The sequence below is a fragment of the Cryptomeria japonica genome, chromosome 7 (assembly GCF_030272615.1).
Source record: "Cryptomeria japonica chromosome 7, Sugi_1.0, whole genome shotgun sequence".
Taxonomy (NCBI): domain Eukaryota; kingdom Viridiplantae; phylum Streptophyta; class Pinopsida; order Cupressales; family Cupressaceae; genus Cryptomeria; species Cryptomeria japonica.
Genome location: NC_081411.1, coordinates 375,741,916 through 375,886,094, shown reverse-complemented (window position 1 = coordinate 375,886,094; position 144,179 = coordinate 375,741,916).

Below are 144,179 nucleotides of genomic sequence, written 5' to 3'. Positions count from 1 at the left end.
ATCTCTGATGGCGACCGGTCATTCTTACACAAATAAATAATAATCTCCTATAGTACTTCTTCTTTCTCCTCATCACTAAAATCCTCATAATAATCTACTAAATCAAGAATTAATTTTCTCCTAATATTCTTTATTGTTCTTTGATAATGTGTCAAAGGTTTATATGAGGAGATATCAATATTTACCGGTGCAGACGCTGCTGATTCAATCTTCTTCATCGTCTTCGTCTATCTGGCCTTCTTTGGCATCTCCTCAGACTCAGTCTCTTCAGAGTCCGGTTCATTTGACTTAGTCTTCCTTTTTCTTTCAAAGACTTTTTTCGGTGCCACTTCTAGTTTCTTCTTTGTAGGTGACTGCTTGGTCACTCTTGGAGTTGTAGTAGTAGCTGGTGCCGATGCTACAGGCACTGCCTTTGCCTTCTTTGTTGCCAATTCTTTTCCTTTCTTAATAGAGGGTTCCTCGACTGGTGCAATCTTTTCTAGATAGATTTCGGTCCTATTTGCCTTAGGATCAAGAGGTGAGGCAATAAGGGTTGAGGCATACCCTTCCAGCAAATCGTACATCACCTCATAGCCCATTGGCTCCACTTCTTCCATTCTAGGCTCAATAGCCTCCATTAAGCATTTGTCCACCTAGATGGTGAAATAGATGTCATCTTCATATTTCTTGATGATATCACCTGAGATCCTCATCCTTTGGCTCATCTTCTATCTAAACTCATCAAAATACTTGTTCAACACATCAAGGTAACCGGTTCTGATTGCTTGAATGCTTTCCTTGATCTGCTTGGTTACCAGTTGGTCAAGAGACCACTAGACATCTCCTACTCCAAGAAAGTAGCCTTGGAAATAGAAGAACAACCCAGCCAATAGTTGTCCAAACTTGAATCTCAGTGCATTATCCTGTTTGATAGACTTCAAATTAGATAGGAGTTGCCTTTGCATACTGGTGCACAGGTCAAATGATGCATCCTCTTTAATCATTCAGTAAGCGACATTTATTGTTGCAGCAGATATAGAGTTAATTATGTTGGCAGAGAATGTTTTGTAGTCTATCACCATGCAAGCATAATTAACAAGATCATCCTTGATGGAGTTGACTGTCATGCATCATGAATCACTCACTAAACCGGTGAGCCTTGACATTTCCATTTTGCTTATTGTCCTTAGGGCTAGCACTTCCCCTGTGTTGCAGAAACCGGTGACTGCATGAATTGCCTATAGCATGATATCATGCATCCTCTCCCAGTACATCTTGTCACCATGGACTTTTCTCAAAATGATCCTAATATGATCCTCTGTAAAGTCTTCCAAAAAGTATACTCCATTATGGAGTTTCTTCTTATCTAATATACTATATTCTGGTTTGATTTTCTTGTCCTTTCCACAAAATAGACCTAGTTGAGAGTGGATGGCTAGAGACCCTAGGTCTTCAATCTTGCAATCAATATAGTTAGAAATTCCCTCTTCTACTATCACTCCAACCGAAACTTGTGATAGGGCATTATACTTTGACTTCCTTTAAATGAAACTTTCAGACTTAATAGATGTACTAGAACTGGTATGAGATGCGGAAGCCATTGTATAATATTTTAAGAACCCGCGGAATACCTTAAAAACGTGAATTTAGGGATTTCTTATTCTCCTTCACTCCACACTTCGTCGGGTGCCGAATCACTGCTTTGTGTTCACCTGACCGTTTACAAATTGAATTTGAATCTTGTTCACAATTTGTCAATCTCTTGAAATCTCAACTCAAATCGCCTTTTCTTCACTTTGTTCTTTGAAAAACTTTTCTTCGCTTGAAAATAGAGTGAGAAATGATTTGAAAAATGCTTTTATACATGTCTCTCACCTACCACTATTAATGCTCCTCTATTAGGGTGTAAACACTAATTTGCCTTTTTACCATTTCCGGTCTTCTGCCATGCGACAGGTATCACATACCGGTTAAGGTCCTTTACCAGTGTAAACTGGGGGTTCGAAAACATTTCACCGTTTTGCTCCCCCTAGGCCTTTTGAAGCTTAGTTTGCTGATTTCGATATTTCCACACTAGGTGCAAAAACCGGTTCCTCTTCCAACATTGTTGGTTTCTTCCTCTAGGTTTTGTTCATGTCTGCTTGAACTATTTCAACATCAATTTCTCCTTCCAGAGTGATCGGTATATCATCAGATATACTATTTCTGTTTCTTCAAAATCTTGCAATGTGACCCAGTTTGTTGCAGTGGTAGCAAACCAATCCAGGTGCTCTCCAAGGTCCATTGTTCATGTTTACATTCTTCCTTTTGCATGTTGCAGAAATGTGACCATGACCATGATAGATCATACAATTTTCTCTCCATCTGGTTGCCACTTGATGGCCACCGCTTCTTGACTGATGATTGAAGACATTAAACCGGTTGCAGTTCTAGTTCACAAAAGTTTCAGGACCAATTCCTTGGGTCCTTTGAGGATAGCTTCCAATGTTATTCATCACAGACCTGCATTCAAATGCTCTATGCCCAAACTTGTCGCATGCATAACAATGACCATTGAACTTATTGGATCTAGGTACATTGTTAATAAAGTAAGGAAAATTATTGTAGGCTTTGCTCCTACATACATTGGCAGTGTGTCCTTCTTTAAGATAGTTAAAGCAAATAGGTTTGAATTTTTTCTTACCTTTTCCTTTGAATGTCGGTTGCTTCTTTGATGCTTCAGCATTTGTTCCTGAGGATTCTCCTTCCTCATGTCCAGAGAAACCAAGTCCATTGGTATTCTTTACTAGTCTAGATGACTCAAGCTTTTTCTCTAGCTTGATAGTACTTTTGCTGAACTTAGCAAGTATTTCCTTTGACTCAGAGAGTTCTTTGGAAATAGTAGTATTTGTCTCCATTAGGCTTGCATTTTTAGAGATGGCTATGTTCAATTCATCTTGTACTCCTTCTTTTTCCATTCTGCTCTCATGAAGGCAAGCAGTTAGTGCACTAATCTCTTGTTTCAACATGGAGATCTCATGATCTCTGTCTTTCACCAGATCTTCAGCTTTCCTCCTATTCTCAAGCTCTTGACTAAACCAGATAGTCAGTCCTTCCAACTCCTTTCTCAGGTTGGAGTTTGATTCATTCAACTTATTTACTTCTGCTATCATGGCTTCCATATCTGCTTCATCTGCAGAACTATTTTCAGATAGCTCCATCAACTTTTCTACATGTTCTCTCCTTTTTGCTTGAGATGCCTTATATTTGACCATAAGATCATCATAGGCTTGCTCAGATTGAGTGAGTTGTTGAGTAAGTTCCCTCAAGGTGTGTTCCCCCATATCTCTTTCCAAGTGGTTAAACTTATAGAAAGGTAGGCTCTGATACCAATTGATGAATACTAAGAGGGGAGGTGAATTAGTATGCCAAAAATCTCTGATCTACAACACTTAAATAGTCTAAAGATAAACCAGTAAAATAGTTTAATAGACAGACCAATTATCACACATGCAAACCAAAATGCAAATAAACCATTCACCCACAAAAGCAATACAACCATAACACAAGATATTTGACGTGGAAACCCAAATGGGAAAAACCACGGTGAGATGGAACTCACAAGTCACTATCTGCAGAATAGAAACCAGACCGGTTAAGGTCTTACAATGTTCTTCACCAGAATAGATCTTGTTAGGAATATCAATCTCTGTTAGGAGATAAGTTCGATTAAAGACTACCTTGCTAGAGGATTTTAGATTCACAGAGGTGAACTACCTTGTTAGAGGATTTTACAAAAGGCTTTTGGGCCTACCCAGTTAAGGGCTATAAACTTGTCAAAGATGTGAGTAATCAACAAGTGCTTGATCTATCTAATCACACAAATTGCTTGGTTAGATCCAATATAGCTCACAGTTAATGCATTCTAGCATTACTTCAGTCTTCTATGTCTCTCACTTAGTTACAACTTGATCTTCTTAGATAAGATTGCTCTTACAACAACTCATCAACCACCTTAAACTCTAGCACAACATAAACCCTTTCAGCAGCCACCTAAAACCCTAGACATGATGCCCTTTTAAAGGAATCTGATTTCATGTCAATCCAATAGGATTACATTACAATTTCCTAGGTTAAATGAATCTAGACATACTCAGTAACATGACACAAGAAGCACCATTAGTGTATCGGCACCATCAAACAATCGGTGGATTGGTAACTCATCACAAAATGTCGGTTGGTAACTCATCACAGAATATTATTGATTCATACAAAATACTGATTTCCGGTTTGACAAAAACAAAGAATGGTAAGAATGTGTTATGCTGCTTTTCTCCCTTGTACCACTTGAGATCTATGAACCACTTGGGGTTGACATGCCGCTTCAGACCAGGAAACACATTCTGCAAAAACACCAATAGTCTAAAGACTAGAATACAACATACCAGTTGGAACAGATACCGGTTGAGCTCTAGCTCGTACATATAAAGTGGATCTTAACGCAAGTGTGTGTCCATCAATGACAATCACAACATAAACATCAAAAATGCCAATAGTTGTGTGCATGGCTACTAGATATCAAGCTAATCCGAGAGAGAGTCATGTCACTATTTTTAAGAGGATATTCAGATATCTGAAGGGAACTATGGATTATGGTCTGTGGTATCCAAGGAGTGATGATTTCATACTATGTGCCTACAGTGATATAGGTATTTGAGGAATGATAATTTCATGCTATGTGCCTACACTAATGCAGATTGGGCTAGTGATGTAGATGACCAGAAGAGCACTATTGGTGGAGCATTCTTCTGGGGAAAGAAGTTGGTTTCATAGGCTAGTAAGAATCAATATTCAGTGTACTTATCTACTAGTAAAGTTGAATACATTGTTGTTGCTAGTAATTACACTCAGGTAGTTTGGATGAAGCAAATGTTGCAAGATATCAAAGTTATTATGATGAGCCTACTATTATATACTATGATAATTCCAATGATATTAACAAGTCAAAGAATCCAGTGCAACATTCAGAGAGTAAGCATGTGTTAATTAAATATCATTACTTGAGAGAGTAATTCAGTGAAGAGAAGGTGAAGATGGAGTATGTATCTACATAGGAACAAATTGCTGATATTTTCACTAAACCCTTGCCTGCAAATACATTTTTCTATTTGAGAGACAAGTTAGGGGTATCTACCCCTCCTGATGAGAACTAGATGTATTAAATTGCATCAATTCAGTGGATTTTAGAGCCCTATCCTTTTATCTGGATTGGTGAGTTTGTGTTGCTCCTCTGGTGGAGTAGTCTGTTGATCTGGTTATGTGTTTTTAGGAAGAGAGATTCATGTTTCTATTTTAGGGGAGAGAGATTTGTGTTTCATATGGGAGAATAAGTTTGGTTTTATGTTTTGAGATGTTTGGTATTGTTGTCAAAGGGGGAGAGAGATCATGTGAAATATTGTTTTATCTATCTTGATTTTAGGGGGAGTTTGCTGCAAATATCTTCTTGCTTTGCATTGACTCTTTTTCACATTCATATGTTGCCATCAATGCCAAAGGGGGAGATTGTTGGATATGGTTGGTCATTGATTCTTCCAGGATGTTTTGTTGTCATTGATATCAATATATTCATGTGTACTACTCTGGTGTGTTTTGGAAGATCTTATGATCCGGTTTTGCAGTATTATTTTGCTGATCACTATTTTGAAGAGTTTGGTATATCCTTCGGTATACTCTGGTGTGATTAGATATTGTGTTTATTTTTTGGGATATTGTTTGGGATGGTCTTGTGCATCTTCATTTTAGATGGTTTATGATTTGGTGCTCTGCAAGTTATCTTTCTTCATGACAGTTGTTGATTGGTTGTGTTCTTGAGCTTTTAGATGTTGACCGATGAAGATTTGATAAGTGGTTTTGGCGTAGCTATTTCTAATGATTCTAACATTATTTTTGGTGTTTCCTAGTCATGTCCTATTTATTTTGCTGATCTGCATTGATCGTTGTGTAAGTTTTTGGTGGTTTACATCAAACGGTGATGTTTTTTGTGTTATGTAGTTTATCTTGGTGGTGTAGCATGTTGCGGTTGATCTTGGCATAATTTATGGTGGAGTTGTGCATTTGAGAATTTGATTTAGGTCCATGTTGTGTCATGTAAATCATTATATTGGTCTGGCAGTCGATCTTTGTATCGTGTGATGCAATTTTGTAATTGTGAGTTGAGGGTTTAGCTGACCTTTTTATCAAGGTTGATGAATTGTATATAGAGGTGATTATATTCATGTAATTTAGGTTTTGATGTTGTGTATGCATTATCAGAGAGTCGTGTGTGTGCGATCAAGTGATTTATCCTTCAGTGTTGTGATTGAGGTGAGATTGGTTTTGTAGGGAAGATATTTGTGCTTAATTGGAATTATCATCATGCATTTATAGATGTTATTATTGCACTTCATTTCTTTAGGATTGTAGTCTGAATCTTATTGTAAGTCAATGAGACTTCCCTAAGAATTGTAGTCTTTCCGGCCATCATATTTGAGCAGTGAGCTCTAGGTAGTGTGCTTAAATGCATGTGTACTCCCTATTGTAATATTTTCATATACTACTACAAAGTATCATCTTACTATGGGTAGGTTCCCACAATGGTTTTCCCCTTAACTTGGTTTTCCACGTCAAAATTTTGGTGTTGTGTGTTGTGTTATTAATTTGTTTATCCATTTATTATTGCAATTTATGAGATATGTTTTTGGTAATTAAATTTGTTCATCTAGGGAAGGCTAATTCACCCTCCCCTCTCAGTATTCCTACTTTGTTGTTGTTAACATGTAGGATATTATGGCATGAAATGAGGCTAGAAAAGATTTGATAGGGCATATGAAAATAAGTATAAAAGAATAGTTCATTCTTTTGTAACATATTGTAGCCACAATTTACATTCAATGCATGTATATTGTAAGAGCTAACATCTAAAATAGGCTAGATGTATTGTCTAACGTGAAAAACTCTATAGAAGAAAAGAGATAATGAATACAAAACTTAACATGATTTTCAACAACACTTATATAATTATTTTGAGGCTAGTTTATCCATTTCACTTGCATTTCTAAGCTCCAATACTCTATGCAATAGCTAATTCATTCCAATTAGCTCTACAGTTCATCAATCCAAACCCTAAGTAGCCAGATCTAAAATCCTATCTACATCCACTCACAATGGCTTCATCAATTACCCCCACCTTAATCGATGCCTCTGCTAATATTTTCCCTTCAAACAGACCCACATGGAGTTTTCTCCAATATGCTAGGAGACATGGCCTATATAGAATATATCTAAAAATATATGCATGCACCACTAGAAGTAATCAATCACACCACATTTGAGACACTTAAGGGAGAACTCTTGAAGAGAAATAATGAATATAGAGAAAAGTATCCAAGGGTTGCAAAGAAGAAGCTTGATGTCTTTAAGGATTTCCCATAATTTAACCAATAACATAAATGGGTTCATTTATTTTTTAGTGGTCTACACAATGATTTCCTATGTCTGGATAAGCCTCAATAGGTCATCAAAAATTTCATTCAAGAGACCATTGGGCTGATTGGAGTAGGATCCCTAGCACTTAATAAAGGTATAAACAATACATAGGTGGAGAAGCTTATCAGAGAAAAATTCAATGGTTGAAGCTTGAACATTAGTACCATGACTAAAAAAGGGGTCTTTTATGATACCAAGGTAATTACCTACAAGGTTTACTTCACAAACCAGGAAGGCACGACCATAGTAATTGTAATGCACATACCTTATCAGATGAGAGAGGGAGGTGGTGTAGGAGCACCTAATAGGTCCTCGTGGCACAAGGAGGTCAATTTGGTACAAGAAAAAAAATTTTGTTTTTATTCTATGTAATAAGGTCAATAATGACCATTTATGATGTAATAAGTGTCTATGAGTCCATTTGTTAAGGTTTTGAGTCCTAAAGTTGTAATATTGACAAAATTATCAAAAGTTGCCAATATAGTGCAAATATGTGAAAATGAGTCATGAAAGGGAATTTATGATGTAAAAGGGTTTATTTGATGTATTTTGACCTATTTGGATCCATTTTGGGTCATGGGAGTCCTAGGTTTAGTCTAGGTTGTATTTTGTGCGAAATTGTCAAAAGTTGACAAAAGTTGCCATGCAAAACAAGTTGCATTTTGAAGGCAAAAATGTAAGTTTGTTCGAAAGTTGGTTTGTAAGATATTTATTAATGGTGGGAGGCCTCATAATATTTAAAATGACCCTTTCCCACATGAGAAAGGTTGGTTATTGAATGTAATGCACAAATATTAATAAAAAGTTGAAGATTCCCTACATTTTCTATGAGTTTTCCCATGTTGGAGCCTGAACTACTTGATTTTTGCATTGAAAAATTATTGGGTTGAGTCTCAAATCATTTGTAAATTTTATTAGGGTGAATATAATTCAATTTTTATTTTGTTTCATTCATTTATGTTCAGTTTTGATGAAGTTCTAATAGATTTTGTAAAACCCTACTAAAACCCGCATTAGGGTATCCAGAGAATAAAATAAAATGTTTTATGAACCATTACCTGATTGAGTAACCTCAATAATGATCGAACTATTTTATTATATTATTTTCTTCCTTGAAATTATGGTTACAAGGTTTCATGCAAGAAATATCACATGCAAGAGAAAAGAGAAGTGACTGTCACAGGGTTAGACTATGAACAACAATATAGTGCTGGAGCTTTGAATGTGTAGAAGTGTGAGAAAGGTTTGGAAAGGTTTTTAGGGTGTTTTAGGGTGAGAGTGGATTGTGTGTACATTTTTCTATGGTTTTTGATCCAATAAAAACAAAAAAAACACCAAATAGTATGACTATCCTAGAATATATACATGGTTGTCCTAATATGATAGTGTTGTGAATCTTTCTTGTTTGTTGAATTAAATGAGATTGGTTGGGTTATTTTGGCTGGAACTTGTGGTTAGGGGTTGGAGGAACCCTAGTAAGTCCTTATAATTCTATTGGAGGCATTAGAGAGTGGAGATAATCCCCTAATACACGACTTCCCTGAACATGTATGAGTGCTCTAAATATGATAAGATTGGCATAGTTAACAATGAGTCAAGTTTGTTGTTTGAACAAAAGTTGGAAGAGTCTATTTATTGTGTTTGAAGGAAAGGAAGAATAGAAGGAGTCACTTCATTTATGTTGAGCACTGGAAGTTTTGTTTAGAAGGATTAACTCCTGTAGTCATGACTGTCCCAATATGGGAGTTGGTTGTCCTAAAATAGAGAATATAGTAGCAGTATTCTTTGTGTGTTCATGAGAGGATGGGTGGGTAAAGAAAGTCTATTGTGACTTTTTTGAGATCCTTGAAGGCTTGGTAAGGTTGTGTGAATGTGTGAGAGAATTTATTTCATATTGTGGGTTGATACTACTGAGGAATGTAATCCTAATTGAGGGTTGTCCTAATTGAGTGACCATAAGGGGTTTGAGAGTGTTTAAGTGCCATGAAACAAGATTGTGAGTCTAAGATGGTTGTATATTTGAGTAAAAATGTGTGTGAGGGGTTTATCAAGGGTTTGAGAAGATTGGGTGAGTCTTGGGCTAATGGAGCCTACTAAGTAGTTTGAGAAGTTAAAGAGGGTTTCACCTATTGGTTCAGTGAGTTTGGAGAAAGATATCCCTAATGTGGTTAAGTGTCAGGATGCTTTGCATCATATTGGTATCAGAGCTAGCAAGTAGATCAAGTGAAGATTGAGAGGTTGAAGGAGTTGAAGCCATCATGAAGGAGTTTGAATAAATGAGAGCAAGGTATGCCAAGTTGAAGGAGATAACTCAGAGACAATCCATATTCAGGACAAATTGTAAATGGCAAGGAAAGGTATGTAGGATGATTATTGATAATGGTTCATTTGATAACATAGTTTCAGTGGAAATGGTTGAAAAGTTGAATTTGCCAAGGAAACCTCATGAAACACCTTACAGACAATATTCGGTAAATAATGATCAGTATGTTGATGTTAGGGAACAAGCATTTGTGAATTTCCAAATTGGTCCATATTATTATACTATACTTTGTGATATTATGCCTTTAAGGGATTGTCATTTGATATTGGGTAAAGTTTTGCATTTTGATAGACATGCATTACATGATGGTAGGAAGAATACTTATATTATTCACAAGGGTGGATAAAAGTTTGAGATGAATCCATTGCAGGATATTGAGGCATCAATGAAGACAACAAGGATAGGGTTGATTGGAAAAAGAGTGTTCCAAGGCATGAGGAACATGAAGATGAAGAAGAGACAGAGATGGAAGTCACTTCAAAGCTTGAAGATGACAAGGTAGCATGTGTGCAATAGGTTTATGGTATGAGGGTGATACTTGAGATGGAAAAGAACAAGGAAGAACTTTGTGAGGAGAAAAGTGAGTTAGTCAAGCATGATGAGGGTGTAGAAGTGAAGAGTCCATTTATAGGACATGAAGCATGTGAGTCAGGTGACAAAAATGTTTGTGGATTAGATCAGTCAAAGATGTTGACAAGAGGAGAAGATAATGTGAGTAAGAGTGATCATGTGTTGCCAATGGCAAGGCAAGGATGGCCTAGTGGGGTCATAGTGGGAGATATGGTTTTTTTGATGACTAAGCAAGAGGATAAGGAGTTGTATGACACAAAGAAGGAAGGATTTTTTGACATGAGTACTGATATGTCAAATATTTCAATGGTAGAGGTAAAGTCTACTATGAGTTTGGGTGATGATGAAGTGATAAAGACAACACTTAGTCCTTTGGAAGTTGATGAACAACTAAAGTTTGCAGATGTAGTGTCTTTTCAATCTGAGAATAAGGTAATGATAGAGGTAAAGTTCCTAGTACAAGGCAAGAAGATGGAGAATATAGTGAGCCAACACAAGTGGCAAGAGTTTGACAAAGAGTTTGAAGAGGTTGATGAGATAAAGAGAGTTGTGGTCACCCCAAGAGGTGAAGAGGAATAAGTAGAGATGGTAGGTGTAGAAGAGGTCTTCAAAGTGGGTGAGACTAGTGGTGATGAGAAGTTGAGAGTGATTGGTCATGAGAAGGCTAAAGAGTTTGTGTGGTCTCCAATTTAGATGGAGAGATGATATGTTGATTTAAAGATAGTGAGTTCTCTTTGGATTTTGAGTTTGGTTGTGAGGAAAATGTATGTTGTTCTAATAGGTATTCCAAGCATGACGAAGTTGATAGTACATGTGAAGAGCAAAGGTAACCAACAAAAGGTATTGAGAACTTTTTATTTCTTCTTCATTTTGTTGATTTTTCTCATGAATGCTAAGCCAATGGTAAAAATGAAATATTACAGATGAGGTACAATTTTTTTACAATCAATGAAGTTGAGGGATAGGTTAGAAATAGATTGAAGAAGGCATATCAGAATATAGGAAGGTAGATCCAGGTTGTTAGAGAAAGAATCAAGGATTCTAGTGACAAAGAAAGCATAAAATTTTAGGGAGAGGACAAGTATAAACCCAGGGTGAAGATTAAACCAGTACAAGGACTCAAAGGTGTATTTAATTTGATTTTTTTTGTGCAAGTATACCAGTTCCAAGAGACTTAGAAAACTTTCAAGGTTGGGAGTATGATGCAGGAGCACCTAATAGGTCCTCATGGCACAATGAGGTCAAGTTGGTACAAGGTCAAATTTTATGTGTCTATTCTATGTAATAATTACCATTTATGATGTAATAAGTGTCTATGAGTCCATTTGTTAAGGTTTTGAGTCCTAAAGTTGTAATATTGACAAAAATGTCAAAAGTTGTTAATATAGTGCAAATATGTGAAAATGAGTCATGAAAGGGAATTTATGATGTAAAAGGGTTTTTTGATGTATTTGGAACTATTTGGATCCATTTTGGGTCATAGGAGTCCTAGGTTTATTCTAGGTTGGATTTTGTGCGAAATTTTCAAAAGTTGACAAAAGTTGCCATACAAAATATCAAAAGATAGGCATTAAAGCGCTACAAAAAGCCAAAGACAACAAACATAGAAAAGATAGTTGACTAGAAAATAAAAGGCCAGAAATAGAAAGACAACAAACAACAAACAAGATCAAAGGAGAAAAATCCAAGGCCAGGTAAAGTTCTTAAGCAGCTCGACCACTTCCCACTCCAGTTGCTCCATGTTATCAGCAGTTGATTTGATTTCCTCAATCTCCCTACTTTGGCCTTTCATTTTTATGGTGCTCACATGAGTTCTTCTACTATGACCAATCTCCTTATCTTTAGGTGTGTCTTCCTTTGCCTCAGTAATGTCCGCAGAGGCCTTATCCCCTTGGTCACTATCAAGCTTACTGATAAGAACCTTCATACTTGCAGAGGCAGCCTTTAAGATATTATGACTCTACTCCCCTATCTTCTTGAGCATGTTCTCAACCCCTTTCAACCTTTTTTCAATAGCCCCAGCTCTATTCTCTAGGATATGGAAGCTATTACGTTGAGTGTTAATGATCTCCTTGACATTACTGATTTCTTTGGTAAGTTCACTTAAACAATTAGGGAGGGAGCTAAATTTACCAGTGCCAATTGCCTCTAATGTCTCAATTTTGTTGGCTTCTTGGGTTTGCTTGGCTTTTATGCTTGTAATTTTCTTTTGAACCCAGAGGAAAACCTTGTTGAAGCTATCCATGCCATTTTTTATGCAAAGGTCAATATCCACATGGGAGCCTTCCTGGGTCTTGTCTTCTACATGATCCAAATTCACTTCTAGACCCATCTCCCTCACATCTACACTCTTAGCTTCCTTTATGGTGGTGTCCTCCCTAGCCAGACCCTTATCCTTAGAACCAGTCAAGAAAGGTGACTAGTTCTTAGCTCCCACATCCTCATTTTTTAGAGTTTTCCTTTTTTCCCTCTGGCTGGAGAGGATTTGGACCTCCTCAATGTCAATATCCATAACATCGGCAGTCTCGTCTTCCTCCTCATTCCAGCTATCATCATCGTCCCCCTTCTGCTTCCTTCTGGCTGATCCTTTTCTTTGATTCGCTTGCCCAATTTTTCTTCTTCTCTTTCTTGACCCAGCGTTTTGGGGGTCGTCCTCAACATCAACTTCCATGTCATAACCTTCACCATCATCATCATATGAGTCTTCTCATTCCTCTTTCGACTCAGAAACCTATGCAATGTTCAGATGGATGGTTTTATTCTTGATGTGATTTTACAAACCACCATCAGACCCTCATGCATAGCAGGATTAGTTTTGGGGTTGGAGATAGCATTCCTTTATCCCAACATTGAGGGAACATAACAAATAATATGGGATGAAATTTTTCTCTTTATACCAAAAATGGTTGAGAATAAAAAAATGATAGTTGTAAACCCTAGTAAATCTCCCATCTAATGTGATAAATTCCATAATAGAAAACAAGACCCATCGCCAAATCAACTTAATTACCTTCGATGAGTAGTAAGTATGGCTTCCCTTCACCAGTCTAGCTTTCTCCTCCTCATCCTTAGGGAATTTATTCACTGCAGCATCGAACAACTTCCTATCCCTATAGAACTTGATACCATCCATTGGTAGACTCATAGCCTCAATGATCATGGTTTCATTCACCTTGACTTGCCTACTGCCAATGGTCAATGTGTCTTTATTCCATCCCTTTTTGAAAATCCTTGTAATTTCTAGTTGTTTCAATTACCTTCTCTCCATTAAATCCGTCATCTTAGCTGCTTGCAGTACAACCTAAACCTAAGGACGATCCCGCCATTTATCAATTTTGGTTGCCTCCATTCTCTTGCGATTTCCACCCATTTTGTGATCAATTTTTGTCAACTGTGATTTCCTACAAATACCACTCTTTGCTATGGACTTTCTAGTTAGCAGGGAAGAAACTACTAGAAGCCAATGGATATTTTTTAATGCTTCCGCTCGATAAGGAAAAAAGAAACAACAAATCATGCGAGGTGATCCAATAATTATTAATGTACCTCCTTCTCGACTGCATACAAAAATGATTCCTACTGCCACGACCTCCCCTATCATCTCGAAAAATGATTTCATAGCTAACCTTGCTAACCATGATATCTTTCATAAATTAAGATGTCACATGCCACATGAGGGAGATCCCCTTCACTATTCGAGATCTTGATTTGCCCGCTCCGCACTACCTCATTAGTGGCCCAGTCAGCACTCATGTTGGCCTCTTTGTAAGCATGAGAAATGTAGAACTGATCAAACCCCTCAAGCATCTCCCTAGCCAAATCAATGATATTTTTAATCATCCACGAGGGTTGGTTTTTACCAAGGAGGCAATTGATAATGGTTTTAGAATCCCCTTCTAGCCACAACAGTTTGACACCGAGATTATGTATTAATTTGATAACTTGGAGGGCGCCCATGGCTTCAACTAGATGATTAGTTTGAATCCCCAAGGGAAAGGCCACCACCCCAATACAAAAGCCAACACCATTATGGATAACTCCACCATAGCTAGCTGGCCCTGGGTTCCCTTTATCATCCCCATCAAAGTTAGCCTCAAACCAATCATTAGGGGGAAAAGACCAACTGCACATACTTCTTTTGATTTGGTTGGTGTTGGTGTCCATGTAGGCTGAGATGTTCCAACTCTTGAGAACATCAAAGTCCTCCTTACCATTGCATAAATGCTCTCCCCTAGCCATCACATTCTCAACAAAATTATATTTTATCTTGGCCCAGGCCACCTTAGAGGGGTTAATATCGTTCCTGAAGATTTTGTTATTCCTCTCTTTCCAGATACCCCAAAGGATATGCAGAAAGTAAAACTTCCACAAATTTCTTATAGTCAGATTGTTTGTAATGAAGTACCAACTCCAAAAATAGTCTTGAATCTCCTCTGGGAACATCCAATTCAAACCCCAATATTGAAAAAAAATAGCCCAGATAGGTTGGACATAAGGACAGTGTATAAAAATGTGGTTCACTGATTCCTCATCATTGAGACAAAGATAGCATCTATTAGGGATGTTGAAACCCCTCTTTCTCAAGTTATCTATGGTTAGTATCCTATTTTGCAAAATAATCCATAAACAAATATTAATTTTAGGAGTCAAACTTGGATGCCAAGCCTTAGCCCAGCAAGGGCTAGGGTCTTGAGATTGAGCCAACATAAGGATAGCAGATGACATAGAATAAATCCCTAAAGAGGTACCACTCCACACCATGTGGTCCTCCCTTCTAGGATTTAAAATAGCTTGGTTGATGACTAAGTTTACCTGCTTTAGGTTGGGATCAATAGAGTTGAGGTCCACCCACTTTTGATCTCTCTAGTAGTTAGCAACTTTAACACCAAAATTCTCCTTACAGAGGATGGTTATCTGAGAAACATAATTATCGAGAGGGGCTCCTCCAATCCATGCATCATCCCATAAATCCACCTTCCTTCCATTACCCATGGCCCAAACTTTTCCTAAACTAACTATAGCTTTATCTTGGATAACACTATTCCAAATAGTAGAGCCACTCGATATCTGATCGGAGGCAAGAAAATATTCCATGGTAGGGACCACACGTAAGTACTTAGCCTTCCATATATCATTCCACTCTCCATTTCCCTGATATATTCTCCAGATTTGTTTGGCTAGAAGGGTCTTGTTCAATGTTCTAATATTTCTTAAACCCAGACCCCCAAACCTTTTGGGTTTATAGACATTTTCCCAGGAAATGAGGGAAACTCCTCTTCTTCTCCTCAACCCCAGACCAGAGAAAAGCTTTCAAAAATTTCTCAATAGCATCTGCAAATTTTCCAGGAATTTTGAAAAGGCTTAAAGCATAAACTAGAAGATTCTAGATAGAATATTTTAAAATCTAGATTTTACTAGCTTGACTAAGAAGGGTTCCTTTCTAAGCAGCTAGCTTCCTACTAAATCTATCAACAAGACTGTTCCAAAACAACTCTATAGGTTTCATGCCAAGAGGAAGACCTAGGTAAATAGAAGGGGGCTTTCAAATTTGGCAATTAAGGATCCGGGCCATCCTAATTTGTCTGTCCTCCGAAGTGTTGAAGAACAAAACATAGCTTTTCTCCCAATTAATCATTTGACCCGAAGTAGAATTGTAAGTTTTGAGAAGGTTCTTCATAGTGGAGGCTTCTTTGATCGAATAGGTTCCTATTAAAATGGTATCATCAACAAATTGTTGGTGGGAATAGGCTTTGAAACTAGAAGAGGGAGAGATACCCAATAGAAGCCCTTGAGAAACAAATTTGCTAATAAATATGCCCAGACATTCACCCAAAATAATGAAGAGAATAGGGGAGATGGGATCCCCTTCCTAATGCCCCTAGAAGTTTTAAAGAAGGGGGAAGGCACACCATTCATAGTGACAGAGAAAGAAGTAGTTGAGATAAGTTGGTAAATCAACTGAATAAACCTGTCACAGAAGCCAAAAGCACCAAGCACCTTACCCAAGAAGCTCCAGTCCACACGATCATAGGATTTAGACAAGTCCAACTTCATCAGGAAGCCTTGTTTCTTTGATTCCACCAACGAGTGAATGTTTTCATGAATAGTAATGAGAGTCAAGGATTTGTCTGCTAGGAATGAAGCCACTCTATTGGTGCAATATTATAGATGAGAGAATCAAAAGCAGTCTACTAGTAACCACCTTCGAGATAATTTTATAGAAAGAATTGCATAAGCTTATCGAATGAAACTTATCTATAGAATCACCCCCAGGACATTTAGAAATCAAGACCAGAAAAGTAGCATTGAGCTCCTTTAAGATGATCCTGGCCCCAAAAAATTCTTACACACCTTTAACCACATCACATTTGAGAATGTTCCAAAAGTCTTGAAAGAAGAAGAGCGAGAACCCATCTGAACGTGGGGCTTTATTGCCATGAAAGGAGAAAAAACTTCCTCCTCAGAGGGGATGGCCACCAAGGCCTTGTTCTGAACATCATTAATGATGAAAGAAATGGTATTTAAGAGGGCCCTCCAACAATGATCATCCAGACCACAATCCACTAAGAGAGGAGATTTGAAAAAATTCCTGGCTTCATTCCCAATCTCATCGTCCTTCCTAGTTTCAATACCACCAATTCTCAACTTTGAAATCCTATTAGCAGCCTTATGTTTCATAGTAGTCATATGGAAGAACCTGGTATTTTTGTCCCTAACATTAAGCCAAAGAGATCTAGACGGTTGTTTCAAAAATTCTTCTTCTCTTCTGATAATCTTATGATACTTAACAAGCACTTCATTTTCCTCCCTGATAGATACTTCATTAAAATCATTGGTTTGGATTTTATCTTGTATTTCCTTAAACTCCAGTTGGGTTTTGGACTTGGCAGCAAAAAGATCCCCCAAAAATTCCTTGTTCCATTTCTTTATATTATATTTCACGTACCTTAATTTTTTTGCCATTATATAAATCGCAATACCTTTGAGATCAATAGACCATCACTTCTCAATGGACTTCTCAAGGTTAGGATGGTCCAGCCACATCCTTTCAAATCTAAATGGGAAGTTTCTTTTAACACTTATATTCTCAGCAACAAAAACCATAGGAAAGTGGTCAAAACCAATCCTAGAAAATGTCGATAGGGAGAGCTGATAATGGTTAAACCAATCATTAGAAATAAGGGCCCTGTCAAGTTTGACTTGAATAAGATCTTCCCCCAACCCTAAGGTTTTGTCTAGGTAAAATTGGCACCTTGGAGATCAATATCATGTAGACCCTAGTAATTGATAAAGTTCAAAAGATCCATTCTACTATCTAACTGAGAGGAGAAACCTCCAAAATTATCTTTGTCACGGAGAGGGGTGTTGAAGTCCCCCATGACCATCGACATTTAATCCTTAAAAAGAGACCGAATGGCCTCCAGCTTCTTCCAGAATTTACATCTACCTAGCCTATTATTAGGTGTGTAAATATTAGTCAGGAGCCAAGAGGTACCATCCCCTAAATGATGAAACCTAACAAAGGCAAAATTTCTATCCTGCTTAATAGGTACCCAAATTGGAAATGTTAGTAGGGTGAATATATTGCAATTTGGCTTTAGTTTCATTCATTTATGTTTAGTTTTGAAGAATTTCTAATAGATTTTGTAAAACCTTGCCAAAAACCTCACTAGGGTATCCAGAGAATAAAATAAAATGTTTTATGAACTAGTACCTGATTGAGTGACCTCGCCAATGCTTGGAACTATGTATTATATTGTGTTCTTCCTTGAAATGATGGTTTTAGGGTTTCATGCAAGAAATAGCATGTGCAAAAGAAAAGAGAAGTGACTGTCACAGGGTTAGACTATGAACAACAATATAGTGCTTGAACTTTGAATGTGTAAAAGTGTGAGAAAGGGTTGGAAAGGTGTTGAGGGTGTTTTAGGGTGAGAGTGGAGTGTGTGGAAATGTTCCTATGGTTTTGGAGCCAAGAAAAAAAAAAATACCAAATAGTATGACTATCCCAGAATTTATACATGGTTAACCTAATATGACAGACTATAGTGTTGTGAATCTTTCTTGTTTGTTGGGTTAAATGGGTATTTGTTGGGTTCTTTTGGTTGGAACTTGTGGTCAAGGGTTGTAGGCATTGGAGAGTGGAGAGAATACCCTAATACATGATTCTCCTAAACATGTATGACTTCTCTAAATATGATAAGATTGACATAGTTAACAATGAGTCAAGTTTGTTGTTTGAACAAAAGTTGGAAGAGTTTATTTGTTGTGTTTGAAGGAAAGGAAGAATAGAAGGAGTCACCGCATTTGTGTTGATTATTGGAAGTTTTTTTCTAGAAGGAGTAACTCTTGTAGTCATGACTATCCCAACACAAGAGTTAGATGTCCTAAAATATAGAGTGTAGCAGGAATATTCTTTGTGTGTTCATGGGAGGATGGGTGGGTAAAGAAAGTCTATTGTGACTTTTTTGAGAGCCTCAAAATCTTGGTAAGGTTGTGTGAATCTGTGAGAGAAGTTATTTCATATTGTGGGCTGATACTAGTGAGGAGTGGAATCTTAATTGAGGGTTGTCCTAATTGAGTGACCATAAGGGGTTTGAGAGTGTTTAAGTGCCATGAAATAAGATTCTGAGTCCAAGATGGTTGTATAATTAAGGAAGAATGTCTGTGAGGGGTTTATCAAGGGTTTGATAAGATTGAGTGAGTCTTTGGATATTGGAGCCTACTGAGTAGTTTGATAAGTTAAAGAAGGGTTTCACCTATTGGTTAGGTGAGTTGGGAGAAAGATCTCCCTAATGTGGTTAAGTGTCAGGATGCTCTGCATCAAGAGGGAAAATATTTCAATCTCTATGAAGTTATTCTTTGGCACTAATAAAACCAAAGTAAAACTATGCATATATTCAAAAGATGATTGATTAAGAACCACCATACTAGACCATGAAAATTCCAAATGACCCACTATCTATACATAAAAATATATAAGAAAGTCAACAATAATAAAAGACCAACATGAGGAACATTGTAGGATATTATGGCATGAAAACTTAGAAAGGTTCAACGAGGTATAGGAAAATAAGATAAGATGATTTTTTCATTCATTTTTAACATACTTAACCATAGTGTAAATTAAATACAAGTAGATGGTAGGTGATAAGATCTGAAAAGGCTAGATGTACTAGCTAACACACTAAGCTTAGTAGCAGAAAAGAGATAATGGCTAGAAAACTCAATATAATTTCTAACAACACTTATATAAGAGTTTTGTGACTAATTTAGCCTTTTCACTTGCATTTATAAGCTCCAATTCTTTGTGAAATAGCTAATTCATTCCCTTAAGATATGTAGCTTGTCCATGGAAACCATAAGAGACTAGCTCTAAAATCCTAGCTACATCCACTCACAATGGCTTCATCAGCTACCCCCATATTAATTGATGGTTTTTCTAAGATTTTCCCTTTCCTCACAAAATTCCCTAACAAACCCCTTCAAACACACCCAGATGGAGTTTTCTCAAAGGTGTTAGGAAATGTGATCTACACAAAAGATATCTAAAAATACATGCATGCACCACTAAAAGAAATCAATCACACAAGTTTGAAAATACTCTAGCGAGAGATCCTGAAGAGAAATAATGAGTACAAATTAGAGTATGAAAGGGTTGCAAAGAAGAATCTTGATGTATTTAAAGATTTATTATACTTTAACCAAGAACATGAATGGGTCAATGTGGTTCATAGCATTCTGCATAACATTTTCCTATTCCTGGATAAGCCTCACTAGATCATCAAAATATTCATTTGAAAGGTCATTTGGCTGATTGTAGTAGGATCCCTAACACCTAAGAAATATAAAAACAATACATAGGTGTAGAAGCTTACGAATCTAAATTTAATGGTTTAAGCGTGAAAATTAGTAGCATCACTTACAAAGGGGTCTTCTATGATACTGAGGTAATTACCTACAAGGTGTACTTCACAAACTAGGAAGGCACAACCATAGTAGTTGCAATGCACATAGCCTACCAAATGATAAAGAATGGAAAATATTTCAATCTCTGTGGATTTTTGAGATAGGATCTACTCGAGAATATAGACCAAATAAAAAGGACAAATTACCCATTTCAATATTGAAGTTTGTTTATTTGCCTCACATTTTATTTTCTTAGATAGCTACACCACAACTTGGAGATAAAAAGTGGAGCCACCAAAAACCTATAGAATCTGAAATATTAGATTATGTTAGGGCATTTTTGGACCCTCATGCATACATCCAAGGATATGGAGGTATTCTAAGATCATTCAAAAGTAAATGTAAGAAAGACACTAGCTATCCGACGTGATTGTACATAAATATATTAAAAGCATAGTATTTTATGTAGATAAAGACTTGATACTAATGGATGCCCTAGAACCCTGTACTTCATGGATTCCACCCCTCCCCTAAAATATCTTAAATGTTGAAGTAGATACATTTGCACATAACCTCCTATAGCTTCCAAAGCATCCAAATGAGCCTTCAAATTAGACCACGAAAGCTTTTTTTGACTCCCTATCTCAAGAGAAAATGGTAGCATTTGAAGAAAATAAGAAGAAGACAGAGGATCCAAGGAAAAATGAAAAGAACCTCAAAGGATATCTAGAAGACTACAACCTCAAGGATTACAATAAGTAGCTATCAAAAATAAGGGAATCTGGTCAATAAGAAGGAAGCAAGAAACTACATTAACTAAGGTCAAACCAATGAACAAGGAGGCATATAAGGCCCCACTAAGCATGAGTTAAAAAAAAATAAGCCAAAAAAGAATAAGGAAAATAAACCCCCGCCATCATCCTCATGATCACCATTGAGTGAAGAAAAAGAAGCCTGGATAACTGAATTTTTTTTCTCCCACCCCACTCCATTCCTCCCACCCCACAACCTCATCTCCTCAGTGAACATAAATTTTTCTAGACCTTATTCACTTCCTTAAATTTTAACAAAACTTTTATTCAATGTCACTATTTTCCCCTCATCAATAAGCATACCACAGAGTGAGATGATAGCTAAAAACTAAACTATAGAATATTTCATTAAAAGTCTTCTTGGAACTCTAGAAGCAACAATTACACACAAGAGGTCCATTTGAAAAAAATTGTGATTGACACAATATCTCTAGGGTTGACTCCACCATAAATATAGAAGATGGATCAAAAAATAAACACCAAACTCTAGAGAAAGAAAACATTGGATAAGATGATGTTGGATAAACTAGAGGAAACACAATTTAAAGCACAAGTGAAGATCACAAAAGTAATGACTAAGGACTACAAGGAGTTATGTAAGGAAGATAAAAAAACAAAAGTTGAAAATCTCTCATAGCCCCTCCTCTTGTACTACCTCATAATAGAGCATCAAGAACATCATCTAGTGATAAATCTAGAATAGTAGAGATTTGACAAATCTTTGTTAGACTTGTGTGAATATTTTCATTGTTGTCATTGATGTCAAAATTTATTAGCATACCACATCTAGGGTATGTTGTTGGAGGCATTTTGTGCATGTTGCTGGAGGCAATTTGTGTATGCTATTGAAGGCAGTTTTGGTATTGTAGACTGAGCAACAATGGAAGATAGGTATGTATATGATATGAGGAATAGTTGATCTACTCAAGTCATCTTTGAAAGACTCTCTTCTCTGAAATCATCTGTTATGCTTATCATGGTTTGTATCTAGTCTCAATTTCAACTGTGTGTTTCGATATTAGTGGCATCAATGACATCAGTGGTATTAGTGGTATTAATCATATCAGTTGTATCTGTTGTGTTGTTGAACATTCATGGAAATTGGCATCTATATCTTGGAGTTAGGAGTTATTGTGATTGGAACTTGTTCTTTTGGGTTCGGTAGACCCATGGTCTATTACAGTAATCAAGGTAAATGTATCAGTAAATGAAATATGTAAAGTAAGCATGTAGGAGACCTTGTCGAGGCCAAATTTGTTATCATGTTCTTTGTTATAGGATTTATTGGGTAATGTGTTGATCCAAGCATTGTATTATCATATAAATCATTAGGGCTTGGTCAATATTGTATCTTGGTTCATGAACTTACCATTATATATATAGAAGGTGTATGTAAGCGAAGTATGTGTGTAGAGAGATAGAAGAGAAAAGTGTGAACTAGTGGAGTATGTGTTGTGTGGCACAATAAGAAGCATGAAGAAGTGTGGTCAGTGATGCAGTAATCCTTTACCTAATTTGTTGTAGGTAGTGATGCCACAGGGGCTTCACTTCATGAACTTGGGTTATAGCACATGTATTCATTGTTAGGGTTCCCACAGATACTGAGAGGGGGGGGTGAATCAATATCTAACCAGTATTCAAATTTTCTTAAGATAAAACATGCAGAACATAAAGTAACAGTGTACTAGTATGCAAGAATTAATGTAATAAACATAATCAAAAACATCCACATGAAAAGAACACCATAACACAAGATGTTTAATGAGGAAACCCAATGTGGGAAAAACCTCGGTGGGATTTGTGACCCACAATATTCACTTACTGGCCAATAAAAGAATATTACTTACAATAGGGGCCTGCACATGCAAGAAGGCCAATTGCCTAGAGCACACTACTCAGTGAGAAGTCACACTGACTTACAATGAGGATTATACTAATCCAATATTCTATACTTCTTTATAATAGCATCTCCAATGCCAAATTCAGTACCAGTTCTTGCTCTGTTCTTTACATATACCCTTGACATATAATTTGCACATTAGGTCTGTCTAATAATTTTGTTTATGCTCGCTTACCTATATCTACAAATGTCTATAATGATCTCCTTTATATACAAGAGTCATTTTACAATTTTCCAAGTCGGCTTGCAATAATAATCAAAATATTACATTTCAAAAATCCTGTCGGCCTTTGTGCCAGTATACATCTTTTCTTTTGTGCCAGTGTAAAGTGGTCTTGCTAATGCTGGTGCACTATCTTGCTTGAATAATGCATTGCTAGTGGAATGTCTTGCTAGTGCCATAGGATTGCAAGGTTTCCATCAATGAAAAAACCTTCAATCATACACAATGTCTCATTGGAGTGTCCATATGCCAACAATCTCCCACTTCGGCATTGATGGCAACACTCATGAGAAATTCCAAAAAGATGTACAAAAATGTGTAGACCAAAAATTTACCAAAAAATGAGGGACTCCCCCTGAGCATATGATCCCTGTTTTTTGAATTTTCTCATCCTACTACTCCTCCTTTGGCATCAATGAAAAAGGTTGTCAAGATGTTAGTAGAGTTTGTAGTTATACCAGTCCATAACCTCAACCTTGTAGTTGGGTAGTTATTATTTGAAAAAAGATCACCCAAAATTAAGTTTATACTATCCATAAACTTTTTGCTATCTTTTATTGTTGTTTCAGTTCTCTTCACAGTGCTGGTGAGATGTTGCAATTGCTCTGCTGGTGTTTTACTTCCCGGTGTTAATTCCTCTGAGATTTCCTTCCATAGAGATGCTCGATAATCCAATCTTGGACTCAGTTTAGATCTCAAGTGTTTTGCCTTATTTATTATTGTCTCTTTCTCTTTCTCCTGTTTAAGTAATTTTGTCTCAAAATTTGCTAACTTATCTTCAAAAATAGATAATGAATCTGGTGAGTTGACAAAATTGTCTACAAGCTTGTTTATCTCTTCCTGTGTCTTGCTTATTTTCTTGTCTATATCTATAGTTAGGAAGTTTGTTTTGCATGTGTCTTTGTACAGTTTTTTGTACTCTTTTAACAAACTACACAGTTCCAGTAGAAGTGTGTCAAAATCTTTGTTACACTTCTTAATTTCTTCCTCAAAGAATTTCTGTTTCTCCTTTTTTACAATGTCTTTTACAGATTCTACCTTTATTTGCTCAATATTTCCAGAAATGTATTTACATAGTGTATTCAACTATCCTAAAGAATCTTTATTATCTATATTACAATTAGGAGCGATTGTTTTCAAAATTGGTATTGAATCATCTATTACTTTGTAAGCTTGTGAACTATAGTCAGTTATTTTCTTGATGGATCCAAGTAATACCTCAGTCACATTTGTTGACTTTGATGGTGACCCAACAAACTGAGTACTGGTGGAAGTGACCATGCTTGTATTGACCTCTGGCAGGTCAGTTTGTGTCTGCTTTTCCTTTAGTAATGGTTTTCCTGCTTCATTGCTTATCGGTGGCATCTATTCTAGAGCCTTTACCTCTGTCGGTTTCTCTTTTTGTGCTTTAGATTCCATCTTTTTCCCTGTATCCACTGTCAGTTGCTTTGTATTTCCTATTACCGGAGGCTCTTTGGCCATATCCAATTTTTCACTTGGGTCTTTATCAACTGTTATGTTGATCTTTTGGGTATCAACATTTACAGTGAATAGGACTTCAGGATTTGTATTGCTATCCTCTGCATCCATGCTTTTAGCTGCCAGTTGGTTTTCAGGGATTGCAATTTTTATAGGTGGAGGTAGGTTATCTTAACCTTTATGCTTGGAGGTCAACCAAATTTCCCTTTCCCTTTGTCCTTATCCTTTTGATATACCTTAATAGGGTTGGGATTCCTATATTCTTCTTGTTTTTCTTTTTCAACCAAAAATATGTCCCAACCATCTTCTGTTTCCTCTGAAACCTCTATAACTCTACTTGCCATCAGTGAAATATGCTAGTGTGTAGTGGAAAAAACTGTCCGGTTGGCCTGAGCTATCAGATCATCAATTTCTTTTGGGGAGTTTACCGGATATACAGCAAGTAGTTTTTCTATTTTTATATTCTTGTCCAATTCAATTACTCCTTGCCTTCTGGCCTCAAGTCTTTTGTAGAAGTCATCAGGAATTTCATTTATGACTTCCATCAAAACCTTTTTAAACATGTCCATGTGTAGTATTACACTCTCCTCAACTTGCCCTTTCGCATCAGTCGATAGAGTGTCATAAATTTTCCTTATGTTCTTCAGTTTTCCTTCCTCTGTGATCTCATTTAACAAAATGTCTAGAGGTGCCAAGTCAATTTTTGCCTTTTTCTTTTTCTTAGGAGTTAGCTTCCTTGAAGGTGTGACCTTTCTGACTGGAGATCTCACAACTTGTTGCTTCTGCCTCGTCCTTCTAGGTGAATGAGGGGTTGCCAGTGAGGGATCTCTTTTCCTAACAACTCTTTTAAAAGTTGCTGGCATATCTCCTTCTGAAGAAGTACCTACCAGTGATAGATGAGCTTCAGGTTGTGGGGCTACCAACTCATCTTTAGTTATGCTGGTCTTCTTTAATACATCTTCCTTAATGGGTTTTTCTTGTCTGGATCCTTTCCTCACAACTGCCTCAACCTTTTTCACTCTTTTCTCTGATTGAATTTGGCTTTCTATGGTTTCAGCACTACCAGATATTTCTTCTTTAGGTTCATTGGGCGCTTCCAGAAGTGCTTTGGCATAAGTTTCAACTATGTGGTCATCTATTTCATACCCCATTTCTATTACCCAGATTGTCCTAGGGATGACTGCTTCCATCCATATTTCATCCTTTTTGATAACAAAGCATATATCATCTTTGTATTTGTCTACAATCTTCTGTGATAACCTTGTCCTTTTCTTCATTTTTATCTTCAGTGCTTGGAAAAAGTCATGAATGTTGTTTTCCTTATTCTCACCCATGGCGTTGAACAGTTCAGTCAGTTGTTTTCCTACCGGTATGTCATATCTGAATTCTTTATATCCTATACTGGGAACTTGTTTTGTTATATGAAGCATTAGACACACTAACAGATTTCCAAATCTGAAGATTCCTTTCTTATCCTTCTTTATCTTTCCAAGGTTGTCTATCAGTTCATCCTTTAGCCATTCACAGATGTCAATTTTTGCATTGTTGGTTATTATGTCATAAGCACTCTTAATGCATAAACTTGAAACTGAGTTGAGTCTATTGGCATGAGTGGCTTTGTAACCTAATATCATGCTTATGAATCTCACATTTGTATCCTTTACATCATTAACCCTTAAATATCTTTTATTAGATGTTGCACCTGTTAGGTCAATGACTAAATAATTTGAAACTTTCTTGTTTTTATCTGGTCTTTTACCGGTGGCCGGTAACCCTGTGACAGCCTTTACCGCTTGCTTGGTGATCTTATGAATTGCATCTAACCAGAAAAATTCTCCATGAACTCTGCTTAACACTATCCTAATCACATCCTTAGGAAATTCAGGAATATTAAGGATTTCTGTGAATCCTAGGGTTTCAATGATTTTGTGTTCAACTTTGATATTGTCGGTATCATCACATATCTCAGTTTTGTACATGGTTTTGATTTCCTCATCTCCTAGCTCTTCAATATTGTAGTGAATATACATTCTAGGGTCTTCAACATATACAACACCTTTAAGGATTTGAGAGAATGCACCTAAGGTATCATCTTTCTTTGCTATTTCAGGGACCAACTGAAATAGAGGCCTAGGTCTTTTAATTACTTCCACAATAGTAGGGTTCGCTATGTATTCAATTGCAGAGGTGGATGACATGATAAAATACCCTTTTTTTGTCTTGGATGAATGATTGCTTGGAGTGTGCTTGCTTCTTGCTCGAAATGTCTTAGCTTGGAAATCTTCACGCTCTCTGAAAGTTTGAAATCATGGTGAAATGAAATGGAGCTAAAACCTTATTTTATAAAGTCTTTTTCACTACCTGCCACATTAATTGCATGCCGGTAACTTTATTTGCTAGTAATAAGTGATTTTCAATTTTATTTTTTTTTTAACCGAGGGAATAATAGCACATGTGTCATTAGACTGCTCTGTCCTGTCGGTGGAGCATCACATTGTCCTGCGGGTGGAGCATTTGTTGGTTCTACCGGTGGAGGAGTATTCCCAATATTTAGATCATCTTTTCTAATCCATTGCTTTGAGAATTCTTGCTTAACCTCTTCAACCTTTTCTTTACCTTTCAAGCTAGTACTTTTGTTGTCTACCAGTGTACCTTTACTTCTACAAAATTTAGCAATATGCCCAATCTTGTTACATGCATAGAAAGTTACATTATTTTTCTGAATAGCTTTCTCATAACCTATGCCAGTTTGTGTTCTGCATTGATTTGATAAATGTCCAAATCTTCCACAAACATAACATCTTACATTCATTCTGTAGTTTTTAGAGTTATGACCAGCTTTGTTGCATTTGGAGCATTGACCGGTGGGAGGATTGATATTCTGATAATTCCTAGATCTACATTTGTTTGCCCTATGACCATATTTATTACAGTTAAAGCATTTTCCATTGAATTTATAAGTATTAGGAGGTCTTACCAGTTTGCTGTGATCATGAGTATTTGTAGTACCCAAGCTTTCTCCAACTTCAAATCCAATTCCAGAAGTGTCACCTTTGGGTTTTTGATTCTTCAATAAGGTACCAAGTTCTTCTAAGCTTTTCTTGAATTTTTCTTTATGTTGATTTGTAGTTTCCAATTCCCTTTCCAAGATTTCTTTTTGTCTCATTAGTTCATTCGAGTCATTCTGAGTATGCATCAAATTTGTCTTCAACATGTCATTTTCATAGCTAAGTCTTGTGTTCTCATTTGTTGCATCACTTAGTCTTATGGTCAATTCTTCTTCATGCTTCTTTCTATCCTCAATCTCTTTGTTAAATATCATAGTCATATCCTGCATTTCATTTTTTGTTGTCATGATCTCTTGTTTCAACTTGCTTATCATATCATTAAGTGATTCCTTTTCATCATTCTCATTTTGCAATTTTTCACAAAGTTCTCTTCTCTTATTTCTTGTAACAGTAAGATTTTCTTGAAGTGCCTGAATGATATCCTGAGCTTCTTTTAAATCATCTTCTAATTTGATATTTTTCAACTTCTCTACATCATAGTTAGTAAGAGCTCCTTCAAGTTGCTTCATCAGATTTTCCATCTTTACCAGTGTCAAGATCTTCCTCAAGCTATTAGGCTACTAAAAATAGAGGACCAGGCTCTGATACCAATTGTTAGGGCTCCCACAGATACTTAGAGGGGAGGGGTGAATCAGTATCTGACCGGTATTCAAATTTTCTTAAGATAAAACATGCCGAACATAAAGTAACAGTGTACTAGTATGCAAGAATTAATGTAATAAACAGAATTAAAAACATCCACATGAAAAGAACACCATAACACAAGATGTTTAATGAGGAAACCCGGTGTGGGAAAAACCTCAGTGGGATTTGTGACCCACAATATTCACTTACTGGCCAATAAGAGAATATTACTTACAATAGGGGCCTGCACATGCAGGAAGGCCAATTGCCTAGAGCACACTGCTTAGTGAGAAGTCACACTGACTTACAATGAGGATTATACTAATCCAATATTCTGTACTGCTTTATAATAGCATCTCCAATGCCAAATTCAGTACCGGTTCTTGCTCTGTTCTTTACATATACCCTTGACCTATAATTCGCACATTAGGTCTATCTAATAATTTTCTTTATGCTTGCTTACCTATATCTACAAATGTCTATAATGATCTCCATTATATACAAGAGTCATTTTAAAATTTTCCAAGTCGGCTTACAATAATAATCAAAATATTACATTTCAAAAATCTTGTCGGCCTTTGTGCCGATATACATCTTTTCTTTTGTCCCTGTGCCGGTGCTGATGTAAAGTGGTCTTGCTGATGTCGGTGCACTGTCTTGCTTGAATAATGTTTTGCCAGTGGAATGTCTTGTCGGTGCCATAGGATTGCAAGGTTGCCATCAATGACAAAACCTTCAATCATACACAATGTCTCATTGGAGTGTCCATATGCCAACATTCATGGCATACTAAATAATTCCCCTATTTTTGAAAAATATTGCCCTAAAATCCATTTTTGTCACCCCCTCTCAATACACAAGTTGAACTAAACCCCTCGTATTTTTGCCAAATATTTTATTTTTTCATAACGCAAATTTAAAAACCCCCTATTTTCACTGATATGAAATATATTGTACCCTAATTTTTTGGATATTAAACCCCCCAATACGAATGAAAAAGATATAATATTTTCTAGCCAATGAAGCCCGCATGAGTGATACAGTGATCCCTTACTGGATTCGTTGTGAGTCTTTTGTCAATAGTTATCTGAGCTTATCTTGGAACTAACTTCATGCATTTGAAGATGCAATTTTCCCAATTCATTTATTTTCTATTGCACTGAGCATTCTTATAGCAAGCCACTTTTTGTATTTTGGTACTGAGTTGTTGGCATTTTTCATGAAGATTGCATTAATGATATGTTATGTTGTCATCGATGTCAATTAAATTGGTAATGATATTGTTGATATTGTTGTAATATTGTTACTATAACTAGTAGGAAGAATTTATGGAGTGAACTGGTAACCGGTGTAAACCTTATCTATCATTGTAACTGGTAAACCCTACCTGTTGGTTTTGATAAACCCTAACCGATTAAGTTTGGTGAATTGGTTATATTGGTTTATGATCTAATGATGACCGATAATGATTATGACATGTATCATTATTGTATGAAGACAATTCCAAGAGATTTTGGCAAGTTGTTGTAACTATTTTTGTTTAGGGAATGAGAAAATGTATTGCATCTAATGCAAAGCACATGATGAGTTACTAAGTTCAATGAAGTAGTGATCAAGGAGCAATCAAGGTTTTCTTGATTGATGTGTAGAGATTGCTATGTAATCCAACGATCATACTTGAACCAATTTGTTTGTAATCTCTATGAGAATTAGGTTTTTGTTGTGTTAATGACCTAATTTATTTGTTTATAAGGTCAATGAAGTTGTTTAGTTTAATGAGTTGGCAAAGAGATAGACACAATTCAGTTGAGTGTGTGGTTTCCAAATCAGATGATATATCTATAGTTTGAGTAAAGGCAGATAGGAGCATGAAATGGATCTGATCAAGTAAGTGTCATGCTATTCACATAGATCAACAAACTCTTGTTGTTTTCTAACAATTACAGCAAAATTGAAATCCCATAACTGGGTAAGCTCTAACAAAATTGGTGTTATTCAAATCCTCTAACAAGGTGGTCTACTAGATTGGATTTTCAAATCCTCTACCGAGGTTACTCCTTATAGGGTATTGCTTCAAACAAGGCATTTGTAGTCAATCCCTTAACTAGGTGATTCCTAATAGGATTTGTTCTTAATAGGAATTTTTGTAAGGCTTTAACCAGCTAGGCTCCTAACAGGGCTAACTTCAGAAGAGTTCAGATAGTTATCTTGTGAGTCTCATCTCACCATGGTTTTTACCTATTTTGGTTTCCACATCAAAAATATTTGTGTCAAGTGGTGAATGTTTTTGTGGTTATTTTTTCATGGTTGATTTACTTAACTACTTAACTATTTTGATAAGTCATGATAACCGGAAGCATTGATAAATGAAGAAGTTATTTGCTATTAATTTGTTGTAACAGTCAATTAGTTTATCCTATGAGTTTTTATCTTGACAAGAGGTATTATTCTAAGTTTACTTTGAGAGAATGATTTTTGAGATTGGTGAAGTTTGTATTAGTTTTTATATCTACTGATTAACCCCCCCCTCTCTCAGTAGTTGACCAGATAGTTATTCTTTCATCATACCATCAACTGGTGTCAGAGAATTATAGGTCCTCTAAGGTCTAAGTCTAACAGCTTGAGGTAAAGATCTGTAGATGATGATGAAGAAGGAAAGTCCAAAGTTTAATAGAGAGAACTAAAAGATATGGAGTGACATAGTGAAAATTTATATCAAGAGTTTGGGAAGCCAGTATTAGGAACATGTCGATACTAAGTATGTTGCACCTACTGGGATGTTGACTGATGATCAAAAGAAAGAGAAACAAGAAAATCATCAATCATGGGAGGCTATTATCAGTTCTTTTTCTGATACGCAGTATGTAGATGTTCATGGTTTTGAAATTGCATATGAGGTATGGAAAAAATTTGAAGAGATTTATAGCGGTGATGAACATGTTAATATTGCTAAAGAAGAGAGTCTAAGAGGAAAGTTTGATGACATACGGATGGCTGAAGGTGAGAATATCTAGCAGTATGGTCAAAGGATAAAAGAGATAGTCAGTGAAATTAAGAGTGTAGGAGGTAAAGTGGAAGATTCCATAGTGATCAGGAAGGTACTGAGAACCCTACTAGCAGTCTACGCTATCCGAGTTGTAGCTATTCAGGAGCTGAAGTCCATTGCTAGAACTAAGGTAACTCTTGACTCCATCATTGGAAAGCTTACTGGTTTTGAATTAAATGGTTATGATGGTAGTGTAAATAAATCTGAGTTTGCATTTAGAACTTCTATTTCTAACCCATCTATGAGGAAAAGTAGAGATACTAGTCACAGTTATGAATCCAGATCCAGCAGAGAAGTTGATGATGAAGACAATTTAGTTGATCTTGAAGCATTGTTGGCCAAGTGGTTACCTAGAGGTACAGGTAAATATAGAGGCAAATTACCTTTGAAATGTTTTGCATGCAACAAGATTGGACACATTGCTGCTAACCGTCCTAATGGTGATTGTAGCGTAGAAATTAGGAATCATCACAAGACAAGTAGATCAATCAAAACGTTAAACATGATAGCTCAATCAAAGAAATACTCATTGCAATGAACCTAATCACAATGCACATTCAATAGAGGTATGAAAATGAAGCATTCAAAAGAAAACATTATGCAAACCAGATTCAAGATTGAATACTCCTTCCATGCGGCTCCATTGTTGTTCTTTCCTCTTCAATAGTTTTGTGGATCTCACCTACAAGTGCTCTCACAATTGAAAGCAAAAAGCTCAAGAGTACTAGAACTAAAATTTGATAGTTTGACAGCAATTCGGATTTCAAGAAGTAATTGAAGGGGTTGATTGAAGAAAAATTATCCAATTTATAGAGAAATTGGAGAAGTGACAAGATTGGCATGATGCAATTCAAATGGAAATTGCAAATCAATATGTTAATTATGACAAATTATGCAAATTATGCACTTTCCATGCACAATTTTGATTGATTGATTATGACACATTTCATGTCAAAATTGATTGATTAATCAATTATGACAATTTCATGACAAATTGAAATGCCACTCCCATAGAATTAGGAGATGAATTAGGAGGGAAAAAGAATTAGAAATTTGAAAATTAGGAAATTGAAATTGATGACCAATTAGGAAATTGGAATTAGAAATTGATGAAAAATAGGATTTAGTGAATTAGTGAATTAATTAATAATTTTTCATTTATTAATCAATTCACAAAGAGGAATAATTAGCCAATTAAATAAAGATTTAATTGTAATAAGAAGACTTAGGATTAATAAATAATTTAGTAATCCTAGAGGAAGAAATGGCAAATTAGGTTAAATGACCAAATCATAAAACCCTAGAAGACGAATTAGAAATGCGAAGATGACAATTAGGTCTTGATTAGAGATAATTAATGTCATGATTTTGAATTGATAAAGGACCAATGCGACAGAATGATTTGATTGATAAATGCGCCAATTGATGAGGAACAATGACAAATTGATCCAAATTGACATAATTGAGACAGACAACGATCAATGACAAATCGGTTGCAAGATGACAAGATTAACAAAAGGACAAGAATCGATGACAAATCGATCCTAAAACGACAAGATTGAAGGATTGATGATAAATCGACAAGATTGATAAGAGGACAACGATCGATGACAAATTGATCGTAAGATTGACAGGATCGATAAGAGGACAAAACCCTAATTAGGATTGACGATGTCCAAAATGATGAGATTGATGATAAGATTGATAAGATTGACAGGAGGACAAAACCCTAATTAGGATTGACGATGTCCAAAATGATAAGATTGATAAGATTGCTAGGAGGACAAAACCCTAATTAGGATTGACGATGTCCAAAATGATGACAAATAAGCATGCTCATTGATGCAATAAGATAAAAATCGATCAAAATCATGACTAGATAATGTTGTCGACAAGACCAAATTCGAGGATGAGATGATTGAAAAATGTAGAAGAATGACTCGATGTTCGCAAATGATAAAGACCAAGTGTGTGACATAGGAGAAATGTTAATGCGACGCAAAAACCCAAAATGAGGCAATGCGCAAATGTTAAAGTATGACCTCGCAAGCGTTGACCATTTTTGGGTGTCTACAGTGATAATGATCACAAACGAGAGAAATTCAAGAAGTACAAGGGTAAAGGCAAAAGATATTGTCTTATTGTTTTTGATGGCGGTATCACTAATGAGGAATCTGATGGTGATGCTAATGAAGAAATTGTGTTTGTAGCCATTAAAGAAGAGATGTCTAACCAAAAGTCATTCATATCCAAGATGGATAACTCTGATGATTGGATCATTGATAGTGATTGTTCATATCACATGACCGGTGATCGGAGCAAATTTCTTTCTCTGAAGGAATTTGATGACAGAGTTGTAAGATTTTGTAATGACTCACCCTGCATGGTTAAAGGTAAGGGAACTATTTCTCTTAATGGAAAGAGTACTGCAGATGATGTCTATTGGGTTGAAGGTTTAAAGAATAATCTTTTAAGTGTGGCACAACTCAATGATAGAGGATACCCATTGGAATTTAAAAATGGTATGTGCAAAATCTATGGCAATAGAGGTGAATTGATTGCAAATGGAAAGAATACTAAAGGTAACTTGTTTCACCTTAATCCTAAAGTTAGCAATTGTTTAATTGCAAAGATAGATGATAGTTGGCTTTGGAATATGAGATTTTGTCATATAAACTTTGATAACATTGTTAAAGTGAGTAAGTCCAAGATAGTGAGAGGTTTTCCTCAGTTGTACAAATTGGTTAATGCTCTATGCAAAGAATATCAGTTGGGAAAGATGACATCCTCAAATTTCAAGAGAAAATCCTTTTCAAAAGAACATTTGTTAGATTTGGTTCATACAGATCTTTGTGGACCATTAAGAACAAAAAGTATTCAAGGTGACATATATTTTATGATCTTCACTGATGATTGCTCAAGGATGATGTGGGTCAAATTATTGAAGGATAAGATTGAAGCTTTTGGTAAGTTCAAGGCATTCAGGGCCTTAGTTGAGAAAGAGAGCGGTAAGAAGATTAAGTGTCTAAGGATAGATCAAGGTCATGAATTTACTTCTGAGGAATTCACTAGGTATTGTGAAGAAAATGGCATCAAACGACAACTTTTTGCACCAAGGACGCCACAGTAGAATGGTATCACAAAGAGAAACAACCGGTCATTTGTTGAAGCTACTAGGATGATGTTGATACAAGGAGGTGTAGCGAAAAATTTGTGGAGAGAATTTGTTAGCACAACTATCTACGCTATGAACCAGATTTTGGTAAAGAGAGGTAAGGACAAGACTCCTTATGAATATTGGTATGGTAGATCACCCGATGTTAGTTATTTTAGAATATTTGGAATCAAATGTTTTATTAAGAGAAGTAATTATATTAGCAAATTTGAGGCTAAAAGTGATGAAGGTATATTTCTTGGCTATTCCACCAAGAGTAGGGCCGACAAGTGTTTTAACAACCAGACACAAAGAATTATTGAGAGTGCTGATGTTCGAGTGGATGAAAATCCTAAAGTCTCAGAGAAAAGAAGTTCAAAGAAAAAGGATGAAGATCCTTTGGAACCATAAACTGTGAAATCTAAAACTAGCAAAGAAAATATTGACGTACTAGTTCAACCAGAACAAATAAATCTAGAAGAAGATGATGATAATGAAGAAGTTGAACCTTGTTGGTGTAAATAATTATTCATCTTGGATATTATTACACCTTACTTAAGTTTACTTAGGAAGTGCATTTCATATTAGTTTGGGTATGAGACACTTGGGTGTTTGTGCCACATTGGGATAGTGTGTGTAGGAGAATTTCCACCTTTTATCATGTTGATCTTATCTTGTTGTTACATTCCACCTCATGTGGAATATTATATTGTTTCTCCTACCTACCCTTGTTTCTTATTGAGCCACATGTCATGTTTGTATGATCACATATCCATATGGCCTTGCCTATATAAGCAGGCTCATCTACATTATTTGTACGGACAATCAATCTATATCTTGTAATGATCCAGTTGATCATATTTTGCATCTTGATAGAATACAGTTTATTCCTATCATATATTTTGTCTCTCTTATTTGTGCTTTCCATTGCCTCTAGATCTTGGAAAAATTTTACATGTTATCAGAGTCGGTCCAAATCTCACATGGTATTAGAGCCATTAGAGTGTCATTGGTTTGCCAATTGAGAGAAAATTGATGTTATTTGAGGTTTGCATTTTGGAGCTTTCTATTGCAGGTTATTATTGAAGTTTGATGAGTCAAATCTAAGGTTACCATTAGATTGAGAAGGTCCAAGAAAGTCAATTTTGCCTTTTGTTTCATCCAAATCAGACTTCAAAGGCCAAATCTAGAGGCATTTGAAGTTTGAAGTCACGACAGAAATTGTCCAGAAATTATAATTTTGGAGGTAATTTTCAAATAGAAATATCTCACTCATCCAAACTCATTTTTTTGAGCAATTTTTTTTGTTTTGGGGTAGAAATCCGTGATCTATATATTGGTGCAAGATTTTTTTGAATTTTTGGATACAGGTTTTTCAAAAATCGTGAAATCCCAATTTTTACAACTTTGGAGGCTTCATTTGGGCTCATATGGACTCCTTTTCAAGTGTCATTTTTTTTAAAGTGCATAATTTTTTGTCTACTTTCATAATCTGCCATTTGTTTGCAGTGATTTGAGTAGAAATTGTACTTTCAATATTTGGTCATTTTTTGCCTATTTGGTACTTGTATTTTGCTTGGATCTTAGTTTAGATCACTAGTAGTATTTGTTGAAGTCTCTTATATCTCATTTTGAGAAGTTGTAATCATTGAAATTAAAAGTCCACTTTTCCCTTATTTGTAATTGCCAAATGATCTTTTTATGGGGGGTCAGTTATTCATTTATATCTCTTGGTGAAATTCCATTCAGAGGAATCTTCATCTGCACTATTCTACAGGGCTTCTTTGTTGGTGGCATCATTTTCATGTTTCCACATTTGAATATTTTATCATGATGTATGCTCTTGCATGAAAAATGTTGTACTCACACTATCATAAAGTGCCACACCTCTTTGTATCTTGTCATTGTTGACATATTTGATGTAATCCTCTTGTACATGTAGATTAGGAATATCTTGTGAGACTTGGTGCATGGCTCTAGTTGAGACTTAGATTGTACACATTTGTGCATGGCTCCCATGAGACTTGGATTGTACTAGTATTTCTACTATTTCTGAGTATCCAGATGATTCTCATAGCAGGTTGTCTCCATGCCTGATCTTCTTTTTGTTACATCGAGTGATTCATCATCATCAACATTGGTACCTAGTTTTGTCACACTTTGACATTATTGGTGCAGCATTGGCTTTCTTTCTTCCTTATGGGGAGGTATTTTGTGTTAGGCCCAATATGGAAAGCTAATGTACTGAGAGGGGAGGGGTGAATCAGTACTCCAAAACCTTTCTTCAATAATAACCTTACTATTATGCATAAACATAAAAGTGCAATAACATAAAATAAAGTTAAAACAAATAGATAACAATCATACATGATTCACTCCATAACACATATATTTTGGTTATGCAAAAACTCCTAGTTAGAGAGAAAAACTGCAGTGGGGATGGCACCCACAACTTCACTACTACAATAATAAAGATTGCTCGGTTAGAGCTACATTTAGCTATTTCTGATAGCTTACCCTATTAGGAGTAACAAGATCTATTAGATCTACCTTGGTAAAGGATTTTACAACATTAATCTAAGTGTTGCACCTGGTTAGAGGATTTACAGTTTATAGACTTGGTTAGAGTTTTTTACCCTATTAAAGGTTTCTCTTTCAACTTCACAATATTACAATAAAATCATTACAAATATCTGCAACTTTACATCTAAAATGTTATAGCAGATTCTATGTGCTCAAAATAAGATTACCTTGCTTATAGCTGTAAAGTGGAAAATCGCAATCGAACCCTAGTTGCTCTCCCCTCTTCCAACTCCAAGGAGAGAGAAGGGAGGTCACTAGGGTTGATGGTTTTCACTTAAGGGAGAGAATTTACATTCAAAAGAGGGATTTGAAACCCACAAGATCCAATCCCACACAATGCAAGATTGGATGCTAAATGAGTTTCAAGGGTTAAGAAAGCAAGGCTACCCTCTTTTGTAAAGAATGTTGATAGAAGAATTAAGCTAGGAATGCATAGAAAGTGACAAAGATTCGCTTATAAACTGAGATAGGGATATAGGATGAAGCTGCGGACCTGGAATTAGCAGTAAAATGTCGATACGGCGCTATCCTGCAAATTTGAGCAAAAGTTGTCGAGACGGTGGCGCCCGAGCGCCACGGTCCTCCGAAAAATCCGCGAAACGAAGGGGGATCTGTTCGTCTCTGCACAAGGATTCCAGATCTTCAATTTCAGCCGCATACCTACAACCTACACATAGAAGAGCGAAGATGATTGGGGGGTTAGGGATTAGGGGTTTGCCCTTAGGTCAAACCCCGGTTTTGGAATTAACCAAGAAATGAGAAATGCTATAAATGTAATGTAAAACAAGTACTAATACCTTGTTGTAAGGATGTTTGTATCCTTATGTGCGAAGGTATAGATGTTGTTGTTTGTTGTATGTTGTATGTTGTATGTTGTATGTTGTATGTAGCATGTAGTAAGTGATCTCCTCTTCAATGGTTGAATCCTTGTCTTGAATGCAACACTTAGCCTTGAATGGAGACTTGGAATGAATGCTTGAATGCTTGAATGCTTGAGTATAGTTTCCGCGCTTGTACACATATGTCCTTCTTACCTTTTTTCTACCAAAATGGGAGAGGAAAATGTAGTTTATATACTTTCCAATTAGGGTTAATAGACTGATTTTCCCAACCTTAGGCCGACCAGGAAAGTTAATTTCCAATTTGCAAACAAAAGGACCCGAGACCCCATAGGAGACCGGGCCCAAAATAGGCCCAGGGACCAGGGCGCTGGGCACCCTGGTCCTGAAGGACCAGGGCACTGGGCGCTCTGGTCCCACCTCCTGGGACAGCAGGGTGCAAAGGAGGTTCAGGCCAGGGTGCTTGAAAATGCAGTTTTTAGTGTCGTAATCAGGTTTCGGGGTCTCCATTCAGGTTGCGTGTTGCATCGCCATCGTGAAGACCAAAATGCAGTCGAAATTGCAAGTGTCGCAATTTTAGGACGCTACATTTAGCCCCCACTTTAGCGGGAGTATGTATGCTCATACTTCCAGTAAAGTACAAGGAAACAATATTGAAAGACTTTCACCACGTCAAGGAGGCAAGATACACCAAGCCCCCAGTGGACTAAGGATCTTACGACTTCGATTGACAAAGTAAAAGGGAAGATCACAAGGGAGAACCATGACTATCAGTAGTAAGGTTCCCTCACTATGAGTCATGCAAGAAAGATATCAAAAATTTTCAAGGCAAAGCTAAATTTGTCAAGAAATTTTCAAGTATCTTGAAAAGATATGAATGGGATGTATGCCCCCCTATGTTAAAGCGATTGCACACGCCTCACCGGGGGTGATTGTTTTAACATAGTGACACACATAAGAAATGAGAAAGGAAAGGAGCACGTTATCACAAAGATTTAGCCCCCAAGTGTGAGATAAACCCAAGGATAATAGACACAAACACAAAGCACGAGGTGACTTCGCTTTCCTCGGGGTCAGTATGCTGTATGATAAGTCATGTATATATATCATATGTATGTATGCATAATTGTTCTTCATTCCCCAATCAGGGAAGGTCACCTAGAAGAAGGGAACACATGTGTCTTTTGAGTCAACATGAGAGAGACCAAAAGATATCTCAATGCTTTGCATCGTCCTCAAGTAGACAACACTAAGGACAACAAATAGAAGAATGAGAATAACATATAGAAGAAGTAACAAAAGAGAGGAGGAGAGAATCTGCTATGCTAATGTAACTAGTCTAACACGTCATCTACCCCCCGATCTTGCTGATCAATGTTTCGGGAAGGCAGGGAACACGCTAGAGGAGGAACATCCAACACAGCAGATGGAGCTATCACAAGATCCAAACAAGGGCTATGTTCATGTTCCAAGCCATGTTGTTCTTGTCTAGGAGCTAGGATAAGTGCTTTAGAAAATTCATTAGATAGATGGTTATCAATATCAACAAGTTCATATTCACTATCAGAAGCAAGAGAAGTAACGTTTTTAACATTGTCATCTATAGCATTATCAAGATTTATAAAAATAGGATCTTTAACTTGCACAGGATCAAGACCATCATGTATCTTATGTTTAGGAGATTTTGGAGAAAATGGAATAATGCTTGTTGAAGGTGTTTTTGGGGATTGCAAAGTTTGAGAGGCAGCTGCCTGAGCTCTAAGACGACGCTTTCATCGGCGTTCACGTGCAGAATGATTTCATCTAGTCTTAGTAGGAAGTTGAGAAGATTGAGGAGGAATGTTCTCATCCTTATCACTTGGGTGTTTAGGCTGTGGTCTCTTAGGTTGAACAATAGGAGAAGAGGAAGGTCTCTTCTCTCCATAAGAGGAAGGAGGAGGAACTGCTCCATATAAAGAAGGAATATTTGGTTTTGGAAGGAGACCAAGTCCATCATGATGAGGAGGGATAGGTCTACTTTTAGGAAGTTTATTAGATATAGGCATAGTCACATCCATAGGGATGGGTTGGGAATCTTCTTGAGGAAAGACATTGGTTTTATCTTTCAAAGGAAGAACTTCCTTCTCAAGAATGATAGGAATGTCAAGTTTGGGTGTTCTAGGTTCACTTAGAGATAGGATCATATCTTTTTTCCACTTTTGATAAGATTTGAAAATATGATCACTTCGCGGAGGAAGAGATTGGAATTGTTTAGGCCAAAAATAATCAATAGGAACGCTAGAAGTTCTTTCAGCTGGTTTAAAGAGGCTATGATTGATAGTAACAACTTCACCATTATGGGGAAATTTCAAACACTTATGAATAGGAGAAGCAATAGCTTTCATGGAAGATAGCCAAGGATAGCCAAGCTTCACACGAAATTGTTCGGAAGATGGAATAATAGCAAAGTTCACATCAAGGGATTTGTTATGGACCTCAATAGGTAATGTAATAGAACCAATTGCAGGAGAAGAAAATGCATCAAATAATTTCACAACCACATCTGTTTTGTCATAGATCACTTGATTCAATTGCAAAGTAAAAAGAAATTCTTCAGTAATAACATTAACCATGCACGAAGGATCAATAAGCACTCCACGGCAAGGTGTATCCTTAACTTTTGCAACTATGTATAAAGGACCATCAGGTGCCCTGATAGTTTCACTAGAATCAAATGTAATGGAAGGTTCTTTAGGGATTTCTTGCTGCTCTACAAAGTTAATCACATTCGGAGTCATAGACACAAGATCATCAGGTGAGACAGAGGAATCAGTAGTATCAATCGCATTAGAGGTATGAGAAGGCAATGGATCAGTAAAAATCTGAAGATTTTGGTTAGGAGGAGCTACAGATGTGTTGCTTTTATCATTCACTCCAGAAACAGAGATAGTATTATTATCAATCAAATCTTGAATTTTACCCTTAAAAGAAAAACATTTTTCAATATCATGCCCAGGCTGACGATGAAAGTGACAAAAAGATTTGTTATCAAAATAAGGTGAAGTAATCTTTGCAGGATCAATTTGCCTTATAGGAGGAAGAGTAAGCAGATTTTGTTCCAATAACTTATTTATAATACTATGCAATGATTCATTCAAAGGAGTATACTTTCTTTCTTTCTTGAAAAATTTAGAAATAGGAGGCACACTTGATGCTGCATTCACATTGTTGTTGATGATGTTTTCATTGAATTTGATGGAATCTTTGTTTGGTTTAAACTTCCCAAATGGTTGTTGACTACTATCACCCTTATCACTCGGAGTCATAGGATGTGATTGTTCCATTTGACTCACAGTCAGTTGATAATTGTGAAGAGTTGCACACAACTGTTGGAAAGAAGTAAACTCAGAAAACAGGAGTTTTTCTCTAATGTCTTTTTGTAAATTAGAAATAAAGATTCTTTGAATATCATTGTCAGGCACTGGAAAAGAAATTTGAGCATACAAATGCTTATATCTACCAATGAAATCAGTCACTTTTTATTTAACACCTTGTTTACAATGCATTAAATCAATCAAAGTAACTTTAGGACTTATATTGTTTTGAAATTGTTGAATGAAAGCATTTGCAAGTTGTTCAAAAGAAGTAATAGAATAAGAAGGCAATGAGCAATACCATTGTAGGGCTTTGTCTCTTAATGTTCTAGTAAACAGTTTTGCAAGCAACCTTTGGTCATAAGCAAAATCAGTACATATTGTTTGAAAGGTCTTAACATGTGTTAGAGGATCACCCTTACCATTATAAAGCTCCAAATGCAGAATTTCAACATGTTTAGGGGGAATAGCTCGGACAATGTCAAGAAAAAGTGGGCTCGCAACATCAAATGTGGGTACACTAAACTTAGATTGATTCATAGAGGCAATTTGTTGCTGTAAAGAAGAGACAGTTTGTGCAAGATTGTTAATGGTCGCTTCAGTCGAAGAGTTCATATTAGATGTGTTAGATTGTGATGGAGGTGTTATGTTATTGAAAGAAGGTAGAGAGTAAGGTGGTGGGACACTATGATAGTTAGTCATAGGAGATGATTGGACAGGAGGAACACTACAAGGAGGAATGGAATGGTTAAATGAATTGCCCCCTTGTGTCATGTTCATTTGTGGAGATATAAGAGGAACACTCATTGAAGGAATGAATGAAGAAGTCGGATTGAATGAAGGAAGAGGGTTGATTGAAGAAGAGGGATTGCCCCCATGACTGGTGATCATAGGAGGAATGTCTTGTGTTGAGGTAGTCATTATGTTTGATGTAAAAGTAGGTATACTAGCAATAGGAGTCGTTAAAGGAATAGAATGATTAACTTGAATAGGAGGTTGTGTATGACCTAAGGTTTCGGCACAACTCTTCATAGGCATCACATTTGAATCCACAATGTGTGCAATACCATGCAAAATATCAATTCCATTCTTATCACTTTGAAGCATACGTTTTAGACCCTCAATTAAAGGAAGAGCTTGACTATCAGGGTATTCTTGAGACATCCACTGTCGAAAATCGTCAAATTGGTTATCCAATTTTGAAAGTTGTTCTACAGAAACCTCATGGAGAGCTTCTTCATCATTAAGAGGATTAGAGGAATTACCCATGTCCTCATTAAAAAGACCATTCAAATTAGGTTCCATCTCCTCAGTAATTAAACCTTGGAAAGACTTAATTCTACGGCTTCGTCTAATGGGAATAGTGTAAGTAGGGCTTGTTGTTGTAAAACTCATGCACTAAAGCAAGAGAGAAGATTTTGAATTTTAGAGGTAGCAAATTTCAGTAAAACCAGCCAATCTTCTAGATTTAAGCTGTTAAATACAATCAGGACAATCTCCCGAAATTTCAGAAAAAATGTCCGGGACCGTGGCGCTCAGGGTGCACACGGTCCTCGCAACTTTTTTCAAAATTTGCAAGGATGAAAGTTATGATGATTTTGCAGCTAACCTGAAAAAATTGAGTGATTTTACGATCTATAGATAGGCCAAATTAAACTTGCAATCTCAAAATTGAACCCTACCCAGATTGTCGAAAAATGCAAAATTTGAATTTTGAAAAAGAGAGGGAAACTGAAATTTTGAAATTTTTGATTTTAGAGGGAATACCAAAAGCAATGCAAGTTTTGAAATTCAAAAGTTGACTCAATTTCATGCAAAATTCAATTTTGGAAGCAGAAATCAAAGTTGTTGTAGTTAAGCATTTAATTTCAAAAGTCACAAATTGCAAAAATTTGAATAAAGCACTGAAATTTCGAATGAATGCAAACACACTTTTCAGATTTAGGACTGTAAGAAACACAATTTTGACACAAATTTCAATTTCAACAATTTTTGAATGATTAGAAGCCTCAATCCAAGCAATCGCTAGACCAACTTTGACTGTAATTTTGAAGGTGTTAGGATTGATAAAATCAACCAAAATTCTGGATTTTAGCAGAAAAATAGAGTAAGATCTTGCTCCTGAAATTTCGGAAAAAATGTCGGGGACGATGGCGCACGGAGTGCACACGGTCCTCGCAACTTTTTTCCAAATTTTCAGGGATGAAAGATATTGTGATTTTATTGCGGAATCCAAAGTTACAGCTGATTTGGAGATGTTTTGATCAGTGAAATTGTTGGACAAAGGTTGAATCAAGAGGGTTTCAAAAATTAGGGTTTTGACACTTAACCACTTAATTTTTAAAATTAAAGCACAAATATGAATTGATAATTTGTAATAGAAGGGCAGATCTGAAACAAGCATCAACAATTAAACATTTCACAAGTTTAATTACTTAAAAAGAAAATTTAGGGTTTTTATACAATTAACCTCTAAAATTTTGCAAAAGATCAAACATGGAAATGTAATCAAGGAATCCAATTTTCAGATCTAACTATGAATAATCAAAAAGGATGTTCACGTCGGGTTCACCAAAATGTAAAGCGGAAAATCGCAATCGAACCCTAGTTGCTCTCCCCTCTTCCAACTCCAAGGAGAGAGAAGGGAGGTCGCTAGGGTTGATGGTTTTCACTTAAGGGAGAGACTTTACATTCAAAAGAGGGATTTGAAACCCACAAGATCCAATCCCACACAATGCAAGATTGGATGCTAAATGAGTTTCAAGGGTTAAGAAAGCAAGGCTACCCTCTTTTGTAAAGAATGTTGATAGAAGAATTAAGCTAGGAATGCATAGAAAGTGACAAATATTCGCTTATAAACTGAGATAGGGATATAGGATGAAGCTGCGGACCTGGAATTAGCAGTAAAATGTCAATACAGCGCTGTCCTACAAATTTGAGAAAAAGTTGCCGGGATGATGGCGCCCGAGCGCCACCGTCCTCCGAAAAATCCGCGAAACGAAGGGGGATCTGTTCGTCTCTGCACAAGGATTCCAGATCTTCAATTTCAGCCGCGTACCTGCAACCTACACACAAAAGAGCGAAGATGATTGGGGGGTTAGGGATTAGGGGTTTGCCCTTAGGTCAAACCCCGGTTTTGGAATTAACCAAGAAATGAGAAATGTTGTAAATGTAATGTAAAACAAGTACTAATACCTTGTTGTAAGGATGTTTGTATCCTTATGTGCGAAGGTATAGATGTTGTTGTTTGTTGTATGTTGTATGTTGTATGTTGTATGTAGCATGTAGTAAGTGATCTCCTCTTCAATGGTTGAATCCTTGTCTTGAATGCAACACTTAGCCTTGAATGGAGACTTGGAATGAATGCTTGAATGCTTGAATGCTTGAGTATAGTTTCCGCGCTTGTACACATATGTCCTTCTTACCTTTTTTCTACCAAAATGGGAGAGGAAAATGTAGTTTATATACTTGCCAATTAGGGTTAATAGACTGATTTTCCCGACCTTAGGCCAACCAGGAAAGTTAATTTCCAATTTGCAAACAAAAAGACCCGAGACCCCATAGGAGACTGGGCCCAAAATAGGCCCAGGGACCAGGGCACTAGGCGCCATGGTCCTAGGGGACCAAGGCGCTGGGCGCCCTGGTCCTGAAGGACCAGGGCACTGGGCGCTCTGGTCCCACCTCCTGGGACAGCAGGGTGCAAAGGAGGTTCAAGCCAGGGTGCTTGAAAATGCAGTTTTTTAGTGTCGTAATCAGGTTTCGGGGTCTCCATTCAAGTTGCGTGTTGCGTCGCCATCATGAAGACCAAAATGCAATCAAAATTACAAGTGTCACAATTTTAGGATGCTACAATAGCATACCTCGATAACCCATATTGTAACTCGGTAAACCCTTCTATTTACTCTGTTCTTCGACTATTCTCTGATAACCTTCTCGCTGACCTCTTTGTGTCTCTGTAACAGTATTCCTTCATACATATATGCACACACCTTGTTCTTAATCCATGCTATATAAATAGATCTCTTAAAATAGTGATCTGATTTATTGCTTTGATCTTACAAACAAGATTCCTCAAATGAATAACTAAACAAAATATTTCATTGGTTAGATTGAGCTTGCAATCATACACAATCTTCTAGTCCAATTTCCAATGTAATAATGGTTAGATGTGCCTCGATCTTGTAACACATTTTCATGTGCATGTCCAAGTTCAATGTATCTAGTAACATGTTTCACTCGGTGAATATCAACTCGGTGTGTTAACTTTACTACTCGGCAGCCATAAAAAGATACTTGGTAAACAGCTCGGTGAATACTACGTTCTGTGACTACTTTCTTCTGTAACCAACTAGATTGTTCATACTGACTTCTTTGTGTGTATCGACTGCATGATTTTGTAATGCTAATAGACTAGTATATATAGTATGACTTTGAATATAAAAACTAATGGCAATTTGATAAGTAGTAACAATCTCCCCTTTTGACATTAGTTGAGATGTTTGACAAAAACTACTTTCAAAGTCATAACTCAAAAATCTATATACTTTGCAAAATGACTACACTTGACAATATATACAATAGTAAATAAAATAGTATATGCAAATATACTCCCCTTATCATTATTTTGTACATAACTCAGATTTTGCATGCTCAGTTCTATTCTATGCTTGTATGCTCTGATTGCTCTGTATATTCTGCTCGGTATACTCCCCTTGTATACAATACTCAAAATTGTGTTACCAAAAATTGTGTCACTCTCCAAATATAGTATTACTCCCCCTATGTAGTATTATAATATTACTCCCCCTTTTTGACAAACATCAAAAACTTAATTTCCATCCGGGGGTGGTAACTGATCAAAAATAGATTTATACTTGTTTCAGGCATCGGTGAGGGTGACTGAGAGTGAATCCTTTACACTTTCCATTAATGAATTTTGTGCTTGAATATCAGCTAATAGTGATATTAAGCCATCAAGAGTGCTTCCCTCTTATGTAGTTGATAGGCGTGTAGCTCTGTTGATCTATTCCTGTACTGATGAGAGATGAGGAAGGAATAATGTCTGAAGGGTCATTATATCCATCTTGATTTTATGCTCTTCATTCCTGAGTTCTAACTATTGAGCCATGAGCTGTTGAAGCTTGGTATAAAAATTCTGAACTATATTAGGCTTGGTGGTCAACTTAGTTGAGAGATCGGTGATCTCTTTCTCAATTGCATCAGTTTTATTCTTGATATCTTTAATGAATAAGGAAAATGTACAAAGTTTCTAAAATAAATAAAGAATATGCTTGAGTTGAGGGGACAACTCAGGAATGAATTTGACAAGCTTTACTTTTCCTATAGCTAGAGCTTTTTGTACCTCTTCAATCATTTTTGCTGTAAGCTCTTTATCTTTTAGCCTGCTTAAGTACTCAGATGCATCAACTCCAGATGTTTCTAGTTGGGTAGGGAGTTCATCCAGTTGAATGTGGATGGCTGCATCAGTTGACATTATTGCTAAAGGTAGCATTTTTGTTAGTAGTGTCTTTACCTTTTGAAGTACTTTATTCTTCTTTTGAATATCCAATTGTTTTTCCTATTCGGCCTTTGCTTTGCATAGTTCACCAAAATTGGTAAGTGCTTGCCCTTTTAATTTTGAGATATCCACATTGGGCAATACTATTGGTTTAGTCAAATCAATTTTGAAACTATGCTTTCTCACCTTCTTCTCTTTTCCTTTGGTCAGATGCACTAAGACAAGTGCTTGTGAGGCTTGCTGACCCTCGATAGGTTGCTCGGTAGATGCAACACTTTGGTCAGTTCCTGTAGCCATTGTAGTGTCCTTGGGTGTTTCGATGCTAGGGGTCTCAGCTGTAACATTTACAGTGCTTGACGGTACTTGAGACATCTGATCTTTGGTTGTATCTTCTATTGCTTCAGACTTGTGACCTTCGGTGCCTTGATCTATGTCCTTAGGAGCTTCAGTTGAGATAGATGGCTTCACCGATGGATAAGGCTAAACTTGTTCTAAAATAGATTCACTAGATACAAGTTTTGCATAGGTAGTGCCTTCAATCATTTCCTTCTCCGATGCTTCTTCATCCATAACATCTTCATCAATTTGAATAGTGTCAGTTGGGTCTTGCTTGGTAGCATCAAGACCTTGCTCGGTGACATTAGGATCTTGCTTGGTGACATCAACAATTTCAACTTGAGATTGTTCACTGACATCCTTTAGTTTGAAGATTTCCTACCACTTGGATTTTGTCTCATTTTCCACATCAATGTATAGCCCATTCATCAATTTTAAGGCTCTCTATTTGACAAGAAATTTAGAATTGTATGTTGTCAAATGCTCCTTGATTTCTGCTACAGACATATCAGGGAATAGATGGATTAGACTTCTTTCTCTTATTTGTTTCTCTGAGTCCATTGCATATTTCCATCTGTTATCAATATGTAAGTATAATTCACTCGGAAGTGACTTTACTAGTTCTAATGGAGCTAGCCGAAACTTTAGAAGTGTGCAAATAATAGCTTCTTCAATTTGTCGCTTCTCATCATTATTCCTAGTCTCATACTTAACATATCTAAACCCTGCAAATCCACCATATTCTTTAAGATTGGCACAAAAAATTTCAACACTATGAATATTTACCTTTTTGCTTTTTACAATCTAAAATTTGTACACATCATCAGATTCTATATCACTAGACTCTTTTGCCAAAATGAGTCTCTAAGTAGATTTCTTATAGGTCTTGATTACCTTGGGTACAGTAACACTCTTTTGTTTCTTACTCGGTGATGCAGTTGATGCTCTAGTGTTGGGTCTCTTTATTGGTGGTGTCGGTAGGGCCTTTGAAATTTCTTGTTTCTTTCTTTTCAAAACTTTACCCTTAGGCAGCTCGGTACTTAATGTTATTGTTGCCTCTTGAGCTTCTGATTCCTCTTCAGTAATAGCAAGAGTGCCTTTCACAGGTGTAGAGGAGGATTCTTCTCCAAATTTCTCAGATAAAACCTTTATCATTTTTGTAGCTTTTCTTGTAGCCTTAGGTACTACAATGCTCATTTTTACTTTTTCCTTCACCTCTTCATATGTTCCATATCTTAGTTCGGTAGCATGCCTTGGCAACGATAGATAGGCATCAATTTGCTATTGTTTTATATCATAGTCAATCTCATAACCCATTGGTGGCAAAGATTGAGACCTTGGTTCAATAGCATTCAAATAACAATAATCGGTGTCTACCTCAAAACATATATCATCCTTATATTTTTCTACCAGTTGTGGTGGAATCCTGTACCTGTTGTGCATCTTCTCTTGAAATTTGCAGAAATAGTCATCCATGATATCATTAAAGTTATCTCCCAGTTTCTTGATAAAATCATTGATTTGATGGTTGATAGGTCGGTGTAGCTCCCAAACTACTTTACCAACTGAGGGAAAGAATTTCTCAAAGTAGAAAAACATGCATACAAGAAGTGAACCAAACTTCAGTGTATTTGCCGAGTTATTCTTCTTTGGCTTCCTTATTGTGTTTAGGTTCTCAAACAAGTTCTTTAGTAGCACTTCACATAAATCTACTTTCATTCCCTTCTTCACTATTTTGTAGGCCAAGTCAACTGCAGCACATGGTACACTGTTTTCCCTTGTAGAATGGAAGAAATAGTAACCAATTACTCTAATTGCAAACTTGAGTTCTGCATCAGTGACATTGTTCAATTTCAATCCTTGGTAATCAGATTCTACTCTAGTTAGACTGATTAGCTCCTTCTATGATATCATTTTTTGTGCTCATGCATGATCATAGATAGGATACCCGGTGATCACATGAATGATTTCCTTAATGATTTTGAATGGTTGCTCCTCTAGCCACATAAAATCATCATGTACTCTGCTCAAGACAAACTTAACCTACTGGGGTTTGAACACACAGGGATAGGCTAGGGCTTTAGTTAATCCCTTGATTTTGATATGCTTGAATTTTCTATCCATTTTTCCATTAGTACAAATTTCATCATATGTATCACTAATCTCAACATGACCGAGTTCCTCAACACGGCATTTGGTGAAGAATATAACATCTTCAACTAACAAGACTTGATCCAGGATGAGTGAAAATGCAGTTTTGTCATCCGGTTCAGAGGCAACTTTGGGAGTCAAAGAATATTTCAGCGAGGGCTTCTCCACATTTTTTACAACTACGGGATCTTGGATCTTGGGTGCCATTGTAAGTTTTGGGTAAAATTTATCAAACTAACCTTAGGGTTTACAAACGATTGATGCTTCACACTCGGTAGATAATAGCAATTTGACTAGATCGGAAACCATCTTAACAGTGTGAATAGATTTGATGTAAATACCTTGAAATTCGCTCTGAATGATTGTCTTGATTCACTCTGCTCTGCTCTCTTGAAAACTTGGTGAATAAAAATGACCACGAAAATACCTTTAAGTACTCAAAAATACCTTATCGGGCTCCGTGCAAGTTAGGTCAAAACATTAAATGCACTCGGTTCACCTTTTACCGATTTACCCCCTTTTTTTTTGTTTTAACCGAGTAACCAAATTTCCTTCATTAACTGGCCTGACAGGCTTCCTGTATACACTGACTTAACAAGTTTCCTGTAAAGTACTTTTGATAGAATTTCAAACTGACTAGTTGCATCTTAACTATGAAGATTTTGAATTTTGTACACAATAGAATAGGAACTGTTATGATTTAACCTTTAGAGAATGCAGTCCCTTCATACCTTTTCTGACTAACTTGGAATAGGTGCACCTGACTCGGTAGGTAAGGTGCTTTCTTCATCTGACATGATTTCCTTCTTTTTCCAAATCATCTTGAATTTTTCTTTTATCTCTTCAGTGTCTCTTCTAGGTTGATCTCTGCAATCTCCAGCTAAATGTCTAACTCCGTGACAATGAAAACATGCCATACCAGGATTTCTCCATGATCTTCGGTTGTTCATTCCAAACCTTATTAAAATCATGACTGGATAGTGTTGTCAACAAGACCAAATTCACGAGCGAGATAAATGAAGAATGTAGAAGAATGACTCGATGTTCGCAAATGATAAAGACCAAGTACGAATCATAGGAGAAATGTTAATTCGACGCAAAAACCTAAAATGAGGCAATGCGCAAAAGTTAAAGTATGACTCCGCAAGCGTTGACCATTTTTAGGTGTCACAATTTTGCCCCTCTTTGAGACAATGTGATTTTAAGCGTTGTTTCAAAGAATAGTAATGAAAATGCCCCAGACAATAATAATGACATATGCATGCCCCCTTGAGCAATTGGCCGGAAATGTGCAGAAAAGAGGCCAATTGATCGATAAAAAGGATAGGATCGAACGGACTGACAATTGGAGATCGGATGCATGAAGGAAAAGCAATTGAAGACACAAAAGACCATAACCAACATAAGATGGAGAGGGTGCACGTCCATCTATGCGCTGACAAAGATCTATAAATGGGACCAAGAGAGTGACAATTTGCTCATTTACACTAGCCAAAGAGGAGGATTTGTTGCTCTGGAAAAGGACACTTGCAGAGAGGTGGTGAACATTCCAATGGTAGATCACCTCGAAGAATGTGTATGCATGTACAAATGAATGGACGATGTGGGAGCACCAATATATATCTCAAAAACCCATGTTTTCAATTTCATGAATTTTGATTGCTTGCGGGACATTGCAGGGCCCACAGGGGATACAAAAACTAACTTCTGCGCTTGTGTAGCATCTTCTGCGCTTGTGCAGAGTCTTTTGCACTTGTGTAAGGTCTTTTGTGCTTGTGTATGGTACACAGGCGTAGGTTACATGACACAGGCGCAGGTTACATGACACAGGCGCAGGTTCCTTGACACAGGCGCAGTTGTGCATTGGGAACTCAATTTTGGTCCAAAACGACATGCGAATGATCTGAAAAGGGGGGATAAGGGTAGGATAGGTCAGAATAGATGAAAAACACCCTGATGTGGACATGAAAATGAGGAAATGCAACCTGTAGGAGCAAACCCTAAAACTGACAAAATGTGCCCCAATTGTGATGTAGAGTCGACAATGTCCATTGATCACATGGGAGAACTGACCTGACTACTTCATGTTACGACATAGACTCAAAAGCACGGACAGAGATACAATAGCAGGACTTGGGATAGGAGGGACATCATCCTTGAGACATGGTAGGGATGAGGAGGATAGAGGGAGCACCCAGTGACAGAGGCACATGCTCCTTATGATAGATAGTGGACATTATGTAGTTTGATATTTTGTAGTCAGCCTACGGGCCATACTTAGGATAGACAGTCCAATTTTGTACTCCGATATTATGATGATATATGATATGCATCGATATGATGGGATGCAATATGTTATGACATATGTTATTTTCCATGTATGGATGACTTATACACTGTTTATGGACCTTTGTGGAATATGTATGGATGTATATATTTTTTTGCTTATGCGTTTTTGATGCATTTATAATATGAAATGGATAAAATGCGTGATATGATGCGTGATATAATGCAAATGTACTAACCAAATGGATGCAGGATGTAGCATATGTGTGCGGGGAAATCGGAGCACTAAACCGAACTGACTATCTGAACTGACAGAAGATATGTTAGTAAGAAGAAAATGAGACAGAAGATAGTTAAAGATGAAGAAAACTTGCTTTCAGTAATGCACTTTGTAGGTGAGAACCTTTATTTTTATGAAGCAAAAATGGATGCATAGCATCATGGCATTGAAGGCCAGAGCTGAAATGCAACCCTATTTGCGAAAGACAGACACATCATAGACAAGCAACACTCACAATCAAAAAAGAAAAGGATCATGAACCATCCCGGTCACTCTAAATCACTCAGTGACATCATCGAGCAACATAGGAACATGACCGAAGCCAAAGATAAATCAATAAAAAGATAAGATGCACAAATTCAAATCAAACAAACATCTTGATCTTCATTGTCAAAAGTTGAAAGTGCGGATAGGACGATCATGCTGTCTGGGTTCAGGACATGCGGTACCCCGTCTAAGACAGGACACAGTCTGGTTTCGAGTATACCACACCCTCTATAAGACCCATGATAATGTGCCAAGGACGAATGATTTTGAGGTTGATTGATATGACAACTCGAATCAGTTTGAATGTCTGGTTTGAGTAACAAGTTCATCTATTAATGCGTGATTTCATTAAAGCACAATGTTCGATTGATTGCGAGGTATTGGATGGATGCTCAGTGATCTGTCTATGCACCAAAGGATCCTTTATTGCAAAATGCTTGTTTTTTGGATTTTAATGTTTTGAAATGTTTTTGTGTTCATTTTTTTTTCAGGACATTTTATGATTTTTAGGGATTTTCAATTTGTTGATTTTTAGATATTTTTTTCAGGACTTTATTCGATTTTTTTACGAGATTTTTTTCAGGACATTTTCCAATTTTTTTGAGATTTTTTCAGGACATTTTTCAATGTTTTTGAGATTTTTTCAGGACATTTTTCAATTTTTTTGAGATTTTTTCAGGACATTTTTCAATTTTTTTGAGATTTTTTCAGGACATTTTTCAATTTTTATGATTTTGCCCCCAGTGTCTAGCAAGGCAAGGAATATGATAGGTGGATAAATAGGCTTTCTAAAATGATGGTGGATAGAGGGAAGACAAAGGCCTTTTATCATGGAGACAATACGGATGCAATTTTCAAGGGCTATTGCGTGATGGGACAAGAGACTGGATATGACAATGTAAAGCAAGAACATGGATAGTGATAAGATATGGATAGGATAAGCAAGACCAAGAATGGATATGGGACATGGACTGAAGGTCGGGATAGGATGCGGGATAGTGGCAGAAAGTTGCAATAAGCTAGGGAATATGGATGAAAGGTTGTAATAAGCAAATGGATAAATACCCAAAAGCTATGATGGACTAAAAGATGCAAACAAGATGCATGATGCTCATGAAGATTCTTAGCCTTGTCAAGATCAAAGGTGGAAAGGGAAACTGGACATGAGGGACAATTGTATATGAAGGGTAATGATAGGGGTTTGATAGGATAATGGAACAATGAAGGACAAAAGGATATGATAGGATAAAACCTATCCCCAAGTATGGTATGCAAGAAGTTCATAGATTACGAATGATGCCTGTTTGCCAGGTTTTCATCATGGTACTTGCCCAAGGCGCCTGTTTGCCAAGTTTTCATCATGGTACTTGCCTAAGGTGCCTATTTGTCAGGTTTTCACCAGTGGACGAATTATTTTTTGCTTTACTTTTTTTTTTTCTTTTTGTCTTTTTTTTTTTTTTTGCTTTTTTTGATTTTTGACTTTTCAATAGAAGATGGACACATGATAGGGGATGGAAGAAGGACTCAAGCATCTTTTTTTTTTTTTGGATAGTAGCCTTGAAAAAAAATGGACCATGACCTTTAAAAGTGTGCTGAAAAATGTTGGTAGGATAAGGACATGGAAAATGAGATGAAACTAAGGCAAGGATTTATGTAAAGGATGGGATCAAAGGGATCGAAGGATGGAAAATATGCATTGGATAATGGATAGGGTATTGGAATAATTGTGCTTGAGTGGATGGAAATGTTGGCAAGATCGACTTTGGCACACACCTTGAGGGGTGGTGGATTGATGGAGGAAAAATGGATCTCAGATTGTGAGATTTGGATGGAGGAATAGCTTGGGATTTTGGGACATAAGGGCCCAAAATGGATGAAGAAGGTGATGGAGGAATAGACTTGGAAGGTTTGGATGGAGGAATAGCAATTTGGGATGCCAAGTTGGATTTTTCTTTTTGTGCTTCAAGAAGCTGCTTTGGGATCCACATGTTTTTTGATTTTTCATGCTTTTGTGGTTCCTTGGAGTGCATTGCTTGCACAAGGGATTTAGGAACCCATATATATTTTGACTTTTCTTTATTTTTCTCAATGGGCCTTTGTGGCCTTTTGGATATATTTTTTTCTTTATAGATCATATTGCTCTTTGTTTTGACATGTCGATTATATTGGACATGTTGATCCTTGAATACATGTGGATTGCTAGACTTATGACTTTTATACTTGGCATCAAAATTGCTTGGAGGGGGAAAGGAATGCATGGATGGATATGAATGAAATGGACTTCTTTTGGATTGATGAAATTTACTCAAGGATGTGTGCCTTTGCTGACCTTGCATAAAGAATGAAGGGATATAAGGACCTAAGATGGATGGAAAGTATGATGGGGAAGGTGGACATTTGGATTTTGACTTTGAAGGGATACCAGCGCCTTGAGTGTGAGCTCTGTAGACATGACCCTTAAGATCTTCTTTGATATGGAGAGATTCTTGCTTATGGAGATCTACTCCTTTGCCTTTATGAATATCTTGACTTGTAGGAGACTCTTTTCTTCGGGAAGAAGACACGAGTCCATTATGAGGTGGATATGATATGAGAGAAATAGTGAGATCTTGAAGTGGATTGGATTGGAACAAAGTGGAAGAACCCATTATGCATGTCGAGGGTTCATGAACATCTTGCACTGACACATTAGAATCATGAAGGGGATTAGGATCATGAGGGGGACTAGGATTGTGTAGTGGACATGGTTCAATGACAGGCTCTTCAAGAGATGGAATGGGAGAAATAATGGGATCATCAAAAGAAATGTGATCTTGGAGTGTATATGGAGCATTAAGACAAGGAGATGGAGGAACAAGTGGATCTTGTGGAGGATTTGAAGGAATAATTTGATCTTGACAAGGAGGAAGATCAATGGAATCCTCTTTAAAGGTGCTTTGCTCTTGACTTTTAATGGGATCATCAGAAAGGATGGAAGGGATATCTTGATCTTTCTTAGGAAGTGGAATGTCAATGGGATTTGAAAGGACAATGTGTTCATGAAATGGAAGGGGATCGTTTGGGATTGGATGAACTAGGATATCTTGATATTGCCCAGGGAATGGAGTGTCAATAGGACTTTGGATAGGATGGACAAGAATAGGGGAATTGTCATGAGTGTCTGGGAAGATGGGGTCCTAATCAACAATTGGATGGGATGATAAGGTTTCAGGATCTTGATCTTGATTTTCTTTAGGACTCATTTCTTCATGCTCTAAATTATCCTCTTGACATGGGGTTGGGCTTTGGATATGCATGGAGGATTCTGACAAGGAATCAATGATTTGGCATGAAGGGGATGCACTTTGAACATTTGTGATGGATTCTGGCAAGGAATCAATGCTTGAACATGAGGAAGAAGGACTTCGAATGGGGTCCTCTAAAACAGGTAATGGCAATAAAGTGCATGGTGGCATTGGGTCTTGTATTTCTAAAACATGACAAGGATGGGCATCATGAATTGGATTATCGTGGCAATCAATTATGGATATCCCTTGGGTAATTGCATCCTTGGGTGTATTGATTGATGAAGACAATATGGAAGGTTCTTGTGAAACTTCTAGAGGTGTAGGGATAGATGCCACTGGAGAGTCAATTTGTTTGTGGGGGGATGAGGCATTGCTAGACATAAGCGTATTATCTTGATCTTCCTCAATAAACTCACTTGGTAATTTCCTTAAGAGCATTGCAATAAAGCCACCTTTCTTTCGAGGTTTTGACATGGTTGGATCTGGAATTTGAACTTGTTTTTGGTTTGATGTCATGTTTTGATATTGGACTTGGTTCAATTGTTCTGACATGTTTGAAACTTGGGTTGGTGTGTGCTGCAACCTTTGTTTTTGAATGTTTGGTTGTTGTTGTTGACATTGATATTCCACCATTGGTTGAACCATTTGTTGACATTGTATAGTTGGTTGGACATATTGTTGAAATTGGACCATTGGTTGAAAATTTGATTGATAGTAAACACCTTCTTGTTCTTGTTGTGGAGGCACATAATGTTGTTGTCTCTTTTCTTGAAATTGTTTCATCATCTCTATTTGTGAGAGGAGAGCTGGTATGTCTAATCGTTCGATAAGAGATCTTACATCAATTGGCTCAATATTTAGATTTCGACCTGGAAATTTTTGAAACATTTTGGACATTTGTGATCTATTCTTCTCAATGTTTTTCACTCTTTGTTCCAATATCTCTTTTTCTTGAGCTAGCTTCTCCTCTAGTTTTTGTATTTGGAGATTTATTTCATCATAAAAAGTTTGATTGATATTGCCTTGTTGTTGGGTTGGATAGAATTGTGATTGCATTGTCGGTTGATATGTCAAACTTTGTTGCATCATTGGTGCTTCGAACCTTGTTTCAATAGACATGTCACTATGCAAATGCAATATTTTTGGAATTTTTTCAAGGATGATATATGATATGCAACTAAATGCGAACTAAATGAATGAGAATGCAATCTATGGCAAGAATGCAACCTGTGTTTTTGTTGTTTTTCAAGATTTTGACAAACTTTTTGGAATGCAAATCTAAGAGAGGGACCCTTAGGAAATTGGAATGATATCTAGACCTTAAAGGACAAAAGGACGTAAGTGACAAAAGGACAAATGACAAAGTCTCCCCTATATGCTTGGATACTAAGCTAGGTTTGACCAAATGATATTGATGACACAAGGACAAAAGATTTGATAAGGTCTAGACTTCTTAACAATGACTTAGGGTTTATCAAAGATTAGGATTACTCAAGTATGACAAAACCTAGTTTTGGCACTATATGCAAAGGGACAATTACTATGCAAATGACCCTAATATGATATGATAATGACCTAAGCTTAATGAAGAGACCTAGGGTATGCAAATATGAATGACAATGGTATGACTTTAGTGCAAGAGGACATATGCAAATGGATAACCCTTATTGAAAAGAGTATGACTTAGGTGAAACCTAACCTTGGTACTTTACAATGACTTTTGCAAAATGCAACCTAGGATGAACCTAAATGTAAGTGACATGCTTCTTGAGACAAGATCTTGAACAATATTTGACAACCATGTTTGAAGATGAGTTTTAAACTTTGTTGAACCTTTGTTGGATGAATGTCTCTTGTGTTTAATCTTATGTTGGATCAATTTGTTTTTCTCTTTGAAATGGGATGCAATTCAACTTTTGACAAGCAAAGAATACAAGATATTGCAACTTAGACTCAAGACAATCATGCTCATTTCCACATTTCTTATGGTAGGCAAGGACATTAGGTACTTGAGAGGTAGACTCATTATGGGATTCAAGGAGAATACATAGATGCTTGACCCCACGGGCTCCCCTCCACGGAACTCACTTCTCAAGGCAGCCAAGCATCAGTCCCCATGGAAATCTCCCCATGGCGAACTTAGTATCTCTTCCAAGTATCCGAATTTGTCCTTCTCAAGCAACTAGAAGGGTTTTGGGCCTCTAAAAACAAGGTGTTTAGTAAGGATTTTTGTTAAGCATTACTCCTTGATGTCACGCAAGTGTGATTGAGACATTAAGCCCATCAAGATACCAAACAAATGTAGTCGCGCAAGCACGATTTAGACCAAGAGGCCCTACTTAGATGTTGATATGAGAAAGAGTTCAAGGGTCATCACTTCCCAAATAACTGCAATTCCCACGTAATACTTCCTTCAAAGCTTTTGCTCATCGGGTAATTTTTTATAGTGAGTTAGAATGCTAAGGAATTCTAGCCGTACTCACTTTGGTTCGTTCCCTTCTCACGATTATCACTTGCTTGCAAAAGCAAAGTGGTCGGGAAGGCAGGCCCTCTAAAGGAGACACACAATCAACAACACAAGCATGGTATCGAAGATCTGGATTTCTAATCACCCTAAGAAGGATGAGAGCATACTCTCCTACTCCAATGTCATACTCAACAACCAAAGCAAACAAATGTTCATTCCAACCTATTTAGAAATCACTAGGTGCCTAAAAATTAAATACAAACACAAAGTTTGATTGTTTCTCCAAGGCAACCTGCAAAAACCCAAGTTAGAAGTTTGATACGCTTATTCTTTGACTTTTGAATCTGCACAAAGCGTGTTAGTAGTTTGATTTATTGTCTTTGCCATGTGTATGCCAAGATCTTGCACAGATAATTAGTACCAAAAACCAAAACACAGAAAATAGAATGCAAAAACAAGACAATTTTCAAGTAAAACACTGTATTTTTTTACCTCTGTTCTGGACTTTACACAGGCGCAGAAGTCACGACACAGGCGCAGAACTCATAACACAAGCGCAGAATGTCTCTAACACAAGCGCAGAATGCATAACATAGGCGCAGGTTGTCTGACATAGGCGCATAAGTCTCCAGAAAACACTGCACGACCCTGTTTTTGGGTTTTTGGCCTACAAATCAACTTGAAAGCACTCAAAAACACCATAAAGGGGTTAGATGGTTAGTGTTCACATCGGGTTCACCAATTAATGTAGGTTAGGAAATAGGAAATCATCACAAAAACATGATAAACGTCCTAATCATTAGCTCAATCACGAAAGCTTAAATTGAATGATCTATCCTAAGACACATTCAATAGAGACATGAAAACAAAGCATACAAAACTAGAAATTATGCAAACCGGATGACGATTTGAATGCTCCTTCCATGCGGCTCCATTGTTCTTCTTTCCTCTTCAAAGGGTTGTGGATCTCACCTACAAGTGCACATACATGATTGAAAGCAAGTAGACGGGGTTTTTGATCAAGAGTACTAGAAGCTTAAATTCGATAGTCTGATTAAGGATTATTCTCATTATTAGCCAAGATTGAAGAAATTCATCCAATTTATAGAAGAATTGGAGAGATGAAAAGATTAGCATGATAGTGATTCGAATGGAAATTCAAATCAAGAATAGCAAAATTATGACATGTCTATGACAAATTGCTATGTAAGGGTTTATGACAATTTATGACAAATTCTATGTCAAGAATTTATGACAAATTTCTATGCAAGGATTGATTGATTGTCAATTATGACAAATTATGACAAATTTCTATGCAAAGATTTATGACAATTTATGACAAATTTCTATGTCATTTCCATGAATTTAGGAGAGAAATAGGAGGAAATTGAAATTAGAAAATTAGAAAATTAGGAAATTGAGAATTTAGGAATTAGGTAAATTAATTAATAATTTATCATTTATTAATTAATTCACAAAGAGGAATAATTAGCCAATTAAATGAACATTTAACTGCAATGAGAAGACTTAGGATAAATAAACAATTTATTAATCCTAAAGGAAGAAATGACACACACAAGGTTAAATGATTAAATCATGAAACCCTAGAAGATGAATTAGGTCTTGATGAAAGATAATTGACTCGATCATGATTTGATTTTGGATTGATAAATGACCAATGTTGATAAATGATTTATTTGATAAAATGCCCCAATTGACGAGGAACAATGACAAATTGATCCAAATTGACATATTTGAGACAGACAACGATCGATGACAAATCGATCGCAAAATGACAAGATCGAACAAGATGACAAGAGTTGATGATAAATAGATTGCAAAATGACAAGATTGAAAATGACCATGATCAATGACGAACTGATCGTAAAATGACAAGATCGAACATGACAACGACCGATGACAAATCGATCGTTAAACGACAAGATTGAAGGATTGATGATAAATCGACAAGATTGATAAGAGGACAATGATTGATGACAAATCAATCACAAGATTGATAGGACAAAACCCTAATTAGGATTGACGATGTCCAAAATGATGACAAATAAGCACGCACATTGATGCAATAGGATAAGATCGATTAAAATCATGACTGGATAGTGTTGTCAACAAGACCAAATTCGCGAGTGAGATAAATGAAGAATGTAGAAGAATGAATCAATGTTCACAAATGATAAAGACCAAGTATGAATCATAGGAGAAATGTTAATGCGACGCAAAACCCTAAAATGAGGCAATGCGCAAATGTTAAAGTATGACTCTGCAAGCGTTGACCATTTTTAGGTGTCTACATTTTGCCCCTCTTTGAGACAATGTGATTTTAAGCATTGTTTCAAAGAATAGTAATGAAAATGCCCCAGACAATAATAATGACATATGCATGCCCCCTCGAGCAATTGGCTGGAAATGTGCAGAAAAGAGGCCAATTGATCGATAAAAAGGATAGGATCGAACGGACTGACAATCAGAGATCGGATGCATGAAGGACAAGAAATTGAAGACACAAAAGACCATGACCAAAATAAGATGGAGAGGGTGCACATCCATCTATGCGCTAACAAAGATCTGTAAATGGGACCAAGAGAGTGACAATTTGCTCATTTACACTAGCCAAAGAGGAGGATTTGTTGCTCTGGAAAAGGACACTTGCAGAGAGGTGGCGAACATTCCAATGGTAGATCACCTCAGAGAACGTGTATGCACGTAAAAATGACTGGACGATGTGGGAGCAATGATATATATCTCAAAAACCCATGTTTTCAATTTCATGAATTTTGATTGCTTGCGGGACATTGCGGGGCCCACAGGGGATACAGAAACTGACTTCTGCGCTTGTGTAGGGTCTTCTGCGCTTGTGCAGAGTCTTTTGCACTTGTGTAAGGTCTTCTGTGCTTGTGTATGGTACATAGGTGCAGGTTACATGACACAGGCGCAGGTTACATGACACAGGCGCAAGTTCCTTGACACAGGCGCAGTTGTGCATTGGGAACTCAATTTTGGTCCAAAACGACATGCGAATGATCCGAAAAGGGGGGATAAGGGTAGGATAGGTCAGAATAGATGAAAAAAACCCTGATGTGGACATGAAAATGAGGAAATGCAACCTATAGGAGCAAACCCTAAAACTGACAAAATGTGCCCCAATTGTGATGCAGAGTCGACAATGTCCATTGATCACATGGGAGAACCGACCTGACTACTTCATGTTATGACATAGACTCAAAAGAATGGATAGAGATACAATAGAAGGACTTGGGATAGGAGGGACATCATCCTTGAGACATGGCAGGGATGAGGAGGATAGAGGGAGCACCCAGTGACAGAGGCACATGCTTCTTATGATAGACAGTGGACATTATGTAGTTTGATATTTTGTAGTCAACCTACGGGCCATACTTAGGATAGACAGTCCAATTTTGTACTCCGATATTATGATGATATATGATATGCATCAATATGATGGGATGCAATATGTTATGACATATGTTATTTTCCATGTATGGATGACTTATACACTGTTTATGGACCTTTGTGGAATATGTATGGATGTATATATTTTTTTGCTTATGCGTTTTTTATGCATTTATAATATGAAATGGATAAAATGCATGATATGATGCATGATATTATGCAAATGTACTAACCAAATGGATGCAGGATGCAGCATATGTGTGCGGGGAAATCGGAGCACTAAACCGAACTGACTATCCGAACTGACGGAAGATATGTTAGTAAGAAGAAAATGAGACAGAAGACAGTTAAAGATGAAGAAAACTTGCTTTCAGTAATGCACTTTGTAGGTGAGAACCTTTATTTTCATGTAGCAAAAATGGATGTGTAGCATCATGGCATTGAAGGCCAGAGCTGAAATGCAACCCTATTTGCGAAAGACAGACACATCATAGACAAGCAACACTCACAATCAAAAAAGAAAAGGATCATGAACCATCCCGGTCACTCTAAATCACTCAGTGACATCATCGAGCAACATAGGAACATGACCAAAGCCAAAGATAAATCAATAAAAAGATAAGATGCACAAATTCAAATCAAACAAACATCTTGATCTTCATTGTCAAAAGTTGAAAGTGCGGATAGGACGATCATACTGTCTGCGTTCAAGACATGCTATACCCCGTCTAAGACAGGACACAGTCTGGTTTTGAGTATACCACACCTTGTATAAGTCTCAATACTCCAAAACTTTTCTTTGATAATAACCTTACTGTTATGCATAGACAAAATAGTGCAGTAACATAAAATAAAGTTAAAACAAACAAATAACAATCATACATGATTCACTCCATAACACATATATTTTGGTTACGCAGAAACTCTTGGTTAGAGAGAAAAATTGCGGTGGGGATGGAACCCACAAGTTCACTACTACAATAATAAAGATTGCTTGGTTAGAGCTACATTTAGCTATTTCTGATAGCTTACCCTGTTAGGAGTAACAAGATCTATTAGATCTACCTTGCTAAAGGATTTTACAACATTAATCTGAATGATGCACCTGGTTAGAGGATTTACAGTTTATAGAATTGGTTAGAGTCTTTTACCCTATTAAAGGTTTCTCTTTCAACTTCACAATATTACAATAAAATCATTACAAATATCCTCAACCTTACATCTAAAATGTTATAGCAGATTCTATGTGCTCAGAATAAGATTACCTTGCTTATAGCATACCTCGGTAACCCATATTGTAACTCGGTAAACCCTTATATTTACTCTATTCTTCGACTGTTCTCTGATAACCTTCTCGCTGACCTCTCTGTGTCTCTGCAATAGTCTTCCTTCATACATATATGGACACAGCTTGTTCTTAATCCATGTTGTATAAATAGATCTCTTAAAATGGTGATCTGATTCATTGCTTCGATCTTACAAACAAGATTCCTCGAATGAATAACTAAATAAAATATTTCATTGGTTAGATTGACCTTACAATCATACACAATCTTCTAGTGCAATTTCCAATGTAATAATGGTTAGATGTGCCTTGATCTTGTAACACATTTTCATGTGCATGTCCAGGTTCAATGTATCTGGTAACATGTTTCACTTGGTGAATATCAACTTGGTGTGTTAACTTTACTACTCGGTAGCCATAAAAAGATACTCGGTAAACAACTCGATGAATACTATGTTCTGTGACTGCTTTCTTTTGTAACTGACTAGACTGTTTATACCAACTTCTCTATGTGTACCGACTACATGATTCTGTAATGCTAACCGACTAGAATATATAGTATGACTTTGAATATAAAAACTAATGGCAATTTGATAAGCAGTAACATTTTGGTCATCATCATTGGACCATCTTTGCAGGAGATTCGACATTGAGGGGGGCTTCATGGTCTCTTCTCTCTTATGGGGGGGACATAGTTTTGTTCTTCTCATTCATCATTGAGAGCATTGTGTGTTTTCATCATCTCTCTTTTGGGGGAGGGTTATTTGCCATTGGGTTTTTTTCTCTTTCCCCACTTTGTGAGAGATTTCATTGAATTGGTTTGAATGCATTTGCATCTTGCATTGCTTAGTTGCATTGTAGACTTAAGTGCATTCCCTTAAGTTGCACTTAAGGGGGGGTGTTGTTGTAAATAATTATTCATCTTGGATATTATTACACCTTACTTAAGTTTACTTAGGAAATGTGTTTCATAGTAGTTTGGGTATGAGACACTTGGGTGTTTGTGCCACATTGGGATAGTGTGTGTAGGAGAATTTCCAACTTTTATGGTGTTGATCTTATCTTGTTGTTACATTCCACCTCATGTGCAATATTATATTGTTTCTCCTACCTACCCACACCTATTTCTTACCTACCCTTGTTTCTTATTGAGCCACATGTCATGTTTGTGTGCTCACATATCCATATGGCCTTGCCTATATAAGCAGGCTCATCTACATTATTTGTACGAGCAATCAATCTATACCTTGTAATGATCTAGTTGATCATATTTTGCATCTTGATAGAATACAGTTTATTCCTATCATATATTTTGTCTCTCTTATTTGTGCTTTCCATTGCCTCTAGATCTTGGCAAAATTTCACAAACATGAAGATAATGATCATGTTATTCCAAGATATGTGAGACTGAATTACAATCTTGAATAGATTATTGGGGATAAGGATGCTAGAGTACTAACTAGAAGAAGAAGCAAAGAGAATTCTTTCATGATCTCCACTATTGAACCAAGAACTACTAAGGAAGTATATGGTGATGATCATTGGGTTAAAGCTATGGAGGAGGAATTAGATCAAATTGAGAAGAAGAACACATGAACCCTAGTACTCTAACCAATAAATAAAAATGTGATAGGTACTAAGTGGGTTTTCAGGAACAAGTTGAAGGAAGATGGTGTTGTAGTTCACAAAAAAGATAGGTTGGTTTGCAAAGGGTATGCACAAGAGGAAGGCGATGACTATGGTAAGACTTTTGCACCAATGGCAAAACTAGAAGGTGTTAGAACTTTACTTGCATTTGCAACATGCAAGAAATTCAAGTTATACTTTATGGATGTTAAGTTTGCATTTTTGAATGGGATACTAGAAGAAGTAGACATTGAGAAACCATATGATTATGCTCTGACTGATAAGAAAGACATGGTATGCAGATTGCATAAATCTTTATATGGATTAAAGAAGGCACTGAGAGCATGGTATGAAAGGTTTTATATACATCTGATGAAGATAGGCTTTCTGAGAACCAATGATGATAGTAACATATATCTTAAATCTGAAGGAGATAAAATACTAGTGAGTGAAGTATTTGTTGATGATATCATATCTGGAGATAATGATGACATGAGCAATAGTTTTGTAGATGAAATGAAATGAGTTTGAAATGTCTTTAGTGGGAGAAATAAAAAATTTCATAGGTTTGCAAATACAACAAATGAAGAATGGTATTTTTGTCACATAGTCTAAGTATGTGAAAGAGGTCTCAAAGACATTTGGTATGAGTGATTGTAAACCAATTGGGACACCTATGGTTATAGGTTGTAAGTTGTCTAAGGAAGATGAGTCCAAATCTATTGATGAGAAGGAATACAGTTCAATGATTGGAAAATTGTACTATGTTGTTCACAGCAGACCAGACATAGCTCATGTAGCTGGCATAGTTGCTAGATTCTAGAAGAATCCTAAGGAAACACATCTGATAGCAACCAAAAGAATTTTTGGATATTTGAAAGGTATTGTTGATTATGGGTAATGGTATCCATATGGAGGAAATTTTGACTTGAAGATGTACATAGATGTGGATTGGGCAGGAAATGTTGATGACCAAAAAAGCACAACTGGTGGAGCATTTTTTCTTGGAGGAAGACTTGTCTCATGGAGTAGTAAGAAGTAGAGTTCTACTTCACAATCTACTACTGAAGCTGAGTATGCTGCAGCTTACATGAATTGTACATAGGCTATATGGATGAGGCACATTTTGGAAGGTCTTAAGATGAAGATTTTAGAACCTATAAATATTTTATTTGATAATACAAGTGCCATAAATATTTACAAGAACCCTGTTTTGCACGTATGAACCAAGTGTATTGAATTGAAGTATCACTTCTTGAGAGAAAAAGTACAAAGTAAAGATGTGATCTTCGAGCATGTTTCTACCAAGGAACAACTTGTAGATATTTTTACTAAACCTCTGCCTAAGACTGCTTTTGAGTATCTTAGAAGTCAGTTAGGGGTTGTCCCTCTTCATGAAGTCAGTTAAGTATGATGTAGATTACATCAGTTCCGAAAGCTACTTGTAGAATTTTACAGAAGGATTGGTGTAGAAGTGGATTTATTCCATAGGAGGAGCATCAAGTTGTAGAATGTTAATGATGCATAGTCAGATTTAACATTACATGTTTTACTTTCAATTTAGCATTGTTGTTAAAGGGGGAGAAGAATTATGTGATTATGGGAAGGAGAACCAGTGACAAGTCAAAGACACGAAGAGCATGGTGAATACTTGGTCATGTAAATAAGGATTCCTATTCACAATCACATAGCAATCAATAACATCGATATTTGTATTGCCATCAATACCAAAGGGGGAGATTGTTGGCATTTTCATGAAGATTGCATTAATGATGTGTTGTCATTGATGTCAATTAAACCGGTAATGATATTGTTGATATTGTTGTAATATTGTTACTATAACCGGTAGGAAGAATTTGTGGAGTGAACCGGTAACCAGTGTAAACCTTATCTATTGTTGTAACTGGTAAACCCTACCTGTTGTTTTTGATAAACCCTAACTGATTAAGTCTGGTGAATTGGTTATATTGGTTTATGATCTGATGATGAGTGGTAATGATTATGACATGTATGATTATTGTATGAAGATAATTCCAAGAGATTTTGTCGAGTTGTTGTAACGGTTTTTGTCTAGGGAATGAGAAAATGTATTGCATCTAATGCAAAGCGCGTGATGAGTTACTAAGTTCGATGAAGCGATGATCAAGGAGCGATCAATATTTTCTTGATTGATGTGCAGAGATTGCTATGTAATCCAACGGTCATACTTGAACTGATTTGTTTGTAATCTCTATGAGAATTAGGTTTTTGTTGTGTTACCGACCTGATTGATTTTTTTATAAGGTCGATGAAGTTGTTTAGTTTAATGAGTTGGCAAAAAGATAGACACAATTCAGTCGAGTGTGTGGTTTCCAAACCAGATGATGTATCTGCAATTGAGTAAATGCATATAGGAGAATGAAATAGATCCAGTCAAGCAAGTGTAGTGCTATTCAGACAGATCAGAAAACTCCTGTTGTTTTCTAACAATTACAACATAATTGAAATCCCCTAACTGGGTAAGCTCTAACAAGCTTGGTGTTATTCAAATCCTCTAACAAGGTGGTCCATTAGATTGGATTTTCAAATCCTCTATCAAGGTTACTCCTTATAGGGTATTGCTTCTAACAAGGCATTTGTAGTCAATCCCTTAACCGGGTGATTCCTAACAATATCAATTCTTAACAGGACTTTTTGTAGAGCTTTAATAGGCTAGGCTCCTAATAGGGCGAACTTCAGAAGAGTTCAGATAGTTATCTTGTGAGTCTCATCTCACCATGGTTTTTACCTATTTTGGTTTCCACGTCAAAAATATTTGTGTCAAGTGGTGAATGTTTTTGTGGTTATGTTTTCATGGTTGTTTTACTTAACTACTTAACTATATTGATAAGTCATGATAACCGGAAGCATTGAGAAATGAAGAAGTTGTTTTCTGTTAATTTGTTGTAACAATCAACCGGTTTATCCTATTAGTTTTTATCTTGAAAAGAGGTATTATTCTAAGTTTTCTTTGAGAGAATGATTTATGAGATTGGTCAAGTTTGTATCAATTTTTCTATCTACTAATTCACCCCCCCCTCTTAGTAATTGACCAGATACTTATTCTTTCATCATACCATCACGAAACACCCCTTGTAAACATCATATAACTAGTTATATTATCTTGAGATCTAAGACTCTCCATGATTTCTCCTATTTGGGCTTTCTATGTATTAAATATGGTGTTCAATTTGTGGTTGTGTTTCTTGTTTATTCTACATTTCTATTTTATGCTGACGAGCTTAATTAATAAAAATAATACATTAGTAAAATGTTTAGAAATTGTGGAAAATTTTAGAATCTTTGGGAATACTGATTCAATCCCCTCTTAGTATTTTGGTCCATTCAATAAATCCATCATTTGGTATTAGAGACTTGGTCCCTTGATTGAAAGCTTAACCACTTGAGGGAGATCCTTATTGATTGAATCATGGCACCGATGAGTATGACCAGAGAATATCAGTTGGATGAGGAATTACAGACAACTCTTGAAAATAAAGAAAGTGTTGAATCTGAGAATGAGGAAATGAAAGAGAATGTGGAAGTAGTGAATGAATGTGTGTAGAAGCTAAGAGAATAGATTTGTAAGTTCAAGTTGAGACATAAAGAAGTTAACAATCATTTCAAGCAAGAAAATGAAACCATTAAAGATTGAATGTAAAAGATTGAGGAGAAGAACAAGATAGAGGAATGTTGGAAAATGCACACTCCAATGAGAAATTGTAGGTGATTGAAGGTTTTGTCATTGATGGCAACCTTGCAATCATATGATACCGGCAAGACAAAGAAACTAGCACCGGTACCGATAGACAGACTCTACACTGGCACACAGGACATCGACAGTGAAAGGAAGGATACTGACACCTTGGCCGAATTCAATTATTTGAAATGTATTTTGTAATTAATTGTAAAATCATTGTAAGCCGACATGGCGAGTTGTAATATGACTCGTATATGTATGAGATCATTTTTTAATAGGAAAAATATGTGAAATAGGATGCGAGATAAGCAGAGCTAATATGCAAAATATTGTAAAAGGATTTATGTTGTAGCAGAGCTTAAACCGGTACTGAATTTGGCATAGCAGATGTTGATCTGAAGCAGTACAAGACATTGGATTACTATAATCCATTTTGTAAGTCAGTGTGACTTCTTTTGTAATTGAGCAGTGAGCTCTAGGGACTTGGCCTTCCTGCATGTGTAGGCCCCTATTGTAAGAGTAATATTCCCTTATTGGCCAATAAGCGAATATTGTGGGTCACAAATCCCACTGAGGTTTTTCCCACACCAGGTTTCCTCATTAAAATGCTATGTTATGGTGTGCTTCTCATGTGGTTGTTGTTATTCTTGTTTACTGCATTATTTCTGGTTTATCGGTACACAATTTTAATAAGTTTTTCATGTTTTAAGTCAAGTAAGTTTATAAACTAGTTAGATACTAATTCACCCCCCCCCCCCCACCCCTCTCAGTATCTTTGGAAATCCTAACAATTGGTATCAGAGCTTGGTCCTCTATTTTCAAAATCCTAACATCTTGAGGAAGATCTTGTCACCGGTAGAGATGGAAAACTTGAGAAAACAATTGGAAACAACTCTTACAGACTATGATGCAGAAAAGGTGAAGAATATAAAACTTGAAGATGATCTAAAGGCTGCTCAAGATATTATTCAAACACTTCAAGAGAATTTTACTATTGCAAGGAACAAGAGAAGAGAACTTTGTGAAAAGATGTAGAATGAGGAAAATGAAAATGAAACTCTTAATGATTTGATAAACAATCTAAGACAAGAAATCAATACAACAAAGAATGAGATGCAGGATATGACAATGAGATTTTGTAAAGAAATTGAAGATAGAAAGAAGAATGAAGAAGACTTGGTTAGAAGACTAAATGATGTTGGAAATGAAAACACAAGACTTAGTCATGAAAATGATATGTTGAAGACAAATCTTATGCACACACAAAATGACAAAACTGAACTCATAAGATAGAAAGGTGTAAAGCAGAAAAAATGAACCCTAGATGTTCCCCCACTCCATGGAGAGAGAAAGGAGGTCACTAGGGTTGACAGTTTTCACTTAGGAGAGACTTTACATTCAAAAGAGGGGTTGAAACCCACAAGATCCAATCCCACACAATGCAAGATTGAATTCTAAATGAGCTTCAAGGGTTGAGACATCAAGGATACCCTCTTTTGTAAAGAATGTAGATAGAAGGGTTAAACTAGGAGTGCATGTAAAGTAAGAAAGATTCGCTTGTAGACAGAGATAGGGACATGGGATGGAGCTACGGACCTGAAATTAGCAGTAAAATGTCGAGACTATGCTGTCCTGCAAGTTTGAGCGAAAGTTGATAGGACGATGGCGCCAAGAGTGCACACGGTCCTCCAAAAAATCTGTGAAACGAAGGGGGATCTGTTCATCTCTGCACAAGGATTCCAGATCTTCAATTACAGTCGCGTACTTGCAACCTACACACAAAAAAGAGAGGATGATTGGGGCGTTAGGGATTAGAGGTTTGCCTTTAGGTCAAACCCCAGTTTTGGAATTAACCAAGAAATGAGAATGTTGTAAATGTAAGTGTTTGTAATGTAATCAAGTACTGATACCTTGTTGTAAGAATGTTTGTATTCTTACATGCGAAGGTGTAATGATGTTGTATGTTGTATGTTGTATGTTGTAGGTGAACTCCTCTTCAATGGTTGAATCCTTGTCTTGAATGCAACACCTAGCCTTGAATGGAGACTTAGAATGCTCAATTGCTTGAAGGAATGCTTGAATGCTTGAATGTTTGAATGTTTGAATATCGCTTCCGTGTCTTGCTCTTGCTTACTTTTTTTCCTACCCTTTCTAAGAGGGGAAAATTAGTTTATATACTTGTCAATTAGGGTTAGGAAACTAATTTTTCTGACCTTAGGCCGACCTAGGAACATTATTTTCCAAATTGCAAACTTGAAGACCCGATGCCCAACAAGAGACCGGGCCCAAAATAGGGCCAGGGACTAGGGCGTTGGGCACCATGGTCCTGAGGGACCAGGGCACTAGGTGCCATGGTCCTAAAGGACTAAGGTGCTGGGCGCCATGGTCCCACGTCCCAGGACAGCAGGGTGCAAGGAGGATCAAGCCAAGGTGATGAAATATGCAGTTTTTGATGTCGCAAGCAGGTTTCGAGGTCTCCATTCAGGCTCAACATTACGCCACCATCATGAAGACCCAAATGTAGTCAAAATTGAAAGTGTCACAATTTTAGGATGCTACATTTAGCCCCCACTTTAGCGGGAGTATAAGCGTACGCCCATACTTCCGGTAATGTATAAGGAAACAACATTGAAAAACTTTCACCACGTCAAGGAGGCAAGATACACCAAGCCCCCAGTGGACTAAGGATCTTACGACTTCGTTTGACAAAGTAAAAGGGAAGATCATGAGGGAGAACCATGACTGTCAGTAGTAAGGTTCCCTCACTATGAGTCATGCAAGAAAAATACCAAAAATTTTCAAGGCAAAGATAAGTTCACCAAGAAGTTTTTAAGTATCTTGAAGAGATATGAATGGGGTGTATGCCCCCCTACGTTAAAGCGATCGCACATGCCTCATCGGGGGTGATTGATTTAAGGTAGTGATACATATAAGAAATGAGAAGGGAAAGGAGCACGTTATCACAAGGATTTAGCCCCCAAGTGTGAGGTAAGCCCAAGGATAACAGACACAAAACACAAAGCACGAGGTGACTTCGCTTTCCTTGGGGTCAGTATGCTATATGATAATTCATGTATATCATATGTATGTATGCATAATTGTTCTTCATTCCACAATCAAGGAAGGTCACCTAGAAGAAGGGAACACATGTGTCTTTTGAGTCAACATGAGAGAGACCAAAAGAGATCTCAATGCTTTGCATCATCCTCAAGTAGACAACACTAAGGACAACAAATAGAAGAATGAGAATAACACATAGAAGAAGTAACAAAAGAGATCAAGAGAGGAGGAGAGAATCTGCTATGCTAATGAAACTAGTCTAGCACGTCATCCACCCCCCGATCTTGCTGATCAATATTTCGGGAAGGTAGGAAACACGCTAGAGGAGGAACATCCAACACAGCAGATGGAGCTATCATAAGATCCAAACAAGGGCTATGTTCATGTTCCAAGCCACGTTGTTCTTGTCTAGGAGCTAGGATAAGTGCTTTAGAAAATTCGTTAGATAAATGGTTATCAACATCAACATATTCATATTCACTATTAGAAGAAAGAGGAGTAACATTTTCATCATGAATAACATTTTCATCTATATCATCATCAAGATTTATAAAAATAGGATCTTTAACTCGCACAGGATCAAGACCATCATGCATCTTATGTTTAGGAGATTTTGGCTCAATTTTTGGCTGAGGAGAAAATGGAATAATACTAGCTGAAGGTGTTTTTGGGGATTGCAAAGTTTGAGAAGCAGTTGTCTGAGCTCTAAGATGACGCTTTCATCGGCGTTCACGTGCAGAATGATTTCGTCTAGTCTTAGTAGGAAGTTGAGAAGATTGAGGAGGAGGAATGTTCTCATCCTTATCACTTGGGTGTTTAGGTTGTGGACTCTTAGGTTGAATAATAGGAGAAGAGGAAGTCTCTTCTCTCTATAAGAGGAAGGAGGAAGAACTGCTCCATATAAAGGAGGAATATCTGGTTTAGGAAGGAGACCAAGTCCATCATGACGAGGAGGTATAGGTCTACCTTTAGAAAGTTTATTAGACATAGACGTAGTCACATCCATAGGGATGGGTTGGGAATCTTCTTGAGGAAAGACATTAGTTTTATCTTTCAAAGGAAGAACTTCCTTCTCAAGAATGATAGGAATATCAAGTTTGGGTGTTCTAGGTTCACTTAGAGGTAGGATCATATCTTTTTTCCACTTTTGATAAGATTTGAAAAGATGATCACTCTGTGGTGGAAGAGATTGGAATTGTTTAGGCCAAAAATAATCAATAGGAACACTAGAAGTTCTTTCAGCTGGTTTAAAGAGACTATGATTGATGGTAACAACTTCACCATTATGGGGAAATTTGAAACACTTGTGAATAGTAGAAGCAATAGCTTTCATGGAAGATAGCCAAGGATCGCCTAACTTCACCCGAAATTGTTTGGATGATGGAATAACAGCAAAGTCCACATCAAGGGGTATGTTATGAACCTCAATAGGTAATGTAATAGAACCAATTGCAGGAGAAGAAAATGCATCAAATAATTTCACAACCACATTTGTTTTGTCATAGATCACTTGATTCAATTGCAAAGTTAAAAGAAATTCTTCAGTAATGACATTAACCATACAAGAAGGATCAATAAGCACTCCACGGCAAGGTGTATTCTTGAATTTTGCAACTATATATAAAGGACCATCAGGTGCCCTGATAGTTTCACTGGAATCAAATGTGATGGAAGGCTCCTTAGGGATTTTCTACTGCTCCACAAAGTTAATCACATTCGGAGTCATAGACACAAGACTATCAGGTGAGAAAGAGGAATCATTAGTCTCAATCACATTAGAGGTATGAGAAGGTAATGGATCAGTAAAAATCTTAAGATTTTGGTTAGGAAGAGCTACAAATGTGTTGCCTTTATCATTCACACCTGAAATGGATATAGTATTATTATCAATCAAATCTTGAATTTTACCCTTTAAAGCAAAACATTTTTCAGTATCATGCCCAGGTTGACGATGAAATTGACAAAAAGATTTGTTATCAAAATAGGGTGAATTAATCTTTGTAGGATCTATTTGCTTTATAGGAGGGAGAGTAAGCACATTTTGTTCCAATAACTTATTCATAATACTATGCAATGATTCATTCAAAGGAGTAAACTTTCTCTCTTTCTTGAAAAACTTAGAAATAGGAGGCACACCTGATGCTGCATTCACATTGTTGTTGATGATGTTTTCATTGAGCTTAATGACCTCTCTGTTCGGTTTAAACTTCCCAAATGGTTGTTGACTACTATCACCCTTATCACTCGGAGCCATGGGATTTTCTTGTTCCATTTGACTCACAGTCAGTTGATAATTGTGAAGAGTTGCACACAACTGTTGGAAAGAAGTAAACTCAGAAAACAAAAGTTTTTCTCTAATATCCTTTTGTAAATTAGAAATGAAGATTCTTTGAATATCATTGTCAGGTACTGGAAAAGAAATTTGAGCATACAAATGCTTATATCTACCAATGAAATCAGTCACTTTTTCTTTAACACCTTGTTTACAATGCATTAAATCAATCAAAGTAACTTTAGGACTTATATTGTTTTGAAATTGTTGAATAAAAGCATTTGCAAGTTGTTGGAAAGAAGTAATAGAATAGGAAGGCAATGAGCAATACCATTGTAGAGCTTTATCTCTTAATGTTCTAGTAAATAGTTTTGCAAGGTACCTTTGGTCATGAGCAAAATCAGTACATATTGTTTGAAAGGTCTTAACATGTGTTAGAGGATCACCCTTACCATTATAAAGCTCCAATTGCGGGATTTCAACATGCTTAGGGGGGATAGCTTGAACAATGTCAAGAGAAAGTGGGCTCGCAACGTCAAATGTGGGCACACTAAACTTAGATTGATTCACAGAGGCAATTTGTTGTTGTAAAGAAGAGACAGTTTGTGCAAGATTGTTAGTGGTCGCTTCAGTCGAAGAGTTCATATTAGACGTGTTAGATTGTGATGGAGGTATTATGTTATTGAAAGAAGGTATTGATTGAGAGTAAGGTGGTGGGACACTATGATAGTTAGTCATAGGAGATGATTGGAAAAAAGGAACACTACAAGGAGGAATGGAATGGTTAAATGAATTGCCCCCTTGCGTCATGTTCATTTGTGGAGATGTAATAGGAACACTCATTGAAGGAATGAATGTGGAAGTCGGATTGAATGAAGGAAGAGGGTTGATTGAAGAAGAAGGATTACCCCCATGACTGGTGATCATAGGTGGAATGTTTTGTATTGAAGTAGTCATTATGTTTGATGTAAAAGTAGGTATACTAGCAATAGAAGTTGTCAAAGGAACATAATGATTGTCTTGAGTAGGAGGTTGTGTATAGCCTAAAGTTTCGGCACAACTCTTCATAGGCATCACATTCAAATCCACAATGTGTGCAATACTATGTAAAATATCAATTCCATTCTTATCACTTTGAACCATATGTTTTAGACCCTTAATCAATGAAAGAGCTTCACTATCGGGGTATTCTTGAGACATCCATTGCTGAAAATCATCAAATTGGTTATCCAATTTTGAAAGTTGTTCTATAGAAACCTAATGGAGAGCTTCTTCATCATTAAGAGGATTAGAGGAATTACCCATGTCCTTGTTAAAAAGGCCATTCAAATTAGGTTCCATCTCCTTGGTAATTAAACCTTGGAGGGACTTAATTCTAAGGCTTCGTCTAAAGGGAATAGTGTAAGTAGGGCTTATTGTTGTAAAACTCATGCACTAAAGAGAGAGAGAAGATTTTGAATTTAGAAGTAGCAAATTTCAATAAAATCAGCCAATCTCCTAGATTTAAGCTGTTAAATGCAATCATGACAATCTTCCAAAGTTTCAGAAAAAATGTCGGGGACCGTGGCGAATGGAGTGCACACGGTCCTCGCAACTTTTTTTGAAATTTTCAGAGATGAAAGTTATGATGATTTTAAAGCTAATCTGAAAAAATTGAGTTATTTTAGGATCTGTAGATAGGCCAAATTAAAGTTGCAATCTCAAAATTGAACCCTACCAAGATTGTTGAAAAATGCAAAATTTTGATTTTTGAAAAAGAGAGGGAAACTGGAATTTTGAATTTTATGATTTTAGAGGGAATAATAAAAGCAATGCAAGCTTTGAAATTTAAAAGTTGACTCAAGTTCATGCAGAATTCAAATTTGAAAGCAGAAATCAAAGTTGTTGAAATTAAACACTTAATTTCAAAAGTCACAAACTGCAAGAATTTGAATAAAGCACTGAAATTTCGAATGAATGCCAACACACTTTTCAGATTTAGGATAGTAAGAAACACAATTTTAACACAAAATTTCAATTTCAACAATTTTTGAATGATTATAAGCCTTAATCCAAGCAATCACTAGACCAACTTTGACTTTAATTTTGAAAGTGTTAGAATTGATGAAATCAGCCAAGATTTTGGATTCTAGCAGAAAAATACAGTAAAATCTAGCTCCCGAAATTTCGAAAAAAATGTCGGGGACGATGGCGCTTGGGGTGCACAAAGTCCTCGCAACTTTTTTTGAAATTTTCAGGGATGAGAGATATTATGATTTTGCTGCGGAATCCAAAGTTACAGCCGATTTGGAGGTGTTTTGATCAGTGAAATCATTGGTTAAAGGTTGAATCAAGAGGGTTCTAAAAATTAGGGTTTTGACACTTAACCACTTAATTTTCAGAATTAGAGCACAAATATGAATTGACAATTTGCAATAGAAGGGTAGATCTGAAACAAGCATTAACAATTAAACATTTCACAAGCTCAAAAGGAAATTTTAGGGTTTTTATGCAATTAACCTCGAAAATTTGCAAAAGATCAAACATGGAAATGTAATTAAGGAAGCAAAAAAATTTCAGATCTAACCATGAATAATCAAAATTAGGATGTTCACGTCGGGTTCACCAAAATGTAAAGCGGAAAAAACGAACCCTAGATGTTCCCCCACTCCATGGAGAGAGAAAGGAGGTCACTAGGGTTGACGGTTTTCACTTAGGAGAGACTTTACATTCAAAAGAGGGGTTGAAACCCACAAGATCCAATCCCACACAATGCAAGATTGAATTCTAAATGAGTTTCAAGGGTTGAGACATCAAGGATACCCTCTTTTGTAAAGAATGTAGATAGAAGGGTTAAACTAGGAGTGCATGTAAAGTAAGAAAGATTCGCTTGTAGATGGAGATAGGGACATGGGATGGAGCTACGGACCTGAAATTAGCAATAAAATGTCAAGACGATGCTGTCCTGCAAGTTTGAGCGAAAGTTGACGGGACGATGGCACCCAGAGTGCACACGGTCCTTCGAAAAATTTGCGAAATGAAGGGGGATCTGTTCATCTTTGCACAAGGATTCCAGATCTTCAATTACAGTCGTGTACCTACAACCTACACACAGAAAAGAGAGGACGATTGGGGGGTTAGGGATTAGGGGTTTGCCTTTAGGTCAAACCCTGGTTTTGGAATTAACCAAGAAATGAGAATATTGTAAATGTAAGTGTTTGTAATGTAATCAAGTACTGATACCTTGTTGTAAGAATGTTTGTATTCTTACATGCGAAGGTGTAATGATGTTGTATGTTGTATGTTGTAGGTGATCTCCTCTTCAATGGTTGAATCCTTGTCTTGAATGCAACACCTAGCCTTGAATGGAGACTTAGAATGCTCAATTGCTTGAAGGAATGCTTGAATGCTTGAATGTTTGAATGTTTGAATATCGCTTCTGCGTCTTGCTCTTGCTTACTTTTTCTCCTACCCTTTCTAGGAGGGGAAAAGTAGTTTATATACTTGTCAATTAGGGTTAGGAAACTAATTTTTCCGACCTTAGGCCAACCTAGGAACATTATTTTCCAAATTGCAAACTTGAAGACCCGATGCCCAACAAGAGACTAGGCCCAAAATAGGGCCAAGGACCAGGGCGCTGGGCGCCATGGTCTTGAGGCCAACATAGGAACATTATTTTCCAAATTGCAAACTTGAAGACCCGATGCCCAACAAGAGACCGGGCCCAAAATAGGTCCAGGGACCAGGGCGCTAGGCGCCATGGTCCCACCTCCCGGGACAGCAGGGTGCAAGGAGGATCAGGCCAAGGTGCAGAAATATGCAGTTTTTGATGTCGCAAGCAGGTTTCAAGGTCTCCATTCAGGCTCAACATTGTGCCGCCATCGTGAAGACCCAAATGCAGTCAAAATTGCAAGTGTCACAATTTTAGGACGCTACAAAAGGAATCTTGGAGAGTGAACTAACTGCTACAAATCATCACAAGGAGAAATTCAAGAAAAGTTCAAAAGAACTTGGTGACATGCTGAAGAATTAGAAACCTAATGGTGATACAAATGGCCTTGGCTTTGAAGTTGGTGAAAGCTTTGGTACTGCAAACAATCATGATCATAGCAAACCGGTAAGACAACCTACTGCTTACAAGTATGGTCATAGAGAAAATTAGTGTAGATCTAGAAATTATCAGAATACTAATACACCCACTGGTCAATGTTCCAAATGCATCAAAATTGGTCATAATTCAAAAAATTGTAGAATGAATGTGAGATGTTATGTTTGTGGGAGATTTGGGCACTTATCTAATCAATGCATAACACATACTAGCATAGGATATGGGAAAGCTATTCAGAAGAACAATGTGACTTGTTATGTCTGTAACAAAATTGGACATATTGCAAAATTTTGTAGAAGTAAGGCATCACCGACAAATAACAAAGGTCCTAGTTTGAAAGGTAAAGAAAAGGTTGAAGAGGTCAAGTAAGAATTCTTAAAACAATGGATCAGAAAGTCAGATCAGAATGCTAATGGGAATACTCCTCCACCGGTAGAACAAAGTAACACTCCATCGGAAGGAGACTCTTCATCTAACTAAAGAAAAATCCTTTGGGGGTTTAGCAACAAAATGAAAAACTTTCTATTATTCCCTCGGTTAATGGTGAGAAGTTGAAATTGCTTCTATACCGGTGGATGACTTAAGTTGTGACTTAACCAGCAAGCATTAAATATGGTACTTGGCAAAAATAACATTATAAAGCAATTGTTTTGGCTCCTTTTTCATTCACCAAGCATTCAAATCCTTGAGAGCGCAAAAATTCCCGAGCAAAGGTATTCTAAGCGAAGAAGTGAAGAAATCCATCAAAGCATTCATCCCTAAGGTAGATTGAGGTATTTATAGCTATGGCATCTTCATCCACTCCTGAATTTATTGCAAACCCCACTATTGTTGAGGTTATTAAGCACCCTAGACCCATTTTCAAACTGGTTCCCGAAATTGCAAAGAAAGATGATAGCATAGATGCATTTTCTCAAATCCCTAAAGGAGTAGTATATGCTGAAGACCCTAGGATGTATATACATTGTCATATTGATGAATTAGGTGATGATGAGATTAAGAACATGTTTAAAACTATGATTTGTGATGAATCCGAAAATGTCAAACTTGAACATAAGATAGTAGAAACCCTAGGTTTCACTGAAATTCTTAGTATCCCGGATTTTCCCAAGGATATCATAAGGATTGTGTTAAGCAGAGTACATGGTGAATTTTTCTGGTTAGACTCTATTCATAAAATCACAAAAGAAGCAGTAAAAGTTGTAATAGGGTTACCCTCCACAGATAACAGACCAGACAAAATAAAGAAGGTCTCAAATGACATAGTGACAAACCTTACTAGTGCAACATTTGATAAGAGATCTCTAACGGTAAAAGATGTGAAGGATATAAATGTCAGATTTATTAGTACGATCTTAGGTTATAAGGCTACACATGCAAATAGGTTAAACTTAGTTTCTAGCCTATGTATCAAGAGTTCCTATGATATGGTCAATGATAATGCAAGAATAGATATATGTGAATGGCTTAAAGATGAGCTGATAGACAATTTGGGAAAGATTAAAGGAGATAAGAAAGGAACATTCAGATTCAAAAACTTACTTGTTTGTCTGATGCTGTACATAACCAAACAAGTACCCAATATTGGTGCTAGATATTTTGGCTTTGACATACCGGTAGGAAAACAACTATTAGATCTATTGAACAATATGAGAGAGAACGGGGAGAAAAACATAAATGAGCATTTTCAAGCATTGAAGGCTCGAATGAAGACTAGAGTAAGACTATCACAAGCTATTGTGGATAAGTATCAAAAGGAAATCTATTTTGTGATCAAGAAAGATGAAGTTTGGATGGATGTAGTTGTCCCTCGAGCTATTTGGGTAACTGAAATGGGCTATGAAATAGATGACAACATCATAGAAACATATGCAAAATCCCTCCTTGAAGCTCTGAAGGAACCGGAAGAGGAAGTTTTTGGAAATGATAAAACAATAGAAAGTGGAATTCAATCTAGGAAAAGGGTTAAGAAAGTTGAAGCAACTGTAAGACAAGGAACCCGGCAGGCAAAGGCAATCAAGGAAGATGTTTTGGGACAAACTGGTATAAGTGAAAGTGAGTTGGAAGAACCTCAACCGGAAACTCATCTTTCACCGGTTGGAACTTCTTCTGAAAGTGATATACCTGCTATATTTAAAAGGGTTGAAAGAAAAAGAAAACCCTCACTGACACCCTCTCCTACACCTAAAAGAATAAGATAGAAGCAACAGGCAGTAAGGCCTCTGGCAAAGAAAATGACTCCTAAGAAGAAGAAGGTGAAACAAACTATTTCTCCTCTAGACAAACTTCTTAGCAAAATTACAAAGGATGGTAAGCTGAAGAACATTAATAAAATGTACAATACACTATCAGCTAATGATAAGGAAAGCATAGAAAATAGTGTAATTCTACACTTGGATATATACAAGAAATTTTTGATGCAAATTGTTGATGAAATTCCAAATGACTTGTATAGGAGATTAGAAGCTAGGAGATTAGCTATTGTTGAATTGGATAAAAAGATTAAGATTGAAAAACTATTGGTAGTGCATCCAATTAACTCACTTGATAAAATAGACAAATTAATCAGTGAGGCTAACCAGACAATATTTTCTACTGCTCATCGACAAGTAGCACTAATGGTTGGCAGAGTAACTGAAGTATCTGAGGAAATAGCAGATGGATGGGATATATTCTTTGTGGAAAAAGAAAAAGAGGAAGAATTACTTAGGCCAAAAACTATCAAAGTATATCAAAAGGACAAAGATAAGGGGAAAGGTAAGGTAGGTGGACCACCAAGCCTGAAAATAACTAACAATATGCCCCCACCTCTTTCAGATACTCCACCGGTAGACACTACTGAAAATCAACCAGCCACTGAGAGTATGAAGACTTCAATAGAAGATACAAACCTTGAATCAGAAATTTTGTATATAGTAAATGTAGACACTTAGGAAGTTAATGTTGTGGTTGATAGAGAAAGCATTGAGGATAAGGAGAAAAATGTGGCTACAAAGTCACTGGCTATAGAGGTTGAGATGAACACAGAAAAACTAGCACAGAGAGAGCAACCGATAGAGGATACCACTGAGAAACCGGTAGAAACAACAAATAAACCATCTGAAGAGCTGGCTAAAGAGAGTTCAAAGGTACAAACTGAGATTACATCTAAGAAACCGACAGTTAAAAGCTCAGAGAAACCCTCTGAGACATAGATAGAGAAACCAAAACCGGTACAGGTTGAAGCACAGGTTTAGACAGACACAGTGCCATCGACCCAAACTGAAAAGCATAAACCTTTATTTGTAGAAATGCAAACACAAACAGACCTACCAGAGGTCGAATCAAGCAAGGTAATAACCACAACTAGTAGCATGGCTATTATAAAGATTGTTGGACAAACATCTGGTATAGCTATGACATAATTCAGACCTACTAATGTAACAAAGGTCTTATTAGATTCAATAAAGAAGATCACCGAATGCAATGCACAAGCCTATAAGGCTATTGATGATACAATACCAATTCTTAAATTGATAGCACCAAAGTGCAGTGTTGAGAATAAAGATTCTTTAGGTCAACTAGACACATTGTCTAAGTTCATTACCGACAACCTACTAACTAATGATCAAATAAATGAGGATACATTTAAAGAAAGACTAATAAAAGAAAAAGATAAATTCCTCGAGGATATTGTAAAGAAAAACAAGGAAGAAATGGACACCCTTTTACCGGAACTTGGAGAAATAATCTATGACTTCAAGAAACTGTACAGGGACACTTGCAAAATGAATGTCCCAATAGAAGATCTTGACAACGAGATCAACAAAGCTCAAGAAAAGATAAATAATATTGCTAACAATTTGATTGGAACATCAGATTCAGTTTTGAAGTTAGAAAAGAAGATTGCAAAACAGGAAGAGAAAATCAAGAAGTTAGAAAATGACAAACAGGGAATAAAAGATAAGGCAGAGGACTTGAAATGTAGACTTACTCCAAGACTTGAATACCTTACTTCTCTAAGAAAAGAAATATTTGAAGCTCTGGTTCCTAGACTAAAGACACCAGAAGAGAAGATGCGCATACTCACCGGTATAGTGCAGAGAACACAAGAGGCAATAAAAGATAGCAAAACTTTCAGCAATGGTATAAATTTAGTTTTGACAGATATCTTTTAGATTGTAACCCACTAGTTACAAGAATCTAGGTAGGACTCCACTGACACCGAATGACAACCTTTGTCATTGATGTCAAAGGGGGAGTAGTGGGATGAGAAAAATGATCAGAAGAAAGGACATCATCTGCTTAGGGGGAGCATACAGTTAAATATTGAATGCAAAAGATTGAGGAGAAGAACAAGATAGAGGAAACCTTGAAAGAATGAATTAAGTTGAAGCCTAAAGATTGTGAGAAGCTTAAGAAAGAAGTGAAGAAGTTGAAAGAAGAAAGTAAGGTTCTCAATAGTAGCAAACTTTTGGAAGATTTGATTAACATGCATAAAACTCATTTAGACAAGACTGGACTTGGATTTCTACTCGGTGAAATTTTAAATAAGAATGATAAAGACAAAATAAAAGAAGTTATTGTATAAGGGTATGTGCAGGATCATGGTGTGCCAAAACAGGCCCTTAAGTGGCAATGAAATTTCAGAAAAATCAAAGTTATGCAACTTGACATGAAAATTTGAATAAGTTGTGAACATTATTTTTAAAATATGTAAGAAGAGAATATATAGAAAATTGAATGTAGTTTCTAAGCTACTAGTAGTTTTTTGGGAAAAAAAAATCCTATTTGATGAAAATTTCAAATTTCAATGCAATGGTACTAAAATTTCAGGAAAAAAATAAGAAGTAGACGTATGTCTGACCACCCTAATCACAATCAAATCTTAATATTTTTTTATAATATTTATAATATAAGTATTAGACTCATGTCCGGATGTGACACATATTTTTTTTTAATTTTTTATGATTTTTTTACTACAACTTTTTAGAAATTCAGAAACTCCTACATCTGACCACCTTAACTTGGTCAAAACCTTATGAAATTTAATTTTTTTTAATTTTTCCCTATAGTAGACGAAGCATAGGATGTGACGCATGTTTTGGTTTCACAAAATGTTATGTTGTTTGAAAGTTATGAGTGTTTTTCAAATAGTATATCAATCAAGACTATTGTCAGAATTCAATTAGAAAATAAATAATAATTATTTACTAAAGTCAAAATAAGACAAGCCTTATATTGTTGGAAAGCTAGGAACGTCCTTAAAAAACCCTTTTCGTTTTATCAATTTTGGTTACAAAAAAAGTCGTCAGCCACCAGTGTAAAGTTTGGAAAACCAAGGAATACTGAAAAACACGTTTTTTTAGTTGACTTTCTAGGCTTGTAACTTCCAAGCCTAATACCAAAGCATTCTCAAGTTGAAATTTGAAATTTGAAAATTTGAGTACAAAAATTGGATATCGGATAAAATTGGATATCAGATTTTATCCGATATCTGATTTTTGTACAAAAATTTGCGGTCCGCGATGAATTTCCCTTTGCCGCCATTTATAAAGTAAACTGCCACATATTTTAGTAGTCATATTTTAAAGAGGGAGAGAAGGAGAGGGAGAGAGAGAGAGAGAGAGAGAGAGAGAGAGAGAGAGAGAGAGAGGAGGAGAGGGACAGAGAGAGAGAGAGAAGGAGAGGGACAGAGGGACAGAGAGAGAGAGAGAGGGGGGGAAAGAGAGGAAGAGGGAGAGAGAGAGAGAGAGGGGGGAGAGAGGAAGAGGGAGAGAGAGAGGGAGAGAGAGAGGAGAAGAGGGAGAGAGGGAGAGAGAGAGAGGGAGGGAGAGAGGTAGAGGGAGGAGAGAGAGAGAGACCATATGAACCCTAATGACACAATTTGGTGTCTTAAGGGGACCTATGGTGTCGTTAGGGGTCATATGGTGTCTTGGGACACCATAGGACCCCTTAAGGAACCAAATCATGTTGTTAGGGGTCATATTGTGTCTTACGACCCATAACTATGACCCCTAATGATAGTTATGTGATATGGTGTCCCATGAACCCTTATGACCTCTCAGGACACCATATGACCCCTAATGACACCATATTGGGTCGCTTTGGGTCATATTATGGTCTATGAACCCTTAGGACACCATATGACCCCTAACGACATGATTTGGTGTCTTAACGGGTCCTATGGTGTCGTTAGGGGTCATATGGTGTCCGTAGGGGTCATATGGTGTCTTGGGACACCATAGGAACCCTTAGGACACAATATGACCCCTTAGGACATAGTATGACCCAAAGCGACCCAATATGGTGTCATTAGGGGTCATATGGTGTCCTAAGAGGTCATAAGGGTTCATGGGACACCATATGACCCCTATGGAAACCAAATGACCCCTAACGACACCATCAGACCCCTTAAGTCACCAAATCATGTCATTAGGGGTCATATTGTGTCCTAAGGGGTCCTATGGTGTGCCAAGACACCATATGACCCCTATGGACACCATATGACCCCTAACGACACCATAGGACCCCTTAAGACAACAAATCATGTCGTTAGGGGTCATATTGTTTTTTACGGGGTCGTAGGACACAATATGACCCCTAACGACACAATTTGGTATCTTAAGGGTTCTTATGGTGTCACAAGACACCATATGATCCCTAACAACACCATAGGACCCCTTAAGACACCAAATCATAACATTAGGGGTCATATTGTGTCTTAGGAGGTCGTAGGACACAATAAGACCCCTAACAACATGATTTGGAGTCTTAAGGGGTCTGATGGTGTCGTTAGGGGTCATATGGTGTCCCATGAACCCTTATGACCTCTTAGGACACCATATGACCCCTAATGACACCATATTTGGTCACTTTGGGTCATATTGTGTCGTTAGTGGTCATATTGTGTCTTAAGGGGTCCTATGGTGTCCCAAGACACCATATCACCCCTATGGACACCATATGACCCCTAACGACACCATATGACCCATCAAGACACAAAATCATGTCGTTAGGGGTCATATTGTGTCCCACGACCCTGTACGACACAATATGATCCCTAACAATATTATTTTGTGTCTTAAGGGGTCCTATGGTGTCAGTAGGGGTCATATGGTGTCCATAGGGGTCATATGGTGTCTTCGGACACCATAGGACCCCTTAAGACACCATATGACCCCTAATGACACCATATTGCATCCCTTTGGGTCATATTGTGTTGTTAGCCGTTATATTGTGTCTTAAGGGGTCTTATGGTGTCCCAAGAAACTATATGACCCCTATCGACACCATATGACCCCTAACAACACCATAGGACCCCTTAAGACACCAAATCATGTCGTTAGGGGTCATATTGTTTCCTACAACCCCGTACGACACAATATGATCCCTAACAATATGATTTGGTGTCCTAACGGGTCCTATGGTATCGTTATGGATCATATGGTGTCCATAGTCATATGGTGTCTTGGGACACCATAGGACCCCTTAAGACACCATATGACCCCTAATGACACCATATTGGGTCACTTTGGGTCATATTGTGTCGTTAGGGATCATAATGTGTCTTAAGGGGTGCTATGGTGTCCCAAGACACCATATCACCCCTATGGACACCATATGACCCCTAACGACACCATAGGACCCCTTAAGACATCAAATCATGTCGTTAGGGGTTATATTGTGTCCTACGACCCCGTACGACACAATATGATCCCTAACGATATGATTTGGTGTCTTAAGGGGTCCTATGGTGTTGTTAGGGGTCATATAGTGTCCATAGGGGTCATATGGTGTCTTGGGACACCATAGGACCCCTTAAGACACCATATGACCCCTAATGACACTATATTGGGTCGCTTTACGTCATATTGTGTCGTTAGGGATCATATTGTGTCTTAAGGGGTTCTATGGTGTCCCAAGACACTATATGACCCCTATGGACAACATAAGACCCCTAAAGACACAATAGGACCCCTTAAGACATCAAATCATGTCGTTAGGGATCATATTGTGTCGTACGGGGTCATAGGACACAATATGACCCCTAACGACATGATTTCATGTCTTAAGGGGTCATATGGTGTCGTTAGGGGTCATATGGTGTTCGTAGGGGACATATGGTGTCTTGGGACACCATAGGAACCCTTAGGACACAATATGACCCAAAGCGACCCAATATGGTGCCATTAGGGGTCATATTGTCTCCTAAGAGGTCATAAGGGTTCATGGGACACCATATGACCCCTATGGACACCATATGACCCCTAACGACACCATCGGACCCCTTAAGACACCAAATCATGTTGTTAGGGGTCATATTGTGTCCTAAGGGGTCCTATGGTGTGCCAAGACACCATATGACCCCTCTGGACACCATATGACCCCTAACGACACCACAGGACCCCTTAAGACACCAAATCATGTTGTTAGGGGTCATATTGTTTTTTATAGGGTCGTAGGACACAATATGACCCCTAACGACACAATTTGGTATCTTAAGTGGTCTTATGGTGTCACAAGACACCATATGATCCCTAACGACACCATAGGACCCCTTAAGACACCAAATCATAACATTAGGGGTCATATTGTGTCTAATGAGGTCGTAGGACACAATATAACCCCTAACAACATGATTTGGTGTCTTAAGGGGTCCAATGGTGTCGTTAGGGGTCATATGGTGTCCCATGAACCCTTATGACCTCTTAGGACACCATTTGAACCCTAATGACACCATATTTGGTCACTTTGGGTCATATTGTGTCGTTAGTGGTCATATTGTGTCTTAAGGGGTCCTATGGTGTCCCAAGACACCATATCACCTCTATGGACACCATATGATCCCTAACGACACCATATGACCCCTTAAGACACAAAATCATGTCGTTAGGGGTGATATTGTGTCCTACGACCCCGTACGACAGAATATGATCCCTAACGATATTATTTTGTGTCTTAAGGGGTCCTATGGTGTCGGTAGGGGTCATATGGTGTCTTGGGATACGATAGGACCCCTTAATACACCATATGACCCCTAATGACACCATATTGGGTTGCTCTAGGTCATATTGTGTCATTAGGGGTCATATTGTGTCTTAAGGGTTCCTATGGTGTCCCAAGACACTATATGACCCCCATGGACACCATATGACCCCTAACGACACCATAGGACCCCTTAAGAAACCAAATCATGTCGTTAGGGGTCATATTGTGTCCTACGACACTATACGACACAATATGATCCCTAACGATATGATTTGGTGTCTAAATGGGTCCTATGGTATCGTTATGGATCATATGGTGTCCATAGTCATATGGTGTCTTGGGACACCATAGGACCCCTTAAGACACCATATGACCCCTAATGACACCATATTGGGTCGCTTTGGGTCATATTGTGTCGTTAGGGGTCATATTGTGTCTTAAGGGGTGCTATGGTGTCCCAAGACACCATATCACCCCTATGGACACCATATGACCCCTAACGACACCATAGGACCCCTTAAGACACCAAATCATGTTGTTAGGGGTTATATTGTGTTCTACGACCCTGTTCGACACAATATGATCCCTAACGATATGATTTGGTGTCTTAAGGGGTACTATGATGTTGTTAGGGGTCATATGGTGTCCATAGGGGTCATATGGTGTCTTGGGACACCATAGGACCCCTTAAGACACCATATGACCCCTAATGACACCATATTGGGTCGCTTTGGGTCATATTGTGTCGTTAGGGGTCATATTGTGTCTTAAGGGGTGCTATGGTGTCCCAAGACACCATATCACCCCAATGGACACCATATGACCCCTAACGACACCATAGGACCCCTTAAGATACCAGATCATGTTGTTAGGGGTTATATTGTCTCCTACGACCCCGTAGGACACAATATGATCCCTAGCAATATGATTTGGTGTCTTAAGGGGTCCTATGGTGTTGTGAAGGGTTATATGGTGTCCATAGGGGTCATATGGTGTCTTCGGACACCATAGGACCCCTTTTGACACCATATGACCCCTAATGACACCATATTGGGTGGCTTTGCTTCATATTGTGTCGTTAGGGGTCATATTGTGTTTTAAGGGGTCCTATGGTGTCCCAAGACACTATATGACCCCTATGGACACCATACGACACCTAACGACACCATAGGACCCCTTAAGACACCAAATCATGTTGTTAGGGATCATATTGTGTCGTACGGGGTCGTAGGACACAATATGACCCCTAACGACATGATTTGGTGTCGTTAGGGGTCCTATGGTGTCCGTAGGGGTCATATGGTGTCTTGGGACACCATAGGAACCCTTAGGACACAATATGACCCCTTAGGACACAATATGACCCGTTAGGACACAATATGACCCAAAGTGACCCAATATGGTGTCATTAGGGGTCATATAGTCTCCTAAGAGGTCATAAGGGTTCATGGGACACCATATGACCCCTATGGACACCATATGACCTCTAACGACACCATCAGACCCCTTAAGACACCAAATCATGTCGTTAGGGGTCATATTGTGTCCTAAGGGGTCCTATGGTGTGCCAAGACACCATATGACCTCTATGGACACCATATGACCCCTAACGACACCATAGGACCCCTAACGACACCAAATCATGTCGTTAGGGGTCATATTGTTTTTTACGGGGTCGTAGGACACAATATGACCCCTAGCGACACAATTTGGTATCTTAAGGGGTCTTATGGTGTCACAAGAAACCATATGATCCCTAACGACACCATAGGACCCCTTAAGACACCAAATCATAACATTAGGGGTCATATTATGTCTTATGAGGTCGTAGGACAAAATATGACCCCTAACGACATGATTTGGTGTCTTAAGGGGTCTGATGGTGTTGTTACGGGTCAGATGGTGTCCCATGAAACCTTATGACCTCTTAGGACACCATATGACCCCTAATGACACCATATTTGGTAACTTTGGGTCATGTTGTGTTGTTAGTGGTCATATTGTGTCTTAAGGGGTCGTATGGTGTCCCAAGACACCATATCACCCCTATGGACACCATATGACCCCTAACGACACCATATGACCCCTTAAGACACAAAATCATGCTGTTAGGGGTCATATTGTGTCCTACGATTCCGTACGACACAATATGATCCCTAACGATATTATTTTATGTCTTAAGGGGTCCTATGGTCTCGTTAGGGGTCATATGGTGTCCATAGAGGTCATATGGTGTCTTGGGACACCATAGGACCCCTTAAGACACCATATGACACCTAATGATACCATATTGGGTCGCTTTGGGTCATATTGGGTCGTTAGGGGTCATATTGTGTCTTAAGGGGTCCTATGGTGTCCCAAGACACTATATGACCCCTATGGACACCATATGACCCCTAACGACACCATAGGACCCCTTAAGACACCAAATCAAGTCGTTAGGGGTCATATTCTATCCTATGACCCCGTACTACACAATATGATCCCTAATGATATTATTTTGTGTCTTAAGGGGTCCTATGGTGTTGTCAAGGGTCATATGGTGTCCATAGGTGTCATATGGTGTCTTGGGACACCATAGGACCCCTTAAGACACCATACGACCCCTAATGATACCATATTGGGTCGCTTTGGGTCATATTGTGTCGTTAGGGGTCAGATCGTGTCGATAGGGGTGATATGGTGTCTTGGGTGCTATGGTGTCCCAAGACACCATATCACCCCTATCGACACCATATGACCCCTAACGACACTATAGGATGCCTTAAGACACCAAATCATGTCGTTAGGGGTTATATTGTGTCCTACGACCCCGTATGACACAATATGATCCCTAATGATATGATCTGGTGTCTTAAGGGGTCCTATGGTGTTGTTAGGTGTCATATGGTGTCCATAGGGGTCATATGGTGTCTTGGGACACCATAGGACCCCTTAAGACACCATATGACCCCTAATGACACCATATTGGGTCACTTTGCATCATATTGTGTCGTTAGGGGTCATATTGTGTCTTAAGGGGTCCTATGGTGTCCTAAGACACTACATGACCCCTATGGACACCATACAACCCCTAACGACACCATAGGACCCCTTAAGACACCAAATCATGTAGTTAGGGATCATATTGTGTCGTACGGGTTCGTAGGACACAATATGACCCCTAATGACATGATTTGTTGTCTTAAGGGGTCCTATTGTGTCGTTAGGGGTCATATGGTGTCCATAGGGGTCATATGGTGTCTTGGGACACCATAGGACCCCTTAAGACACCATATGACCCCTAATGATAACATATTGGGTCGCTTTGGGTCATATTGTGTCTTAAGGGCTCCTATGGTGTCCCAAGACACTATATGACCCCTATGGACACCATATGACCCCTAACAACACCATAGGACCCCTTAAGACACCAAATCATGTCGTTAGGGGTCATATTGTGTCCTATGACCCCGTATGACACAATATGATCCCTAACAATATGATTTGGTGTCTTAACGGGTCCTATGGTATCGTTATGGATCATATGGTGTCCATACTCATATGGTGTCTTGGGACACCATAGGACCCCTTAAGACACCATATGACCCCTAATGACACCATATTGGGTCGCTTTGGGTCATATTGTGTTGTTAGGGATCATATTCTATCTTAAGGGGTGCTATGGTGTCCCAAGAAACCATATCACCCCTATGGACACCATATGACCCCTAATGACACCATATTGGGTCGCTTTGGGTCATATTATGTCGTTAGGGATTATATTGTGTCTTAAGGGGTGCTATGCTGTCCCAAGACACCATATCACCCCTATGGACACCATATGACCCCTAACGACACCATAGGACCCCTTAAGACACCAAATCATGTCATTAGGGGTTATATTGTGTCCTACAACCCCGTACGACACAATATGATCCCTAACGATATGATTTGGTGTCTTAAGGGGTCCTATGGTGTTGTTAATGGTCATATGGTGTCCATAGGGGTCATATGGTGTCTTCGGAAACCATAGGACCCCTTTAGACACCATATGACCCCTAATGACACCATATTGGGTCGCTTTGCATCATATTGTGTCGTTAGGGGTCATATTGTGTCTTAAGGGGTCCTATGGTGTCCCAAGACACTATATGACCCCTATGGACACCATACGACCCCTAACGACACCATACGACCGCTTAAGACACCAAATCATGTCGTTAGGGATCATATTGTGTCGTACAGGGTCGTAGGACACAATATGACCCCTTATGACATGATTTGGTGTCTTAAGGGGTCCTATGGTGTCGTTAGGGGTCATATTGTGTCCGTAGGGGTCATATGGTGTCTTGGGACACCATAGGAACCCTTAGGACACAATATGACCCCTTAGGACACAATATGACCCAAAGCGACCCAATATGGTGTTATTAGGGGTCATATGGTCTCCTAAGAGGTCATAAGGGTTCATGGGACACCATATGACCCCTATGGACACCATATGACCCCTAACGACATCATCAGACCCCTTAAGACACCAAATCATGTCGTTAGGTGTCATATTGTGTCCTAAGGGGTACTATGGGGTGCCAAGACACCATATGACCCCTAACGACACCATAGGACCTCTTAAGACACCAAATCATGTCGTTGGAGGTCATATTGTTTTTTAAAGGGTCGTAGGACACAATATGACCCCTAACGACACAATTTGGTATCTTAAGTGGTCTTATGGTGTCACAAGACACCATATGATCCCTAACGACACCATAGGACCCCTTAAGACACCAAATCATAACATTAGGGGTCATATTGTGTCTTATGAGGTCGTAGGACACAATATGACCCCTAACGACATGATTTGGTTTCTTAAGGGGTCCAATGGTGTCGTTAGGGGTCATATGGTGTCCCATGACCCCTTATGACCTCTTAGCACACCATATGACCCCTAATGACACCATATTTGGTCATTTTGGGTCATATTGTGTCGTTAGTGGTCATATTGTGTCTTAAGGGGTCCTATGGTGTCCCAAGACACCATATCACCCCTATGGACACCATATGACCCCTAACGACACCATATGACCCCTTAAGACACAAAATCATGTCGTTAGGGGTGATATTGTGTCCTACGACCCCGTATGACACAATATGATCCCTAACGATATTATTTTGTGTCTTAAGGGGTCCTATGGTGTCGTTAGGGGTCATATGGTGTCCATAGGGGTCATCTGGTGTCTTGGGACACCATAGGACCCCTTAAGACACCATATGACCCCTAATGATACCATATTGGGTCGCTTTGGGTCATGTTGGGTCGTTAGGGGTCATATTGTGTCTTAAGGGGTCCTATGGTGTCCCAAGACACTATATGACCCCTATGGACACCATATGATCCCTAACGACACCATAGGACCCCTTAAGACACCGAATCATGTCGTTAGGCATCATATTGTGTCCTACTACCCCGTACGACACAATATGATCCCTAACGATATGATTTGGTGTCTTAACGGGTCCTATGGTATCGTTATGGATCATATGGTGTCCATAGTCATATGGTGTCTTGGGACAGCATAGGACCCCTTAAGACACCATATGACCCCTAATGACACCATATTGGGTCGCTTTGGGTCATATTGTGTCGTTAGGGATCATATTCTATCTTAAGGGGTGCTATGGTGTCCCAAGAAACCATATCACCCCTATGGACACCATATGACCCCTATTGACACCATAGGACCCCTTAAGACACCAAATCATGTCGTTAGGGGTTATATTATGTCCTACGACCCCCTACGACACAATATGATCCCTAATGATATGATTTGGTGTCTTAAGGGGTCCTATGCTGTTGCTAGCGGTCATATGGTGTCCAAAGGGGTCATATGGTGTCTTGGGACACCATAGGACCCCTTAAGACACCATATGACCCCTAATGACACCATATTGGGTCGCTTTGCATCGTATTGTGTCGTTAGGGGTCATATTGTGTCTTAAGCGGTCCTATGGTGTCCCAAGACATTATATGACCCCTATGGACACCATACGACCCCTAACGACACCATAGGACCCCTTAAGACACCAAATCATGTTGTTAGGGATCATATTGTGTCGTACAGGGTCGTAGGACACAATATGATCCCTAACGACATGATTTAGTGTCTTAACGGGTCCTATGGTGTCGTTAGGGGTCATATGGTTTCCGTAGGGGTCATATGGTGTCTTGGGAAACCATAGGAACGCTTAGGACACAATATGACCCCTTAGGACACAATATGACCCAAAGCGACCCAATATGGTGTCATCAGGGGTCATATGGTCTCCTAAGAGGTCATAAGGGTTCATGGGACACCATATGACCCCTATGGACACCATATGACCCCTAACGACACCATCAGACCCCTTAAGACACCAAATCATGTCGTTAGGGGTCATATTGTGTCCTAAGGGGTCCTATGGTGTGCCAAGACACCATATGACCCCAATGGACAACATATGACCCCTAATGACACCATAGGACCCCTTAAGACACTAAATCATGTCGTTAGGGGCCATATTGTTTTTTACGGGGTCGTACGACACAATATGACCCCTAACGACACAATTTGGTATCTTAAGGGGTCTTATAGTGTCACAAGACACCATATGATCCCTAACAACACCATACGACCCCTTAAGACACCAAATCATAACATTAGGGGTCATATTGTGTCTTATGAGGTCATAGGACACAATATGACCCCTAAGGACATGATTCGGTGTCTTAAGGGGTCCGATGGTGTCGTTAAGGGTCATATGGTGTCCCATGAACCCTTATGACTTCTTAGGACACCATATGACCCCTAATGACACCATATTTGGTCACTTTGGGTCATATTGTGTCGTTAGTGGTCATATTGTGTCTTAAGGGGTCCTATGGTGTTCCAAGACACCATATCACCCCTATGGACACCATATGACCCCTAACGACACTATATGACCCCTTAAGACACCAAATCATGTTGTTAGGGGTCATATTGTGTCCTATGACCTCGTACGACACAATATGATCCCTAACGATATTATTTTGTGTCTTAAGGGGTCCTATGGTGTCGTTAGGGGTCATATGGTGTCCATAGGGGTCGTATGGTGTCTTGGGACACCATAGGACCCCTTAAGACACCATATGACCCCTAATGATACCATATTGGGTCGCTTTGGGTCATATTGGGTCGTTAGGGGTCATATTGTGTCTTAAGGGGTCCTATGGTGTCCCAAGACACTATATGACCCCTATGGAGACCATATGACCCCTAATGACACCATAGGACCCCTTAAGACACCAAATCATGTCGTTAGGGGTCATATTGTGTCCTACGACCTCGTATGACACAATATGGTCCCTAACGATATGATTTGGTGTGTTAACGAGTCCTATGGTATCGTTATGGATCATATGGTGTCCATAGTCATATGGTGTCTTGGGACACCATAGGACCCCTTAAGACACAATATGACCCCTAATGACACCATATTGGGTCGCTTTGGGTCATATTGTGTCTTAAGGGGTGCTATGGTGTCCCAAGACACCATAGCACCCCTATGGAGAGCATATGACCCCTAACGACACCATAGGACCCCTTAAGACACCAAATCATGTTGTTAGGGGTTATATTGTGTCCTAGGACCCTGTACGACACAACATGATCCTTAATGATATGATTTGGTGTCTTAAGGGGTCCTATGGTGTTGTTAGCGGTCATATGGTGTCTTGGGACAGCATAGGACCCCTTAAGACATCATATGACCCCTAATGACACCATATTGGGTCGCTTTACGTCATATTGTGTCGTTAGGGGTCATATTGTGTCTTAAGTGGTCCTATGGTGTCCCAAGACATTATATGACCCCTATGGACACCATACGACCCCTAACGACACCATAGGACCCCTTAAGACACCAAATCATGTCGTTAGGGGTCATATTGTGTCGTACGGGGTCGTAGGACACAATATGACCCCTAACGACATGATTTCATGTCTTAACGGGTCCTATGGTGTCGTTAGGGGTCATATGATGTCCGTAGGGGTCATATGGTGTCTTGGGACACCATAGGAGCCCTTAGGACACAATATGACCCCTTAGGACACAATATGACCCAAAGTGACCCAATGTGGTGTCATTAGGGGTCATATGGTCTCCTAAGAGGTCATAAGGGTTCATGGGACACCATATGACCCCTAACGACACCATCAGGCCCCTTAAGACACCAAATCATGTCGTTAGGGGTCATATTGTGTCCTAAGGGGTCCTATGGTGTGCCAAGACACCATATGACCCCTATGGACAACATATGACCCCTAACAACACCATAGGACCCCTTAAGACACAAAATCATGTCGTTAGGGGTCATATTGTTTTTTAGAGGGTCGTAGGATACAATATGACCCCTAACAACGCAATTTGGTATCTTAAGGGGTCTTATGGTGTCACAAGACACCATATGATCCCTAACAACACCATAGGACCCCTTAAGACATCAAATCATAACATTAGGGGTCATATTGTGTCTTATGAGGTCGTAGGACACAATATGACCCCTAACGACATGATTTGGTGTCTTAAGGGGTCCGATGGTGTCGTTAGGGGTCATATGGTGTCCCATGAACCCTTATGACCTCTTAGGACACCATATGACCCCTAATGACACCATATTTGGTCACTTTGGGTCATATTGTGTCGTTAGTGGTCATATTGTGTCTTAAGGGGTCCTATGGTGTCCCAAGACACCATATCACCCCTATGGACACCATATGACCCCTAACGACACCATATAACCCCTTAACACACCAAATCATGTCGTTAGGGGTCATATTGTGTCCTACGACCCCGTACGACACAATATGATCCCTAACGATATTATTTTGTGTCTTAAGGGGTCCTATGGTGTCGTTAGGGGTCATATGGTGTCCATAGGGGTCATATGGTGTCTTGGGACACCATAGGACCCCTTAAGACACCATATGACCCCTAATGATACCATAGGGGTCCTATGGTGTCGTTAGGGGTCATATGGTGTCCCTCTCTCCCTCTCTCTCTCTCTCTCTCTCTCTCTCTCTCTCTCTCTCCCTCTCCTCCTCTCTCTCTCTCTCTCTCCCTCTCCTCCTCTCTCTCTCTCCCTCTCTCTCTCTCTCCCCCTCTCTCTCTCTCTCTCTCCCTCTCCTCCTCTCTCTCCCTCTCTCTCTCTCTCTCTCTCCCTCTCCTCCTCTCTCTCTCTCTCCCTCTCTCTCTCTCCCTCTCCTCCTCTCTCCCTCTCTCTCTCTCTCTCTCTCTCCCCCTCTATCCCTCTCATCCTCTCTCTCTCTCTCTCCCTCTCTCCCTCTCCTCCTCTCTCTCTCTATCTCTCTCTCTCTCCATCTCTCCCTCTCCTCCTCTATCTCTCTCTCTCTCTCCCTCTCTCTCTCTCTCTCCCTCTCCTCCTCTCTCTCTCTCTCTTCCTCTCTCCCTCTCCTCTCTCTCTCTCTCTCTCTCTCCCTCTCCTCCTCCTCTCTCTCTCTCTCTCCTCCTCTCTCTCTAAAATATGACCAATAAAATCCGATATCTGATTTAATCGGATATCAGATTTCTGCCATGTGGCAGTTTAGTTTATAAATGGCAGCAACGGGAATTTTTTTTGGGGACCACATATTTTTGTACTAAAATCAGATATCTGATAAAATCGGATATCGGATTTTATCGGATATCCGATTTTGGTACTAAAAACCAAAAAAAAAAAGGGTTTGTGGGCCATTCTGTTGATTCCAAGGGCCAACAGTCCGGGTCCTATGTTTTCTGTCGATGATCATGGGGTTGCAGACAGCTAGAGACAAATTAGTGCTTTTGAGAGATTCTTAAAGTGAAAACTTACATTGTCAATCACGAAGGAGCATATGTGTGGAGGGAAATGGGGAGTAGCAGTCATCGGAAGTCTAAACGCAAAAGAAAACTTTCAAATGACCAAGTTGAAGTGTATAGAGAAAGAGATAGAGAATGTCATAGTAGGAGAAGACAACGTATGTTAAATATTGCTAATGTTACTTCAATTGAAGAGGAAATTGAAATTGAAAATGTGCCACAAGTTATTGAAAATGAAAATGTAGATTTTGAAAGTGAAAATATTGAAAATTTTGAAAATGTTGAAAGTGATAATGAAAATGCTCAACATGTGGAAAATGTGCCACAAGTTATTGAAAATGAAAATGTAGATTTTGAAAGTGAAAATATTGAAAATTTTGAAAATGTTGAAAGTGATAATGAAAATGCTCAGCATGTGGAAAATTTTGACATAGGAGGTGAAAATGTGGAAAACTTTAACATTGAAGGTGGAATTGCCTCACCAAGTGAACCATATGTAACACCTAATTACTTTAGAAATGAAGACCCTCTCATGGATGAAAGACAAATTCCAAATCCAAGACCTTCAAGAACCCCAAAATGGTTATTTGAAATCGATGAGAATATTATTGTGAATCTTGATGGCAAGAGGTCAACAAGAACCGTTCAGTTGTGGGCTACAAAAATTTTCAACCAAAATTTTAGCAATAAGACATTGACCGAGCAATCCCAACTCTTTGTTCAATTGCTAAAGATGATAAAGATGAGACCATTGCTAAACAAATTGAAGATTCGTATGAACAATAAAATGGAGAGAAATTCTATTATTGCAAAAAATCTATTTGACGCTCTTAATTCTATTGGAAAGAATACCAAAGAAAGAGATAAGAGAGCCGCTCGAAGAGTGATTAAAACCTCCTTAGTAAGCCATCAATTGAGGAAGGCTCGTCAAATGAGACAAACTTGTGTTGATTTTAACATAAACCGTAAAACTTTGGATAGAGCACTTGCACGAAGACAAAGACTTGATGATCCACTTCAGCAAGATACATGGGCATTTGGTGGGAGGCTTCCACGTGTTGATAGAAAGTTGACTGACAATGTGAAGGAAGAGATTCAACAATTTTGGCACTCTAATTCTAGAGTGTCACCCAATGTAAAGGACATTTTGAAATTAAGAATCGGCAACCGAGACTACACACCGCATCCCAAACATTTCTTGGAATCAAGCCAAACAATGTTGTACAAATTTTTTTGTGAATTACATCCAACTTTGCAAATATCACAAAGGGCCTTTGAATCTTTGAAACCATTTTATTGTGTTCCTCTTAAGATTCACAATACCTGTTGTTGCAAGTACCATGTGGAGTTTTCAATGTACCATGAACTTTTATGTCATATTCATTCTATGATGCATACTAATGAGATGTTGCAGGAGTGTGGTGCAATGTTATTTCCGAGATCATCAAGAGACTTGCAAGATCTATTTTTATGCCCTAGAGATGATGGCTGCTATTTCTATAGAAATTATTGTTTGAATGAGAAGTACTCAAAATGCGGTGGGTTGTCAAAGTTTGTTTCATGTTTTCATGAGGGCAGCGAACACGAGTTTGGAAATAATTATGTTGAGAAAAAAAGATACGAGACAGTGAAATATACTATGAAGAGTGGAGGTGAAGGTTCTAGATGCGAATTAGTCTCAAGAGAAGTGAGTATTGCTGATTTTATTTTAGATTTTAAGGAAAATATTTTCTACAAGTATGCAAGGCACACCCATAGGTCTCAGTGGTTGGATCAACAGTTCAGGATGTGTAAGAACTCTTTCCCGATTGGCACTATTGTATCGATGGTTGATTTTGCAGAGAACTATACATTGCAACCACAGATGAGGTATAGTCTCAGTACTACAATTCAGTCCAGATTGCTATTTTTGTTCACATTACATATAGACATGCTCCTGATAGTACAGAAGAGGACAGGAAGATAATCAGGGAGTATCATTTTTATATGAGCGATGATAGATCACACTCCTCCGAGTATGTGCAACATTCTTTCGAGAATTTTTTTGAGTTCTTGAATGAGAAAGATATTGCAATTGACTGACATAAAATATGGTCAGATAATTGTACGGGTCAATTCAAGAATGCCCGTATGTTTTATTGGTTGAGTAGAATGCATGTGGAGAGGCATATACCTCATATTTGGTGTTTTTTTGAGGCAGGGCATGGGAAGGGAGAGCATGATGGAGTAGGTGCATGTTTGAAGAGAGCTCTAGTTAAGGAGCAATTTTGGAATTCAGGTGCAAATTTCTCTGATGCATGTTCTATTGTTGATTGGTGTAGTTCAGCATTGTCACATGGAGGTACTCTTGATTCAGCAGTGAGCAGTTTCTTTTGGTTGGTTGAGGAGGGAATAGTGGGAGATAGATTGGATTGTCAAACAATTAAAGATTCTTCAAAGATGCATTCATTTCTCAGCTCAGATACAAGTACATGGACCATTTGGACACGAGTGTTGGCTTGTTTTTGTCAGAGTTGTCTTCGGTGTGATTGGGATCAGTGCGAGTCAAGTGAGTGGGTTGATACATGGGTTCCCCACTATCTAACTCCTTTATCTCAAACAATATTCTTGTCAAACGATGACATGGAAAGTTCACTTGAGTATGATCGTCTATCAGATCTTGTACAACTAGGACACGTTTTTGCAGTTGTTGAACCACAAGGGAATGAAGAGAGATCAGAATATTGGTTGGCATGATGTGTACAGGAAAAACAAAAGCTAACACAACCAGTGACAAATGATGATGGGTTCACATATCCTATAGGTTCAGTTGTTGTTGTGGGAACTTGGTTGTGAACATACATGATTAGAAAGAATGGCATACCTGCATTTGAAGACTATGAGAGACACAAAACCATTATAATGTATTCACACCTTATTATAGCTACAAATGTCAAGTTGTTGAAGCATCAAGTAAAACCGAAGACCAAAGAGCTATGGACAATGACTACTGCTGATCATGAAGCAATACTAGATACTCTTAAACAAAGAGATGACCCTTCAGGCACACTTGAGTAGTAGGTCTTTAATGGTGCCTTATTTTTTTATCATGCATTTCATTTCAAACAATGATCATTAAACCTTAATGTTCAAGTTTGTTACGTGTATATTAAGGATGTGTTCAAAATGCAGGTCTATTGATGAACATTTTTTTTTGGCAACATGGTTTTTGCATGCACATAGCGAGTACACTCGATATAATTGGAAGGGATGTATTTTTCCAACACGACTTATTATCATGCATTTGATGAGCTTTACAATTTTTGTTATTAGAGAACAATATTTGATAATTTTTTATGATATAATTATCGCATAACCTTTATGCTCATGAAGGTATTTTTTGATGATATACAACAGTATCACATTACGATTTTTGCATCAACATAGTGGGTTCTATTGTTATAATTCGAAGGGATGTATTTTTATGGTATATGATCCCACCTTTTCATTTATTATCATGCATTTTAGTTGAAGTGATTATCATAAATCCGTTATGTTCATCCATGCATTTTATGTGTAGACTAACAATTCTTAAAAATACAGGTTCATGCTAGATCATTCGTTGTTGACGAGACCCTCTCTTGGTGATGGTACATATTCCTTTGTGCATTAATGAGATTAAATTGTGGGTCTTGTTGTATTTATTATCATGAAGATGATTCAAATGCATGTGGCCAGGACACATCTGTAGTGGATCAAATTGTCATGATAGATGATCTATTGAATCAAACATTTGACATTGATAGTCAGGTAAATAGGTTAATGTTGGGCCTTCAACATCAACACCTACTAGTCAAAGTGATCATCGAACTTTCACTCAGGTAACCTTGTCTATTTTTATTCATTAATGGTTTATAAAATAAAGTCAGTTAGATTTTGGCAATTGAATAACGTTGTTTCATTTTCAGATGCTGACATCAGATGCACCTAATATTCTCTCCACAATGGAGCATGGTGATCTCTAGCAGTAGCATCTTCGATGCTTTTGATAGTAGTATGAGTCAGATTAATAAATTTCTAATTTGTTGCTTCCCACAGGGCTTTGCAACTTCAGATTGTGAGTGTGCCCCTGTTACAAATGAATTGTACTTTAATCGATATAGATGGTCTATGATGGCTTTTTTGTAAGACTATATGGTTTAATTACATATATTGTACTTTAATCGACATATAACAATATCCAAGTGGTGGTTGGCATGATCTTGAATATGGTAAGTTGTATGCATCTTGAAGTTGAATATGATATGTTGTATACATCTTGAAGTTGAACTTTGATTAAACTTTGTCAGCATTTGATGAATCATAAATGTCATTTTATTATTAATCTTGTGAGTGTGAGGTGTAGGAATAAATATCAATTACTTTGAAAGTCATGGATGGTTGTCCTCATATGATAACCACCAGATGGTTGTGCCTTATGAAGAAAAGCTGAACAGATAATAACTAATTGAAAACATCAATTCAAATCCATAATCTAAAGGATACTAATAACAGATCTTTGTAAATTGTATTGAGATAAAATGAATCTTTTCTCTCATATGAAGATGTCACATTGGCAAATTGGTCTTTATTATAATACACAAGACATAAGTAAAATCAAAATGCTCTCAGGGTACAGTTTTGGACTTGAACCATATTGCATAAATCTCATGGCTTCAACTTGATTATCATTAAAGGTTTCTGATTGTTTACAAAATATCCCTTCATATCCCTTCGTGGATGTCACATGTGTAGGGTATGACCCCGAGCGTCAGATCGAGTGGGGGGGGGGGGAACAGGAGCATGCGTAGGGTAATTATGCCTAACTATACATGTCGGAGCCGACGGTTCATCATCGCGACGAGCTGAATGAGAAATCGACCAGGCGACAACATTCCATTGAGTGAGACTGACGGTTTTTTTGCCAACCAAAAAATTGCTGCCCTAATAAAATCGTAGGGAAAATTTAAATACTGAGATAGGATTTTGTAGGGACCCCTCTCATGGCCCCATAGGTTCAAACGGATCATTCATAGGTGCCACAGATTTTGAGTTAAGGCCTGTCAAAGTTTGACAATTTTGAGCACTTAGGGCGCTCAAGGGACGACGTCGGTAGGGTATGACCCCGAGCGTTCGATCGAGTGGGGGGGAAAAACAGGAGAATGCATAGGGTAATTATGCCTAACTGGACATGTTGGAGCTAACGGTTCATCATCACGATGAGCTGAACGAGAAATCGACCAGGCAACAACATTCCATTGAGTGAGACTGATGATTTTTTCACCAACCGAAAAATTGCTGCCCTAATAAAACCATAGAGAAACTTGAAATACCGAGATAGGCTTTTGTAGGGACCCCTCTCATGGCCCTGTTGGTTCAAATAGATCATTTGTAGGTGCCACAGATTCCGAGATAGGGCCCGTCAAAGTAAGACAATTTTGAGCACTTAAGGCACTCAAGGGACGACATCGGTAGGGTATGACCCCGAGCGTTCGATCGAGTGGGGGGGCAAAACAGGAGCATGCATAGGGTAATTATTCCTAACTCGACATGTCAGAGCTAACGGTTCATCATCGTGATGAGTTGAATGAGAAATTGATCAGGTGACAACATTCCATTGAGTGAGACTGATGATTTTTTTGCCAACCAAAAAATTGCTGCCCTAATAAAACCGTAGGGAAACTTGAAATACCGAGATAGGATTTTGTAGGGACCCCTCTCATGGCCCCGTAGGTTCAAACAGATCATTTGCAGGTGCCACAGATTCTAAGTTAGGGCCCGTCAAAGTTTGACAATTTTGAGCACTTAGGGTGCTCAAGGGACGACGCCGGTAGGGTATGACCCCGAGCATTCGATCGAGTGGGGGGGGAAAACAAGAGCATGCATAGGGTAGTTATGCCTAACTAAACATGTTGGAGCTGACGGTTCATCATCATGATGAGCTAAACAAGAAATTGGCCACGTGACAACATTCCATTGAGTGAGACTGACGATTTTTCGCCAACTGAAAAATTGCTGCCCTAATAAAACCATAGGGAAACTTGAAAAACCGCGATAGGATTTTGTAGGGACCCCTCTCGTGGCCTTGTAGGTTCAAATGGATCATTCATAGGTGCCACAAATTCTGAGTTAGGGCCCATCAAAGTTTGACAATTTTGAGCACTTAGGGTGCTCAAGGGATGACGCCCTGAGCGTTCAATCGAGTGGGAGGGCAAAATAGGAGCATGCATAGGGTATTTTTTGTTAAATGAATTGCATTGTTCATTGAATGAATTTTATTGTATTGTTGATTAAATGAATTGTATTGTTCATTAAATAAATTGTATTTTATTGTTCATTATAAAAACAACACTTACGACGAAATGAAATGAGTTGTATTGTTCATTAAATAGCCATTATTAACCATTGTTAATTATTGGAATGAAGATTAAATATTTCCATGATAACACCACACACAGATGAGCAACAATTTATATGATCGAATATCAACTTCTGTATATATAAAAATGTCGAATGATTACAAATGTATGTCCATACACAAATATGGCATAAACACCAACTGAAACAAAATGTATTTCTAAATACGTGAATGTATGTCCATATACAAATAATACATGCCAACTAGACATGTAAGCATCCCAAAACTATCTATAACATCCTAAGCTGTTGATGGATCATCAAAATCGATCCTCTTCGCTGCACTGCTTGGCTCTGAAGGATCCTGCACAAGAAAAACAAACCACGATTAATATTAGTTATATTATATAATTCACATTTGAAAAGTTAACATAAAAATGAACTATTTAATTGAACTATTCATGTTTACCTCATCTCCACATTTTCTCTTCAGCTTTGCAGGACTCTTGATGTATGTCTTCGGTAGAGGAGGTATGTTTTGAATATTTTCATAAACAACCTACATATGTTTAGAAACATGACATTGATACAAGTTAGCATATAATTGTTATTGATAATAACAAATTATATCTACTAATCAAAAAATAAAATAAACATACATCTACTCAAGGCATCTCTTCTTCTTCTTCAAGTATACTCGGTGTAGTCATCAAGGATGCGAAGCCAAGATTCTCTGTATATATACACAACAAGTATATAAAACTATCAATATATGTCTAGACATGTATAATCACTACAAGTTATTTAAACTATTCATTCAATCATATTTGCATTCAATTACCTTTCCCTTGTGTCCAATTGCACTACTAGATCCTAGATCACACTGCACCGCACTCGTGCTGCTTGTGCCCTACAAGAGTAAAAGAAGATATACATGCAAGTTACTACATAATCTAATTAATACAAATATAAATGATGAGCATGTATGTACAATAAAATACAGACAACTAGGTGCAATAATATATATACCGTCAAGCTATCGAGGCCAAATGAAATCGCCAACAAGGTGCCCTCTTTTCTACAAGTATGCAAGGAACACCCAAAGGTCTCAGTGGTTGGATCAATAGTTCAAGATGTGTAAGAACTCTTTCCCGATTGGCACTATTGTATTGGTGTTTGATTTTGTAGAGAACTATACATTTCAACCACAAAATGAGGTACAGTCTCAGTACTACAATTCAGTCCAGATTTCTCTTTTTGTTCACATTACATATAGACATGCTCTTGATAGTATAGAAGAGGATAGGAAGATAATCATGGAGTATCATTTTTATATGAGTGATGATAGATCACACTCCTCCGAGTATGTGCAACATTCTTTCGAGAATTTTTTTGAGTTCTTGCATGAGAAAGATATTGCAATTGACCGACATATAATATGGTCAGATAACTATACAAGTCAATTCAAGAATGCACGTAAGTTTTATTGGTTGAGTAGAATGCATGTGGAGAGGCATATACCTCATATTTGGTGTTTTTTTGAGGTGGGGCATGGGAAGGGACAGCATGAAGGAGTAGGTGCATGTTTGAAGAGAGCTCTAGTTAAGGAGCAATTGAGGATTTCAGGTGCAAATTTCTCTGATGCACGTTCTATTGTTGATTGGTGTAGTTCAACATTCTCACATGGAGGTACTCTTGATTTAGCAGTGAGTAGATTCTTTTGGTTGGTTGAGGAGGGAATAGTGGGAGATAGATTGGATTGTCAAACAATTAAAGATTCTTCAAAGATGCATTCATTTCTCAGCTCAGATGCAAGTACATGGACCATTTGGACATGAGTGTTGGCTTGTTTTTATCAGAGTTGTGCTCATTGTGATTGGGATCAGTGCGAGTCAAGTGAGTGGGTTGATATCTGGGTTCCCCACTATCTAAGACCTTTATCTCAAACAATATCCTTATCAAACAATGACATGGAAAGTTCACTTGAGTATGACCGTCTATCAGATCTTGTACAACTAGGACATGTTTTTGCAGTTGTTGCATCGCAAGCGATTGAAGAGAGATCAGAATATTGGTTGGCACAATGTGTATAGGGAAAACAAAAGCTAACACAACCAGTGACAGATGATGATGGGTTCACATATCCTACAGGTTCAGTTGTTGTTGTGGGAACTTGGTTGTGAACATACATGATTAGAAAGAATGGCATACGTGCATTTGAAGACTATGAGAGACACAAAACCATTATAATGTATTCACACCTTATTATAGCTACAAATGTCAAGTTGTTGAAGCATCAAGACAAACCAAAGACCAAAGAGCTATGGGCAGTGACTACTGCTGATCATGAAGCAATACTAGATACTCTAAAACAAAGAGATGACCCTTCAGGCACACTTGAGTAGTAGGTCTTTAATGGTGCCTTATTTTTCTGTCATGCATTTCATTTCAGACAATGATCATTAAACCTTAATGTTCAAGTTTGTTATGTGTATATTAAGGATGTGTTCAAAATGCAGGTCTATTGATGAACATTTTTTTTTGGCAACACAGTTTTTGCATGCACATAGCGAGTACACTCGATATAATTGGAAGGGACGTATTTTTGCAACATGACTTATTATCATGCATTTGATGAGATTTACAATTTTTGTTATTGGACAACACTATTTGATAATTTTTTATGATATAATTATCGCATAACCTTTATGCTCATGAAGGTCTTTTTTGATGATATACAACAGTATCACATTATGATTTTTGAGTCAACATAGTGGGTTCTGTTGATATAATTCAAAGGGATGTATTTTTATGGTATATAATCCCACATTTTCATTTATTATCATGCATTTCAGTTGAAGTGATTGTCATAAATCCTTTATGTTCATCCATGCATTTTATGTGTAGACTAACAATTCTTAAAAATACAGGTTCATGCTAGATCATTCGTCGTTGACAAGACCCTGTCTTGGTGATGGTACATATTCCTTTGTGCATTAATGAGATTAGATTGTGGGTCTTGTTGTGTTTATTATCATGAAGATGATTCAAATGCATGTGGCCAGGACACATCTGCAGTGGATCAAATTGTCATGACAGATGATCTATTGAATCAAACATTTGACATTGATGGTCAAGGTGGTATGTTGAATCAAACATTTGACATTTGACATTTGTTAATGTTGGTCCTTCAACATCAACACCTACTAGTCAGGGTGGTCATTGAACTTTCACTCAGGTAACCTTGTCTATTTTTATTCATTAATGGTTTATAAAATAAAGTCAGTTAGATTTTGGCAATTGAATAACATTGTTTCATTTTCAGACGCTGACATCAGATGCACCTAATATTCTCTCTACAATGGAGCATGGTGTTCTCTAGTAGTAGCATCTTTGATGCTTTTGACAGTAGTATGAGTCAGATTAGTAAATTTCTAATTTGATGCTTCCCACAGGGCTTTGCAACTTCAGATTGTGAGTGTGCCCCTGTTACAAATGAATTTTACTTTAATCAACATAGATGGTCTATGATGGCTTTTTTGTAAGACTATATGGTTTTATAACATATATTGTACTTTAATTGACATATAACAATATCCAAGTGGTGGTTGGCGTGAGCTTGAATATGGTAAGTTGTATGCATCTTGAAGTTGAATATGATATGGTGTATACATCTTGAAGTTGAAATTTGATTAGACTTTGTCAGCATTTGATGAATCATAAATGTCATTTCATTATTAATCTTGTGAGTGTGAGGTGTAGGAATAAATATCAATTACTTTGAAAGTCATGGATGGTTGTCCTGATATGATAACCACCACATGGTTGTGCCTTATGAAGAAAAGCTGAATAGATAATAACTAATTGAGAACATCAATTCAAATCCATAATATAGAGGATACTAATAACAGATCTTTGTATATTTATTTTTTCTAATAATGAAATAGGTACAATTGTATTGAGATAAAATGAAGCTTTTCTCTCATGGATGTCACATGCCTAGGGTATGACCCCGAGCATTCAATCGAGTGGGGGGGCAAAATAGGAGCATGCGTAGGGTAATTATACCTAACTCGACATGTCAGAGCCAATGGTTTGTCATTGGAACAAGCAGAACGAGAAATCAGCCACACGACAACATTCCATTGAGTGAGACTGACAATTTTTTCAGCAATCGAAAAATTACTGCCCTAATAAAACCATTGGGTAACTTGAAAAACTGAGATAGGATTTTGTAGGGACCTCACTCATGGCCCTGTAGGTTCAAATGGATCATTTGTAGGTGCCACGGATTCCGAGTTAGGGCCCGTCAAAGTTTGACAATTTTGAGCACTTAGGGCACTCAAGGGACGACGCCGGTAGGGTATGACCTCGAGTGTTCGATCAAGTGGGGGGGAAAAACATGAGAATGCATAGGGTAATAATGCCTAACTAGGCATGTCGGAGATGATGGTTTGTCATCGCGACGAACAGAACGAGAAATTGGCCACGCGACAACATTTCATTGAGTGAGACTGACAATTTTTTCGCCAACTGAAAAATTGCTGCCCTAATAAAACTATAGGGAAACTTGAAAAACCAAGATAGGATTTTGTAGGTACCTCTCTCATGGCCTCGTAGGTTCAAATAGATCATTTGCAGGTGCCATAGATTCTGAGTTAGGGCCCGTCAAAGTTTGACAATTTTGAGCACTTAGGGCGCTCAAGGGACGACGCTGGTAGGGTATGACCTCGAGCGTTTGATTGAGTGGGGGGGAAAAATAGGAGCATGTGTAGGGTAATAATGCCTAATTGGACATGTCAGAGCCAATGGTTTATCATCGTGATGATAAGAACGAGAAATCGGCCATGCGACAACATTCCATTGAGTGAGACTGACGATTTTTTTGCCAACTGAAAAATTGCTGCCCTAATAAAACTATAGGGCAACTTGAAAAACTGAGATAGGATTTTGTAGGGACCTCTCTTGTGGCCCTGTAGGTTAAAACAAATCGTTCATAGGTGCCATGAATTCTGAGTTACGGCCCGTCAAAGTTTGATAGTTTTGAGCACTTAGGGCACTCAAGGGACGATGCCAGTAGGGTATGATCCCGAACATTCGATCAAGTGGGGGGAAAAACAAGAGCATGCATAGGGTAATAATGCCTAACTAGACATGTTGGAGCTGACGGTTCATCATCACGACGAGCAGAATGAGAAATTGACCACGCAAAAACATTCCATTGAGTGAGACTGATGATTTTTTTGCCAACTGAAAAATTGCTGCCCTAATAAAACCATAGGGCAAAATGAAAAACTGAGATAGGATTTTGTAGGGACCTCTCTCATGGCCCCATAGGTTCAAACAGATCATTCACAGGTGCCACAGATTCTGAGTTAGGGCCCATCTAAGTTTGACAATTTTGAGCACTTAGGGCGCTCAAGGGACGACGCTGGTAGGGTATGACCCTAAGCGTTCGATGAAGTGGGGGGGCAAAACAGGAGCATGTGTAGGGTAATAATGCCTAACTAGACATGTCTGAGCTGACGGTTCATCATCGCGATGAGCTGAACGAGAAATCGACCATGTGACAACATTCCATTGAGTGAGATTGACAATTTTTTTGCCAACCGAAAAATTGCTGCCCTAATAAAACCATAGGGCAACTTGAAATACCGAGATAGGCTTTTGTAGGGACCCCTCTCATGGCCCCATAGGTTCAAAAAGATCATTCACAGGTGCCACATATTATGAGTTAGGGCATGTCAAAGTTTGATAATTTTGAGCACTTAGGGCGCTCAAGGGACGATGCCGGTAGGGTATGGCCCTGAGCGTTCGATCGAGTAGGGGGGCAAAATAGGAGCATGTGTAGGGTATTTTTCATTAAATGAATTGTATTGTTGATTGAATGAATTGTATTGTATTGTTGATTAAATGAATTGTATTGTTCATTAAATAAATTGTATTGTATTGTTCATTAAATGAATTATATTGTTCATTATAAAAACAACACTTATGATGAAATGAAATGAATTGTATTGTTATTAACCATTGTTAATTATTGGAATGAAGATTAAAGATTTCCATGATAAAACCACACACAGATGAGCAACAATTTATATGATCGAATATCAACTTCTGTATATATAAAAATGTCGAATGATTACGAATGTATGTCCATACACAAATATGGCATAAATGGCAATTGAAACAAAATGTATGTCTAAATACGTGAATGTATGTCCATATACAAAATATACATGCCAACTAGACATGTAAGCATTCCAAAACTATCTATAACATCCTAAGTTGTTGATGAATCATCAAAATCGATCCTCTTTGCCGCACTGTTTGGCTCTGAAGGATCCTGCACAAGAAAAACAAACCATGATTAATATTAGTTATATTATATAATTCACATTTGAAAAGTTAACATAAAAAATGACCTATTTAATTGAACTATTCATTCTTACCTCATCTCCACATTTTCTCTTCAGCTTTGCAGGACTCTTGATGTATGTCTTTGGTAGAGGAGGTATGTTTTGAATATTTTGATACACAACCTACGTATGTTCAGAAACATGAGATTGATACAAGTTAGCATATAATTGTCACCGATAATAAAAAATAATATCTACTAATCAAATAATAAAATAAACACACATCTACTTGAGGCATCTCTTCTTCTTCTTCAGGTATACTGGGTGTAGTCATCAAGGATGTGAAGCCAAGAGTTCTCTGTATATATACACAACAAGTATATGAAACTATCAATCTATGTCTAGACATGTATAATCACTATAAGTTATTTAAACTATTCATTCAATCATATTTGCATTCAATTACCTTTCCCTTTTCTCCAATTGCACTACCAGATCCTAGATCACACTGCACCGCACTCGTGCTACTTGTCCCCTACAAGAGTAAAATAAGATATACATGCAAGTTAATACATAATCTAATTAATACAAATATAACTAATGAGCATGTATGTACAATAAAATAGAAACAACTAGGTGCAATAATATATGTACCGTCAAGCTATCAAGGCCAAATGAAATGGCCGATAAGGTGCACTCTTGAATCTGTCTCAACTCATCCTCGGTCATCAACTGTTAAATAGACCATGTAAATAAAAATTAGAAATTAATATTATCTAATTTATAAATATTTAATTAAAATATAACATGAACTGTGAAAACACAAATCTTACCAATACATCATCAATGTATGATGACGGTGCCTCCTCACCTCTAGCATGTGAGGACTCCCTAGGGTATCCTCCAGTCTGTGTAATAACCTCTGGTGCATCATGCATCTCATGCACCTCGTAATCTGCACTATCCACAGCAGGATCAATAGGTTGTCCAACTGGACCCAAGCATATGTGCCCACACATGACACAACTATGTGGCATGCATATGTGTGGAGCCGAGGATGACGTGTCAACACCACTCGATGCACCGCTACCATCAAAAGTACGCTGAGCTACTGACGCAACCTGAGAAACCAAAAGGCTACTCAAAGAGTGAATAGCCGATATGGTCCGTGAAGCCGCCTCACAAATGATATTAGGATGTTGAACTGTAGGTGGGGGATCAATAGGAGGAGGGGGGACATATGGGCCTTGGACTACTCTGACTGCCCTAGGTCTATTTTGGGGCATACCTAAACCTACACCCTGGAAAGGTTGGATGTCAAAGTAGTTCACATGTTTCTATAAAACAAACTCAGCATACAATTTTTTTATGAAATAGAAGGGGATATCAAGATTGTTGTTGGGTGGTTTGTCAAAAACCATCCACCAATGATCCCAAAAGTTTTTCACAATCCCATCATTTATGCACCATTTGATAGAAAGTTTTGTTTTTTTGGGATCTACAGGCTGACCAGTACGGGGATTGACAAACAATGAGGTGATTTTAGCTTTGGATATCTCAAGATCCTTGATATCCTTATATGACAAGCCATGTGCATATTTTTCCTTCATAGAATCTTGCCACAAAAGGGCGGCATTGTGCTCCTCAGTCATGGTTTCCATACTTTTTACAATCAATGTGAGAGGATCAAACAATGGGTTTAGACGAGGGATCCTACGATATACTTTTGCAATCCCCCTAAATTCATTCAAATTTTGTGCAATCAAATCTTGAATTGAGGGGGGGTTTGGCAAATGAGGGTTTGGTTGTTGCAGTTGTGGTTGGTCGGTGTTTTCATTGTTATCTCCCATTTTTAACCTAATTGAATATAAACAATTAAATTTAGTTAACAAATTTAAACAATTAGGTATTTGATTTTTAAAAAACCTAGTTTTCATGAAAAAAAACCATATTTTCAATGAAAAATCAAATAAACATTCACAAAAAATACAAAAAATGAATGAAAATGATTCAAAACGACAAAATTCTTACCTCTAAATCAATTTTTTAGCAATTTTTTGTCAAAAAACCGGATATCGGATGGAGCGGATATCGAATTTTGACAAATTCGCGCGACCCGTGAGTTAAAAATGACTCACGGGACTGTCCCTGTCTAAATATAAAAGTCTTAGAAAATCGGATATCCGATTTCAACACTTAAATTATTTTTAAATAACATATATAATATAATAATATATTATATAATATATTATTATATTATATAATACGTATTGTATTATATTATATTATATGTTATATAATATTGTATTATATTATATTATATTATATTATATATAATATAATACAATATTATATAATATATAATATAATATAATATTATATTATATAATATAATATTATGTTATATTATAATATAATATAATATAATATAATATAATATTATATTATAATATATAATATAATACAATATTATATAATATATAATATAATATAATATTATATTATATATAATATAATACGTAACATATAATATATATTTTAAATTAAAATTACAAATTAAAATCAGATATCCGATAAAATCGGATATCTGATTTTATCCGATATCTGATTTGCATAGGTAATTACCAGGCCAAGGTGTACTGACACCCAGGCCAAGCAAAAAGTCAACACGGATTTTCGCGTTTTTAGGCAAATGAAGAAGGCTATTTTTTTCACATTGCCACTTTTTGGCCCCCCTTGATCCTGCACTAACCCATAAGTAGAGAAGAATTCAGAAGATGTATGCACAATTTGGAATCAAAGATCTAATGGAAAGAGACCACTAGTTCCTCAACCAAATGCGCAAAGGTACCCATCATTTAATGGTTATTATTTTCAATGCAATAAATTCGGTTATAAGGTTGCAAATTGTAGAAGCATTCAATGTTACAATTGTAAGAGGTTTGGTCATAAGGCAAATTATTTTAGAACTCATGCTATGATTCATAATGATAATCCGGTTAATGGAGATAAGGTGAGTAATATCTTTCATGGATATTTTTATGCATGTAATGGTTTGTCCCAAAGCTGATCAGTGCTGATCTAGAATACATTCAACAAATTCATTGCAGAGGAACATCAATTGTTACAAGTGTAAGAAATTTGTATACTATGCTAATCAGTGTAGAAATGGAAATGTGGAGATGTATACTAAGAAGAATGTAGTAAAGGCTAGTGAATCAAAGAAAAAAGTAGTTATGGTTTTGAGAAAGAAGGAGGTGAATAATGTAAGCAAGCCTGGTATACCAGAATCCATCACAGGCACCTCTTCCTCCGGTAACTGAGCTTATTACTTTAGCTCAGGGGGAGTTTTTCAAAGAAAATCTTTTGGTCCCCTGTTCTAAGTTAGTTCATGTCATCGATCTAGCATGACTATGTTGAAGAAGCTATCCGATAATTCAATATGTTTTGCTGATATCATCGATACGGTATTTTTTGGTGTCAAAACCCTAGAAGAATTTGGTAAGTTAAATTTTGGAATTTGAGATCATTTATGTCATTATGTGAATAAGAGTTGTTTGGAGAGAAAGGGAAGAAATTAGAAGAGCTTAGAGCAGAAAAGTAGAGCAGTAGTCATGGAAGTCAAGATTTTTATCAGAGAATCGAGCAGTGAAGACTTTCAGATTGTAGAGAAGGTATACCTAAATGCATTTAACTTTGAAAAGATCTAAAAAGTGGAAAGGAGATTGGGTGTTGCAGATTTGTAGAAGATTAATGAATTTGAGCACAAAGGACTTAATGCATGGACTATGTCTCCCTAGTTTGATGATGAGTACATGATTAGAGTAATTCTTAGTCATGTTCAAAATGATTGCATTCTGTTGGATATGCCCTATCCAATCATGAAGGAGGTTACTTTGGTTGTTACTAGTTTATGCGATAGTGGATCCGTACTAGCTAAGAAATAGATAAATAATATGGAAATTGAAACCCTAAGTGGTGTGATGGGTGATAAGAAAGTGTTGATTATTGATAAAATTATCAATCTCGTTGTGAGGTATGTTGCATATGGAATTTCTTACAAAATTTATTTCTAAAATAGAGAAGGTTCCACTTCAAATATTATTGTATACATGGCACATATTCTTGTTATGGAAGACAAAGTGTTTGACTTGTGTGAATTGTTAAGGAATTTATTGCTAGAGAATATCAAGATGTTAAAAGAGAAAGGTTATCCCTTTCGATTTCAATCATTGCTTGTCTGTTTATCTATGTATTGTCTAGGATCCCTTCTAGCTAAGGAGAATGTGATATGGGAATCTAGAGTCCAATTTGCTAGACAAATCTTTCATTATTTAAATGGATTGGATAAGAATGAAAATGCATGCAATACCTATTTTAATTTTTTTTGGATATGTGGAGTATTTATCCAGTATCCCCTACTACCAATTCATCTAGAGAAGGTTATTGCTTTGGTAAGAGGAAAAGGAGAGAGTATGTGTCTACTAGTGATTTAGAATCTAAGAAGCATAAGAAGGATCAAAAGAAGAAAGACATTGTTGTGATTATAGATCCCAAATCTCTTGTAGCTAAGGGAGAAATGGTTGTCGTAGAGCAAAAAGAAAAGGCACTCGAATCTGATGACGAGTCTAATTTACTAGTATTGATGGAATAAGGAAGATTGAAAAGATGTGGCTGACTTTTGTTGAGGTGGACAGAATTGAGAATATCCTGATAGATCATTTGGTCCAAAATAATATCAAGCTTGAAGTTGTTAGTGATGTGCTTCTGAAATCCCTGTTCGAGTTAGTCAAATAAAAGATGAGTGAGCAACCTATTAATGTTGAATCTGATGATGATTCTAATTTACTGGTACTAATGGAATAAGGAAGATTGAAAAGATGTGACTGACTTTTGTTGAGGTGGACAAAATTGAGAATATCCTAATAGATCATTTGGTCCAAAACAATATCAAGCTTGAAGTTGTTAGTGATGTGCTTCTGAAATCCCTGTTTGGGTTAGTCAAATAAAAGATGAGTGAGCAACCTATTAATGTTGAATATTTATAAAAAGATGAAGATAATATGCAGAGCATACTGGAGAAGTGCAATGATGTGGAAAATCCTTTATCTGAATGCATAGATGGAATGAGAGAGTGTATCGACAATGCTAGCAAGGTGTACAAATATTGTCTTTCAAGGTCGGTAGTTGTAGTGAAGCATAAAGCAAAAATTGATATTGTTGAAGAAGAACTGAGCTCCTTGGGTAAATCATTTAATTTTCTGAGTGACAAGGATGGAGAGAAAAGGAAAAAGATAAATTCTCTTTAGGTTAAACTATTATTTTTTCCAAGGTGAAGAGAAGACTTTGTGAGTATTTTCTAGAAAGTGAAGGAGATTATTGAAGCATAATTGGAGCATTTCTCAACATTACTAAATCATGCAATTGAGTATGAGTAGAATCCATCTACTCCAGATAACTTTTTTCATGTTGTTGACTTCTTGGTGGAGTGTAGGAGTTTATCTATTTGTATCAAATAGGTTGTGCACTCCTGGGAGTTTCTTCTTTCAAAACTAAAGGAGATGTATAAATTGATATTTTAGAAGAATAGTAGTTGACAATTCTTTTGAGTTGGTATACATCTTTGACATTTTCTTTTTTAATCAACTCGAATTGTAGGCACCCTTTGTCATTGTTGTCAAAGGAGGAGAGAAACAAGAATGGAAAGAAATGGAGAAATAGAGATAAGTTGAGTATCAGAGATATCAATCATATGAGTAAGGGGGAGTTGGAGTTTCATGCATTATCCTTTTTGAGATGTTTTGCGATTAATGACAAAAGGGGAGATTGTTAGACTTGTATGAATATTGTCATTGTTGTCATTGATGTCAAACCCGGTTAGCATACCACATTTGGTGTATGTTGTTGGAGGCAGCTTGTGTATGCCATTGGAGGTAGTTTGTGTATGTTATTGGAGGCAGATTTGGTATTGCAAACTGAGCAACAATGGAATATAGGTATGTATGTGATATGAGCAATAGTTGATCTGTTGGAGTCATTTCCAAAAGACTCTCTTCCTAGAATCATGTGTTGTCCTTATCCTAGTTTGTATCTAATACCATTTTAGCTATGTCTCTTTTGATATCAGTGGTATTAGTGGTATTAGTCATATCAGTTGTATCTGTTGTGTTGTTGAACGTTCGTGAAAATCCGTGGGATCTGTATCTTGGAGTTAGGAGTTGTTGTCACTGGAGTTAGGAGTTGATGTGATTGAAAATATGTAAAGGAAGCATGTAGGAGACCTTGTGGAGGGCGAATTTGTTATCATGTTATTTCTTATATGATTTATTGGGTAACATGTTGATCTGAGCATTGTATTATTGTGTAAATCATTAGGGCTTGACCAACACTGTATCTTGGTTCATGTCCTTACCGGTATATATATACATATACATACATATATACATATACATCTATACATCCACACACACACACACACACACACAGAGAGAGATATATACATACATACATACATACATACATACATATGTATGTATGTATGCATATACATAAATATATATCTATACATGTGTGTGTGTGTGTGTGTGTGTCTGTACGTACATATATGTATGTATGTATGTATATAGATACATGTATATATCTATAAATATATATATATGTATATCTATGTATGTTTTTATATGTATGTATACATATATATACATACATATATATGTGTGTGTGTGTGTGTATGAATGTACATACATACATACATATATGTATATGTATGTATATATATGTATATGTATGTATATATATGTATATGTATATGTATGTATATATATGTATATATATATATATATACATATATATACATGTATATATACATATATGTATATATGTATATATACATGTATATACATGTATATATGTGTGTATAGATATATATATATAGATATATATATATATATATATATATATATATATATATAAGTTTTATGTAAGCGCAGTGTGTGTGCAGTGAGATAGAGGAGAAGAGCCTGAATCAATGGAGTATGTGTTGTGTGGAAAAGTGAGGAGCATGCCGAAGTGTGGTCAATGGTGTAGTAATCCTCTACCCGATTCACTACAGGCAGTGATCCCTTACTAGATCGATTGTGAGTCTTTTGTCAGTAGTTATCCGAGCTTATCTTGGGACTAATTTCATGCATTTGAAGATGCAATTTTTTCCAATTCATTTATTAGACATATCAGTTGTATTTGTTGTGTTGTTGAACGTTCGTGAAAATCCATGGGATTTGTATCTTGGAGTTAGGAGTTGTTGTGATTGGAGTTAGGAGTTGATGTGATTGAAAATATGTAAAGGAAGCATGTAGGAGACCTTGTGGAGGGCGAATTTGTTATCATTTTATTTCTTATATGATTTATTAGGTAACGTGTTGATTTGAGCATTGTATTATTGTGCTTGACCAACACTGTATCTTGGTTCATGTCCTTACCGGTATATATATACATATACATACATATATACATCTATACATCTACACACACACACACACACAAATACATACATACATATGTATGTGTGTATTTATGTATATACATAAATATATATCTATACATGTGTGTGTGTGTGTGTATACATATGTACATATATATATATATGTGTGTGTGTGTGTGTGTCTATGTGTCTGTACGTACATATATGTATGTATGTATGTATGTATGTATAGATACATGTATATATCTATATATGTATATCTATGTATGTTTTTATATGTATGTATACATACATATATACATACATATATATATACATATATACATATATACATATATATATACATATACATATATATATATGTATGTGTCTATATATATACATGTCCATACATACATACATACATATATACATACATATATATGTATATGTATGTATATATATGTATATGTATATGTATGTATATATATATACATACATATAAAAACATACATAGATATACATATATATATATATATATATATATATATATATATATAGATATACATGTATCTATATATATACATACATACATGCATACATACACACACACACACACACACACACACACACACACATATATATATATAAGTTGTATGTAAGCACTGTGTGTGTGTGTGTGTGTATATATATATATAGAAGTTGTATGTAAGCGCAATGTGTGTGTAGTGAGATAGAGGAGAAGAGCCTGAATCAATGGAGTATGTGTTGTGTGGCAAAGTGAGGAGCATGCCGAAGTGTGGTCAATGGTGTAGTAATCCTTTACCCGATTCACTACAAGTAGTGATACAGTGATCCCTTACTAGATCGACTGTGAGTCTTTTGTCACTAGTTATCCGAGCTTATCTTGGGACTAATTTAATGCATTTGAAGATACAATTTTTCCCAATTCATTTATTTTGTATTGCAGTAAGCATTTCGACAGTGAGTCGCTTTTTGTATTTTGGTAGTGAGCCACCCATTGCAAACACCAAATAACTAGTTATATTATCTTGAGAGCTAACACTCTCTGTGGTTTTTTCTGTTTGGGTTTTTCATGTATAAAATCCAATATTCCATTTACGGTTGTGTTTCTTGTTTATTTTGCATTTGCTATTTCATGTTGATGAGCTTAATTGATGACATTGATACACCGATAAAAGGTTTATAAATTATGGAAAGTTTTAGAATCTGCGGGAATACTGATTCACCCATCTCAGTATTCTGGTCCACCCCTCTCAATATTGTGGTCCATTCAACCAATCCAACAATCTTCACATATACACAACAAGTAGATATTGTGGGATTACACCAATGCAAGATTATTATTTTGGGGACATATTGCAGCAGAAAGCTCGAGAAGAGGTTCTTTAGGAGCATGGGGCGATCACACCTAAGGTGGATTAGATAATCAAGGACATGCGAAACTGGTTCCCCAAAATAAAAGGGGGGCCCTCTCATCCAACTCTAGAGCATCTCAGGCAATTGATTAATGAAATACTTCAAGATCCCAGAGTCTAGAAGGATGGCATCCAGAAAGAAGTGCAAGAGGAGTTCAACAAGAATAAGGAGGATGAGGCCATGAAACGATGTGCTTTAACACAAACCACTCTAGACACCCAATTAGTGCTACTAAACTAACTGTCACAGAGATGAACGAGATTTACCTTTATTATCTACAATGGCCCAATATGCTTAAACCTATCTATGATAATATGGAATATACTTCAGAACTGCTAACAATGCGATGCCATGATCAAAACCAACAGCAATGGGAGAAAATGGAGTAAGGGATATGGAGACTCTGATAGCTATATAATTTCGTTAATATGCAGCTCACCCATAGTATTGGGCTAGTAAATGACACACATACTTTCTGGGATAACCTGTAGATCCCGACATCTCTAACCGAAGTAGAGACATAACTTCTCAACCTCCACACTCATATTAACAAGTTGTCGACATCAAAGAAAAAATGAGATGGTTAGCTTCAAACCTTGCAGGTCATCTATCAAGACATATTACCACAAAATAAGTCTAGTCGACTTCAGGATAGTTAAAGGATTCTTCTGAGAGGATGATGTTGACCTTGAGAAATAGGCTATAGACATCATTTTTTAGCACGATAAATATTTAATACATCGATAGTAATTCCAAAATAGATTATAGAAAATTAATATCAACTGGTTGTGACTATAAAGGGGGATACAAGTATAAGATAGTTTAGATAGTCACTAGGTGACTAGATATAAGGAGCTAAGACAATGGAAATAGATGTAGCATATACCTAATAAAGGAGTAATAAGGAATGTATATGGATTCTTGAGACATTAATATAAAGAATCTATCCTACTTCCCTAATACTATGCAAAATATTTTTTTTTGATTAAGTAGCTAGATAAGATATGAAATTCATCTAATTGATCACCTCAATATGATCACCTCCAAGGTTAAAGACTACAACTCGTACAAATCCTTTGAGAACAGAACTCCAGCCTATCTCATTCATATTTCTTGATAATAGTAGACTAAGAGTTGGTGTAATATAAATTTACCAAGGAATCAAAATTTCCTTAATAGGTGCATTCTAAACTTATTTCTAGCTCAAGATGTAGCTTCCTCGGTATTTTAGCTAAAACCAAGTGAAGAGACTCATCATTCCAAGACACAATCTCTAAAATATACAGATTTAGCCTCAATCTAAACATCTAATATAGGTGCACAACATAGATCATCTCATGCCAATAAATCTCTAAATATGTTTACAACAATAAATAAATTCACAAGAAAAAAAAAAGCATATCATTCATCTTGAAAATTACCAAAAACTAATACCAAATCTCTCAATGCATCAATATAGAATCCACTTAAAACTTAGCATGATATCATGATTTACCACAAGTAAACTAAAATCTCAAAGATATATACATGGCTTAGACTATTGACATCCTCATAAGAACCAAGATAACCACTCTCTAGTAATCAAACACAAAACTACCAAATAATTCTCACTTCTTGCATGATCCAAGAACTAGAAATTGACCCTTCATGACACTAATATCCATCACAAGGTAAAAGCCCCACATCATTAACAAATCTCTTACTAAAAGTGATACTTAACTACACAAAAGGAATAAACATACCATGCCTTAACACAATCAAATATCTTAATAGTAACACCATGAGCTCACTAGAGGTAAATTAAAACCATAATCTCCAACTAAGAAGATAATATTGGTTGTGTAACTACATAAAGCTCATACTAAACTATGATAAAAAACATCTTATGACACCATGGGAAATTATTATCGGTACCAAAGTGTAACTATCATAAGAACTCCAAAAACCATCTCTATGATTGAATATAATAAATGTACCAATGAATCATGATGAATGAAATATCTAACTAGAAAAAACCTACAGTTAATAGAAAACTTAAAATATAGTCGTAAGATCTTCATGTAATATGAAAGTTCAAACTACCCATAAGCCAAACATAATTATGACATCTCGAAAGTAATAAAAAAGCATAGCTAGTTATTTAACTAAAACCAAGAGAAAATTAAATTTCATAGATCTCAAAAAATGCAACACATATACTCAACATCACATTAGTAACATGCATTTTATAGACAACTAGAAGTCATATGTATATTTTCTATGATTCGAAGATAAGATGAAATCTCTGTCCAAGTTAGCACAAATTAAAAACATACTAACCATAGTTCAAGAACCCAACAAGAAAAGCCATAAAAAAATTTGAACACATATAAATACTCATGGACAAAGAAGATAACAACCATCATCCTCAAATAATGCATGAATTTTACATGAAAATATACAACTATTTCCATCTAGGTAAGCTTGAAAAAAATCTCTACAGATTTACTAAAATATAAATTTTAATCAACTCATAAAACATGTAAAGCTAAACATATAAATCTGATTTCATTTAAATTTTAGAAATTTCAACTATTAAACCAAAAATAATCTAATATCATAGATAAGAATAAATAAAATTTGCAAAAAGGAAATTTGTAAAATCTATAGATTCAAATAACTTGAATTGAAAGCACTAAAGTACAATTATTATTACTGCTTAGGGATTTTTGTAGGAAATTTGGGTCATCGATAGATCAATTCTACAAAATACATGCCAATACATACAAATTAACCGTTTTCCCATTTTTATGATTCTTGGAGATACATACAAATTAACTGTTTATAAAAAAAATTCTATTACAGCTTAGGATATGGAACTTGGTGAATATCACATTGATCCTAATAAAAATATATGAATATCTTTTAACCTATTAGAATTTGATACACTATACAATACTACCCTACTTTATATAACCAAATAGGAGTCTTTACTATCAAATTTGGAAAATGCATTTTAGGTACTAATACCCTTGGTATAGATTTTTGTACTTGGAAAAAATTTTAACATTAGAATGTTAACTCATTTAGATGTATTATTGTAAGCTTATCGGATATGCTTGTAAACATAGAAGCAAGTAATCCTAACAATTCGTCATATCACTAAGTTTGTATATCTTATCCATATGTGTATCCATATTACCAAGCATGACTAGCTTAGTCAAACATGTCTCTATATAAGACTATAATTGAAGAAATTCATCACTAATTGATTATAAAGAAATCCATGTTTGGTCTTAGGATTTTCACCTCAAACCATAGTTAAATACCACTGATACTAGAAATGTTGCTAAAATTTGATATGTATATATATATACATATAGGTTTAGTCGTTTATTTGTTTTTATATATATGTATGTGTGAATGCAAACACACACACACACACACACATGTATATATATTTATTGTTACTTTATTTCCCTTTTTTTATCACACGCATATATATATATATATATATATATATATATATATATATATATATATATATATATATATATATATATATATATATATATATATATATATATATATATTTGTGTGTGTGTGTGTGTTTGTGGTTGTCTTTTTGTGGTGTTTACTTTTATTATTTTTTTTATCTTATGTTAAATTTTTTAGTGTCTCTTTTCTTCTTTTCTTTTTTAATTTATTTATTTTTTCTCTATCTTGTCACCCTTCCTCCCTTGATCTTTGTGCCTCTTCCCTCCCTCTTTTTAGCTATCCTAGTCTTCTTTTAGATCATTTCTCACTATGCATGCTCTCTAGCTATTACATCCTGATGATGGATCATAGAGTGATCCAAAACATTGATACAAAAAATTACACAGAGTCTATTTCGGAAATAACCGATTTCTATCTCATGGATTGTGGAAACCTAATGTTTGTTGTTGATTATTATAATGTCATATGTGTCTTGATAATGTAAAAATTAGTTCAAGGCAACCAAAAGGATTCTTGTATTTATTTGTCAAAATAATTAGCTCAAATAGAGTATCACAATGGGATACTCAACTAAATGAGGGTTTCTAGCCAACAAATTATTTTAAAAGCTAATTGTAAGAGGAAAAAAAACCTAGGTCTAAAGAAAGATATCTAGTGCCACTACTTTTGTACCCATATTTTGTTCATCAATATCTTGAGAGGGGAATGTCATAAAAACTCCTAGACTTGTAACACTATTGGAAAATCCAATTCTAGAAAGATCTTGGATACAAATTGTAATTTATATGTGATTATATGAAGATGACACACAAACATATGCACAATAATGAGAGAAACAGAATTATTGTATATTATCTTCACATTAACGCTTTAAGGGGGAACCTCTAAATAGTTTATAAACTCCTCCTATGATATCCAAGATGATTTACACATGAGAAATCATTGTAATAAATAATGGTTAAATATAGACAAATAATACTACTTCATATATGTAGAATAATTAATTTAATTTTAATTTACTGTATGGATAACTTAAAACACACATGTACCCATCCAATACGTACTACATATAAAAGCTATAACTTCACAAAAAAGAAATTTTTTTTTTATCAAATAACCTTCATTTTACCTCAATATTTATAATCATTTGAATCTAATTGTATCTAAATTCTTTAATTTAGATAAATAAAGTCTTACTCCTTTTAATTAGAGGTCATCAAGGGTTTGCCAGAGTCAATCTGTTTTCAACCAATGGCCAATATTGGCAGTTCCCGGTATTGCCTGGCATGGCAGAGTTGACGGCACCGTCAAAAAATCATTATAACATTAGAGGTACTGGAAACTGAACTCTATTCCATCGTCCATCAATAGTACGAATGCGTGTCAATGAATGAATTGATGATTGTAAGTAAGAACACCCTTTCATATTGTACGTGATTCCTCACCATTCCCAATGCCCAATGCCCAATGCCCAATATTGCAACAGATGACAGCACAGACTAATCATGATAACATTAGAGGTACTGGAAACTGAAACTCTTTTCCAGCCTTTATCAAGAGTATGAATGCGTGTCAATGACTGGATTGTTGAGGGTTGTATGATATCTTGCCGAATCTCAAAGCTAAGCAATCACACTCTTTCATATAGTACGCGAATCCTCACCATTCCAGTAAGTGGGCACTTAAAGGTGCTTCAAAATCACGAGCAAGAAGAAAAATATGAGCAGTCTTCTGTCGCATTGATTTATAACACCCACCATGTAATCAATCAGAAATGGTAGTCTATTCCGATGCTCCCCTACTGTACTTTCTGATTATTTGTTGTGGACCGGCATCTTATATTGCAGGTGATAATGTTTTGTTCCTGGGTTCTTCCTCAGGGTTGTAAGTTTCTTATTGTCTTTCGCTTTCAATCCAAAATTTTCTAAAAATGTTGAATATTTTTAAAAAATTATAATGAAAAGGTCGTTCATTAATATTTATCATCTAAACTATTATAGATTTTAAATTTATATTAAATTAAAATGTGTTTTTCATTCTTTATTACAATTATTTTTGGCATCAACAAAATGGTAGTAGACTACAATTATAACTCCCTACAAGAATATAGTGCTCATATCCTTTGTCTATAATGGGTCCTCCCCTTTCTTAGGGATCTATGGAATTCTACTAGTTTCACATGGAAATCATGGCAACATCTTAGGCTAAGTCCAAAGCTGAATCACAATCCCAACTTAGTGCCTAGAAGTTGCTCCATGCTAAACTCCAGATGGGAAGTAGGTGGAAACACTTAAACATTGTTTTTGGTTTTGTCCACGTGTTAAGACTTTATGGACCGCTTGTAGCAACTATACCCGCCCTTTTCCATTTTCCTTGGTCATGGAGATTTGGTCTTCTCGGACTCTCTGGTGCTCATAATTTGATTTCCAACTCGTGTTGGCTTATCTTAATTAAAAACATATGGAAAATTCGATGCCAGGATGCATTGTCTCACTTCATTTCTCCCCTTGAGATTGACATTTTAACTATTTGCTCTAATATGCATATCTTGGTGTTAAGCATAGCTTCCTTTCTGAATACCAAGAGTACTACCAATGATGATCTTGATCAACAAGCAAAAAGCCTTTTTTCACAACATAAAGTCAAAATTATGCCCAATTCTCCTCGATTCAGTCTAGCATTTACACAAGGAGTTTGTTCAGCTATAGGCATTACCTAACACCATACCATGGAATGAAGTTTGTCAAGATAGTATGGCTCTTTGTGTAGATTTCAACAACTTCAATTTTCAGTCTACAACATCAGCAAAATTTCATGACTATCTACAATTACACTGACATTCAGAGTCCACTTTTGTGGAAGTTTACCCTTCACTATATGTTGAGATTACTATCACTTTTGACCATGGATCTATACTATTATTGTTGGAGCTCCAAATTTATTTGTGTGACTATTTTGTTCATGTAGTTCAAGTGCTTTGTCATTGTACATCCTTGTTCCAGTGGTTGTTTTTATGTTGTTTTCTTTCAAATAGCAATGCAGGTTGTTGTTGTTCAATTTGTGTATTTGCTCTTGTAATCTAATTTAAATTCAGTTTCTTATTCCAATTAAAAAAAAAAAGACAAAAGTATTTTCCTCTTTTCTCTTGTTTATCTTATAGTGTTCTTATCCTTTCAACTGTAATGGGTCTTTCCTTTTTTTCTTCTTTCCTCATCAATTATTTTCCTCTTTCCTCATGCTTGTCTCTTTAACAACTTTTCCACTTTAAATTTCTTTGTGACAAAACATTTTTTCACTACTTGTTTCATATTATATTAGTGCAACATCATAAATTGTATCCATGTCCAATTTTGTCCTCACCTAGCCCTCACCTTGGTGATCCAATATCCAATGATCAATGTTTGCCTTGAAGTTGTTCATACCATCTTGAAATCTACATTTTCAACTCCCTACGTAGCCTTTGTCCCATTTTGAGTCCTAATTCAAAACTCAAAATAGGACCTCACTATGGTCACTTGATGAGGGTGGTAAATTTGGCTTTGTGTCAGCCTGATTCGAAAACTCAAACATTTAATGCACAATTAGGTATAAAAGGAAGCCTACCCACCTCATTTGGTAACAAAGAAATCATAAGTGAGCTCTCAATAACAAAATCAATTCATCTATATGAGAAAGAATTCAAGTATTCATTAAGCATTGAAGGAGAAGGTCAAGTCAAGATCAAGCATTCATGATCAAACTTCTATGAATACATTCTACATTGAATAATAAACCTTTGCATGAGGATTCAAGCAAAATCTATCAAGGCATCAAGTTTAATTATTTTAAGATCAAATCTAGTCTTTCCCTCAAAAGGAAAGCATTTTGTATACACCTAAAAAATGGTCTGAAGATAATTAATTAAATAAGCAATTATTTAATTAATCCCCCATCCTAATTTAATTGATTTCATTAGCAATTTGATTAAATTCTCCCTTTCATCTACTTATTAATAGATCTAAGGATTTATTTAATAGGTTCATTTCAATAGTCTCCTTTGATTAATTAATTCAAATTTATTAACCCCCCCCATTTAAATCAATTCTTCTAATCCCCTAATTAATTAAAACAAATCAATTTATGAGTTGTTAAAAATTAATTAGTCTTTTCCTATTATTTGAATTTTTAAATTCAAATTACCCGCATGCCTCCTAACTTCTAACCTAACCCATTCCACCTAACCTTGGGTTTAACTAACCCTATCCTATCTTGCACATTCTAACCTCCTTATCCTAACCTCCTATGGTGCGGATATTCTCTCCTTGAGACACATGGCACTTTGGCCACATGTCTCCTCTCTTGAACACTTTCCTATTATGAGCAAGGCTCCTTGACACTTGTCACCACAGAGATGACAAGTGTCCCTTCCTCCAACCTCCTCCAATTTCACCCTTGATATCTTCAGACTCAATCTTGACCATTTATTCCTGCCACCCCACCCCTGGCCTTGGAAATCCTATAAATATCCCCCATTTTGGACCACAAAGGTTCCCATCTCATTATCAATTTAGGCATTGTTACTATAGGCATATCATTTGAGCATTGTTATTATAGGCAATTGCATCTTAGATCTAGCTTAATTTGATCATTTTCTAGCATAATTGTTGAATCATGTAGCTTAATCAATCTCTTTTCTAGCTTAATTACATCATCATCATCATAGCTTAATCATGCATATAATTAGCTTAATTAGAATCTTGGATCAATCTAGCATAATCAATCTCATCTAGTTTGCATATCATTATCATTTCAAATCCTCTGTCTAGGTGTAGTTAAGTCACTGGGATTGCTTATCCAGATCCAAGAGCAAATCCACACTCGCATCTCTTAGGAGGAGATAGGTTGCTTTGTCATGGTTTATCTTTCATTTGCTTTTAATTTTCTTACCATGCTTGTAATGATCTATTGAGTGTTTGTGTTGCAGCTGCACATACCACACTTCATAGGCATGACATTTTCGCACCCACCGTGAGGTTGAAAATCTCATTTTTGGCCTCTTAGCATCATCAAATTTTTAATCTAGTAGGTTTCTAGCCGGGTCTGATTTAGAATCTTGTACAAGTTCCTTTGTAGTATCGTACGAGTTTCTTTGTATACTCGTACAAGAATGTGAGAATACTCGTACGAGTAGGTGAGAATACTCATACGAGCAGGTGAGAATACTCGTACGAAATTATGCTTCTATGTTTTCAAAATAGATTACATTTTAGGGTTTTCGTGCTTCAATTTGGATATTACTAATGCTAACCCTAGTCTGTTTGTGAAATTTTCTAGTAGCCTAACTGGTTTTTGCAGTATGATTGTCAAAGATTACGCTTGTCAAAGCTTCATTTCATCAAAACAACATGACTACTAATGTATCTGTTTTGTAGGTTTCCTAAGGAGAACTCAACCAAACTTTGTGTCTTCTTTAAGTTTTCTAGGCACACTTATTTTTCTAATGGTAAATGAATATCTTGTTTTCTATTCTTGAGAAGTTGTCTAAAAGGTAGGAGAGTATGCTCTTGTCCATTTGGGCAATCAGAAATCTCAACCCTTGAAGCACTTCTATGTTTGAGATTTAATTACCTTTAGCAGCCCTATCACAGTGGGGAAAAGTAATCACCCTATGAGAACGACCCAAGCGAGTACAAATAGACCTAATATTTTTTACTCACTCTAAAACAGAGGCCTCACATTATTTGAGTTTTCTCTTTTGAGATCTCTCATATCGTACATTTAGTAGGGCCTCACGGTCTCAATCATGCTTGCGTGACTACTTCTTATTTCAGTACCTTGTAGGGCTATACACCTCAATCACTGGAGAAAGGGCACCTCTTCAACAAACCATTCATGGATCAGAGGATGAGGAGTAGGTTATTAGGATCATTTTGAGTGTCCTTTGTTTGGGCATTTTCATGTTTTCAATAAGGACCCCACCATGTAAATCAATGTCCCAAATTAGGCATCTTGATAAGCCACTTTGGATCATTTGGTAATTAGGGATAGAATGATGTCTGTTCTGATGTTTTATAGGATTTTAGGGTGTGTAGGTGATGTTTGGTTGATCCCAAACTTGGTTTGATTGACAACTTTTGTCTAAAATGCAACTTTTGCAAGCAAAAGTGCAACTTTTCAAATTTCAGTGATGTAGGCCTCTGAAGGGCTCCAACCTCTTCAAAATTTGGTTGGAAACCATTTAGAGTAGGCCTATAAATTTGTGGACATGATTCCCAAGGTTGGTGTGGTTGTTAGTGGAATTTTGAAAGCATAAATAATCAGAAAACTGAGTTTTTCCCTAAAATTATGAACTTCTTGTTGTTGTACGCCATTGTACGGATTGGATCTGACAAATATATTCATGGAGTAGGTAGAGGATTGAGCTACCTCTGTTTTGGCTTTGGTTTGAGGTCTTAATATTCTCGGAGTAGTGAGAACCCCTTGTTTTACTAACTGTAACTTGGAAAACAAGGGTTTGGCTAGGGTTTCGCCTAAAAATGGCCATATCTTGCACCCTACTCAGCTAGAAGGTCTTCCCTTTGGTGGAATGAAATATTGGCTAGTTTATTCTAATATTTTCATGGGTTCTTGCAGGGAAGGCTTGGTTGTGAGGAACTTGAAGTTAACCTAGGTAGGCATCTCCATGTGACTACCTTGGACAAAGTTAGGACACTCATCCTAAAATTTTATAGCGGTAGATTCCAAGTGTGCAACCCTCGAAATAGAGGTTATTCATGATCCCCCATATTCTCATGAAGTTGGTTTTGTAGTTGAGAGTCTATAGATTGGTGTTGCTTTGTAAATTCGGCCTAATCACCCTAATTAGGTCTCTAGGCTTCTAAAGGGGTCAGACCCTTAGGTTGTAGATCTTGCCAATCCCTTTTGGGGATGAGTGTAACTCCATAAAGGGTATCTATAATGGTAAATAGTTTTCCAGTTTTGTTCAATATTTTGGAGTTAAGGGAAAAATACCCATCAAATAGGGCTACTAGCCTAGGGGGTAGGTTTCCAAAGGAGGTATAGGGCATTGATGCCAAAGTCCAAAATCAATGTTTGGTATAGCTCCTTAGTGTCATGAATTGGCAAAATACAAGGCCTCCAAGAGAAAGAGTCATGGTGAGACATGTTAGAGATGTTGAAGCCATTTACTCACCTTGAGTAGGGCTAGTCTAGAGGAGTGTGAGTAGTTCAAACCTTAAGGTGTGGAGTCCTTTTTGTAGAATCCATGTTATCATTTGAAGAGATCAAACTAAACTTTTTGGACCTATCCTTAGGTGTGTGAAGGGCTCTGCATCAAGTGGTATCAGAGCTTAGGAATGTACTTTGGACCAAAGAAGAAGACAAGATGTCAGAGGAAGAGGGATCCCAAGATCTCCCATCAAGGATGACCAATGCTAAGTTGGTTGTCTTGGTGAAGAAGCAGATGAGAGAGAGCAAAGAAGTCAGGGCTAAGAATGAGGCCTTGAGAAATGAAATGGACTAGTTGAAGGGCAAAGTGGAGAGGGGAGAGAGAGAGACTCTAGAGGAGTTGAAGAAGGGGATGAAGAGGAGATCCCTAGGCAGGAATAACTAGAGGTTCTTGTAGACCAGAGACCCCTGATGAGTTTCCTCAAGTCCATGGAAAGGAGAACAATGGATGTGAAGTTGGATCTGCCAGTGTTTGTAGGTAAGATGGACCCTGATATAGTGATGGAGTGGATAGACTCCTTGGACAATTTCTTTGAGAGTGAAGACATACCAGAGAACCAAAGGGTGAAAATGGACCAATCCAAAATGAAAGGGGCTACACTAACTTGGTGGACTTTTATCCAGGATGAGAGGATGAAAGAGGGGAAGAGAACAGTTTCTACTTGGAAGAAGATGATGGCTTTGGTGAAGGAATCCTATGTTCCAGGGGACTATAATGTCCAATTGCACAAGATGAGACATAACTTAAAGCAGAACGAGATGGATGTGAGTTCCAAAATAGAGGAATTCATGAAGTTTGGCGTGAAGACCAAGGTAAAAGAGAGTGAGGATGAAAAAGTGGTGAGATATCTCAACGGACTGAGATTTGCCATCCAAGAAGATTTGAATTTCCACACCCCGGAGACAGTCCAAAAATGTTTTCAGTTGGCACTTAAGGTGGAGGAGAAGCTAAAGAGGAGGCGGGAAAAAAATAGAAAAGGCAAAGGGAGACAACAAAGAGGGGGAAGAAGCCCTTTCAGAGGCAAAGGAAGTGGTTTTGGATACTAAGGTGAGTCTAGTCAAGAAGGCACTAGAGGAGAGAGTAGTTACAACCAAGGAGGAGGCTACAATCAAAAAGGGAACTTTAGGGGCAGAAGACCATTCTCTAGAGGAAGATCCCAAGGAATAGGACCTCCTAGATGTTACAACTACAACCAAGAGGGGCACATGGCCAATAGAAGTCTGGAGAAGGCTACAAGCTCCATGGGAGAAAGGAGGAGCAACTTGGTGCTGGAATCTGATTGCCAAAGTGTGGCAAGTGCAAACACCTATCAAAGTGTCAATACTCTTGATAGCTATGGCTGCCCTGAAAGAGGAGAGGCTCTAATGATGAGGAGAGTAGTGACCACCATGAAGGTACTTGATAAGGAGCTCTCACAAAGAAAGTCTCTTTTCAAAACTACCTACTGGGAAGGAGGAAAGGTATGCAAGGTCCTGATAGACTCTGGGTCTATCGAGAATTTTGTGTCACTTGAATGGTAGAGAAGCTTAAGTTGAGAAGGTTGCCACATCCTTACCCCTACAAGCTCTCATGGCTCACCCAAGCTCAACAAGTAGTGGTAGAAGAGCAGGCTTGGGTAGAGTTATAGATTGGATCATACAAGAATAGATTGATATTTGATATAGCCAAGATGGATGCATGTCATCTCCTATTTGGGAGACCCTGGCAGTTTGATTTGAAGGCTTATCATGATGGGGTTAGAAACACCTACTCAATCACCAAGGATGGTAAGGTGATAGAAATTTTACCTCTGATGGAGAATGAGATGGAACCAAAGGGGAAGGATTCCACAGTGTTGTTGGTAGAAGGAAAGAAGTTCATGAAGGAGATTGAAGAGAAGGATGCAGTTTGTTGTGGCCTCATTCCCAAGTCCAAGGTGACAAAGAAGGAGCAGTTTGCAGAGAGGAAAGAAGGAAGACAAAGGCACATAGACCCTACAGTCAAACAATTACTTGACAAGTACAAAGGAATCATCTCAGATGGAATGCCAAGATCCCTACCATTGGTGAGAGACATAAGTCATTGCATAGATATGATCCCTGGATCTACCCTACCAAATAAAGCAGCATACAAGCTTACTCCAGACCAGAATGAAAAGATGGCAAGACAAATTGAGGAGTTGCTAGAATCAGGGCTAATCGGCAAAAGTTTAAGCCCATGTGCAGTACTTGTTGTCCTTGTACCCAAGAAATAAGGCACTTGGAGGCTATGCATAGACTCAAGAGCCATCAACAAGATAAATATAAGGTATAGGTTTCCAATCCCTAGGATAGAGGATTTATTTGATTTCTTGGGGAGTGCAAAATATTTCACCAAAATGGATCTAAAAAGTGGATACCACAAGATTAGAATAAGGCCAAGGGATGAAGGGAAAATAAATATTAAAACCAATGAGGGGTTATATGAGTGGAGAGTCATGCCATTTAGGTTGTCTAATGCCCCTAGTACCTTTATGAGGTTGATGAATGAGGTCTTGGTGGAGTTCATATGCAAGTTTGTACTAGTATACCTAGATGATATCTTTATCTTTAGCCACACAAGGGAAGAGCACCTCAAACATGTAGATATGGTCCTCAAAAGGTTACATGAAGAGAAGCTACTGATAAATCTGGATGTGTTTGTTCATGCAGGAGGAGATCATTTACTTGGGATTTGTAATCTCACAAGGTGAGTTGAAAATGGACCAGGAGAAGGTAAGTGATATAATGTCTTGGCCAACACCTAAAACCATGAATGATGTCCAAAGTTTTCATGGCTTAGCAACTTTTTATAGGAATTTTATAAGGAGATCTAGTCATGTTTGTGCACCAATGCTTGACACCATAAAAGGAGGACAAAAGTGTAGGTTCAATTGGACTAAGGAGGCAGATGACTGATTTGAGACCTTGAAGATGAAAGTTGCAGAACAACCAGTCCTTGCCCTACCAGACTTCAACAAGATATTTAGGTGAAATGTGATGCAAGCCACATGGATATTGGGGCAGTACTCAATCAGGAGGGAAGGCCAATTTCCTTTTTTTGTGAGAAACTAAATGATGCCAAGAGGAGATACTCATCCTATGGTTTGGAGATGTATGCTTTGGTTCAGTCATTGAAGAAGTGGAGGCACTATTTATTACCAAAGGAGTTCATATTTTTCACTGATAATTAGGCTCTAAGTTTCATAAACAGTCAAGAGAAATTAAACCATAGGCACATGAAGTGGGTAGAGACCCTAGAAGCCTTCACCTTCAACCTCAATCACTAAAAGGGGTTCAAGAACAAAGTTGCAGATGCCTTGAGAAGGAGGGTCTTAACCATCAACCAAATCAAGATGGAAAGTATTGGTATTGACTCCTTGAAGAACATGTATGACGTTGATGAATATTTTGGAGAGATCTACAAGGTATGTGAGTCTTTTGGTGAGCAGTATCATGTTGAATTTTCTGAGTTTTTGATACAAGAGGGATTACTATTCAAGAGTGGACAATTATGCATTCCTAAGTATTCAATGAGACTAAATATTATTAGGGAGAAGCATTGTGGAGCAATTGTAGGTCATTCTCACCTTGAGAAGACCCTTGACCTTGTAAAAGACATTACTATTGGCCTAAGTTGTAGGTAGATGTTAGGAGGTTTGTAGAGACATGTGTGATCTATCAAAAAGCCAAAGGGAAATCCACCAATGTAGGGTTGTACCAACCCTTACCCATTCCTTATAGGCCATGGGAGAGCATAAGCATGGATTTTGTGTTGGGTCTACCTAAGACAAGAAGGGGGTTTGACAATGTTTTTCTAGTGGTGGAAAAATTTAGCAAAATGGCTCATTTCTTGCCATGTAAGACCTCTTGTGATGCCTCATATGTTGCAGACTTATTTTTCAAAGAGATAGTCAGGATAAATGGGTTGCCTCTAAACATAGTTTTAGACAGGGATGTGAAGTTCATAGGATATTTTTGGAGGACCCTTTGGAAGTAGTTGGGAACCAACCTAGCTTTTTCATCAGCCTACCATCCCCAAAAGGATGGACAAACTAAAGTTGTCAATAGATCATTGGGGAACCTATTAAGATCCTTGACAAGATAACATGGAGAAAAATGGGACAACATACTGTCACAAATAGAGTTCTCATACAATGACACCATACATAGAAGCACTAGGAAATATCCTTTCCAAATTGTGTATGGCATCCACCCGCGAGGTGTGTTAGAGTTGAGGGAGTTACCTAAATAAGAATCCATTAGTGTAGATGGTGAAGCTTTTGCATCAGCCATCAAGGAGGTACATGATCAAGTGAAGTCTCATCTCCAACAATCTACAAAGAAGTACAAGGCTCATGTTGACAAGAAAAAGAGGAACGCGCAATTTGGTGTTTGGGACTTAGTATGGGTGCATTTGAAGAAGGAGGGACTCCAAAAAGGCAAACACACAAAGATCATGCGTGGAAGATTGGACCATGTCAGATTATGAAGAAGTGTGGGCAGAATGCTTATGAAATCCAACCTCCTCCTAATCTTGGATTGTCACCCATTTTCAATATGTGTGATCTAACACCTTACAAAGGCAATGGTAATGAAGAGGAGGAACCAATACAGGTTGCAGTAGATGATGATATTCCAAAGCATGATCCACCAAAATTGAGCAAGGTTCTTGATACAAGGGTCACCAAGAGAACAAGGAACAAGGACTACATAGAATATTTGGTGGCTTGGTAGGGAAAACCAAAGTCTGAAGTAGTTTGGATGATAGAAAACCAAATCTCCAATCATGGTGCAAACCTCCAAACTCTGATCTCAAGTGGGCTTGAGATCTCTTTTCCTGGGGAGTATGGTGCAGGGGAGCCTCTTCAACAAACCATTCATAGATCAGAGGATGAGGAGTAGGTTATTAGGATCATTTTGAGTGTCCTTTGTTTGGGCATTTTCATGTTTTCAATAGGGACGCCACCATGTAAACCAATGTCCCAAATTAGGCATCTTGATAAGCCACTTTGGACAATTTGGTAAATAGGGGTAGAACGATGTTTGTTTTGATGTTTTATAGGATTTTAGGGTGCGTGGGTGGTGTTTGGTTGATCCAAATTGTGTGGATCCCAACCTTGGTTTGATTGACAACTTTTGTCAAAAATGCAACTTTTGCACGCAAAAGTGCAACTTTTCAAATTTTAGTGATGTAAGCCTCTCAATGGCTCCAACCTCTTCAAAATTCAGTTGGAAACCATTTGGAGTAGGCCTATAAACTTTTTGGACATGATTCCCAAGGCTCGTGTGGTTGTTGATGGAATTTTGAAAGCATAAATAATAAGAAAACTGAGTTTTTCTCTGAAATTCAAAACTTGTTGTTGTTGTACACCATTGTATGGATTGGATCTAACAAATCTATTAATGGAGTAGGTAGAGGATTGAATTACCTCTATTTTGGTGGTGGCTTGAGGTCTTGATCTTCTTGGAGCAGTGAGAACCCCTTGTTTTACTGACTCTAACCCAGAAAACAAGTGTTTGGCTAAGGTTTCGCCTAAAATGGCCATATCTTGCACCCCACTCATCTAGAAGGTCTTTCCTTTGGTGGAATGCAAGATTGGCCAGTGTATTATAATATTTTCATGGGTTCTTGTAGGGAATGCTTGGTTGTGAGGATCTTGAAGTGAACCTAGGTAGGCATCTCCATGTGACTACCTTCGACAAAGCTAGGACAGTCATCCTAAAATATTATAGCGGTGGATTCCAGATGTGCAACCTTGGAATTAGAGGTTATTAATTATCCTCCATATTTTCATGAAGTTGGTTTCGTATTTGAGAGTCTAGAGATTGGTGTTTCTTTGCAAATTAGGCCTAATCGCCCTAATTAGGTCTCTAGGCTTCTAAAGGGTTCAGACCCTTAGGTTGCAGATCTTACCAATCCCTTTTGTGGAAGAGTGTAACTACATAAAGGGTATATTTAATGGTAAATATTTTGCTAGGTTGTGTTCAATATTTTTGAGTTAAGGGCAAAATACCCGTCAAATAGGGCTACTAGCCTAGGGGGTAGGTTTCCAAAGGAGGTATAGGACATTGATGCCAAAGTCCAAAATAAATGTTTGGTATAGTTCCTTGGTGTCATGAGTTGACCAAATCCAAGGCCTCCAAGAGAAAGAGTAATGGTGAGACATTTTAGATATGTTGAAGCCATTTACTCATCTTGAGTAGGGCTAGCCTAGAGGAGTGTGAGTAGTTCAAACTTGGAGGTGTGGAGTCCTTTTTGTAGAATCCTTGTTATCATTTGAAGGGATCAAACTTAACCTTTTGGACCTATCCTTAGGTGTGTGAAGGGTTTTGCATCAATCGCGCTTGCGTGACTGCAAGGGGTGATTTCAAACGGAAACCCTTACTACGAACCCTAAGATAGAGGCTACCTAATTCACCTCCGAAAGGGGGATAATCTTTGTGAAAGAGAGATAGTAACTCTCCCAAGATGCTTGCCATATCGTGCCTCCATTATCTTTTTGAGTTGGATAATATGGTGTTGAGAATCCATTGTGTGAGACTCAGCAACCATATTCTGATTAGCTATTGGGTGTGTACCTAAGTTTGCAAGCAAAGGTTTTCTCTCTCAACCAACTTCCTTAGGATTTAGCGTATTGTGCTTGAGGTCACTTATCATATCACGTGGTTGCTGTGTCTTCATCCTTGAAACAAAAAATCAAACATCTAAAACAGGAAAACAGAAGAAAAACATCTAACTTCATTGATCTAAAATCTGTCCAAACAAAAATTTTGTCTCTGTTATGTCCTCAGTCAAATGAGTTTTCTAGTTTGTCATACAAAAAATCTATTTTGTCATCTGGTCCAGTGAGAATTGTCATACGATTCAATTTAGTAGAGGATTTTGTGTTATCTTTTTCTGTCTAGTTCTGTGAGAAAGCTCGTATGAGTTTATGCCTTTGTCGTGCGATATTTCTAGTTTGTCGTATGGGCCTATCTAAATTGTCATTTGGCGCTGTCTAAACTGTTGTATGAATTTCTATCTCTATTAGTCTAGAGCTATCTTCTTGCATGTCTTTTTAAGATCTGTCATGTTTTCTTGGTTAATTTACAATGAGCATAAACACCTGATATTTGTCATTCTGTGCTTAGATTGTCTTCTTGGTTCGCTTGGTCAAGTTATCATCTATCAAATCGAATTCTATAAATAGACACCTCAAGATTTTTCAAGTATTCGCCTTCAACAAGCTCAAGATTTAAACATCTCAAAGTGCATTATCACCCTCTTTGATAAACTGATCACTCAAAACATAGTTTCTCATCAAGATCTATCATCCTCTATGACAAAAATACAATGTTTGGTCAGGATAACCTTGTCCCACATCGTATTATATGTCGTTCCTATTGGAATTGGTTTTATCAAAATCATCATCATTGCACTCCAAAACTGAAGATCGAAAAACTTGCAAACTTTTAAACACTTGAATCATCTTTTCATGTCATATCACTCTATCACATTTACATTGACAGTTGATCACATCGAAACAACTTTTAGACAATTGAATCCTTGCACAATATCTAACAAACGTGTATGCCCGTTTTAACTAGAGCGTAGAGGCGGAAGATTGCAGAAACATAAATTGAAACATTGGAAATAACTAAAGATTATAGAAACATGGAACCCGAAAATGAAATACAAGAAGGGGAAATAACAGAACATCTATGAGAAATCAAACAAGATCCTAAATTTGATAAATTTATGGCAAAAATATTGGAGGGAGAAAAAGAAAAATACTTCCTAATGTTAGCTAAATTTGGTGCTACAGTCCCCCAAGATTTTGATGTGAGCAAATTAGCACTAAAGAGAAGTGACTCTTCCCCTGATAATGAATGACATGAGGATATTTTTGGTCTCAAAATTAATGACACATCAATTCCTGATAACACAAGAACTAATGAGGAAACTTCCATTACCAAAAAGGATGACGTAGAAATTCTCAACCATGTCAAATCTAATGAAGACACAAGAAGGAGTCAAGATGACACAAAAAGAGATCAAGATCATACTAGAACACACACTCATGGTCATACAAGGACAAATCATGTTGATAATCCTATCATAGCTCTTACACAATAAATACAAATGCTGCAAACACAAATTCAAGATATGCAGAGAGGAACTATTAGAATATACTCGCTTCAAGAAATATGTCCTTACCCCTTCGATAGAAATCTAAACACGATACCATTTCCTACAGGTTGTGAAACTCCTAGATACGATAAATATAATGGAAGCACTGATCCCCAAGATCATATATGAGAATTTTTCACGCTAAGTATGGAATTTGCACATGAGGATACCTACCTGATGAGATTATTTCCAAAGAGCTTAAGTGGACTAGCTATGGAATGGTTCTCCAAACTTCCACCTGAAATTAGATCATTTGTAGAATTGGTGGATAAGTTTATTTCATAGTACTCTTACAACATTCAAAATGAGATAACAATGCCTAATTTATGTAACAAAAGAGTGGAGAACCTTTCATGACCTTTCTACAGAGATGGAGACGATTAGCTTTATGATATCCTCGAATGGTGCCGGAATACGAGAAGATAGACATATTCATTGACAACCTAAATGGACAAATGAGCTAGCATCTAAAAATGCAATGCCATCAAAATTTTTAAAAGATGATTAATAATGGTATCAGAATGGAAGAAGCTATTGTAAAGAAGGGTGAGTTGAAGCTATACAAAGACGGCGTTAATCCTCCTAACAACAATGTTAGCAACAATAACAATGATAAGCCTAAATTTTGGAATAGAAATTGAAATGTTGTCAATGATGGAATAGTGGATAACAACAATGTAAAACCAAAACAACTAGTTTTCAATTTATCCACTCACTCAACAACAGCTCAACAAAACAACAATCACCAAAAATCAACTTTCAACAATTTCTTTTGAAGGAAATTTACAAACATTGTTGAATCACTTGGGTTAGCACTGAAGACACTTCTTGAAAAAAAATTGATTACTTTTCTAGAAGGAAGGAATTACGAATCTCAAGTAAAACCCTCTTAGTGGAATGATAACCATTGTTGTGATTTCCATCAAAATAAGGGACATCACACAGAGAATTATGAGTGGTTAAAACATGTCATCCAAGATTTGATTGATAATGGACTAATAACTGTGGATGGACATACAACAAACAAATCTCATACAACTTTTAAAACTCCAGTTCCAAATTATGAGAAGGGTGAATCATCAGCAACACATAATGGTAAGGGTAAATCAAAGGTAAACTACACTCATACATATGATAATGTGGTAAATGTGATTGTAGTTAAAGAAAAGCAACATCAAGAACTTGCTCATGCTATCACAAGAAGCAAAGATAAGGTTGTTTTACCAGGCCATACCACTAACATATCATCCATTGTAAAACAATATAATCTAGTGGAGCAATTGCAGAAAACGCCTGTGCAAATATCCATCTTAGAACTTTTAAAGCTTTCACCTACACACAAAGAAATTCTTGAACGAGCATTAGTAGATACAACAATGTCTAAATATCTTGATATAGATTAATTCCAAACCATGGTGGGATACCTCACAACCCGTCACTGCTTATCATTTACTGAAGAAGACGACATGTCCTTGCAACATCCCCATAATGCTCCCTAGCATATCAAAGTCCTCATTCATAAGACATGAGTTAAATTTGTCCTAATAGATGGTGGAGTTGGCTGAAACATTTGTTCATCGATTCTTGTCCATGATCTAGGTTATTCAGAAGATGTAGTTGATCCCCTAAAAAAGATCACCATCAAAGCATATGATGAAGAAGAGTGTTCCTCGAAAGGAATTGTGATGTTACCCATCAAAGTCAGACCTTTGCAGAAAGACACATCATGCTAAGTTCTATACTTGGACTTATCATACAACATACTCTTGGGATGACCTTGGATACATGACATACAAGCTATTCCATCAACATATCATCAGTGCCTAAAATTTCCCTACAATGGGCAGGAAATCATGAGCTCGGCAAATTCATATCCATTTAAGTATTGTAGTAATCTCAAACCAGTTCCAAAGGTTATTGTTCCTCATAATAAGGAGGCATCATCTTCAAACACACAAACCAAAGAAAAATCATTTGCCTCAATTTTGTTAAGTATGGAAAAAAATATGCAGCTAAGAGATCAAGGGAATGGAGAATATTCAATATCACAATTACCACTCTCTCCTAAGTCCTATGGAAAACCATCAAGCTCTAAACAACAACCAATTGTGAAACACCTTCCAATATTTGATGGAGAATTTGTTAGAGCTGGGACCTTATTAGAGGAAACAAAAGAAAAAGATGTGCTACAGTGGCTATACAAGGATGAAGAAGTCCAACAAAAGGTCAAAAATGTCTGCATACCCACTGAAAAGTATGGAAAAGGATTTAACATTCTTCAAAAAATGGGATACACTGGAACAAGCCCTACAGGAAAAAGAAAAGAAGGTGTCTCAGAACCTATCCAACCTTACACTCAGCAGGCTGCAGACAAAGCAGGCTTACGGTATGGTCAAGCTACTCTACCAAAAGACACATCTTCTAGCCAACAACACGAGGAATATGAAAACAAACAAGAACAACTTGCAATTGAAAGGGAAGAAGCCTCAACCAAGTAACAAGAAAAAGCAAACATGAAATGGCAAAAGAAGCAAGCTTCACATGAATAGGAAAAACAAACTAAAAACACCTCCCAAGTAGCATTAACTCTCAATCAAAACAAGCATGAACCTAGTACTACTCAAGGAGAACTGACAGCAAGGTTGGAAAAACTCAATCTCAATCCAGAAGAGGTTGAATATGAAAGAATAAAAGATATAGCAAGAAAAGAAGAAGAAACAAATCAAACACTATATGAACAAATTAGTAGATTGCAAGCTGCAAGTGAGATAGATTCTAATGAATAGGAATGGGATTCCTATCACTCTAAAGAATCAGCTAAAGAAAATTTCTTTGAAGAAGATGTAGGAGTCGATGTAGTTCAAACGTATGCAAGGCAAACGTTAGGAACTATCCCATTTGAATTAGAATCACATTCGACTGACCTGGACTTAATCGAGGACGACCAAGAGCTCCTTGTGCTAGGTCATTCTAATGAGAGTATCATTCTAGACATTGACATACATATCAAAAACTTTGACACATCTATCATGACCCTTGATACCCTCGAAACATCTCAACCTGATGACCCCCTACCTCTAATCCACCCTGAACTTATTGATTGGGAAAATGAAAGACATATTGTCATTGATACCTTTCCTAATGACCATGCCATATCTATATATCTTAATGCAATTGAACCCACAATAAATTTCACTAGGAATTTCAACAACACATCTTCTAGTCAAGTGGGTGCCAAATCTCCCAGTCGCAAAAGTGAAAATAAAGAAAACAATATCAGGTCTAATGCTGAAAACCATTTCTTGGCAACATTAGATAAGGAAAAATTAAAAAAAAAGGACACATCTAAGGGTGAAAACCTCCTCGAGGCACCAAAAGATGGGAGATTTGATACTTTACCTACACACTATCAAGAAAGGTCATCCATTTTGATCAAACCAACAGAGGCAATTAACATTGGGACAACAGAGCAACCAAAGATCTTACATCCAACAACTTCTTTGTCAAAACAAGAAATGCAACAATATATGAAATTCTTCAAACGACAACAAGTCAATTTTGCTTGGTCATATATAGACATGCCAGGATTGGATCCAAAGCTTATTATGCATCACTTAAATGTTAGTCTAGGAGCCAAACCAATAGAACAAAAATTAAGGAAGATGGATCCACATATCGCTCTTCTAGTCAAAGAGGAACTAAAGAAATTATTGGATGTAGGATTCATCAGACCTGTGGCTTATCCTCAATGGGTATCCAACATCGTTCTTGTTTCCAAACTAGATAAAAGTATCAGAATATGCACAAACTTCAGAGATCTTAATAATACATATCCAAATGATGACTTTCCTTTCCCTAACATTGACATCATTGTAGATTTAACTATTGGACACTCCATGTTTTCTCTAATGGATGGTTTCTCCGAATACAATCAAATTAAAATATCACCTGAAGATCAAGAAAAGATGGCTTTCACATGTCTGTGGGGTAATTTTTGTTGGAATGTCATGCCGTTTGGACTAAAGAATGTAGGTGCTACATATCAGAGAGCTATGACAACAAATTCCATGACATGATGCATACATTCATGGAAGATTATGTGGATGACATATTGGCCAAATCATACAACAAAGAAGACCATATAGGAATACTAGAAAAGATCTTTGACAGGTTAGAACAATATAAGCTACGGCTCAATCCCAAGAAATGTGCCTTTGGTGTCACTTCAGGCAAGCTATTTGGATACATTGTTTCAGCTAGAGGTATCGAAGTAGATCCAGCTAAGGTCAAATCAATCATGGAAATGACATCTTCCTAGAATATCAGTCCACTAAGATCACTTCAAGGAAGACTACAGTCAATCAGAAGATTTGTTGCTCAACTAGCTAATAAATGTCAACCATTTACTCATCTATTGCATATAAATGTTACTTTCAGGTGGGACCATCTATGCGAGGATGCATTCAGTAAGATCAAGGCCTATGTCATGCAACCACCCATCCTAATGTCACCAATTCTAGGAAAACCATTTTTACTCTATGTATCAACCAACAAAGTATCATTAGGAGTCCTTCTTGCACAACAAGACAATGAAGGAAAAGAACGAGCCATCTACTACATCAGCAAAACATTAGTAGGATACAAGATCAACTATTCACCAATAGAAAAGGAAAGCTTGGAGGTAGTTTTTGCTTCTCAAAAATTAAGACACTATCTACTATCTCACTCCATCAAGTTGATTGAAAAAAATCAATCCATTGAAGTATTTGTTCAGCAAGGCAACATTAACAGGAAGACTAGCAAAATGGATTATGATTCTAAGTGATTTTGATATTGAGTATGTTGACAAAAAAGCTATAAAGGGGCAAGTCATTACAGACCACCTAGTAGAGGCACCACTTCAAGATGATCATCCTTTACAGATTGAGTTTATGGATGTTGATATCCTAACAGTCACCACAAAAACATGGCAATTATACTTTGATGGTTCATATACACAACATGGATCAGGAGCAGGCATTCTATTCATCACGCTAGAAGGTCATACAATTCCAAAAGTGTACAAATTAAGTTTTCCATGCACCAACAATACAACAGAATATGAAGCTTTGGTTACAGGTATCAAAATGGCTATAGAATGGAACATTACACAACTTCAAGTCTTTGGAGATTCTCAGCTCGGCATCAATCAAATCAATGACGATTATCAAAAAAAGAATGAAAATTTAATGCCTTATAAGAAGATGGTTGATGATGTCAAGAAATAATTTTTAGAAATAACTTTTCAACAGATTCCAAGGAATGTCAACAAAGCAACAAATTCCATGGCAACACTTGCTTCTCTACTTTAGACATAGGAAAATCAAGAGTGTTACAAATTCCTAGTGGAAGAGTTGTTTTACCCTGCACATAATTGTCTTGATTCCCAAACTATTTGTCACCTTGTTGGGCATGATTCCTCCTGCTATGGCCAAACTTACACATACGTAAAAGATAATATCCTCCCTCCTGAATTATCAAAAAACCAAAAGAGAAACTTTATTCACCAATCCTCCCATTATACTCTTGTCGTGGATACCCTTTTTAAACAAGGTCTAGACGGTACTCTTTTAAGATGTCTCAAACAAGAAGAATTTGAGAAGGCCTTAAATGAAGTCCATAATGACATTTGTGGCACTCATTCCAATGGTCTTACCCTTTTGAAAAAACTCATACGCTTGGGCTATTATTGGCCAACTATGGAACGAGATTCTTTTCAGATAGCTAAAACATGCAAACAATGTCAGATCCATGGAAATTTGATTCATGCACCAACACAAGAAATTCATGCTTTGAAAACATCTTGGCCTTTATGCCAATGGGGTCTTGATCTAGTAGGAAAGATAAATCCTTCTTCATCCAATGGTCACAAATTCATCCTTGTAAGTACAAAATATTTCACAAAATGGATTGAGGCAGTACCTCTCATCAATATCATAGGAAAGAAAATTGTTGCATTTATCTTGAGCTACATCATCTGTTGCTATGAAATACCAATGACCATTAGCACTGATAATGGGTGACCATTCAAGAATGAGGATGTCCAAGAGCTATGTGACAAATTTAAGATCCAACATAGATTTTCAACACCCTACTATCCACAAGGGAATGGGCAAGCAGAGGCATCAAACAAAACCATTATGAAAAATCCTCAAAAAGACAGTGAATGATGTTGGTAGAGATTGGCATATTCAATTGAACCCTACTCTCTAGGCCTACCATACCAGTATCCACACACCAATAGGTGCCACACCTTTCTCTCTTGTTTATGGATCAGAAGCAATACCACCAATAGAAGTATAGATACCTTCTCTAGAAGTATCATTAAAAGTCCTTATCCCAGATGAAGAACAACGAGTATCTAGATTGCAGGTGCTAGAATTAATCCATGAATGAAGACAACATGCCTTTAATCATTTAAAGGTCTATCAACAAAGAACATGTCACAGTTACAATCACAAGGTCAAACCGAGATAATTTCAAGCTGGGTAACTAGTACTAAAAGAAAATCCATGCAACCAAGCAGATCGAGAAAAGAAAGGGAAGTTTGAACCAAACTGGTTAGGTTCGTTTGTGGTCACAACAATATTTGGGTCAGGATCATATCAGCTATCAACACAGGACACATATTAGCTCGAGGAACCCATCAATAGCATGCATCTGAAGAAGTTTTATATCTGAAAAAGTAGAAAATCCAAAACAAAAGTGCAAAAGCAGAAAATTCAAAAACAATGGAAAATCAGAAAATACAAAAACAACAAAAACAATGAAAAAAATAAAATCAAATATGAGAAAAAGTGCAATAATAACAGATTGTGTAAACCTGGCAAAAAGGCACTATTTGTCCGCTAGCTCTTCCATCTATTAGTTCATGCATCCTTCCGCTTGCATTCTTTTTCCATCAGCGCTATTCATAGCCATAATAAGCCTTTGTATATATGCAGGCATCACAGGTGATTTCTCACCATGGTTTAGATCATTGGGTATATCATAATGACTTTGTTTCTAAGCTTGGGGCAAAATCCTACACCTAGTTGGGGGCAAAATTATCGATCATTTTGATCTTAATCAAATACGTAGAACAATAGTTAGAAAACATTGGTCAAGTGAAAAAATGAGACACATCCAACGTTGAACATGAGTCAAACTATCACATGTCAGTCTAAGCACATCACACACTTTTCAATGGATGATATCTTTTGGATAACTATTTTAACATGATTGTTCAACTTTTCTATCTTGATTTTTGCTATCATGATTTCTGAGTGACTCCAGGATGTCAATGACTAGAGGAACAAGGAAGGAACATGATATTTTTCTTGTTTGATATTTGTAAATTAATCATTAATATGTGAAAATTTGTCTTAGGACATGATCATCAGAGTATCATCG